General features: G+C 42.4%; 3 protein-coding genes across 4 annotated transcripts in view; 2 read left to right on the forward strand and 1 right to left on the reverse strand.

Moving 5' to 3' along the window:
* Nucleotides 1–3,417, forward strand: part of PIM1 (Pim-1 proto-oncogene, serine/threonine kinase) — a 5,040-nt gene extending 1,623 nt beyond the window's left edge. The window contains exons 5-6 of the mRNA XM_060231529.1: nt 1,432–1,608; nt 2,050–3,417. Coding sequence (XP_060087512.1) covers nt 1,432–1,608; nt 2,050–2,207 — 335 coding nt within the window. The 3' untranslated portion in view covers nt 2,208–3,417. The remainder of the gene's footprint in view (nt 1–1,431; nt 1,609–2,049) is intronic.
* Nucleotides 3,418–11,565: 8,148 nt separating this feature from the next.
* TMEM217 (transmembrane protein 217) lies at nt 11,566–35,808 on the reverse strand. 2 transcript variants are annotated; one of them, XR_009555101.1, is made up of 3 exons: nt 35,472–35,808; nt 27,512–27,616; nt 11,566–12,670 (listed from the first exon to the last, which is right to left on the reverse strand). XR_009555101.1 is itself a non-coding variant. In XM_060233286.1 (2 exons), exon 2 carries the CDS (start codon nt 12,648–12,650, stop codon nt 12,099–12,101), a length of 552 nt encoding a protein of 183 aa, XP_060089269.1. In that variant the 5' UTR covers nt 12,651–12,670; nt 27,512–27,616; the 3' UTR covers nt 12,049–12,098. The 2 variants fall into 2 exon arrangements, 1 of the variants encoding a protein (XP_060089269.1); XM_060233286.1 differs by lacking the exon at nt 35,472–35,808 and having other exon boundaries at nt 12,049–12,670.
* A 148-nt stretch (nt 35,809–35,956) lies between these two features.
* On the forward strand, nt 35,957–99,667 carry TBC1D22B (TBC1 domain family member 22B). The gene is made up of 13 exons (XM_060231530.1): nt 35,957–36,188; nt 39,853–39,909; nt 42,940–43,238; nt 45,578–45,757; nt 46,211–46,281; nt 47,143–47,271; nt 47,867–47,932; nt 62,440–62,554; nt 91,691–91,797; nt 94,419–94,494; nt 95,049–95,176; nt 95,694–95,789; nt 97,650–99,667. The coding sequence occupies exons 1-13, from the start codon at nt 36,133–36,135 to the stop codon at nt 97,776–97,778; spliced, it is 1,509 nt and encodes a 502-aa protein (XP_060087513.1). The 5' UTR covers nt 35,957–36,132; the 3' UTR covers nt 97,779–99,667.
* The last annotated feature ends 44,512 nt before the right edge of the window (nt 99,668–144,179 follow it).

The following is a 144,179-nucleotide window of genomic DNA, read 5'->3' on the forward strand; positions in this document are numbered from 1 at the left end:
TAAATATTTGAGGTAGTGGTCACTCATTCACCTGCTAGGTGTTATGGTATGAGCTTGGGTTTCCTCCTAGACAAGGCAAGACTATTGGGTTTGTTGGTCTCTCTCCCCCACCCCCCAATTTGGTAGATGGAGAGCATATTGGTTTTTTGGCCTTTCAAATTATATCTCAGTGCATGGCGTGGCGAGAGATGGTAATTGTTCAGAAAAACTGCTGCCCCTGCCATCTTGTTAAATTATTCATCTTAACTGGAAAGTTGTTTTTCGTCATGGCATGAATGTTGTGAAATGTAATCTGAAGGGGATTTGTTTACAGTCGGCTCACTTTCCTTTCCTACTAAGATGCATACAAGCACATGGAACAAGTAGTCTATTGTTTTAATGTTAGGAAGAGTAGTTCAAGTGTTTAAAAGTATTAACAGGGCAGAAAGATGAACTGTTTGATAAATGCTAAATATTTCTAGAAAAAAATCTAAGCTGCTTGTGTGGCCTAACTGACTTTTTGTGAGAACCGTTGATTTTCAAAAATCATGGCTGGCTTTTGGTTAGTTTACCCCCCCTCCCCTCATCTGTGTTCCCGAATGACATTAGCTGCTGTGCTGCATTTTTTGTTTTGTTTTTAATTTAACGGTTAATGACCAGGGGTGAGCTTGCGCCTCCTCACATTGCCCTCTTTCTGACAATTTTCCTATCTAGTGTTGCCCCCTGGTGGATCAAGAAGTAATTTTTTACAACCCAAAGTTTGTAAACAAGAGTCACGTGGCTGGAAACCAGACTGAGCTGCCCTGACCTCAGTATCCTTGTTTCCTGCCTGGGGGTGGGGGGGATCAGCTGCTTCCAAGGAAGGCTGAGTGTGTATCTATGCGAAGAGCTTCTTGTAGAAGTGCAAGTATGGTGCAATCTGAGCATCATAATTGCTATGTGCACAAGGGTACCACATCACTCCTATAATACTCTGTAATAAATCTTTGTTGACCTCTTAAATAGGATAACTTGGTGACTGCATAAGTCTTATTTTCCTTTGGTGGGGGGAGGCTGTTTTTTAAAGTGAAGGCATCTTTGAAAGAGAATTATATTTTTTTCCTGTACCACTAAATGTTTCATTTATATACAGCTATAATGCATAGAGACTCTCCTTAATGATAACATAAGGGAGTTACCCAGCATGGAGACTAATCAGGCATGCTGCTTCAGTGGAAAATGTGACCGAAAACTTCATTGAATTACATAGCAATAGTAGTGCAGTTGAAAACCAGATATTCTCCTATTCCTTTAGTCAGTGTCCAAGCACTGCAACAGCTAAAGCTACAAGGGATTATCTAAATCCTGATCAAGCTGTCATGCTAATGTTAAGGCATGGATTAAGCATATCACTACCAGAATTCTGTAGGATCTTTTAATTCTCTTAATGAGATCTAATTTTCGTTTTTTTAGGGACTCGGGTATACAGTCCCCCAGAATGGATCCGCTACCACAGGTATCATGGCAGATCTGCAGCTGTCTGGTCGCTTGGGGTATTGCTGTATGACATGGTCTGTGGTGATATCCCCTTCGAACATGATGAGGAGATCTTAAGGGGTCAGGTCTATTTTCGGCAAAGGGTTTCTCCAGGTAAGTGCTTGCCACCTTTATTCAATAGGGGGCAACAGAAGGGAGACATGAATGGAACATTGGGTCAGCATACACGCAAAGCATTGTCACTTCAGGCATTCATTATGTTATCCAGAGAGTATTTGTTACAGAGGCTTATCTGTTCTCTTGAGAAAACAGTGCTGCTGCTGTAAGATAACAGGCTGAGCAGGCTGCACAATGTGTAAGCAGCAATTCAGCTACATTAGCTGTGCTCTAGGATTTAAACATGGTAGCTAGCTAACCAGTGGTCCCTCCAGTTAATAACTGCTGTAGAGTTTCCACACGCAAGTTCCTTGTAAACATACTCTGTGTATGCGTTGTATGTAGCAGTTTCTTTCAAAAATAAGTTCAAAAGATGTGCAGTGTGCTTCTTCTAGTTTTGCAGATTCTTTTGTGCTAATTTTGTGCTTTCTTTTCCAGAATGCCAGCATCTCATTAAGTGGTGTTTGGCTCTGAGGCCTTCTGATAGACCATCTTTTGAAGATATTCTGAATCATTCTTGGATGCAAGATGTCCTCCTGCCTCAGGAAACAGCTGAGATCCATTTGCACAGTCTAATTCAAGAATCTAACAAATAGCAGAGTATTTCATCTGTTTGGGTGCAAAACAGTTCTGTCCTACTGAGTGGAAATTTTTACAGGGACAGCATTCATCTCATTCCAGATCCAGCCTGCCTGCAAACTTTTCCAAGTCCGAAGAAATCTTTTCTGGTGTGGACTTGAACTCCTGGGATCCTACCTTGCAAATCTCCTTGCTACTAGGTGACTTGGGCAAGTCAGTTGAGTGTCTATAACCTGCTGAATCGAATCCTAGAATATGAAATGAGTGGAGCAGAGAGAGAGCAGATGTTTCAGTTGGGGAAATTGGGTATGGGAGCAGGGAGGGAGAGTATTGATTTGGATTGGCTGCCTGTCTTCACTGTGTCACCATGTTCCGAGTGCCTTCAGTTGCAAACTGAGCTGTGCTGGGGGGGAAAATACTTGAAAGCTCCTTCACTGCTGCTGTCTCAAGATTCAACTGGGTTTTATTTTTGTTCCTCCTTTTAAAAAGAACTTCATCAAAAGAGGCTTTGTGTGATACATTGGCAAACCCTAGCTGATGGTTGTCCAGTATGAACTCTTGAGTTGGCTTTTGTCGCCTCTCAAAAGCCAGGACATCTTCAAGTGCACAAACAATGCAACCCCATTGAACTGTAATTTTGTACAGAACAATACAGGAACAAAGTTTGGTGTACAGAAGATTGTAGTTTATAATGTTTTTACTTATTTGTTTTTTTTTAATTTATTTCCAGGGTTTTTTTAAATGAAATGTCCTAACTTGGGTAACTTTTATTTATTTTATTTATGTGTCATGTAGGCTTTATAGTCTACACCTCACTCCTACAGCTGCTGTTCTGGTTTTCTGTTACATTGCCCCCCTTAACACTCCTTCCCCAGCCCCCAGGTTATGCCTATTTTGCTCTGATGTCTTGCCACTATATGAATCAGCTTGACCATCTCTTAGCTGTTTGTAAATATATCCTTCCATTGTGGTTGCTCCGCCTCCCTGAATTTTGAGACATGCTTCCACAAGTATTGGCAAGGAAGGGCTGCTGCCATGCATGTGTATATAATATTCCTTTAACGCAAAGTGGGGTAATATACCCTGGACTTCAACACTGTCAAGCTTGTATAAGTAATTTGGTGTGTAGTCTGCTCGTTTTGTTAATAGCTGATACTGTGCAGGGAATTCAGAAATGCTATTTTTTTTATAATGCAGTTTTAAATAAAAAAAATGGAATCACTTGAATTACTCAGGTTTCTGGGGTTTTTTTTATTATTGCAAGCAATCAGATGCCGCAGTTAATAATATAATATTTTGAAAAGCTGTCATACTTTTGCTTGAGAGCTAGCAGTTATGTTCATGGGAGGTACAAGTACATGATTTTCCCAGAGACTTTGAGTCTCTGTCTGCTCTCACTTACTAAACATTCAAGGAAGGTCATGGAAAGTGATTAATACAGTTGATTTCATACATGAAGGCATAATTGGTTAATAAAGCTTCAGGTACAATTAAGTGCCATACATAAATTGCCTAAAATGTGTATGTGTATTACTGCATAAAATCTGGCATAGAACTTGGATTACTAATGCTTCTAACCGAAAGGTGGGTAAGTGTTCTAGATCATGATCAGGAAGACCTGAAAGATTCAGGCAGTAGCTATAAAAATTTCAGTGTCCAGGTCTAAAAATTCTTTAGCCTCTGGCTCACACATTTTTGTCTTAGCTCAGGAAAAATGGCCCCAGAAATTGAGCTGTGGCTAATGCTGTGCTTACAGCAGGGCATCTACACATCAGTGGTGTTTTTCTACTTGTGTCTTGGATTAATATTTTCCTTTGTAGATGCAACATGGCTTAGCTTTTACAAAAAAGTTTCTCCCAGTATTTTTCTGCTGCATTCAAATTTCTCAAATGCTTTGTAGCCACATCTGCTATTCTGCATTTGTTTACTACATATTCCTGGGGCAACCTCTCTACTGCTTTGTTATGCCACAGACCCATGTGATTTGGACAGCTCTACCAATTCACATATCCAGAGGAGGGCAATGAAGATGGTGAGGGGTTTGGAGACCAAGGAAAGGCTGAAGGAGCTGGGTATGTTTAGCCTGGAGAGGAGACTACTGAGTGGTGATATGATCACCATCTTCAAGTACTTGAAAGGCTATCATAAAGAGGACAGTGTAGTTGCTTTCTGTTGCCCCAGAACCAGTGGGTTAAAATTAAATCAGAAGAATTTTTGTCTAAACATTAGAAAGAACTTCCTGACAGCAGTTCCTCAGTGGAACAGGTTTCCTCATGAGGTGGTGGGCTCTCCTTCCTTGGAAGTTTTTATCAGGCTAGATGGCCATCTGACAACAATGCTGATCCTGTGACCCTTTGGGGAGGTATTTGTGAATTTCCTGCATTGTGCAGGGGATTGGGCTAGATCGGGTGGCCAACGGTAGCTCTCCAGATGTTTTTTTGCCTACAACTCCCATCAGCCCCAGCCATTGGCCATGCTGGCTGGGGCTGATGGGAGTTGTAGGCAAAAAACATCTGGAGAGCTACCGTTGGCCACCCCTGGGCTAGATGACCCTGGAGGTCTCTTCCAATTTCTAGGTATCAGCTCTTTGGGGTCCTAAACAGTGGTCTTTCACATAACCTAGCACCTGATCCTTTTAACGGGTATTGAACCTTGTACCTTCTGCATGCCCCACAGATATCCTATCACTGTGCCACAACCCCTCCTGAACACTTTGTAATCCAACTCTGCTTATTGCTGGAAACCTGAAACAAGAACTTTTCTGACATCTGGCTTGTTTAGCCTCTACTTGAAAACTTCTAGTGGAGAACACTATCAGCTAATTATTGGCTCTCTTTTTAGAAAGTTTCTGCTAATGTTCAACCAAAATCTACTCTCCTGTAGCTTAAGTTCATTAGAACTTATCTTCCTCCCTGAGGCCGCACAGAATAGTCCTTGTGACAGTCTTTCAGTTATTTGAAAAACATGATCATATCTCACCTCTGTCTTCTCTAGGGTAAACATATCCTGTTCCCAGTCTTTCCTGGGTATGTAATCAAAGTGTACAATTACAGTACATTTCAAATCCATATGTCCACTTCCCTTTAAACAACTCCTTTTTCTTGTAGGTTGGAGACTTCAGCTGGTGCATTTGCTTGCTTCATTATTTTACTTTGCTTCTCTTCTGATATTAACATTTGCTCTTGCAAGCTTATAAAATGATACCACAGGTGACTAGAGAATGAAACAACCATGCAACTCTTAACAGGGGCAGTTCTAATGAAGGGAAGGAAAACAGTTCCTACTGCTGTCTTGCCCTTGTTATATTCCCTGCATAGAATAACAAACACTTTTGGCAAGGGTTTGGAGAGTCCTGTTGGCACACGTGTTTCAGATCCTGGGGAGCATAAAGGGTACCAGCTTCTCTGGCCCTAGGAAAAGGAAGAGAGGATGGAGAAAGGCAGCTAGCAGAGCAGCCAGTGGCTGTGGCAACCACTGTTGAGTTGCCACTGGTTCTTATAGTCACACCTTATCTCAAAATAGTAACAGCTGTAAGTTTTCATTCTCTGCTGCTGCCATGCTCCTCTAAACTGCTTGAACCCACTCTCTTTGGCTCCTATTGTAATTACAGATGGGTTGTCCCTGATAGCAGTTCAGTCATGAACTTAATTTTAGAACTGTTTCAGGCAACAGCAGCCACATTTGGCAATCACCTTGTGATATGAGTGGACTGATTAATCATGTGCATTTTGATAGAGTCCCTTACTGGTTTCTTGTACACTACTGAAATAATAGCTTTGAGAAATTGTAGCCATGTGCCAAAATCTGGCTTGGATTGCTGGGCTGCATGTGATCACTCTGTCCTTGGCAGCGCAAATGGATATCAGCATAGGCTGGAAGTATTGTGAAAACAGATGTATAGTTGGATCTGCAGTTCTACACAGATTTGTTGAGTATTTTTAAGTGTACAGAAGTGCTCAGTAAGCTTTCAAGTATAGCTTTCTGGCTCTCCTAGGAGCTCCAAATTAGGTTCTACACTGTGTTATTTTGAGGAAGAACTTTTGTGTCACACTGAAAAGGGGCCCTGACACCTTAAATACCATCAAATTTATTGTCACACAACCTTTTGTGAGCTGGAGTCCCCTTTGATAGGCAGAAGCATATCCAGTATTCATGAGTTCATACAGAAGAGCACCAGTAGGGATGGGGAGATACCATTACACAATGAGAAAATCAAGTTACACAGGAGGAAGGTAGGTTACATTATGATGCAGATTACTTATGAAAACAAGATGCTTAGAGTGCAAATGATCTCATCAGGGTGAATGTAGACATTGGCAAAATTAGTTTAATAGTGTCCATAATTCTCCAATGAGTAACAATTATTTTTGTTAGTGAATAAGCTGCTCCCTGTCTCTATTAATCCTGAATCTAATGGTGCCCAATCTGTACATCTTATCAGTTTCATGCTGAAGTCTCCCTTTGAAATTTTTCATTGAAGTAAGACAGCACAAGCCTGTTACTGAATGTCTGGGGCAGTGCTCCCTAATTGGTTGGTATTTCCAGGTTGATCTGTAGCCATTTATTTTCTTGCACAGAGACTGTTGTTTGGCCAGTGAAAACAGCACAAGGACATTGCTGACAGATGAGTAAGGGGCACTTAGTCCCTTCCTCACTGCCTCAACATTTTCTCCACAGCACAGCTTAGGGTTGATTTTGATGAAGAATATGATATGAGAGAAGGGATTAAACACAACACACATTCATGTTGAGTGCCTGAATAAATAGGCACCTCCCCCTTCAGCTGCATTTCAGTTTTTAAAATGATTGGAGAACTGTTTATGGGGTCTCCCATATGATTACTTTGGTTACTTCTGTCATGCTACCAATACTGTGCTGCTTGCTTATGGCCTGTTTCCAAATACAACCCATGGAAGAAAGTCCCAATAATTTCAATGCTGTTTCTACATGAGTGTGTTAACATCACAGCCACAGTCCCACCTTTCTTCCAGCAAATGAAGATTGACTGTTATTTTAAGAAAATCTCCCCACAAAAGAGACAACGTGTGATCATAATATCAAGCTGCAAAGAGAATGATGCAATGATAGTAACTTCCTATCTACAGATTGTTCCTCTTTCCTACCACTCTTTACTATATCAGTAAGAATAAAGGAAATGATGTCAGACTAGGGATCTTAGTATATGGAATGAGACCCTTATCCTATCCTAATTCAAATAGAATATCACCAATAGGCTTTAGAAATTACAGCAGCTTGGAAAGAGGTGGAATACATAAAAATTAGGGATGAGAGTTTTGCTCCCAGTTCATGCATTCTCAGAGACAGATTACATGTTAATGTAAGTACCAGCCTGCTTCTTGTTCCCCTCCCCCCGCCCTCATGTCTTGTGCTGCAATATCATGACATTCTGTTTCCCCTCTTGCTACCTGCCAGTGATGCACAGTGTGATCAGGGAAACATAGTGTACTATGATACCACAACATACTGTTAAGCTCTAGTTGCTGTTAGGGAACTGGAACGATTTGCAGAGTGTGTTTTCGGCAGTTGTCACACACATCACTTTTATTTCTGCTCTCAGTTAAGATGACCATTGTGTGCGCAGAATCAACTGTTCCCCACTTCCCAGACTAAATTCATGGTTTATATTGGTCGTTATGAGCACATATCACAGATTTGTTTAACCCCAATTTGGATGTTTGCAGTGGCATACTACAAAACTGCTTTGAACACAGAACACATAAAAACCCTGTTGCTGTGATAACTGTGCAACCGTGATAGGAAAATGTGAACAGTGGTCATATGAATTAGCCCAAATAAACAGCAAAAGTCTCAACACTACATAGCTTGGCTTTATACATTGTTTCAGTACCATGCAAGCACCTACCATACTTAAATTAATCAAATCTGTAACTTGCACTCTGGAATACATTCTTTACAGCATCAGACATGGCCTTGTATTTATAGAAAGTGGAGCTGAAGCTGGCTTTATGTTCTTTATTTGCAGTTCCTATTCTAGATCCTTATTTAAAACAGATCTAGGTTCCTTTTTAATTTCTGGTATAAATAAGGACCTAGGAACTAACTAGTTTTGCCATATGACAGGTTTCTAGTCCACATGGCTTCTATGAAGCTTCAACTGTGGACATTCTAATAGAAAAATTATAGCAAAGCAAGTCTAAGAAAGTTTACAACAAAGTGAGGGAAAAGCTGGACTGTGCATGAGTGCACCACAATGCGGCATGGAATCTCTTAGAAACACACACAACCCCCACCCCTCCAGAGCACTATGAGACCCAAACCTGACCAAAACATCCATATGGAAGTGACCTGTACTATAAATATACTGGTTGAGCATAGGGAACCAAGCATCTTTTAAGTAGCATGGGTGTGTTTTCAGTCATGACATGGCAGTCTCCTCCCCTTACCTCTAATGTCATGCATAGGTTCCTATGCAAGTTGCACAACTCTGACTTTTAAGTAGCGTTGGCCAAAAGTGAATGCTTGGGGAAAAGAGGGTCTTTTTTTTTTTTGCAGCTTTAAATTAGCTTGTAATTGCTGGTCACAAATATGAGCTCTCCCCTCCACTCCCATAACTGTTGGCCACAGCTCCAGATGCAGAAGAATCCTCTCTCTCCTCCTTTATAGTGGTGGTTGTAGCAATGGTAGAGAAACATCTTAGCCATAGCACATGGAATGTTGCTACATAGGTCAAACTAGGTGAACTTATTTTTAAAACGTTGGGGTTAGGTTCCTTGGACTCAACACAGGCACTCCACAGCTACACAGCAGCCGCAGGGAATTGCTGTTAAGAAATAAAAGGCAAGGTCATTTGAGGTCGAAACACTACTGGGGAAGGGCTTCTGTTTCACTCCTTTCCCTGAAGCAATTTTCTTGCTCTGGAACAGCACTGGGAAGGAGTTTTGGGGTACTGTAGAACATGTTGTGTATATAAAGCAGCAGCAAGAATGTGGAAATCTCTCCCCCCCACCCCCCCGCATTGTATCAGTGCACAAAAATGGCATTCCAAACATATGTAGTTTGTCTTTCATTTTTAAAAAGCCATTTACCATAGGTGCTGCATGGCTGCAGGGAATTTGGGTCTGGGAAACTTGGACCCAGCTCTTTAAAACTAACATATCTACTTTGGCCCTTAGCATGCCAGGAGCCCTGACTCAGGGCAGCTGGAATGCTAATGTATCAACATAGGTATTATGGAGGTGGGGGAGAGACCATCTCTTTTGCTTTCCTACCAAAGAGGAGGAATGGGGAGAGCCGCTGCTGGAACATCCAGTGACACAATGGCCACCAGGTGACTGGATTGAAGGAAGATGTGCTTCCCTGGTTCAGATCACTATCCAGTGTATAGAATTATAGCATTCACTTCATACTGAAGGGGGACAATATCTTAATTTTTATGTAGCTGCATCATGAGGGTAACTCACTTTTTAGTATTAGCAGCCCATAAGCAGGAAAATGTTTGGTTAATGGAATGGTTGAACTTAACTTGGAATTACTTCTGCCTAGTTGGTTATTTCCCCAGACTTCAAAGACATTTTGGCTATTAACCTGGCTTCTGGTGGTGCAATTGCATAATTTTAGATTCTGCACTAAATGCTCTTTAGACAATAATATCTATTTCAAATGTGACACTTCAGCTTGCTTTTGAGCCCTCCCTTGCTGAGCCCAGACACTGGACATCTGTCCCAAAATCCAATATTGATGATACTACTGCTGATTTGACTTAATGTCTACAGTCAAGCATGCATGGTCTACTCCTTCAGCATTAAGATAATTCTTCATATGAATTAAACTAACTGTGTGCTTAAAGCAGGCTTGTGTAACTTGTGCCTCACCATGTTGAATGTAGCCCATTGACAAAGGTCAGCAGTCAGAAATACGCTATATAACCTGTAAATGTGAGGGACAGAAGTGTTTTCATGCTGTGTTTGTTTTGTTGGGCCAAGTTGTGCAGGCCTGGATTAAAGCACAGACACCACTGGCAGTAGCTGTGGGTCTTTGGGCTTGACATTATCAATATTTGTTCCTACATGAATTTCTGGCTATTGTCTAATTCAGGTAAGACACTTTGCACAGAAGAAACTATTACTTTTGTCTTCCTAAAACATAGCTTGATTTCACAATAAAGGTTATTGATGAAGGCTTGTACATGTTCTCCAAAGGAATAAAAAAAAGCATCACACCATGCTCAATACAAATCCACCAGGAAGAAATAGCTGATGGTATTAAATTCATGCCACTGCAACATCTGCAGACTTGTTTCTGTATCTAGTTTAGCAGTTTAAAGAGTAGTGAAGTCTGGCTTAGGTCAGATGTCACAATAAGCTAGAGTTCCTATGGGACGGCACAAATCTGGTTAATTGCTGAGTTCATACACTCTCTTCTTCCACTTTGTACACTGCACAGAGGCTGATGATGAAAGTCTTCAATTAATACCAATTAGTTCTAACTTTCAAATGCAGGGGACTAGGTTACTTTCTTTCCCAGTAACTAGGATTCTTAACCATGCTAAACTATGGTTATGAATCCCATTCCAGGGAAATATACGAAGATCAAACAGTTAAGTCACCCTACATTTGAACATTCTGACTAATCAAAATTAATTGATGAGTTTATTTGAAGAGTTCCATTTTCAGTCTTGAAGCCCCACACAAGAGGAGGAGAAAAGGGGAGGTTGGAGTGAGCACATGAGCCCAACAATTAACCTTATTTGCGCCCATGAGAAATAAACTCTGATTTGTTTGCAATATTTGAACTGAGAGTGCATGAAGGTTCCAATTCTATTTCTCACTAGTAAATAGTAGGTAAGAATCCTAGAAAGTAATACTTAAATTTTTTAGGATTAGGAATATCAGAGACCCAAAGAGAGGTAAATATATCTAAACACAATCAGGTCTGGAGTTACATATGTACATACTGACTGCATTATTAAAGAATGTGTGTTTGAACTACTGGAACTACATGTTATGCCAGCAAACATGCAACCTCATGTTTGCCAAAAAGCTTGAATTTCTGGGAGCATTTCTAGGGGTAAAGGAGAGGAAGCAGAGGTGCTACTTCTCCTCTGAATCTGTTACTTAGGCTATTTTCTTCTCTGCTGTCCTGATAAGGAAAATAAGACCGTGAGAAAGGGTTGGGGGTGGGGTGGGGAGAAGCAGCTGAAAGGGTTAGTATTCCTTTGCAAACACCTCCTTCTCCCCTCCAAATTCCCTCCCCTTCATGCATATTATTCAGTACACATGTGGTTGGGAATTTGTTTTGCTGGCATATCATCCTAAGAAAGAGAGAGAAAACAGATTAGCTCCCTTTAAATTAGCATCTCTAGTAATAAAATACCTCCACCTTGGTATTCAATGCATATGACCATCCAGGTGTTTACTATAGAATCTCACTTTATCAGAGGCAAGCAACTGTGATACAGTTGCACCTGGCAATATGGTGAAGTTAGAAACAGAAGCATCCCTCTGCCCAAGTATTTCAGTTCTCATGCCCTGTGACTCAGTGATACAAAACAAGAGCCTGTGGGGGGAGGACTGCAAAAACCGACAAAAGGCTTATGTCTATTAAGAACTCCAAGCCAATCTGAAGATAAAGCAATAAAAGCTAATTAAACCACATTAAATACTAGGGATGCCTGTATGTGTAGCCAGTTTGTACCATTTATGATCCACCAAGCCAAATACAAGCCTGTTGGCCATATATTGTACTTTGTCAGATGCTTAATATCCTCTGCTGTTTTCTTCAGAGCCAGACAAGTGGCAAAAACATGAGGGCTATTAAACACCTAAGGTGAACAGCAGTACATGGTTGGTGAGCTGTGCAGTCTTGGTAGATCATGACTTTTGTAAGCCTGATGTACACCAGTGCACGTAATAGTTATTCGTCAGCTTTCACTGGATTTTCCTGCACATCCCCAACCTATACTTGGGAGGTTCTTGCACATGTTTAGACAACCGTCTAATTTTCAGTGACACCCGCCCTTTGCTTCTGCTTTCAAGAATCATCAGAGTATAAATTACAACATAGGAAAGCCAAAAGCAGTCCACAGGCAACCGGCAGGCCAACCCAAACCATTCCAAAGGATGAACAGAAAAGGGGCTATAACGTGCAGCCAAGAAAGTCAGGATTAGAATAGTGAAATTGGCTAGGTCATACAATATTATCCAAACAATGTAGACTATCATGCCCTTTGTGTTTCGATTCCAAACAGAATAGATGAGTAGGAAACTTACAGGATAAGTTAGACTAGCCAGGAGAAGTGCTGTATAATAGTAATATATGATCATATCCTTAGTAATGCGTAGGCGCTTCTTTGCTCGATCCAGGTGAGCCGTTTCAAAGATAATATACATATTGGTCATTAGAATCGTGTAGATACCGGCTACAATAGACCCTGTTTTTGGCAACATGCCACAGAAGCCATTTGTACAGAAGATTATCATTCTGCCTTCTCCAATGGTACCTTGAAAAACAAAGACAACTAATTCAGTCCAGCAGGGCATGGAAAATGTTTCCATAATTATGTGCAAAAGATAACCCAGATAGTAAACTAAACACATTTTAGAAAAGTAGATGAACTTTTGGAGAACAAGAGGATATCACAATTTGTTAACTGTATTGGCAAACAGATGAGTTATAAGGAACAGTAAAATTGTGCATCTTAGCATGACTCAATGTTTGTTACCACCAGAAAAGCTGGTGTAAGCTAAAATATGCCCATTTAACGCAATGGAGAGGAGAGAGACAAGCATGTAGATGGCCGAACTCTCATTATTTATTGATATAGTAAAGTATGACCAAATGTTTCATAGAGTGAATAAGCAATACCACCACCCAAAGATAACCTTGTTTAAAAACAAGATGTACTAAATTTACTGAGCAATCTATGATTCTTCTGCGTAATCTGGGAGCTACAAGCTGCTGATTTAAGTCCCCTAAGTCACATATACTGGAAAAAAAATAAGCATCAGGGACGCTGTGCTATCCCTACATTACTACAGTGCCAATACAGAACTATTACCATAACACGTTTAGGGATTAGGACCAGGCAGCATCAATGCCATGTCAGGGGAGAAGCAAGACTTACTTGGTATCCTAAGTAGGGATGGGCATTCGATTTAGCTGAACCGAATAAATCCCCAAATACCCCATGATTCGGAAGTATTCGGCACCGAATACTTCCAAATCCAATTTTAAACCATTACACGGGAACCATATGCAGCTCCCCTGAATACCTCCAAATCAGTATTCGGAAGTATTTGGAAGTCAATGGAAAAGGCAGGAAAGGAGCTTTTGCAGCCTCAGGGAAGCTGCTTTTCTCCTTTCCCACCTTTGGAAGCCTTTTCCCACCTCTCCCATAACCCCCCTGGGATCAGGGAGGGAAGGGGAGGGGGAGAGGAGTCCCAACAGTCAATCCAAAGCATGCATTTGCGAAGTGCATTGCAATGTATGCATCTTTGCAGGGCTGTTGTATTGCTGATTGGCCAAGTAAACATTGTTCTCTGGCCAATCACAGAGCAGTGGTATTTTTTTAAACTGCTCTGTGTACGGCCAGAGAACCTTTTTAAGGAGTCTGCCTGGCTGGACTCCATTGCTGCTGCTGGTGGTGGACTGCTGCTGTGACTGAGAGATTGTGCTGCGCTGGCCCTTTGGCTTCAGCTGCTGCTGCTCTCTTTCACAGCCTTGCCTGGCCTGCCTGGACTGGAGAAGACAGCTAAAAGTAAGTCTTGGGGTTCTTCTTGTTTTTATTTTACTTAGGATATAAGTAAAAGGACCTTTTAAAACAAAGTTCCTTTACTTATCTAGATTTGGGTGGGTAGCTTATTTGGGGTTAGGGGGTTCTGCTGGGGGTGGGGGAAGGAAGGGGTTGCCTATATCTTACTTTAGCAAGAGGACTTTTAAAAGTGCTGTGTCCTTTTACGTTCCCTGATTTCTGTGGGTGGCTTGGAATTCTTGAGGTTAGGGTGAAGGTTGTTGGGGGGAGGTTGTTTAAGTTGCATTTGTTAATTCAAGTTTTTAAGTTAAAGTTAAGGTTTTAATAGATTTGTGGGGTTTGTTGGTTTGTTCTGCTGTTGTATGCTTCCTGTTGTTCCTTACCCTTCTTATTCTGTTTCTTGAGGAGGGGGCATGTTTGGTTTGACTTGAGGGTTTTTTTGGGTAAAAGTTAAGTTTTTAATAGATTTCCTGGTTGGATTTGTTCTGCTGTTGTTCTGTTTCTGGAGAACCAGCATGGTTGGTGTGCTTGGCCAGCTCTTCCCATGTAATTTGGGGCAGGGCTGGAGAGCTGGCATCTGTAGATTGTGTGATCTGTGGCAGGGAAGCTGGCATCTGGGTGCGAGACCCAAAACCAGCATGGTTGGTGTGCTTGGCCAGCTCTCCCCGTGTTATTTGGGGCAGGGCTGGAGAGCTGGCATCTGGGTTTGCTGCAGCCAAGTCTGCAGAGCAGACCTTGAGCAGATTGTGTTTTGTGTGCCACTGAAGTTGGCAACTGGGTTTATTGGTGCCAGGGTGCATATAGAGTAGAAGATATTGGATTTATATCCTGTCCTCCACTCCAAAGAGTCTCAGAGCGGCTCACAATCTCCTTTACCTTCCTCCCCCACAACAGACACTTTGTGAAGTGGGTGGGGCTGGAGAGGGCCATCACAGCAGCTGCCCTTTCAAGGACAACCTCTGCCAGAGTTATGGCTGACCCAAGGCCATGCTAGCAGGTGCAACTGGAGGATAATCAAACCCAGTTTTCCCAGATAAGAGTCTGCACACTTAACTACTACACCAAACTGGCTAGATAGATGGATTTAGTGCATTGGGGTACTATAGAGATTCTCTGATTTGAAGTTAGGTTTGGCTTTGGGTGCCCCAGGAATTGGACCCCTGGTCCAATTTTTTTTGACCTTGTGGGTTTTGTGTGGGAGAGTCCCCTGAAGCTGCACAGCAGTTTTGGAGGTTCTCCCTCAAACCCCTTCCCCTCCATAGGGTATAATGGTGAGATAGGGGCACCCTCTTTGGGTGCCCCTGGAATGGGACTCCCTGGCCCAATCTTTTTGGGACTTGGGGTTTTGTAGGGGAAAGTCCCCTGCAGGATCCCTACAAATGTGGAGGCGCTCCCTCAAACCCCCTCCCCTCAAGGCAGCTTCCAATATACCCTATGTTGCCATTGAGTTCAATGGCCCATAGGGTATAATGGGGCTGTATATTCGGGAATAGCCATATATCTCCCGTATATTTGGCTATTTCTGAATACTAGTATTCAGAAATATGCAGTATTCCGAATATTTTGCCCCCCATATATTTCCGCATCTGAATATTTTCAATTTTTTTTTTACATCCCTAATCCTAAGCTTTTTCAGACTTCAGCCCCCTCCAATGGCGGAATGTTACCACCAGAAAAAAAGATATCAGCGAAACCATGCCCATTTAACTCAATGGTGAGGAGAGTGAAGAGCATCTAGATGGTCTAACTCTCATTATTTATTGACAGGGTCAGACCTCGACTGTTTGGCACCATAGGCAAGGCTAACTACTTGGACACACATACACACTGATAACCAATTCTATCCTATGGGCTCAAAGGATAGAATGGGGAGATCAGGCTGCATTGCAGCATGACACTAGCGGAGGGGTTTTAATTTTAAACCCCTTCTATGGGGTCATGCCACAGCAGTGGCCCGATCTCTCCATTCTATCCTATGGGCCCATAAGCTATAATGGACTCCATTCTATCCTATGGGCCTAGGGCTGGCCCTGCCACTAGGCAAACGAGGTGATTGCCTAGGGTGCTAGTCTTTTGAGGGCATTGAATTGGGCACCCCCCCATGTGACTCGGTGACATTATCAGTTCAGGGGGGATACCAGAAGTTAGTTTTGCCTATAGTGCCAATCTAGGGCCACCCCCGAATTGGGCTCCCCTCCAATTTGCTGCTGAGCCTTTTATGGCCAAGCCACTGGGGGTGGGTGTTGCCCACACACCCAGCAAGGAGCCACCAGCAGCACCGCTGCAGAGGAGGAGGGACATGGGCCAGGCCAAGCCAGGTGCTGCCAACTGGGGTGCCTACTTGGGAGCACCAGGAGGTGCTAAAAGGAGCAGTGGGGGTGGGAAGACTTGCTGAGGAGAGAGAGTCTTCCCTCATGAATCTCTGAGTGGAGAAAGTTCCAGAATATGTGTGGGGGAGTTTAAAGGCAACTGCAGTATAGCAGCAGCCCTGCAAACCAAAGCTGGACCAGAGTTGTTATGCATGTGTGTATGTCTGTGACTGTGCACAAGCTGGTGAGCAGCCAAACAAGGTGGGGGTATTTATTTATTATTTATTTATTACATTCAATTTATATCCCACCCTCTCCGCAAGCGGACTCAGGGCGGCTCACAACATTATACTACAATCAATTCCAATAAAACATATAAAACCATAATTTACTTATTTCAATTTTAAAACCATTCTATGGCGCTGCTTCAGCACAATATAAGCGGTATTGAATTCTCTAATGTGATCACCAGAATTCTATATGATGTCCGGTGGCAGCCCTTTTTCAATTAAACAGCAAAAGCCTGCTTAAACAATTCGGTCTTACAGGCCCTGCGGAATGCAGACAAATCCCGCAGGGCCCTTATGGCTTCTGGAAGGGTGTTCCAAAGTTCTGGTGCTGCCACCGAAAAAGCCCTAGATCTTGTTACATATAACCTGGCTTCTTTTGGCCCAGGGGCGGACAGCAATTTTTTTGTCCCTGATCGCAGTGCTCTCTGGGGGATATATGGGGAAAGGCGGTCCCGCAGATAGACAGGCAGATAGAGAGGCAGTCAGTCAGGCTTTGTGTATGTTTCTATGTGTATCAGAACACGTGCCCCATTGGAGCTATTAATTTAGCTATTTCACTTGTCAGGGCCATGCGTGTGGCAGGAAGAGGTGATAAAATCCAACTGGTGTTGGGAGGGGTGGACTAGAAGTGGGGCTTTGCTAGCAGCAACACAGTTGAGGTGCATTGGAGCATGCAATGCAAACAGACAGTCTGATGTTGCCCCAAGGGAGGCAGACCCCTGAGGTCACTGCTGCTGGAGCCAGCATAGCCCTGTCCCCCGGCGTGCACATCTGGGCAGCAGCAGAAGGCAGCTGCATTGGTCTATAGTAGGACCAGAAGATGGCCAAGGGGCTCCTAGTTCTGACATGGTTTCAATTGTTGCAGGGAGTTCATAGTAGACAAGACTTTATCAGCAAAATAGCTTGTACAAGCCTCACAGTCTATATCCAATTCAATACTATTTTGCTTTGCCTATATCCAGTTCAGTACTATTTTGCCTTGTGGCAATGATGCCAGAGACCTAATTGTTCTAAATAATTGTGCTGAGCATGAGCTCATGGACACAATGATGGCAGCCTTCACTGCCATCTCTGATTTTCATAAAGGACCTATAGGATGTACTTGTAACTTCACCAAGAGTATGCTACCACCCTCATTCTAGCCATCTCAGTTCCATTTTCATTTCCATTTCATCCTTTGTAGCTCTGGCACACAAAGTTTGACATGGGGATGGAGAGGGCACCGGTGGGGCAGGGGACTGCATTGATGGCTTTGGAAAGCTGCTTTGCCAGTTTTCCACCAGCTCATCTAGCGAATCTCCAGGGGGTATCAGTTCCAGGAGACCATTCTGGAATCCATTTGGATGCATAAGTCAGCTCACTGCCTGAACAGGGAGGTTTTGGAATGATTACCTGGGCTTTAAGGGCAAAATTGTCTGACCATGGCACTAGATCAGGATGCATCAGATCCACTTCTATCCTCATCCCCAAAATAAGATTCAGATGTGGCCTGCTTTATTTGTAGGGGCTACTACAAATTGGGAAAGCCCCAGTGTTGCCATGGATAGTACTAAGTCCTGGGTCTGAGAAGAGTTCACCTCATCAGCATGGACACTGATGTCCTCCAGAATTAACAGTCAGATCTAACATTAAAGCTTAAACTCGGCACAATGCTTACCAATGCATCTGAAATAATAAAACAGGCTGGAATTCTAATAATTCTAATTCTTACACTGGTTCACAGTCAATACAAGTGGCCTATGATCATTTCAAATAGTTCCATTAACTTAGCGCAGAGGTTCCCAAGCTTTTAAAGGCTGCAAGCACTTTAATAATTCTGACACAGAGTTGCAGGCACAACAACAAAATGGCAGCCACAGAAGACAGGACCACAAAATGTCAAGCAGTCAGATCATGCATAATTTTGTGGAGCCAACCACAAAATGTCAGGGAGTGAAGTCATGCATAACTCTAACAGTAACACTTCAGCATTTCAGACAGCTCTGTTTAACAGGATGCCTTTTAAAATGAGCATAATGTTTAAAAACATTTTCTTGCATACACACAGTTTACCTTCAGTAATGCAGCAAAGATTGTTGTGCTTTAACAACAGCTGCTGCCAAAGCAATTTAAAAAAAATCCACATAGCCAGTCAGAAGCCCACTGAACAAAAGCCCCACCCAGTCATGCCCACTTGGAAGGCACCAGGAAAGGGGTTGGATAATGCCACGATGCCCACAAGGGCCATGTTTTGAACTCTCACAATATCCTGTAATGCCCCCCCCCCAATGCCACACTATCCCTTATCACAAAATTATGCATAAGCTTTTCTCTTCCCCTGCCCTTTTTATCAGGCTGGATGGTAAGGGAGGGGAGGAGAAAGAGAGGGGCAATGGGGGACTGATTGATGGGGCCATAAAGGTTTCACAGGGGGTTGATTGGTGGGTCCTGGGGGCCCCCTGTAGCTACAGGCCTGAGCTGTCTGTACTAGTAGCTGCCACCATTCCTGGGGCAGTGAATTCCACATGTTAATGACTCTGTGGGTGAAGTACTTCTTTTTATCTGTTCTAAACTTACTGTTCATTAATTTCATTTAGTGCCCATTGTCAGGTACAAGTCGCTGACAAGAATTTGGCTCAAACTTGTAGTTCAGACACTGTCTATTGATTTTCCTAATAGTGTTGATTTTGCTGATGAATAGTCAATTATTCAATGTATATTCATATTTATAAAATAAATACATACATACATATATAAATGTATATTCAGATATCTATAACTACATTGTTTTATGTGTTCATACATGTATCAACATACACCCATATATTCATGACTGTACTGATCCACATATTACAATATCAGTATTTGCTAACCCTCACATATACTCATATTATTTTAAAGATCTAAGTAGAATAGCATTGGTAACAAAGGAGGCCACAGTGAAGGGTAAGCAAATGTGGGAAGCAGGGGCATAATTTCAGTCTCCCTGGTTATGGAAGATAGGTACCAATGAAAGATGTCTGTAAACTGGAATGCAACCTTGGAGAAGAGTAACACCATAGTCTTGGGAACTAATTCAAAAAGACTTTTGAGCAGGAGATGTTTAGGTGGGAAGAGTGATAGGTTGTTAACCTACAACCTATATTTGGTTTCATTTTAGGACAGTCTGGCAAGGTCAGTAGCCTTGTGTGCACATGCAAGTTTGCTATATGTTTCTTCATTAAAGTTTCTTCTGCTATTACTCAAGAAGTCTTATGATAGATTCTGGGCAAAACCTTACATATTGCTAGACTCGGGGAACTTTATTCTATGTGCAAATGGCCCTGGTCCTAACATTCACCCAGCATCATGAGCAAAGCTGGAGAAACAGGAAGGGGGTTGCCAACACAACAGGACCCAAGTCCAATGTGGAAGATGAGGGGGGGGGACTACTGGGCAGTTGACTGCCCAGCTGGGTCCTGAGCCTCCCACCTGGCAAAGAGGACTGAATCAACTCCCAAGATGCTGATCAGAAGGAGCAGTGGCGGCACTCCTGACAGGCAACAGCAGGAGCGGCGGTGAGGACCCATCATCAGGCAGTGACGATGGGAATTTCCAGCTGCCAGGAAATTAGAACAACCTGCTGTGAAAGGCGCCAGACAGCAAGTCTGAGGTCTTGATGCACCACCACGGGTGAGAACTTCGGGAACTTTATTCTATGTGCCAATTGTCCGAGTGAACCCCAAGTTTCACCACATAAAGGTGCAAGCACTATTAGACTCTGGGTGCACTCAAGACTTAATCACGGGGCTGAGAGTGGAGACCATTGAACTCCTGGAGCCCATCAGCTTTGAGTGGATGGATGGCTCCACTAAGAAGGGAGAACTATGCACTCTAGAGACTGAACCACTCCTGCTGGGAATGGAGACCCATTGGGAGGAATGCACATCCATAATAACCCCATTGGCTAACTTCCTGCTGGTCCTCGGGGCTCATTGGCTAAGAGACCACAACCTGTATGTGTAGTGGACTGAGCAAAGACTCTATTTTCCTGACAAATGAGGTATGGAATGTAATTGGGAAACCCAAAGGGGGCTGAACCTTCCTCTCCTCCTTGAAATAGTCTGTTTGACCAGGGAGGAGTTAGTAAGTGAAGTCCTGGAAGAGTATAGAGACTTGAATCAAGTATTTGAAGAGAGCGAGGCAGACGAGCTTCCCCACCACAGAACTACAGACTGTGCTATAGAGTTACTACCGGGGGAAATTCCTGGGCTGAGGAAGTTCCTGGATAAGAACCTCGCCTGAGGATTCATTAGACTGGCAAACTCCCCCATGCCACCCCCCCAAACTTTTCCAGGCCTGAATACATGGTATCTATGTCTAATGCCTACTTGATACTGTTACATTTTCACTAAGCTGGTCTTCCGAGATGCTAATTTCTGGGTGCATATATGTGAGAGGAATGAATGGAAGACTGTCTTTAATACCACTCTGGGACAGTTTCAATGCTGTTTGGCTTACAAGGAACCCCAGGAGTATTTAGGATTTTGATCAATGAAATGTTGCATACATTTCTGTACAAAGGGGTGGTCATTTGTTTTGATGACATGTTAATATATTCAGAGGACTTCCCTTCCCATGTGAAACTGGTGCAAGAAGTTCTAGCTACCCTATATGAAAACAAGCAGCTTGCTAAATTCTCATAGTGTGAGTTTGACAAGCAAGCATGGACTTCCTCAGGTACCAAGTGTCCAGAGATGGCTTGGGGATAGACCCTGCAAAAGTTAAATATTTTTAAAAGTTAAATATACTTCTGCCACACCTGTTTCAAGCCTTTATCAATGAGGGATATTCCACAATATTTATTGTGCAATTATGTATTGTATAAATACTGTGGAATATCCCTCATTGATAAAGGCTGGAAACAGGTGTGGCAGAAGTCAATGACCTGTCCAGGGGATTCCAGCTTCTTTCTACATGAGAACATTGAGTGCCTTTGCATCTATTGGAATTGGCACCAAGTCCATTTGGATTCAAGATATGATCACTTTTTGATGTTTTTCTTCAAGGGACTTGTTTCTCTTTATTGTATTGCTATCTTGTACAAATATTAGTATTTTGTCACTATAACCTTAGGGTTGTGCTTGTGTTTATATCTCACCTGGAGATTGACAACAGTAGTTCCCCAGGAGGAAATAGCTGGTTTGGAGGGTGCCCTGTATGGCACTGGACCTGTCTGAGGTCCCACTCCTCCTCAAACCCCACCCTCTCCAGGCTCCACCCCTTAAATCTCCAGGAATTTCCTAACCTGGAGTTGGCAACCCTCTTTATCTGCCCCTCTGACTTCAGCTTTCCATCACCTACCCCCCTCACTGCAGCCTCCACCTAGGTAAAGGACAGTATCTCTCCACAGTGGGGAGGACCAAAGCAGCTTACATCATTCTCCTCTCCCTCCTGTGATCTGAACAACAACCCTGTGAGACAAGTTAGGCTGAAAGTCTGTGGCTGGTCCAAAATTACCCAGTCAGCTTCCACAGCAAGAACCTGGGTCTAGCAGACCCCACTCTGAAGCCCTAACTCCTATGCCTTCCTCAAACTCCACCACAGAATCTCCAGGAATTTCCCACCAACCTGGAACTGGCAGCTGTAGTTAGGAATGGCCCCAATGAGTTCTCCCTCAGAGTCCTTCAGTGATATCTTTCAGGCTAACACTCTCTCTCTGATAATGTTGTTGGTCTTAAGCACAGGACTTCAATCTGTCTCTGTCTCTCCCTCCCTGTTTCTCTCTCTGTATCTGGCTTGCTGGTACAGGATGCCATTTTCCCCTCTGTCTCTGTTTGTTTCGCTTCCAGAGGAAGATAGGGAGGAGTTCTCAGCCAACTGAGGGAGTCTTCAGCCAACTGAGAGAAAGCCTTCCCTCCTCCTCCCTCCCTAAGCCTATTGTGAGAAGGCTTTCTCTATCGCTTTTTCCCTCCTCCTCCATTCCTCAGCCAGTTGAGGGAAGGGTTTCTTTCTCTCCTCTGCAAAGCAGAGCAACAGGTGGCTTAGCCAATGGGAGAATAGGGAGAGTCATAAACTGCTAGAACCAAGGTTGGTTGCTGTTGACTGACAGAAGCAACTTGGTTGGCTATCAACAGCCATTTAGGTGGAAGAGAGGAGTGGAGTCAACCAGTCTCCCTCAAAGATCAAAATAGGACTTGAAAGGGCCTCCCCCATTGCCTTTTATTGAGATAATCAACTTTGGTTGCTTTTTACTGAGAGAAGCAAGGTTAGTTGCCTAGCAGCAGCCACTGCCTAGCAGTTTCCCCAGAAGGCCAATCCACATCTGTCCAAGGCCAAGAGTGGGTGGGGAAGAGCAGAGTCAGTCAGTGGCAGGCCAAAGGTTAATGTACCACCCAGTCCCAACCAGTCAGGAAGCTCAGATTTGCCAAGACTGAACAGCTTTTAAATATATTGGATTAGTTTAATTGCATTCTCAAGTAGTCAGTAACTTGAAGTTCAACAGGAATGATTGCAATCGGAAAATATGTAGCACTAGTGTTGTGTATGCAATTCATTGCATTGATGCTGGGTTGCTAGTTCCTGACTGGCTCATTGGAGCCTCTAGGACTGAGCTTGGGAACACTGTAACAATGGGAAACAGGATTATTTTATTTATTTATTTCCACTCTGCATCTTCCTGGGCCAATAGCAAGCTGGTTACACAGGAACATAAGAGAAGCCATGTTGGATCAGGCCAATGGCCCATCCAGACCAACACTCTGTGTCACACAGTGGCCAAAAAAACCCAAGTGCCATCAAGAGGTCCAACAGTGGGGTTAGAAGCCCTTCTGGTTGAAATGATTCAATGATGTTCTAGCGCAGGAACCTGAGCTGTATATAGTTGGCCCCATTCTCTAGTCTTAGTTTAGTCTTTGCAATGCTGTAATCACTAATAACAAGCTGTGATCACTCTACCACAAGCCTCTTCATGCATCGAACCCAGTGTTTTACACTAGTGACGAGGATGGGATCCTGTTGAGTCAGCCTATTGCTCAGCTGCACGGCACCACGTTCCAGTGCCCCATGCTCTCCCTTGAAATGTACCATGACTGGGATCATGGATGTGGCTCCAGGACACTTCAACTAATTCAACTCCTCCACCGCGAACTGGGAGTCCTACGCCTCCTGCTTTGCCTTCTTCTGAGAGTCCTCCAACATCACAGACAATGTGAAGAAATGGGCCACCTTCTTCCGCATCTGCGGCCACTTGATGTTCGAGATTCCCCGCTCGCTGATGGCTCTGGCCGACCTCAAAGACACTGGAACACTATGTATTGGAACACTATGAACCAGCTACAGGAGCACTTTGCTCCCAAACCCTCTGTCATAGAGGCCCACCACAAGTTCTCTGGGAGGAACCAGGCAGCTGGGGAGTCGAACACTGCCTTTGTTACAGCTCTCCAGCGAGCGGCCCACTACTGAAATTTCAGCAACTTGGAGGAAGCCCTTTGAGACTGGCTGGTGTACAGCCTCAAGAACGAGCGAATCCAACGGAGGCCAAGAAGGATCCCACGTTCCAGGTCGTGTTGGAAGAGGCCGTCGCCATGGAGGCTGCCGACCAGTTCACCACCAAGGTGAACCATCAAGGTCAACCAGTCACAGAGCCCATCAGCTTTGCAAAAGGCCCGTTACAGCAGCTCACCATGTGGAATCTGCCAATGAGGACGAAGAGGTCCTCTAGATGCCCAGCCCAGCTCCCTATGCCACCCACCCTACTACTGCTCCTCACACAGCTGTCCCTGCCGAATGCTGGACTAGATGGGCCATTGGCCTGATCCAAAATGGCTTCTCTTATGTTCTTAGACAGGCATTTTCAGAAGTGATGTGGGAATCTTCATTGCAGTCTTAGCATGAGCCAGCAACAGAGATCATCTTAGCTCAAGGTATCAAATATTATGGTATGTATGCAAATACCTTTAAGCTCCCTGCCTTTGAAGTCTTGTTCAAGACTGTGTGAGCCAAAAAAAGAGCTCAAAGCTATCTGGTTCCATATGTAAGTTAGTATTCAGAAGACAGCATCCAGATTTGCTGAAACAGGGAGTCACTATGCAAATATAGACAATAATATGTTTTAACAATGTCATCAAGAAATCAGTCCTAATTTCTGCTTTTCTCTAAGCTCAAACAACTATAAGAACAGATGATGTGTAGCTAGGCTTAAACCACGAAAATAGCTTTTAGTTTTGCTCTGCCCTAAGTTCTTGTGGTGGTGCTTTCAGTTGGGGTGGTGGTGGGGGAAACAGTACAGGAATTTGTACAAGGAATTTTAAAACTGACTGGATGTCATCTCACATTCAGGGAACTCCATGGTGCCTTGGTACTCACACACACATTTTCTAAGGCCTGGCAAGTGTTTTTAGGAAATGGGGGGAGCCAAGTAGGGCTTCTGCCAACAAGGCTTCTGACTGGCTGTGCAGATTTTTTAAAATGTTGCTTTGGCACCAGCTGCCACTACAGCACAAGGATCTATGCTGTGTTATTGAAGTTAAGCTGTGACAATAATTTTATAGCCGTCTCTGCCTCCTGAATCTGCTGCACCCACTATACCATGTCAGAATGCGCCCACAGACTCAAAAAATTTGGTGACCCCAGGTCTAGTTTCTTTGCAAAGGAAAACAATATAATAAATGTAACCTCAAAAAAACAATAGTACTTTGTTTCTGTCCACAGCAGCATTCTATTGCCCTCTAGTGGTGACTAATGCAAGAGAAAAATGGTTGCTTGATTTCTGAAGATGGTTTCGATTGCTGTGTGCCTCTGCCTCCTAAATCAAAGCTTTTCCTTTTTTTTAGTGCTTAGTTTGAAACCATTCTGACTAGACTGTGATTGTACCTCTATTTTAGTTGAAAAATGGAGGAAAAAGTAACTAGACAAATGAAGCATGGAAAAGTACCGATCAGTCACTGAAGAATGTTTGAAATAGTACTGATTTGCAGCAAATTCCTGGTGCATACACAACCTAAGTACCCAGTACAGTTTACATTTCAAAATACAAAGGGTCAGCTTGGACTGTGACATTAAGCAGTGTACATAAATTGGCCTCACAGAGGTAGCTACACTATACAAATCTGCTCTGGGGGAATCTTTTCAAGTATCCTGACTGCTTCTTTAAATAATTAATTGAAATGACAGAATCTTTGGGTCAGGCACCACACAACTGTGCAGCTTGGTACACTACCCAGGGCTCATTTTGGGCAGGAGCTCACAGGAGCAGAGCTCCTGAACCTCTAAATTTTATTGTGTTCTTTCTTTCCTATCTGCCCTCCTCCCAAATACTTGCTTCTGGGCTCCATTATTCAAACCCCTTGTGAGAATTTTGCTGAACTCTAAGATTTGACAAACTTTCTAATATTTTCCCCCACAAAAAATAGGAAAATATTTTTTAAAATATGATGGGATTAAGGTTTTATTATGACAATCATAAATCAGGAAGATTTAAGGTAGTTGCTGAGCTTATATAATTTAGTACACCTTTCAGTGATGTCAGGGGTGTGTGGCATATGCAAATGAGCCATACAAATAAGTTGTACTAATGAGCTCTGGCACCTCTTTTTCTATGAAATGACCCCTGACACTACCCCACTATAATACAGACAATTAGATTGTGGTCTATCATGAGGAAAAACGTAATTTGCCTTCTTGAAAACCAAGGTGCAAATGATCTGGCCTAATATTAGGCATCTTTACCCATCCAAGCCAAAGACTGAGGCTGCATTAGAAAAGTAGCAAACTAAACCAGAGCAAACAAACTTGTAACCTGAAGGCATTAGCCTTAGTTCATTAGTTCAAGCAGTATACCAGTTCTAGGTTAGCTAAAAGAGGACAGGAAAAGGAATTAGTTTCTCATTGCTTATCTCTTATCTCAGCCATATATATATATATATTTTCTTTTTAGGGCTGCTAGTTCTGAGATTCTGAGCGCTGGAAGCCTGTTTGCTGTTTAGGGGTTTCAGAAACAGTTTAAAGCGGATGGGATGGGGAACAAGATGTTTACTGTTTAGGGTATTCCGAAACAGATCAGGGGGGTGGGGTGGGGTGCTAAGCTATATTTTTTGTAGGTTCCAGCATGTTTTCTTTAAAAGCAAATGTCATGTGACCTATCATAACGGTCACAAAACAATCCCACTTAAAAACGGTGGGATTTTGGCAACTCTGAGGAACTAAGATATGCAGAAACAATATTAGTTTGTAAATTGAAAAAAGGCACCCTAACTTCAGCCCACCCCCCCCCCAAAAAAATCCTCTGCCTAATGAGGACAGTGCATGCTCTTTGCCCTTGAACCATTCAGAACTAGTTAAAGAAAATGAGAAGAAATTGCCGTACTCATTGCCTTCTTATAGTTCCTAAAGGAAAAATTGGACAAGGTGGAATTTTCAAATTGTTCATTTCTTCTACTGCAATTTCTTGTGGGCCCCCAATGTGTTTTGCTGGTAACCTGTATATTTTACAGGCTAATTCTACTGCTGAGTTGGAGCAGCATTATAACTATAATTGAAAAATACATCTTTATATGAAACCATGCAGTCTGGGAGTGAAGATCTGGCAGTGTATTTGTTGTACCTGAAAGCAACAGCAAGTGCCATAGTGGTGGAATTAGCCAATCAGAAAGCAGATCAGTAAGGTTAAGCTGGAGATGCCTAGGGATGTGTATGAATGTATGTTCACTGTTACTCTTGCTGTCACAATTAGTTCTTTTCTGTAGAGTTCAAGCCTCAGGATTATTTTGCCTTTGAGTGCTCTTCTTTGATTGGTCATCAGACTGTACTAATGTTGGATGATGGAAAATCAGGCCCACTTGTTCTCTAAATGTTAAATAAGCATACAAACCATAACAATTCAGTTCTGGTAAACCTACTTCTGAAGCCCTATACAGATCTAAATAAATAATTTCTTAAAAGTCTCTGTGCACTAAAATATCAATATTTATGAGAGTCACAATTTTGCAAGTTTCTATGGTTAATCACGGCTGAAATTAAAACCCATACTTCACCTTTCCTCTCTGATATAGTTCCTCTGATCACATCTTCTCCTTAGTTCTGTTTAATTAGTACTATTATATCATAAGACCAGAACTGTGTTTGTTGTAACACATTTTCTGTGAAGAAAGAGGGAAGGAGTAATGAAACAAGTTCTATGCACTGATCTGTATATTTTTGCCATTCAGCACACCTAACCTAGCCATATTTTTATTTATTTTATTTTATTTTATTTTATTCGATTTTTAGCCCACCCTTCCTGTAGAACAGGCTCAGGGTGGGTTACATCATAAAAACAGTCAACAGTAAAAACAGTAAAAGACCAATTTAAAATATATAAAAACTAAAATTACGACTAAGATGGTAGATTCTGCTCACAGATGTGACCTATTGTCCAGGTCCAGCAGATCTTGAAAACACAAGATTGTCAGCACTGTTCTTTTTAGCACTGTTTTTTTCTTACAGACATGTTCTGAACCTTGGTCTCCTGTGAATGTATTGTAAATATTTGGTTCCAGTGATAAATAAGCCTCCAAACTGAAGAAAGATGGATGAAACATCTTGATATCTAGAATAGATGTCTTTGAAAGGGCTTCTTTTAGTTCCATGAACTAAATACTGGAATATTGTCACTCCTTTGTGACTGGAAAGACTGCTTTTGAACTGTCTTCTGTTAATGTCTTTTTACTACATGCTCTTTTCTATTTGAAGTTCTATGTGCAAGCTTTGTCAGAACACCACTGACCTCTATGTTACACTGTCTTGTTGTTTAACATTTATGGTGTCTCTTAGCGGTTTCTTTACACAGCTGTACGCTAAGATCTTAGCGAGAGAAAAAGGGCATACGGGTCCTGGCCAAGGTCTGAGAGCAGGAGAAAGGTGCTGAGTTAACTGCCTGCCCAGGCATACTGAGGCTCCTTTAGGTAGCTAGACTTTAATTCTCACCCTGGTGGTCTTCTCCTCCGACAAGGGGGATGACAGCGCTGAAGAAGTTGACAAGGGGGATGGCAGCACTGAAGAAACTGACACCTTCCAAGTTCCAAAGAGATCAGGCTAGCCTGGGCCATCCAAGTCAGGGTCACTTAGATATAGTAGAGACAAAAGCAAGGAAATAACCAACTACCAAATACCCTCCATTTAGCAAGGATATGGCAATCCTCCTCAAATTTAGTGGGATGAGGATAATCAGTGGGACACAGTGATCTCTGGATATAAATTATATCAGAAGGATAGGGAGGGAAGGGTTGAAGGTCGGGAGGCTATGTATATTAGAGAGGATATACAGCCCAATAAGATTGAGAAGGTGAGTGAATTAGATTCACTTCTATAAATGCTATGGGTCAAAATAGTGGGCCCAAAAGGAAGCTTAACTCTGGGAGTTTGTTATTGTCTACCAGATCAGAAGATAGAGGATGACTGCAAAATGATAAAAGAATTAAAGATAGTGGCTAGACAAAAAAAACTGTGTTGTAATAGGTGGTTTTAACTACCCATACATTGATTGGGTCAATATGTGTTCTAGTTGGGAGAATGATTGCATTTCTAGACACTTTCAATGACTGCTATGGTCACAGAACCTACCAGAGGAGAGGCAATCCTGGACTTGGTCCTGAGTAATGCCCAAGACTTGGTGAGAGATGTAAAAGTGACTGCACCGCTTGGGAACAGTGACCATAGTGTTGTTGATTTTATCATTTGTATAAATAGGGAGTTGCCTAAAAAGATCAACACAACCACTTTTAACTTTAAAAAGGGGACCTTCTCTGAGATGAGGGGGCATGTGAAGAGGAAATTGAAAGAAAAAGTTAAAAAGTCCAACAGGAATTTATTTGCATATTAGGCCATATTAGGCCATGCCACCTGATGTCACCATTGTTTCACATGGCTTTTTTGTAGAAAAAGCCCAGAAGGAATTCATTTGCATATTAGGCCACACCCCCTGGTGCCAAGCCAGTCAGAACTGTGATCCTGTGCGTTCCTGCTCAAAGAGAGCCCTAGTCAAAACCCTTGGGGAAGCTTGGAAACTATTTAAAACTACAGTCCTAGAGGCTCAGATAAAATATATGCTACAGGTTAGGAAAGAAAAGGTCCCCCGTGCAAGCAGCAGTCGTTTCCGACTCCGGGGTAACGTTGCTCCCACAACATTTTCACAGCAGACTTTTTACAGGGTGGTTTGCCATTGCCTTTCCCAGTCATCTACACTTTCCCTAGCAAGCTGGGTTAGGAAAAGCACAAATAGGTATGGAAAAAGGCCCGCATGGTTAACAAAGTAATGGAAGCTGTAAAAGGTAAGAAGGATTCCTTTAAGTAACAGAAAGCTAGTCCCAGTGAGGTTAATAAAAGGGAACACAGGCTGTGGCAAATAAATTCAAGTCTGTGATGAGGCAGGCAAAAAGGGAAATATTTGGAGCTTATTGCAAAAAAACATAAAGACCAACAATAAAAATTTCTTCAAACACATTAGAAGCAGGAAACCAGCCAGGGAAGCAGTGGGGCCCTTGGATGACCAAGGGGTAAAAGGATTACTGAAGGATGATATGGAAATGGTTAAGAAGTTGAACGCATTTTTGCCTCCATCTTCACTGTGGAAGATGAGAAGTGCTTGCACACTCCGGAACCACCGATTTCAGGAGGGGTGTTGAAAGACCTGAGTCAGATTGAGGTGGCAAAAGAGGAGGTCCTACGACTGATAAACAATTAAAAAACTTATAAATCACCAGGCCCAGATGGCATAAATCCAAGACTTCTGAAAGAACTCAAAGGTGACCTTATGTATGACAAAAATATGTAATATTTCATTAAAATCTGCCACCATTCCTGGGGACTGGAAGGTAGCTAATGTCACCCCCATCTTTAAAAAGGGTTCCAGAGAAGATCTGGCAAATTACAGGCCAGTCAGTCTTACGTCAATACCAGGTAGGTTGGTGGAAAAAGTTATTAAAGAGAGAATTAGTAGGCACATTGATGAACAAATGTTACTGAGGAAGACTCAGCATGCGTTTTGTAAGGGAAGATCTTGCCTTACTAACCTGTTACAGTTCTTTGAGGGAGTGAACATACATGTGGACAATGGGGACCCAACAGATGTTATTTATCTTGACTTCCAGAAAGCTTTTGATAAAGAAGTGAGGTGCCACAGGGCTCAGTACTGAGTGCGTTGATTTTTAACTTGTTAATTAATGATTTAGAATTGGAAGTAAGCAGTGAAGTGGCTAAGTTTGCAGATGACACTAAATTGTTCAGGATGGTGAGAACCAGAGAGGATGATGAGGTGCTCCAAAGGGATCTATCAATGCTAGGCGAGTGGGTGTTAACATGGCAAATAAGGTTCAACATGGCCAAGTGTAAAGTAATGCACACTGGGGCCAAAAATCCTAACCATAAATACACGTTGATGGGGTCCAAACTGTCGAAGCCTGACCAAGAGAGAGATCTTGGGGTTGTGGTAGATAACTCACTGAAAATGTCGAGACAGTGTGTGACTGCAATTTTAAAAAGGCCAGTGCTATGCTTAGAATGATTAGGAAGGGAATTGAAAACAAATCAGCCAGTATAATCAATGTATATACCCCTGTATAAATCAATGGTGTGGCCTCATCTGGAGTACTGTGTACAATTCTGGTCACCACACCTCAAAAAGATGTTATAGCACTGGAAAAAGTGCAGAAAAAGGCAACTAGAATGATTAAAGGGTTGGAACACTTTCCCTATTTGGCTTGGAGAAACGTCGACTGAGTGGTGACATGATAGAGGTTTACCAGATTATGCAAGGGATAGAGAAGGTAGAGAAAGAAATACTTTTCTCCCTTTCTCATAATACAAGAACTCGTGGACACTCAATGAAATTGCTGAGCAGTCAGATTAGAATAGATAAAAGTACTTCTTCACCCAAAGGGTGACAAGACAGGATTGGCGAAACATATGGTGCAGACTTCCATCGGTGACTATTAGCCACAGGTTATAGATGGAACTCTCTGTCTGGGGCAGTGATGCTCTTTATTCTTGTTGCTTGGGGGGCAGTAGTGGGAGAGCTTCTAGTGTCTGGCCCCACTGGTGGACCTCCTGATGGCACCTGTTGTTGTTTTTTTGGCCACTGTGCGACAGTGTTGGACCAAATGGGCCACTGGCCTGATCCAACATGGCTTCTCTTATGTAAACCTTCCACATACTCATCACCAATTAATGTTATTTATATTGGGAAAGTATCCTGTCTTTGTAACCATTTTCAAGTGATCCCAAAGGAACGTGTTCTTTTGCGGGTGACCTGCTATTGCTTGTGGGAGTTAGGGAAAATGTTCCCACCCAGAAATGTCCCTGGAGCTCTTGTACTCCAGCTGAATGTCGTCTATCCAAATAGGCAGTCTCCTATTTAGGACTCATTGTCCTAAATATAATTCTTCTGTTTAGTGTGGGCAGGAGGTTGTTAGCTAGCCAGCCACTCTTACACTTCTAAAGTACAAGTCCAGGCTTGTCTCTGGTTGGCATCTATGGAATTCACTGCCATAGGAGGTGGCGGCAGCTACAAGCATAGACAGCTTCAAGAGGGGATTGGAGATACATATGGAGCAGAGGTCCATCAGTGGCTATTAGCCACAGCGTATTGTTGGAACTCTCTGCCTGGGGCAGTGATGCTCTTCTTGGTGCTTGGGGGGGGGGGCAATGGTGGGAGGGCTTCTAGTGTCCTGGCCCCACTGATGGACCTCTTGATGGCACCTGGGCTTTTTGGCCACTGTGTGACACAGAGTGTTGGACTGGATGGGCCACTGGCCTGATCCAACATGGCTTCTCTTATGTTATTTTATGTCAGGCAGTGTATTGCATTTATGATATTTGAAAGTATATCTGATATTGCATTTATTATATTTGAGATTATATTTGAGGAAGGGTGTTTATGGTTTTCTAGCTATAAACTGCCCATTAGCAAGAGGAGAGTTCTCACTGCTAACAGTGGAACTGAATTAGAGCTCATCAAGAAACTAAATACTACTTCACATCCTGTTTTAAATAGGGACTTGGATTTCCCAACTCACTATTATTTCTAACTCTTCACAGAACTTTTCAGAAGTTTTAATTGACCCTTCTTACCATATAACATATTATAACCCTTTAATGATGTCAATTTATTTATTTATTCTTCAATTGGTCCTTCCCAGATTATTGTCTTTCTGCACCATTGAGATAGGCTGGAATCTTTGACCCATCCCATCATCCATTATATGTAATAACTTGACCTGTTCTAGTCCCTCACACAGAGAATGATTTAAGACGGGATTCTCACGAAGCCTCTCTTTGCCCCCCGTTTTTCCCATCTTCCTCCTCAACAATAGTTTTCCCTATAAAATGTGGAATACAATCTCTTCTTCACAGCATCTGAAGAAGTAAGTTCTGACTCATACAGACTGATGTTGGAATAAACATTGTTACTATTTAAGGTGCCACAGGACCTCTATTTTATATTGTTATAACACAACAACCCTTTTGGGAATTCCATATTACTTCCCTGCCCCCATCCCCTTGGCAGCAGCCATTTCCCCATCCCTGCATCACTTGTTTTTTCAGGGTTTTTTTTTTTGTTATTTTTATATTTGTGTGTGTATGCATCTGGAAGTCATGGTAACCTCTGGTGACTGACCCCTACTGGAGGATATTCAGAGAGGCAACTGAATAAAGCCTGCCCCTGTCCTTCCAACTGCTAGTATTTCAAGATGTCCCATCCAAGTACTTGTGTCATGATTTTAGGCCTAGTATGGCTTACAGGCCTGGAGAAACCTACATCTCCCAGGATCCCTTCTGTCCCCTATTGGGTAGCAGAGTTTTTGGAGGGAAAACTGGCCCAGAGGGGGTGGGACCTGGAAGGGAAGAATAAAAGATCCAGCTACAGAAGAAGGTTTGTTCTTTCTGGGAAAGGCTGCAGGAGAGAAGCAGCAAGAGCGTTTCTTATTTCACTGTTGCACTAAATGTTTTACTACCCACTTGTTTTTGAGCACTCATAATAAACTGTTGTTACTGTTAAACTGCCTGGATCCTCACATCTCTTTGGTCACGGGCAGGCCTTTTTTTGAGCAAGAATGCGCAGGAACACAGTTCCAGCTAGCTTAGAGTTCCAACTAAAAAAAAAAGGTCTCTGGCAGAGGGGAGGCAATAGACAGCCATGTGCTCTCAGACTGCACGCTCCATCCTCTCTGCCACCTCCAGCGGGCTTGCAAAGAGAATGAGAGACATGGAGCCGCCCACAAGTGCCCTCTCCCAGGAGAAGTTGGGCCTGCTGCTGCCTGCTCCACTGCATGTGGCGCTCTCTCTCCAGCCGTGTTTGGGGGGTATGTGTGTGAAACACGCACCTGAAAGTGACCAGCACTGCTAAAACAGCGCACTGAGCTTACTGCAAGGGGAAAGCGGTGGCGCAGCAGCACTGTTGTGTGCCGTCCATCGCTCTCTCATCCCTCCTGCCCTGCACGGTGATGTTACTTTTGGTGATGTCATTGTGCCACATGCATGCGATATGAGCTCCATAGAGGGAGCTGGGGGGGCACAGGGGGCTGCCTCAAGCGGCAGAATCCCCAGCGCTAGCCCTGACTGTTCTGCGTTGATATGTGGGAAGCAATCTACTGAATTGGGTGGTGTCACTTCCAGTGATGTCAGGGGTGTGTGATTTAATATGCAGATGAGTTCCTGCTGGGCTTTTTCTACAAAAAAAAGTTCTGTTCACGGTTAAATGGTACTTGCTAGTAGGGAAGTTACAGGGATTGGATGGGTGCTCCGGGCCCTTCCAGACAGACCCTTACCAGAGTGGTGGCAGCCAGTAGAAGGCCCTTCCTGGTCCCCTGTGGCGTGACAAGTTGCCAGAGTTTACCCTGCTTAGCTTCTGAGATCTGACAAAATCAGGCTTGCCATGGCTATCCAGGTCAGGACAAATTCTTCAGGTTTTTTCTTTTAATCAGACATTTAACATTGTTATATCACTATGTTATAATTCCCAATTTTCGCTTGTAAAAAGGTAAGTCTTAACTCCCTTTTGTTGTGGAGATATGCCTTTCCCTTTATACCTCTGCAACAAAAGGAGTTAGTTGTAAAATGAAAGATGGGACCTCAGAGACCTTGTTATGCCTATTGTTGTAACATGAAGTAGGAGGAAAATTGCTTCTTTGGGGAAAATGGCTGCCATATGGAAAGGAGCGGAAAATGTAAACTTTTCCACCCATGTGGCAACCACCCAGGCTTTGCAGCAGTCTTTCACTAAACTTTGGAGCCGATTTGGGAATGACTGGGGGAAAGCCAAAACGCTTCCCAACAGATTAGAACCTAGGGCCAATAACCTTGTAGAAATGGCCACACTTGCAGAGAGGAAAGCTCACTAGGGTTATTTCAGAGTAAATGTGGTTAGGATCCTGCAGCAGTAAATGCCAGCTGTCAGAACTGTAGCCAGGGCAGGCTCAGGGGCAGCACCCCTACCCAAGCTTTCCTAACCTTAAAAGGAAAATTAGGGAAGATTTGGTGGGGTGTTGCAGATTCTATAGGGGGCCTCACCCCTGTGCTGCCTTCCCTCATTGACTGCGGCCCTGCCAGCTGATCCAACAAAAATGAGTTTACAGTAGAAACAAGCCTGAGACAAGAAAAGAAGTTATTTGTCAGACTGCTTGATGAAAATGGTTATATCAGAAATGCTACACAAGCTGCATTAAGACACATAACCAGGGATAAAGATCTGAGGCCTTCCCTTAGTTCGTCTTCTACAAAACTGCTGTAGAAGATGAACTAAGGGAAGGCCTCAGAGAGAGAGAAAAGTAGACATGTCTATTTGAACCTATAGCATATAGGCAACTATACTGAGTATGTTTGCTGTTGCTTCTCTATCCCCACCCCCACAACTTTAGCTGAAATTTAAACAACCTAAGCCTAATGTTTGGTGACACTGACCAGCTCTCTCTCTATATATATATTCATAACAAATGTCCCATTAAGGAAGGGTTGACTTACTTCCTCAGGAGCCTGCACAAGGTGCTACCTAAGTAACTCCAGAATTGCAACGATGTGCAGCGAAACAATCTGTTGAGACTGCTCTTACAGTTTTTAGCCGAGGAGACTGCGAACATACAATTAAGCACATTAATAGCTGCCAGGATGTTTACAGAGACAGACGGCTTCGGCACTATATAAGTGCAGTGTCAGGATAAATCCTTTACTGCATGGTTTGACCCAGCCGCCGCCTCCGTGCGCCAGACCTCTTACGCCCGCTTCTCTGCTAACTCGGACAGTTTTGACAGTTTAACCGCCTCCCCGCTTCCCCGCTCACGGACTGCACGTGGCTTCCCCCCTTCTCTGCCCCTCCCCTGCTCTTTACATGAATTATCCCGCCTCTCGAGTTCTGCCAGGCTTCAGATTCTTCGCCCCCCATCCCGCTTCGCCTTCCTTCAGGAACTAAGCTCAGGATTGGTCAGCCTTGGAAATTCTCAACCAGACGACCAATCGTTGGGCTGCACCCGCCCGGAACCAAGATGGCGGTAGAGGGGACTAGCTACGGGGCCCCTGGAGAGAGGAGGTGAGGCGGCCTCGGCCCGAGGCTCCTACGGGGGCCCACCGCTCTGGCTCGCCTCTTCACCCACAGAGCTGGTGGGGGACTCGACCTCCGGCTCTAGCCATGGCTGCGGAAAGCAGTAAGCAGTTCTGGAAGCGGAGCGCAAAGCTGCCGGGCAGGTCAGTGGGGATCGGGCTCCGACCCGGTATCGATGCTGACGAGTAAGGTGTTCCACACTAGGGTAGAAGACGACCAGAGGTGCCCATTAAGCGGGTGTTACTCGCCGCCATTCATTCTTGAGAAGCGCTTGTGAAAGGTCGCGGCCCTCTCTCTGAAGCCTGTTTGTGGCTGCAATAAATTTCCTCGGGTGTGGGTGTGTGAGTGAGAGAGACAAGTGGGGTTGCCCTTTGCCTCGGAGGAGGTGACTCTTGCGAGGCGGGTTGCGATAGCATTCCTCTCCTGCGGCTACTGGCTCCTTCAGTCAGCAGCCCATGCGATCTGAAGTTCTTTGCCAGCCGGGGCGTGACGCGGACACTTTGCCTGGTAGGCGAAGGGGGCAACTACCTGCTTGTTTCCTTTCTGAACCCTCGAGGGACACTAATAGGACTACATCACCCCCTCCTCCTCCCCTTTCTAGAGCATTGTTGCGTTTAGGCAGAAACAAGGCAATGCTGTGGGCAGGTGACCAGGATTTCTACTTTGCCCAGAAAGAGAAAGAATTTCCTTATTTGCATATGTTAGTACTGGCTGGCTGTATATGCTTACATGCCATGCTGATTGCTGATCATTCTAATTTCGTAGGCAGGTGCAAGAGACCCAATCATTATAAGAACCCAAACTAGTTGGGCCTATTTTCAGTCATTGCAACCGTGTTTGGCTGTCATAGCAAAACAGAACAGAAATCATTTATGAATGCTTCTGTTTAAATAAGTGTCAGGTTTTAAGTGCTAATGGACTTTGTCTCTCCTGCTATGGATAGAAAGTTCCCAGAACATCTTGAGGATGTAATGCCAGTTCTGAAAACTTTAAGCAGAAGTAATCAACGGCCCCATTGAGATCTTTTTTAAGTACTGACAATTGCTCACACATAGAGGAAGTAGTCTGGCTCAGATCTGGATTTCTTTTCTTTCTCTGCATCACTGTTTTGTTTGTGAGCGTGGCAGCTGGACTCAATACTGTCCTGGTGAGAGAGTGTTAATGCTGGAGACGGTCTGTGCTGGAAAAACCTTCTTAATCAGCACCAATGAAAGGTTTCTAAAGCCACTTGTGGAACATCACACTCACAATATAATGCTAATTAATTTGAAATAACTTCTTTACATTGGTCATGACTGCAAACATATATACTTGGGTTAGAATTCTCAGTTTGCTTGTTAAGTATGTACAGAAAGAGCAGAAACGTTCCATTCCCCCTTACAGTTCCATGGCCTCACTGGCTCATATGATGCCTGCAGGAGGGAACTAATTCCTGTTAACATAGTTAGGAGTATGTGGCCTTGGAAAAGTAAGGCTGTCATCTACCTTTCTCTACATGTTTGAGATGAAGACTGTGAATTAATATGGGTATTTGAGCCTGTACATAAACCTGTAACTTCATGATCCTGCAAGCTCCCTTGCAGTACTGTACTGCATGGACTCAGGAATGCTTAGCTGGCTTTAAATTCTGCCAGGTCAGTTAAATCTGTTTCTGTGTCTAATGTACACTTGATTTCCTCCAGTACACGATTACCAGATTGCCAAGATAATCCACATATGTGAAAGACTGCAAATACAGGTCATGGCATCTGTTTTTCTGAGAGGATAGAATGCATTCTACAAGTGCATTAGTATCTTGCTGTCTTTTAGGTTTCTTAGTGTAATGCCACATCCTGCTTGTATGTGTGCAGGCTGCTCTAAAGCAACATATCTCTTCCATTCCATCTGTAGCTATTTTAAACACTGAAGTTGGCGAAACCAGTGAAACCGGTTTAGGGAAAACAAATTAGCTTGTTTGAGACTCAGCCCAACCATTGAATGTAAACTTCATAAACTCTGGTATCTTTCAGGCAGTAGGCTGCTAGGAGTATTTTAGAGAAAATCAGGTATAGGCATGCATATGGCTTTAAACATTTTGTAGTGCATTTCTTTCTCAGGGATGTTCTGTTTTTATGAAGTATGTAAAAATTGTTATACACCAGGCAAATTCATATAGCCACTTCAAGCACAGCTTCTTTTCACCAGCCTGGATTGTACTTTGTATGTTGTAAATAAGCTATCTGTGTTCATAACAGACAATTCAGTATGTCATTTTGCACAGCATTGCTTACACTGTGTTAGGAAAGTTGGTGCTTGGGATAAGTGGTTGTGATGCCCTGTTTGTACCATTTGTAATATAATCTAAGCTAGGAAGAAAAAGTCCTTGATCGTATAAAATAATGTGAATCAGCCTCTAATAAATCAGCAAAGTGTGGAGAAGAGGAGGTTTTGATTGGGGAAGCTGAAAGTTTCAAAGAGCTGCTTATCAAAACAGGAAATCTTTCCTGTTTTTCTACAAGGGAGAATGAGGAGGGGATTATGAGAGAGAATGAATAATAGTCGTCTTTTTTTACCCAATAGTGGATTGCTTGGGTGACTTGTATGAACTAATAGCATGTGTTTTACTGAATGAACTTTAAAATGCCTATATAGGTTTTTCATGGCTGTGCCTTCTTTATTCTTGTTCCCTTTTTGTGATACATTATAATCAAATTAACCTGGAAGGATTTTAATATCTTTGGAAAGGATTTTTTAAATTTTTTTTCCACCTTTCCAGAATGAAGTGTTCCAAAGCACATGAGTGTGTATACATGCACACATGATCAAAAGGTGAGGTGTAAATAACAGTAGATTGTTCCATGGAGAATCCTACCCTGTGTCAGGCAGCTGTGCCAGTTGAGCTCTGGATCTCTGAAGGCTTGTAGTTCTATATGTGTCATATTGTAGTTTTGACCTACCACTGTGGTGAATGTGCTTGTTAAATAGCACAGTAATGCATGTAAATAGCCATTGTTGTAAATTGAATAAAACTGGGTTCTAGTAAATATGATTTTAATGCAGAGTTGATGACTCAGATTTTAAAATTCAAATAAGGTCAGCATCTTGAACTTATTTTATGGAAAGGTAGGATATACATCTTTTAAAGAAATAAAACATCAGTTTGCAAGACTGTCTGTAGGACTGGAGAAAGAAGGAAGAGAAATGTGTAAAGAGAAAGTAACAAGGTGAAGGTCGTAGGATAGAACGATGGAAGAGATTAGACCATGTATTTTAGGCCATATTCAGTATTGAGAAATATTTCTTCAGTTCAATAGCTACAAGCAAGTAACTTGTTTGACGTGTGAAAGAAAATTTGCTTTTCATTCATTTCATTCATTCATCAGAGTAGGCTTGTAGTGGAGTGAGCCAAAGAATTTCTGATAACAGGAGAAGTCTTACTGTTCTCCCATGTACTTTTGGATTAGCAAGTGCTCTGGGGGTCTCTGTTTAATCTCAGTAGAAGAAAAAAGGTACGGTAACCACCATTTCTTTAGTAAGAAATGTATGCTGATGTACAAACTGTGAAATGCCTATTACATAGAATTGTGAGGAGGCTTGGAACCTTCTCTGTGTTTATCTGCTAAGCTATTCTTAGCTCCACCCTCCTAACTGTAGGTCTGGTTCATTAGTCTATCAGTGGCACCAAAGGCAGTGTTTGTGGTTTTTTTTGAAAGAATTACTTTAAGACTTAGAGCTATTGATGATGTTTCTCCATGGATCTTCATATATCCCAAACTATCTGAGACTGGAACAGCTACAGATCACTCAATTTTCTTGTTTCATCTGCAGTATTCAACCTGTTTATGGTGCTCAACACCCTCCTCTGGATCCCCGACTCACCAAAAAGTAAGTAATTTTCCTTCTAATCCAGATTGTGGGCTGTTTGTAGTCATCACTGTATGATGCCACATCATTCTTGGGAAGAGGATTTTTTCCTGTCTTTTTTCATGGAAAAGCATTCAAGATCTTTCTGCTTGATGATAGTTGGTAATACAAAAAATGAAGGCAGCTCCAGTAATGGCCAAAGAAGCAGAGAAAGGCCAACCTCAAAGTTACCTGAGGGAGAATGTTTTGGTTCAGTGCACTGTATCAATGCATTTTGATATAATGTTTTCCTCAGGGGTGACAACTTCATGCTCTCACATCCTCTGATGAAGCACTTTTAGAAATAGTTATTGTCACCCCTGAGGATGATGTTGGGAGCTATATTTAGTCCAATGCTTTCTTCCTCAATATGAAATTTGAAGCTGACCTCTGTGTTTGCTTTTTCACCACAAGCTATTGGCCATTGATTGAAGGGATTAAAATGACCTGGTGGCCTTATTATTGAGTCGCTGTGGGAAGGCACCCCATCACAATCATTGCCCCTACTGAACCAGCATTTCAAGAAATTGATGGGTTATGGAGTCTAATGCTGGGCTGTAGAAGGAATTTATCCAAGGAAAAGGTGAGGTTCAAGTATGGCAAAGACTTGACTACTACTGTCTTAAGTAGTGTAGCATTTTTGCATTTGCTGCATTTTAAAAATGTAACACTTTAAAAGTTGTAAATCCAGTTCTTCCCACCTCACTGTTTAACACTGAAGTCATCTTATCTTGACAAATCTTCATAGATGCTGTAAGTACAGTTTTATAGATCCATTTATGCAATGAGTCTATACTGTTTCTGTTCATTTGTTATCTTACTATCACTGTGTTAGTATATTTTTTCACTGATTGTGGTCACTACTGAATGGATATGTGCAGGATAATTAACAGTCATCTATCCTCTGCAGATTTTTTCTCCATGCCTGCTAACTGGAAATTGAAGAATCGCTTCTCTGACTGTCTAATAAACTTTTGCTAGAAATATGCCAGTTCAGGAGTTCAGACTTTAGCAATGGAATGACCCTGTTTTGATTAAAACATTTTCACAAACCACTTGCATCTGCCCCACCTTCTTCAACGCATGTTACATGCTTTATAGATGCTTTTCAAACTGCTTGTTGCAAGCTGAATATGCCCTGTGAAGGCTTCTGCCCATTTGGAAACTAAAAAAAAAAAAAAAAATACAGTGAGACCCTTATCAACTACATTTTAAAATACAGTTTTGAAGGAAATGTGCTTATTGTCTGAACATGGCCTATGAAGATAAGTCTCAGAGTATAGCTGACTTCGTAGGGTATACCGTAACTCAAAAGACCCTGACCCAAGTTCTAATCAGTCATACCCTTTGATCAACAAGGGATTTGCACCACAGAGGGAAAGAAATTTCATTAATGACTTCTAGTTGGAGGTCATCTAAACAGGGTTAGGAAAGTGCCTGGAAATTTTTCAGAGCTGCTTGTGGAAATAGAAGAGACCACTGGAACCTCAGCTTCATTATTAAATTGAAAAACTCTCTTGGCTGTTATGTTTTTGGATGCTTAGTGATGTTCAGTTCTTTTGTGTTGAAATCCTTCACACTGGAAAATAAAATGACAATTCAGTTTTTTATGAAAAGTAACTGGTGACTACCTTAAGACAGTACCTCCTTGGTGCCACTGAAACTATTAAAGTTTCTAGGGTGGAGTTATTTCATCCCAGCAACTACCTTATGCATTCTCTGACTCATACTGTGAAGTGATTTGGAGGTTAGCTGATTGCCTTTGAAAGAAGGGGGATCCAATTCTGTCCCCTTGTAGTGGAGAACCTCTGCCTCCATTCCTAGAAAATACTAGCCACACAAGCATAAGAAGGGCTTGCCTTCTGCCTTTATTACAGATTTAAAACTTTAGAAATTATGAAGCCAGGGGAGTTTTTTCCCCATTGGGGGGGGCAGAATGGAGATCTGGGGGGAAATTTAAATATATACAGTTCTTTTCTATCAAAGATAACCTTCTTTTACTAATTTAACAACATAAAATATGTAACATGAATTAGCACATATAATTGTACAATTTGGTGTATTTATGAAGTTTAAAGGTATAAATAATTTTAATACAAAAATTGCAAGTATAACTGATATTTGAGAGAATGAGCTGCAACTAATGTATCATATACCATGATAGCACAAGTATTTTTAATTTTTGCTACCTGAGAGATAGGAAAAATAAAAGTTGAAGGTAGAAAACAAATTTTGTACTAAACAAAAGTGTATTATTTGAACAGAAACTTTATGACATTGTGATGGTCTAAAAAAGGTCCCTTTCAGATAAGTTCACAGCCCCACTTTTTTTCTACAATGAAGACCAATAGTTTTTTGGGGGTATTTTCACTGTTTTTAGGCTGCTTTTCCTTGGGCTGTTCCTAGTAGGGCTGACTTGCTGATATTTAGAAATTTGTAACATTCCTTTTTGTTGTCAGATTCCTTCACCCTCTGCTTTACCTTCTTGGAGTTAAGTACTTTAGGTATTTCTTGTTAGGATGTGAATTTATTCAGGTCCTGAGTGACATCCTTTAAAAAGCAATAAAATCATGTGTCCCACTTGAAAGTAACTGCACAGAGAATGCCCCTTAGTGATCTGAGAATACACAAATAATTAGGCCTATTTATTCTTTTAACCCAACAAGGAACAATCTCCTTTTTTTGTTTGTTTGCTTGCTACATAGTAGACAGTCAGCAAGCTTTCTTTGTTAAGGTACTTGGCAGGAGTGTTTGGCCTCCCATGTGTCAAGACTGCAAAGCTCTATTCGGGTTCTGAACTTTGTACTTGATGGGGTTTGCATGGAAGGATTTTGCATTCCTTAGTCTCACCCTTACTGGAAGAGGCAGGGTTGTGTCTGATGGCAAAGTGGCTTTCATATGCAAGGGAAATGAAATCAATAGGGGCAAATGATACTCAGGGCCGTGGAATGTCTGAGGCAGCGGCTAGCTGTGCAGGGATGTCAATAACACAGATTCTCTTGCATTTTGTAGCTTCATTAAAGAACGTTCCAAGGTCAGTGCCCTGCCCATGAAGAATAAGAAGGCCAGCAGTTTTCATGAGTTTGCCCGTGACACCAGTGATGCCTGGGACATTGGGGATGATGAAGATGAGGACTTCTCATCTTTCCAGACCTTGAACTCTAAGGTGGCCAAGGCCACAGCAGCACAGGTGTTGGAGAATCACAGCAGGTTACGGGTGAAACCTGAGCGACCTCAGGCAGCTCTGAATGAAGTACCAAACAACTGCAAAGTTATCAAATCTAATAGTGAGGCCCAACTGTCCAGACCTGGTAAGAACCCCGTTCTTCCTGCTTATCTGGCATTACTGCAGTGCATGCTTCTATCAAGGCTATATAGGTTCTGCACAAATATTGTGATGACGCTTGAATGCAGAACAGAACCTCTTCAGAATATTGGGTCTTTGTCAAGAAATGCAGGCTTCTTTCCTCAGTGACTGCAAAAACAGGCTTTACTGTGTGCTTACCATACCTGGTGAAAACCTGTTGGGTAGAAGGCAAGGATTTTGTGCTCTGTGCAATTCCTTATTCCTTTCTGTACTTAATGAGAGCAGAAAGTATATTCAAATTTGTTTTAACTGCATTATCGTAGTTCATAGTTTGTATTAGAAACAGAATGATGGCCTAGGTCAGAGGTGTCAAACGTATGGCCTATGGGATGGATCCAGCCCATGCAAGGTCCGGATCTGATCCCCTGGCGCTCTCTTGCTTCCTTCTCTGGGGCTTCTGCTGCCACTGCATCACTGCCTGCTTTTGCCCAGGTCTCTCTTCCTGGTTCCTGCTTCATGGGGGAGAGAACCAAGCCAAGCCTCCCCTTTCCTCCATTGACTGGACTGTCCTGCTTTGGGAGGAAGGGAGAGAAGAGAAAGTGAAAGCTTGTGATGGAGAAAGAGTGCCTGACTCTTGTGGCACCTTTAAGACCAGCAAAGCTTTATTTCAAGTATAAGCTTTTGTTCTTCTTCAAAGCGAGGGAGAGGAGGTGGGTGGAATCTTCTGCCAAGCACAATTTACATTGAGATCACCCTGTTCGGCTGTTTTTTTTGAGACTATCTCTTTCTTCTCTCCCCCCTCCCTCTCCCTCTTCTCTCACACACGTATTTGAAAGGTATATTCTAAATAGTTTAGATAAGTGTCTATTGTTTTGTGTAGGTGCTAGTCCAGTAAGTGCTTGGTGTTCTTGGTGCTTGGAGGGGGGGGGGGGACAACAGTGGGAGGGCTCCTAGTGTCCTGGCCCCACTGATGGACCTCCTGATGGCACTTGGTTTTTTTGGCTACTGTGTGACACAGAGTGTTGGACTGGATGAACCATTGGCCTGATCCAACATGGCTTCTCTTATGTTCTTAAGTGAAGCATGTATGCTACTGTTGGCTCTAAAATGTTTAAATTTAAAAAGTGGCCTAGTAAAGATTAAACAATTTATTCCAGCATAAGCTTTCATGAACCCGAGCTCACTTTTTTAGATGTAGTCTAAAAATAATGCTTGTTAACTTTAAAAAACTCATGCTGAACTAAATGTTGTTAGTCTTTAAGGGCCAATGGACATCTGCTTTGTTTTGCTACAGTAGACTATTGCAGCTATTCAGAAACTATTTTAGAAATTAGCCTCCTGTCATACTATCACCACCAGATGGCATCTGAGGCTACATCATTCCACTGTGTGTGTTTGGTAACTGGTTTGGGATACAGGTATACAAGAATGGGGAGCTTCCAGTTCTAAATTACCTTGTGGTTTTCAGCTTCCCTACTTTTTCAGCCTCCTGTTAGGTTTGCTGTTTAGCATGCTGGAGGCAGAAATGAGAAAAGAGCATCAAGATGGAAGCAAGGAGAAGAGGAAGAGATGACTAGGAGAGCAGTGAAAAGCTGCCCATGTTCATTGTTAAAGGACAGGCCGGGTGATCTAAGCCATGTTCAGTAATCTTGCAACAGAAATATTTCGACAGCCATCCCTATAAGTCTGTTGCTGGCAGTTTAGCATTTTATCATGCCAATCAGTGTGGTGGCTAAGAAAAAAAGGATTTAGTTGTTGCTTCTTGTCTGTGGATGAGCCTTGAAACATTGCTTCAGTTATAACTTTTGCTTAAACATGGATTCCTGCTGTTCTGTAGAGCATACAATCAAAGTAGAGCAGTTTTGTAATATGCCCAGGAAGGTGGATATAGTCTAGTCTTGAGGCTGTTTCATAATGGTATGACTGGTAAAGGTTATTCAGGTGAAGCCTTTACCTATCATTCATTGGTGGAAAAAAACTACAACCATAGAGTCTCTCCCGTGACATGAATGTATTGGAGACATGATCAAGCATTCACAACCCTAGGTAAATGAAAATAGATCAAGGGGGGTAGCTGCATTGGTCTGAAGCAACAGAATCAAGTTTGAGTCCAATGGCACCTTTAAGACAAAGTTTTATTCTGGATATAAGCTTTTGCATACTGAAGAAGTGTGCATACACACAAAAGCTTATACACAGAATGAAATTTTGTTGGTGTTAAAGGTGTGACTGGACTCAAACTTCTAAATAAATGAAGAACATGGTGGATTGTGGAAGCTCCCTTACTTTCTATGCTGCCTCCAGTGTGCTCACAGTCTGATGTTTGTCTTTATCGTCTTATAGAGGATGGCTGTATGCGCAATCCACTCCATAAACAACAGTCTCTTCCACTCCGACCCATCATTCCACTTGTTGCTCGTATCTCTGACCAAAATGCTTCAGGGGCTCCTCCCATGACAGTGCGTGAGAAAACCCGCTTGGAGAAATTCCGGCAACTTCTATCCAGTCACAACACCGACCTAGGTGAGTCAGGGTATTTAAAGAAAATAGTGTGCTATGACACCCTGCTTATTCTGGAGGCATCACTGAATTTGCTCCATATTAGTTTCTGTTGATGATTTCTTGGCTGACCTATGCTGAAATTGTATTGGAGAACTAGGAAATGGGAGGGAGTTAAATTTAGCAAAGCACTTAGTATACCACTTCGTATACTGTCTAAATAATTGTGTCTCAAATATTTGTAGTCTGCCTTTCCTAGTACTTAGGGTGACATACCACATAGTTTGAAATAATTTAGTTCCCATGTAAAAGTATAATTATGATAACAGGACTGTTCAGGCTATTGCCACAGAAACTTGCATGTTTAGAGAAGAAGCCTCTTGTGGGCTTGGAATTATGAGGGTGTTAAGCAGAAAGCTGCCTTGTTTTTCAAGTGCAGGAATGTGTGTGAAGAAACTAACTTCTGTCCATTTGTAGATGAACTGAGAAAATGCAGCTGGCCTGGCGTCCCCAGAGAGGTTCGACCTGTGACGTGGAGACTTTTATCAGTGAGTGCTTATGCTGCATATCTGGGTTAGGGTGACTTGCATCCGTCATACAGAGGGGAAAAAACTGCAAGCATTATAATCGTATTCTCTGGCAGTTGCCAGTGCTTTGGTTAAATCCAGCAGGTTTTTCTCAGTCCTACTGTCCTAAATTCTTTAGCTGGAGAATAGTTTCAGAGAGTAGCCATGTTGGTCTGCAGTAGAACAGCTAGATTACAGTCCAGTAGTACCTGAGACACCAACAAACTGGAGGAGCAAATGAAAAACACATACTCTGTCGTAGAGTTGTGTTCAGTTCTGTAATCTAGCATAGGCTGTGCCTAGTTGAGATTCAGAAATAAGGGTAATGCATTGTGCTAGTTATGTTTTGTTGAAAGCCTGCAACGTTATGGAAGATGGCCTTTCAGAAAAAATGAGGACAAATATGTGACCATCACATGCTTGGGCTGAGAAAAGTTTTTTCTAATTAGAAATCTCTGCATGTTCATTAAGTTGCCAGGTCCAGTGCAAGGCAATTTCCTAATGCCTTTATTATTTTTTGATTTATTGCATTTAATGAATCGCCCTATCCCAGCTAGTGCCAGGCTCAGGGCGATGCACAACAGTAAAAAATACATATACATTTGAAAATTTTGTGTGAAAACTTCAACAATGTGGTTTCTCACACTGTAGCAATTCGAGGTTGAAAGAAATTACATTCTCCATACAGGTCTTAAAGACTTTGGAATCTCATTTCTTACCAAGTAGCATAGCCCTTATTAGTATACTCCTGAAACTTACTGTTAGCTAGGTGGAATAGGTAAATGTTGAGTAAAAGAAAAGAAAGGATGGATGTTGTCTTAACAAGTCCCTGTTCTGCTATAGGGTTATCTCCCTGCCAACATGGAGCGGAGGAAGCTGACATTGCAGCGCAAACGAGAGGAGTATTTTGGCTTTATTGAGCAGTATTATGACTCTAGAAATGAGGAACACCATCAAGATACATACCGGCAGGTACTCAGACACCTACTTCATATTGCCTGCCCACACTGTATAGCATCCTGAAAGTTTTGGGGATTTCATGAGGTGTGACTTCCTTAAGAGTGGCCTTCTGAATTTTCCTCAGTAGCACTGTCCACTGTTGTGGTGAGCCCATTCTGCAATGTTATGGCACAGTGTGGCAGCAGAGTTTATTGCCAGAAGTGTGCAGATATAGCACTTGACCTGAAAAGCAATTCTAAAGGGAAGTATTGCCCTGGTACTTGAAGTTACCATAAAGCTATTTTTCTAAAAGTCTGGTTTTCATGCCAGATGCTCCCCTTGCTTTCCAAAGCATGTAGTCATGTGGCCATCATAGCTGATGTGTCATAGTCATGTGAATGCTGACCTCCATGTTAAAATGTCTGCTGTCTTTCACTGAAGGGTCAGCAAGCAGGTATTGAAGTGGGAGCGGTTGGTGAATGAATCAATATATCCTCCGTGTCTTTATTTAAAGTGCTGCTCTGGTTTGGGCCTCATAAGTATTTCCCCCTTTTATGATAATTGGGCAAATGAGCTGAATAATCTGTAATGCTTTTTCATTTTTTGGTGTTCTTTCCATCCTTTTCAGATCCATATAGACATTCCACGGACAAATCCCCTCATCCCTCTATTTCAGCAGCCGCTAGTTCAGGAGGTGAGAAAGTTTCTTTTTCTAGCTTTCCCTCATTGTACTTACTAGCCCAAGCTGGTAGTGAAAGAATACTTCCTGAAGGTGCCATCTATTGTTCTCTGTCAGTGGAAGAGGTTTCCTGCTAAGGACAACTGTTCTCATTTCACTCTGCAGGCAAGCTTGTGCTGAGATCTTGTACAGTCCTTCTGTTTCTAAAGATGTAAAATACAAAACATTTAAATGATCTCTGTTTACTATTTATATGTTCCTGTAAATGTTCAGACAGCCAACTTAGTGCATCACCTTCTCTGGCTGCTCACTCCTCTTTATATGGGGAATGGAAGGACATATGAGAGGAGTGTGCACCTTGCTCAGAATGACGGAGGGACTACAGCAGCATGCTGCAGTCTCATATTGAGCAAGCATGGGAACAGGGAAGGAGATGCTCTGGATTTGTTTCTTTGGACTGCTGTATGTCTGTTTTTTTAATTGCTTGCTTGCTGCTACAAGGGATGTGTGCCTTGGCATAACCTTTGGCCATCACTCCTTTGCAAGAGGCTACTTTTGCAAGAGGATTTTACACTGTTCTCCCCCCCCTCAAAAAAAAATCAGGTCTGTTACTGAAGGTAAGACAGGTTTACTCAGAAGTACATCCCGTTAACATCCATTGAGCTTCCATGAGTGCTACATGAAGTATCCATTGGAATTCCATCAATTCATGGAACAAGCGATTCCTCCAGTTCTTATATAGCCAACTTCAGTGCCAGTACAGAGTGCTCCCATTCAGACTCCACTTGATCTCTCAATCATCATGCCTGCCTTGATTGCATGTCCTTAGTATGGGGAATCAGCATCTACCCATACCTAGGAGAAGGTTGCTTATGCTCCCCTCTCCAGCCAGTAGGGGATCCAAGAATTCCTCACAAATAGATGTTATCTGCAAACTTTTGTGTTAGTAGTTAACAAATAGAGTCATTTCATCCCATTTCAAATCTGAACACATCTTTGCACCAGTGTGTATACCAGAACAGTGTGTTTTCCACCAATGAGAATAAGCAAGTTATAAGATGAAAGTTACATCCTGCAAATGCACCAAAAGACTACAGTCATCCTGATGGCTGTTGCAAAAGTTTGGGACCCTGTGATTGCTTATGTTGACACAAAGGATGCTTTTTCCATTTCCAGACAACATAGCCTTACAGCAGTGAATCTAAGGCTTGGTACCTTCAGAGATTCATTGCTCTCCCCCTCTGTTAGGGGCTTCACATTGAGAACCTTCAAGTAGGCAAGACAACTCAAGGATCCAGCCCCAACTGAAATCACGATAGCTGTCAACCTAACTGGATGGGGTGCTCACTGCCCAGTCTTCCTAGCCCAAGGAAGGGGTCTTCCTAGCCCAAGGAAGTGCTCAATTCAATCTTAGCATAAATAGGTTGGTGCTCAGGATCACTGAAACTCCCAGTGGAAAGAAGACACATTGTTAAATATAATAATAATAATTTTTATTTCTATCCCGCCCTCCCCGCCGAAGCAGGCTCAGGGCGGCTCACAACATAAAATACACATTACATCCATTATACTTATAAAAACATAGTTAAAACAGTTCTAAATTATTAAAATTAACATGACAATATGGCGTCATATACTAACAGACAATACCAAAGCAAAAACATATATCAGTCTCCAGAATAGGACAAAATCACAATATTTCAAACAGGAATGCTGTCTGCTGTTGATGCATTGGGTGTAACCCCACACCACAGGCGTCTCAGCCCAACAGTAGCAAATGCAACACCAAGGCCTACTGGCTGAGCCACTAGCATGTGGCTTTGAGACATTGAGCCATGAGCCAAAAGGGATTTTTGTGCCATTGCTTGAGCTGACCTCTTTGCCTTTTTGTGAAGAACAAGTTTAAGGTTCAGAACAGTGAGTGCAGCAACACTCAGTCATGCCTGATCCAAATGCTTGCTATATGCTTGCCATCTTCCACCTCCCCCCACCCCATTGTGAGGGCCTTCAACAAGATCAACTAAGAGAGGGCAGAATCAGTATTCATAGCTATTTGTTGGCCAAATAGATATGGTTCTCAAATTTGGTAGCCGTGGCAGTTCAGCGTCCGCAGACCCTTCAGCATCTTCTTCCAGGATTCTCATAACAGCTGAACCCAGACTCACTCTGTTTCTTCACCTGTAGACTGAAAGGAGGGTGCCAGAATGCTTCTGCTAACACTCTAGTGGTCTCCAGAAGACTCTTCAAATGAATTCTTTGAGGCAGCATGGAAGGCATTTACCTGGTGGTGTCCTTGCAGTGTATGGATTTCTAAGCCGCCCTGAGCCTGCTTCGGCGGGGAGGGCAGGATATAAATTAAAAATTATTATTATTATAAACAGCAAAAAGTGATGGAAGTATTAGACTTTTTCCATGACTACCTTCAGGAATTAATTTTTCCAGATATTCTTCGAAGACAGGCAGCTGCTCTACTACCATCAAAGGCCAAGGAAAGGGCTCTCCCTTTTCATTCATCCTCATATCTGTGGTTCCAGAATGATGTATCCTTTTACAGCCCTCCTGTGGGTACATATTTTTCCCACATGGGACATTACATGGTCCTCATGGCCCTGTACCAAGATCCTCTGGAATCCATCAGACAGATGCCCCCTTCCATATTCTCTTGTACAAAGCTGCTTTCTTGTTCATTGTGACATCAGTCAGAAGAGTACAAGAACTCAGTACTCTCTCCATCAGAAAAGAGCTTGACATTTCCACAGAGATCCTGGGGATGGAGGGGTTGGATCCCAATACCAGTGTGAATTCCGTGTTCTATAGAAGCCAAAAGCTAGTGCTCATTTCATTCAGTCCTCATTCAAACTTCCCTCATGATACAAATTGCCACAAATTGAACAGGAACAGAGCTTTTAAATAGACATTAATTGCACGGTAGTCTTCTAATTCTTATACTGTGATCACACATGCTAAATAATGCAGTTTAAATCTATTTTCAATGCACTTTCAAACTGGATTTTGCCAGTTCACGTGGCAAAATCCAGTTGGAAAGTGCATTGAAAGTGGATTGAAACTGCATTATTTAGCATGTGTGATTGCACCCTTAGACATGTTCTTTGTTCCATTTCATCCCTCTTCCATGTGAAGGAAGGTCTTTAAAACTATGAATGCTTGGTGGATAAAAGCCTGGATTTTCCTGATATGAGGCACCCAACATATCCTGATTTCTTATTGCCCGTTCAACCAGAGGCAGAGCAATCTTGGCAGCCTTTTCCAGACGATTTGTAAGGCAGCTAGCAGGGTCACTACCTTGAAGATTTGTAAGGCAGCTACCAGGGTCACTACCTACAGATTTTCAGGCACTACAAGCTCAATGCTTTTGTCTTGGCCATTCAGCACTTCAGTGAATACTTCCCCCATAGGTTCCTTGGACATTTCCTACCCAGGTTGTCATAACTGTTCTATATTCCTCTCAAGGACATTCTCCTCCATAAGGGTTTCTTTTCATTGGAGAGAATCTTTCTCTATGGAGATTGTGGCCAGAATCTTAATGGGAAATGGAACCTGTTTGTGTAGTATAAGGATCATAAACAAAAGCAATAGACTACCTTTATATGCAGTATCATCTGTAGTGTTGTTTACTTCATATAGTGTCTTTCATGCTGAGACTTGAGATGGATTGTGCAAATTTTAAAAAATACAATACAGCAATATAATAAGTACAACCAATAATACAATAAAACTGAATTACAAAGGCGAAGAATCTTTGTGATGGATATATGGATGGAAGCTTTCCTCACCTTGTCAGGCAGGCCATTCCACCGCAGCAGAGAAGGCTCAGATACAGGCAGTTGTTGATTTTACCCATCTTATCTAATCTACAGAAGGCTTTGCGCAGATGAATGTAACCTGAAACATATCAGGAGAGGTGATCCCGCAGATATGCAAGTCCTAGACCATGAAAGGCTTTGTAGGTGATAACTGGTACCTTGAATGGAACTGAGAAACTAATTGGTAATCAATACACTAAAGGTTTGCCACCATCAGAAATGGAAGTATTGTCCACTCAGTTATTCAACACAGCCTTTGCCTGTGGACCAAGGTGGGAGGAGTAACCCTCACAAGGCTGCATTTAGAATCCAATCTACTAATGAAAAGAGGCCCTCAGGCTCACAGTAAGTTCAGTATCTCATTCTCATAGAGTTTGGTGTGTTCTATTGTGTGTGAAGGTTGGTCCAAAATCCTAGAAAAGCTTCAGTTTAAATGTGGCTAGCTGTATTTCTCCTCACACCCAAATGACATTGTGGTGTGTACTATGCTTTTCTGCACCATGGAAATGCTCAGACTAAACGATTAAAGCAAGTGTATGCACATAGATTTGTTTTGCAGGAGTATCCTCAGTTTGCATTCTTTATTCTGAAGTGATATACTGGTAGTGGGAAGAGAGCGAAGGACAGTAAGGATCACTGCACATCTCCCTTGCAAAGGCTATCTGGAAAGGCCATGACCAGAACTAGATGTCAAAAGATGCATTGTTGTTGCCCAAAACAACTGTCAGTCTCCTTTTCCATTCTTCTGAATGATATCTGATAATATAAAATGCATGATGCAGTGTAACACCCTCATTTCCCCAGCCGTTTCCGTATTATTGGTTGTTGTTTGAAGGAATGGATAAATTTGAAATATGGTGATATCATATTTTGTATTGGTAGATAGAATGGGAAAGAAAATAATTCCTGATGGGTAGCCACATTAGTCTGTTGTCAAATGAATACACAGGTGTCTAGAAGAACTTAAAGACTAACTACTTATTTTAGCATAAGTTTTTGTGAGTTGGTGCTGTCTTCCTCAAATGCACAGAAGTCAATTAGGCTTGGATGAACACCTAGCAGAAGGAGATGAATAAGAATGTTACTAAGAAAGGCTGGTGTAAAACAAAATCTGATCACAAGAGAAATCAATTCACCCAGAGTAGGTTCCCAAACAAAAACAAAGTAGAATAAACATTAAATATAATGCAGGATGAAATGATTTAATGGGAAAAAACCCAACATCTAAGGGGTGGGGATATGCGAGCTACTAGCACCTACAGCAAACTAGGAATCCAAGATCCCGGTGAAGCCTGGAGTGGGGGTAGTTACATTGCCTTGAATTTGTGGATGGATTCTAAATCTGCTCTGAAGCATTAGATTTAACTGTGTAGTGCTTTTGAAGGCAGACAGTAAATCAGCTGCAGTATATCCTGGTGGGTTGAAATGTTCCCCTCATTGGTTTCTGAATATTGTAATTATCAGACTAGTGTCCATTTATTCTTTTGTGTGGGAGTTGTCCTGTTTGTCCAATATAGAGAGTAGAAAGACAGCATGTATTGAACCAGAGGATGAAGAAGTGGATGAATTCAAGGTAATGTGACTGATATTATTGGGTCCTGTAAAAATATTTGAATGTATGTGGGGACAAAATTGGTATCTAGATTTGTTGCAGGTTTGGTTGCTGGGTTTGTTAGGTGAGCCATGGTTGTTGGAGAGAAGCTGAGTCTGCTACAAGATGGGCCCGAAGGTTGTCCTCCACACCTAGCTACTTAAAACCAGTCCATAAATAAATGTTAGTCTTCAGAGTGCTACTGGATTCTCATGTAATCAGGAAAGAGCAGCTTACATTTCATTACATATAAATGAGGCTGAAGTTCTGCAAGAACAGAAATTCTTCCCTGTATATTAAAAAAAGTGAATAGCCAAGACAATGGGCACCTGGATCCTGTTATCTGATTTATTTTCTATTTAAAATCTGTTGAATCTGTTGAATAGTGATATTTCTACTTCATTTAATTGCATCTAGCTACCTTTAAGAGAACAGTTTGATTTCTATAAGTGTGTTATGATGAGTGACTGGGAATGGTACCATTTGACTTGGTTTCTTCTAGGAAACCTAGAAAAATTAGTTACATGTTAGACCAATTGCTCTATGCATATATGGCAAGAAATCATCCCTTGTCAGTGTTCTCTGTAGCACAATAGAGAATAAATTATCACTGTAGCAGTGTCACTTGTCTAAGTCCATGTAGCTTTGTTAATGGCAGAGCTAAACTTATGAGAAAACCTCTAGCTAGACTAGGAACTGCAATTAACAGAATACCAAGAATTAATAACAAAAAGGTGATTTTGCTGTATAGCTCAGAATCTTTCTGCTAGTCTAATCCTCTTGAATATTTACTGATGCCTACAGATAATGCATTTTCAGTCAGGTCTGAATGGACTTAATCTATTCCAGGAACTTTATATATAGCAAGGAGGAATGGTGTGCTATATCTGGGAGCATGTAGCTGATTATCATAAATGCAGTTTATCATAAATATAATTCAGGAACTCCTAGAGCTATGTTGCCGTAAAAGTTAGATTATTTTCTTCAGATTTCTAAAACATAGAAGCACATAGTTAGTTCCATAAAGAAACCCCTAACAAGGGCCTGTGTTGTCAGTCTTGACAATAAAAGGCCCATGACTGTTCTAAGAGCTCAACTGTCGCAGACTGGGCACTTTCACACATGCTAATTAATGCAGTTTCACTCCATTTCAAATCCAGAAACAGAGGTGTAATTAAATTTACTCAAAAGGAAGACAACCCCCTAAAAAAGAGGTTATACATAAAAGCTGATGACTCTGAATTTAAAACTTCTTCTAAAACAGGTAGCAGTATAAACAAAAATTATTACATAATAATATACAATAAATAATATAGACTACGGAACCAAATAATTACTTTAGCTTTTTGTACTTCTTAGCATTGTAATTGCTCACAAGTAGTATTGGATCACTGTTTCAGATTTAAAAAGACAAGTGGCTGGCTTTTCAACCCCCCTCCCTACTAGTTAGAGGCTCAGGTAAAAGTCCTAAACAGAATTACACCTTCCTCAGTCCTTGAAATCCATGTGTTTAGAGGAGTGTAACTTCTTAGGAATGCATTGTTAAACCCCTCTCCCTAGTCCCCAGTTCTTTCTCTAGACTAGGAAGTCTCACTTTTCCAACAAAAGATGTTATAGCTCTAATCCAGCAAAATGTTGAAAATTTAGAAAGCTAAAAATGTTATAAGTTCTATCTTCCTTTTGAGTAAATACAGTACATATGAGATGAGTTCTGACCAATCAAACTTGGAGCTAGAAAAAATGTCCAGTGGCATCTTAAAAACTAGCAACTCCTGTTTAGCTTGGCTGCATAGACTAACGAAGTTGCCTCTCTGGTCTTTTTATATCGTTCTCTGTTACTACCCCTGACTAGGCTTGCGTCTCCTCAAGTTACGATGGAATCCATAAACACTAGGTTCTGAATACCTCATGTGCAGGAAGCAGTCTGTGATCAGGCAGGCAAAAAGAGGCTATGAGGAGTATATTGCAAAAAACATAAAGACCAACAATAAAATTTTCTTCAAATACATTAGAAGCAGGAGACTAGCCAGGGAGGCAGTGAGGCCCTTGGATGACCAAGGGGTAAAATAATTACTGAAAGATGACAGGAAAATGGCTGAGAAGCTGAATGCATTTTTTGCCTCAGTCTTCACTGTGGAAGATGAGAAGTGTTTGCCCACTCCAGAACCACTGATTTTGGGAGGAGTGTTGAAAGACCTGAGTCAGATTGAGGTGATGAGAGAGGAGGTCCTACAACTTTTTAAAGATGGGGGTGACATTTGCTACCTTCCAGTCCTCAGGAATGGAGGCAGATTTCAATGAAAGATTACATATTTTTGTCAGAAGATCCACAAGTTCAACTTTGAGTTCTTTCAGAACTCTTGGATGTATGCCATCTGGACCTGGTGACATTAGTTTTTAATTCGTTTATCAGTTGTAGGACCTCCTCTCTTGTCACCTCAATCTGTCTCAGGTCTTTCAACATCCCTTCCAAAATAAGTGGTTCTGGAGCAGGCAAACACTTCTCATCTTCCACAGTGAAGACTGAGGCAAAAAATGCATTCAGCTTCTCAGCCATTTCCCTATCCTCCTTCAGTAATCCTTTTACCCCTTGGTCATCCAAGGGCCCCACTGCCTCCCTGGATGGTTTCCTGCTTCTAATATATTTGAAGAAATTTTTATTGTTGGTCTTTATGTTTTTTGCAATATGCTCCTCATAGTCCCTTTTTGCCTGCCTGATCACAGTCTTGCATTTGATTTGCCACATCCTGTATTCCCTTTTATTAATCTCATTTGGGCTAGCTTTCCACCACTTAAAGGTGTCCTTCTTACCTTTTACAGCTTCCATTACTTTGTTTGTTAACCATGCAGGCCTTTTCTTATACCTGTTTGTGCCTTTCCTAACTTGTGGTATATATTTTATCTGAGCTTCTAGGATTGTAGTTTTAAATAGCCTCCAAGCTTCCCCAAGGGTTTGGACTATATTTACCTTTCCTTTCAGTTTCCTCTTCGCATGCCTCCTCATCTCAGAGAATTTACCCCTTTTAAAGTTAAACATGGTTGTGCTGGTCTTTTGGGGCAACTCCCTATTTATACAAACGGTGAAATCAATAACGTTATGGTCACTGCTCCCAAGCGGTGTGATCACTTTTTCATCTCTCACCAAGTCTTGGGCATTACTTAGGACCAAATCCAGGATCGCCCCACCCCTGGTAGGTTCAGAGACCATCTGCTCCATAGCACAGTCATTGAGAGCATCTAGAAACTCAATCTCTTTCTCTCGACCAGAACACATATTGACCCAGTCAATCTGTGGGTAGTTAAAATCACCTATGACGACACAGTTTTTACGTCTAGGCACTATCTTTAAGCCTTCCATCATATTATAATCGTCCTCTATCTTTTGATTTGGTGGGCGATAACAAACTCTCATAATTAAATTTCCTTTTGGGCCCTCTATTTCAACCCAAAGCATTTCTAGAAGGGAATCTAATTCTCTGACCTCAGTCTTACTGGACCGTATGTCCCCTCTGACATACAGAGCCACCCCACCTCCAACTCTTCCCTCCGTATCCTTCCAATATAACTTATATCCAGGAATCACCATGTCCCACTGATTCTCCTCATTCCACCAAGTTTCTGAAATTCCCATAATGTCTATGTTTTCTCCCAACACTAAACATTCCAACTCACCAATTTTACTTTGAACACTTTTAGCATTTGTGTACAAATATCTATAATTTCCCAGGCAAGCTAGGCCCGCCACCTTCCTCCTGCCGCGAGACTCTGGCAGGCAGTCCATACTGTTTGTCACCATGTCAGTGGACAACTCTGATCCATTACCCAGTAGAAAAGTAACAGCTAACCCTTCATCTCTTTGAGATGAGTCCTCCCGAACCAGAGACATTTCATCTCCTGTAGGCTTTCCCCCAAGATTTAGTTTAAAAACTGCTCTGCCACCTTTTTGATTTTAAGTGCCAGCAGCCTGGTTCCATTTGGGGACAAGTGGAGACTGTCTTTTTTGCACAGCTCCCGCTTGTTCCAGAAAGCATCCCAGTGCCTAACAAACTTAAACCCTTCCTCCTTACACCATCGTCTCATCCACACATTGAGACTTCTAATTTGTGCCTGTCTCTCCAGCCCTGCACGTGGAACAGGTAGCACTTCTGAGAAGACTATCTTAGAGGTCCTGGCCTTAAGTCTCCTGCTTAGCAGCCTAAATTTTTCCTCCAGGACCTCACGACTGCATTTCCCCACATTGTTGGTGCCAACATGCACCATGACCACTGGCTCCTCCCCAGTACTGTCTATCAGTCTATCTACTACACGCGTAATGTCTGCTATCTTCACACCAGGCAGGCAAGTCACCATACGGTCAGTACACGGTTTTGCCACCCAGCTGTCTACTTGCCTAAGGATTGAATCACCAACTACCAAGACACCCCCCCCCCCGCCCAGGGATGGTTCCTTGGTGCGAAAGGATTCCCGCTCACAAACTGAAGAAGAGGTCCCTTCTGAGGGTGCATTCCCCTTATCCTCAGCCCAGTGCCCTGTTCCCTCTCGACCCTCATGCTCCCTGGCAGCAACGGGGCTGCCACGTTCAGAGCGGGGCTCATGTAACACATCCCCGAGAGTCTTCTCCGAGTACCTAGCTGACTGTCACTGCTTCTCCAGGTCAGTCACCTCGGCCTCAAGGATACGAACTCGATCCCTGAGGACCAGGAGCTCCTTGCATCGAGAACACACCCAAGACTTCTGTCCTGTGACCCTCAGTGCAGAACACTGGAAAGCCCCCACCCCCCTGCTGGCATTCTACCTTCATGATAGCTTTTTAAAAATATACAGTCCCCTTTTAAACCCTGCTTGTTTATGTGGTTCCCCGTCTGGAGAATCTACTTACCTTATTGGGAACACATGGAATCTGGGTTCCTGGTCCTTACACAGTCCCCAGGCTAAGAGCCACAGGCCAAGAGCCCTTTAACTGCCTGGCAAGGCTCAACTTAATAATGCAAAGAGGGTGGGGAACACAGCCACTCCTAATCAATCAGCAACAATCACATTCAATCACCTTCACCTTCAGCCCTCCACACAAACTCAGAAGTTTTCAGCAACTTCCCCAGCTGCTGAGCCACAAATCTCACCCTTGTAGCACTTCTCTGCTCTATCCCAGAGCTCTCTGAAATGTCAATGCAGTAGCTTACAACTTCAATGCCAGTAGCTCACAACTTTAATGCCAGTAGCTCACAAAGTAGAATTTTGCTCACAAGTCTCTGCAGCTTAGAGGGAACATTGATTGTGAGGCAGTCCAAAGGGATCTGTTGAGGCTGGGTGAGTGGGCGTCAACATGGCAAATGAGGTTCAGTGTGGCCAAGTGCAAGATAATGTACATTGGGGCCAAAAATCCTAACTATAAATACAAGTTGATGGGGTGTGAACTGGAGGAGACTGACCAAAAGAAAGATCTTGGGGTCGTGGTAGATAATTCACTGAAAATGCCAAGACAGTGCGCAACTGCAATAAAAAAGACCAACATTATGCTGGGAATTATTAGGAAGGGAATTGAAAACAAATTCATAATACCCCTGTATAATAATAATAATACTTTTTATTTGTATCGCGCCCTCCCCGCAAGGGCAGGCTCAGGGCGGTTCACAACATACGAATATAATACAATAAAATCATACATAGTAATTACACTTATAAATATAAAATCATCATAAATCAGTTTACAAATTGTATTTAAATTAATTTTGGTGCTATAACTTAGATCTTTAATAAATTCAGTGGCTAAAAAAACATATCCAGCGGCACTTTCTTGGCTCGGTATTAGGTGAAGGCTATTTTGAAGAGGTAGGTCTTACAGGCCCTGCGGAATTGATCTAAGCATCGCAGGGCCCGTACCTCCTCCGGGAGTTGATTCCATAGCAGTGGAGCTGCAATGGAGAAGGCCCGATCCCGGGTGGTCTCCAATCTGGCCTCCCTTGGCCCAGGGATATTCAGCTGGTTCTTTCCAGCTGACCATAAATTGATGGTTTACAAGATTATGCATGGGATAGAGAAGGTAGAGAAAGAAGTACTTTTCTCCCTTTCTCACAATATGAGAACTTGTGGGCACTCAATGAAATTGCTGAGCAGTTGGGTTAGAACGGATAAAAGGAAGTACTTCACCCAAAGGGTGATTAACATGTGGGATTCACTGCCACAGGAGGTGGTGGCAGCTACAAGCATAGCCAGGTTCAAGAGGGGATTGGATAAACACATGGAGCAGAGGTCCATCAGCGACTATTAGCCACAGCGTATTGTTGGAATTCTCTGTCTGGGGCAAGTGATACTCTGTATTCTTGTTGCTTGGGAGGGGCAACAGTGGGAGGGTTTCTAGTGTCCTGGCCCCACTGATGGACCTCCTGATGGCACCTGGTTTTTTTGGCCACTGTGTGACACAGAGTGTTGGACTAGATGGGCCATTGGCCTGATCCAGTATGGTTTCTCTTATGTTAGCATATATTTAGGGGGTCATGAGTGACTTAATGGAGTATTGTTGCTGTGCTGTGCTCACATTACTTGCCACCAAACAATGACATGACAAGGCATTTTGTGTTAGTTTCCCACTACAAGGCTGTGGTAGCAGGATTGCTTTGTGTGTGGAAGGAGTTGTATGGGGAATTCTCAAAATGGGAACCAGGGAATTTTAGCAAACACAAAGCACTGGGAGTGAGGTAGAGATTAATCAGCATAAAAGACTGGGAACGTTTTTGTCATAACTTCAATATGGTATACTATCTGCAATTGCTTCCATGTTATTTTAAAGGTTTTGTGTAAGGTTTCTATATGTTCCAGTAATGAGTATTGAAATCCTTTGTGTTACATTTAAAAAAACCAAACCTATTTAAATTGCCCAAAAGGAAGCCCATTAATGTTTAATGAAATCTGGAAAAACAAACCAAAAAATCCCTGCCCCAGTTTAGTACATATTTACTAGTGGCATTATGATAGCATTCTTACTGCAAAGTGCAAGGTATACTAGCAAACTGCCTAAGCCAGCCAAAAGGTTTGATAACTGAAAGCTGTCATAATCGGAGGCCAAGCACAAAGCTGTAGTTTGAAATGAGAACTGTATGTGTCACTTTTATAAAGGGAAAAAATGGGTAAAATGTTCACCTATCACACTCCCCCCCCTCCCCCAAAGCTGGTAAATGGTGTACTGAATAGTCTTGCCTTGCTTGCTTCATTCCATTTTTGTTCCTTTCAATCAAGATAATCAGCAAGAGGGAGATTTCAAGAAAAGGCAAATAAATGACGCACACACACAAAACCTTCTCTGGGGCATTTAGGGATAGAATAATGGCCAGAGATACTGTGATTGTTGCAATTAGGGTAGCTCCTCCAGTGTGTGAAGAATAGGTGCAACATAGCAAAAATATAGCAAATACAGATAGTCTATAATGGTTAAACTTACTCAGTTTTACTATTAATGCAATTAAGTGAATGGTTCCTCATCCTCTTGGAGAGGAGTGACAAGTGGAGTGCCTCAAGGATCTGTCCTGGGACCTGTCTTGTTCAGCATCTTTATAAATGATTTGGATGAAGGAATAGAGGGAATGCTTATTAAATTTGCCAATGATACTAAATTGGGAGGGGTTGCAAATACAGTAGAAGACAGAAACAGGATACAGGATGACCTTGACAGGCTGGAAAACTGGGCTAAAATCAATAAAATGAATTTTAACAGGGATAAATGTAAAGTTCTGCATTTAGGTAGGAAAAATCCAATGCATGGTTATAGGATGGGGAGTCTTGTCTTAGCAGTAGTATGTGCGAAAAGGATCTAGGGGTCTTAGTAGATCATACGCTGAACATGAGTCAACCGTGTGATGCGGTGACTAAAAAGGCAAATGCAATTTTGGGCTGTATCAACAGAAGTATAGTGTCCAGATCACATGATGTGATGGTATCGCTTTACTCTGCTCTGGTAAGACCTCATCTGGAGTATTGTGTTCAGTTTTGGTCACCACATTTTAAGAAGGATCTAGACAAGCTGGAATGGGTCCAGAGGAGGGCAATGAAGATGGTGAGGGGTCTGGAGACCATGTCCTATGAGGAAAAGTTGAAGGAGCTGGGGATGTTTAGCCTGGAGAGGAGGCGGCTGAGAGGTGATATGATCACCATCTTCAAGTACTTGAAGGGCTGTCATCTAGAGAATGGTGTGGAATTATTTTCTGTGGCCCCGGAAGGTAGGACCAGAACCATTGGGTTGAAATTAAAAGAGTTTTTGGCTCAACATTAGGAAGAACTTCCTGACAGAGCGATTCCTCAGCAATTCCTCAGAGCTTCCTTGGGAGGTGGTGGGCTCTCCTTCCTTGGAGGTTTTTAAACAGAGGCTAGATGGCCATCTGACAGCAATGAAGATCCTGTGAATTTAGCGGGAGGTGTTTGTGAGTTTCTTGCATTGTGCAGGGGGTTGGACTCGATGACCCTGGAGGTCCCTTCCAACTCTGTGATTCTATGAAGTGCTTGATAGCTATCCTGGTACCTTAGTTGTTGTTGTCTTAGACACTGGAAGAACAGAGGAGTATTCTTTATAGTTGGGTGAAATGTTGCCTGTGTGTTTCCTTATCCTCAGAATGGGTTGGTGTAAAAGAAAAATCACTCCTGGTCTGCTGCCCTTGCTTTATGGTACAGTTCTCCACAGAAACATGGGAGTTTTTAAAAAGCCTGTAGTGCTCTGCCTTTTACTCAGAAGACATAGTGAAAAATCTTGGAGATCACTAAGTGGCATGTTGTTTCTCTAAGTTACCTCTGGTTTACCTCTGTTTCTTTATGCAGTTAATTGTTTTCATTGCAGAGAGCTTGTCGGATAACTTAGCCGTCCTTTCCACTGTGTCTAGAACCCCATGCTGGGCTTTATCTGAGGCTTTATATTAATTTCATGCTGAGTTTTCCTTCACTGTTGAGAACCCCAGCTCTGTTTGTGTTCTTGGGTTGTGTGTATTTCTGTCGACACACTTTTCTTGGGATGGTTGGTCCTTCAGTGCCCCTTCTCCATTCCCCAGCACTCATCAGACTTTCCACTTTGGCTCTCCTCTGGGCATGGCTAACTTAAGCACCCGGGTTTCCTTCTTCCTCTCTAGATCTTTGAACGAATCCTGTTTATTTGGGCCATCCGACACCCAGCCAGCGGCTACGTGCAGGGGATTAATGACCTGGTCACTCCATTCTTTGTCGTGTTCCTCTCTGAATATGTTGGTAAGCAATGTTTGATGGCTGCAGTGTGCTATTACCCTTGCTGTTGAACACTCGAATTGTCATCATCAGATAAACTTTGTCATACCAGAAATGCTTTGCTATTGGCTGTTGTATGAAACTAAAATGCGTATTAATCTATTTCCACTTCTCTTCTGGACCAGCTTTTGTCAGTAGCATATAATACTTCACAGTGCAAGTAGGTATGGATACTTAACTGTATTAAAATGCGTCAATCCGAAGTAAAAGTTGAGTCATTGCTTGGGTGGTGTCAAAATATTTCAATTCTGTGCTGAAGGGGCTAACATTTTGCAATCAGAGTGCTTAATGCAAATCATACACACATCTATTTTATTAATGGAAAGGCCTGCCGTCTCCTGTAGCATTTAGTAAGGCTATAGGCTGTGATTATTTATCACATTTATGTTGTGAAGAGTTTTCTGTTACAGAACACATGTACGATAAGTCTGTTACCATGATCTGACTTGGAAGCAAATGTTCTTTTCTTCCATTTTTTTCACCTCTGAAGGCTTAGAATGGGAACCACAAATTAGAGTATACATCTGTAAAATAGGGTTGCCAAGTCCAATTCAAGAAATATCTGGGGACTTTGGGGGTGGAGCCAGGAGACATTGGGGGTGGAGCCATAAGCAAAGTTGTGAAAAGCACAACTGAACTCCAAAGGGAGTTCTGGCCATCACATTTAAAGAAACCGCTCACCTTTTAAATGCCTTCCCTGCATTAGAAATAATGAAGGATAGGGGCACCTTCTTTTGGGGCTCACAGAATTAAACCCCCTGGTCCAATCTATTTGAAACTTGGAGTGCATTTTGAGGAGAGTCATTAGATGCTATACTGAAAATTTGGTGCTTCTACTTAAAAAAAACAGCCCCTCCAGAGCCCCAGGTACCCCCAGATCAGTTCTCCATTATTCTCTATGGGAATCGATCTCCATAGGGAATAATGAAGTGTTCAGCAGACATTTCCATCCCCCCTCACTCTGTTTCTGAGGACTCTGAAGCAGGGGAAGGCCTGCTCCCACCTGGGGATTGGCATCTCTACTCATGAGTTGCTGAACTTCCAACTTCTTCAGAGTAACACAGAGCAACTGACCTCTGAAAAGATTATGCAGCCAATGAAAGGGTCTGGGCTGCAAATGACCTCTGCAAAGATTGTGCAACCAACGGAGGGTCTGGGCTGCTTTAACAGCCATGTTATGCTGCCTGCTCCCCTGCCCCCCTTCAGCCTTAAAGACGCAGATGCACCATCCCAAAAGGAAGCCTTTTCAGTGGAGTCTGAAGCCTCTGGAGGTGGAAAGGCATATGAGGGCTGTGGGGGCGGGGCTCCCCCACATCCCCGCCGGCCAGCTGACTGGGAGCAGGAAGGATTCTGGGAAAGCAGGAGAACCCCAGCTGGGACCTGGGGATTGGCAAGCCTTCTGTAAGAAGAGAGCTGGCTAAGAGATTTAAGATGACCAAGCCAGAACTATACCCTCCACCCCCCAAAAAAAATTAATGATCAACTTCACTTATATATGTTTATATCTTTGATTTGCTGCTGTGGTTACTATTGTGCCTACTTTCTGTGCTAAATGGGCCAAGGTATTGTACTAAAGACTTGCAGAATAATTATGCGCATTGCATATGTTATGGAGATATGTGAGCATATATCAAACAAGATAAGGGCCACTGAATAATGATAGAAACGATGGCTATTGTGGAGACCATGACTTGAATACAATGAGGGTTAACAGTCTATTCTAGTTGCAAAATAATACTGTTTGCAAAATGGAGTGGAAAGTGTAATGAAACTGGAAAGGCTAATGCTTGGTATCTAGCGTAAGAGGAGTAGATAGAGTTCTATGCAGGAAAAGCTACAAAGTTCTACCCAGAAATTCATACTTACCTCTTCCAGCATTACCCAGTCCCTGCTGTCACCTTTCTTAGATTCCCTACTAAAAGCTGACCTTCTATGAAATCTAACAAGTATATTATTTGAACCAAATATTATTTATTTATTTATTGCATTTATATCCCGCCCTCCCTGCCGAAGCAGGCCCAGGGCAGCTAACAACAACATTAAATCCACAATAAAACAATAAAACCATAAAGCAATAAAAACAATTACAGTAAGATCAATTGCACTTTAAATATTGAACAAAATTTTAAAACAGTTTTGGTGCTAAGTTCCATACCATGATGTTAAGCAGCTCTGTACTTTAGTTGAAGTCCAGACGAAAAAGTGTTGTTTTACTAGCCTTGCGGAATTGCGCAAAGTCCCGCAAGGCTCTAATATCATCAGGGAGTTGGTTCCACCAGTGGGGTCCGCAATAGAGAAGGCTCATTCTCTGGTAGCCTTCAGTCTCGCCTCCCTCAGCCCGGGGATTTCTAATAGGTTTTGTGATCCAGATCGCAGTACCCTCTGGGGAATATATGGGGAGAGACGGTCCCTAAGGTAGACAGGACCTAGGGCTTTAAAGGTAATAACCAGCACCTTTTAGCGAATCCGGAATACCATTGGCAGCCAATGCAGTCTCCGCAGCCCCGGCTGCACATGATGCTGAATAGAGAGACCTAGTAACAGCCTGGCTGAAGCAGCTGCAGCTTCCAGATACGAGAAATGTGCAGCCCCATGTAGAGGGCATTGCAGTAGTCTAGTCTCGAGGTGACCGTAGCATGAATCACTGTTGCTAAGTCGCTGTGCTCTAGGAAGGGTGCCAGCTGTCGTGCCCGCCTAAGATGGAAAAAGGCGGATCTCGCAGTGGCTGCTATCTGGGCCTCCATAGCCAATGTGGGCTCCAGTAGCACCCCCAAGCTCTTGACTTTAGGCACCGATATCAGTGGCGCCCCATCAAAGGCTGGTAAAGGGATTTCCCTTCCCAGGCCACCACGGCTCAGACAAAGGACTTCTGTCTTCATTGGGTTCAGCTTCAGACGACTCAGCCTGAGCCGCCCCGCCACAACTTGTAACGCCGGGGCCAGTTTTTCTGGGGTGGAGGCAGGCCGGCCATCCATTAGCAGATAAAGATGAGTGTCATCTGCATACTGATGGCAACCCAGCCCGAATCTCCTGACAATCTGGGCAAGGGGGTGCATGTAGATATTAAACAACATCGGAGAAAGCACCGCCCCTTGAGGCACCCCACAATTAAGCAGATGCCTCTGGGACGATCGTCCCCCGATAGCCACCCTTTGTCCCCAATCACAGAGAAAGGAGGAAAGCCATTGTAAGGCTAATCCCTGAATCCCCACATCGGCAAGGCGGTGGACCAGCAACTGATGGTTGACCATGTCGAACACCGCCATCAGGTCCAACAACAACAGCACTGATGACCCGCCTCGATCTAGTTGTCGCTGGAGATCATCTACAAAGGCAACCAGCACCGTCTCCGTTCCATGGCCCGGGCAAAAGCTGGACTGGTGTGGGTCTAGGACGGAAGCATCCTCCAGGAAGCTCTCGATAATTTTACCCCAAAAGGGTAAATTTGAGACCGGCCAATAATGCGCCAATTCGGCTGGGTCTAATGTTGGTTTTTTCAAGAGGAGATGGACTATCGCCTCTTTAAGAGGTGTTGGAAAAAGCCCATCCGAGCTATTTACGATATCCCGTAAAGGATATTGAAGCAACATCCGCAAGCTTTAATCAGCTAGGATGGGCAAGGGTCCAAATCGCATGTTGTTGGGCGTACAGTTGCGAGGATTCTGTCAACATCCTCCAAGCTGAGTGTTGCAAAACTGTCTAAAGCCGACCCCGAAAACAGGCACGGAGCCTCGAGTTCACTTACTGTTTCAATTGTGGCAGGGAGGTCACGGCGGAGCAACGAGACTTTATCCATGAAGAATGTTGCAAAAGCCTCACAGCCTATTTCCAATTCCCTATAGTTTGGTCTGCCTTGTGGCAGAGTTGTAAGAGTCCGAATGATACTAAATAATTGTGCTGGGCATGAATTCGTGGATGCAATCTGGGCCGCAAAGTAAATTTTCTTTGTGGCCTTGACTTCCATCTCATAGGATCTCATATACTCTCTATAAGATGCTCTGGTTGCTTCGTTGTGAGTCTGCTGCCATTGCCTCTCTAGTCGTCTGGGCCTCTGTTTCATCGATTGCAAATCCGCATTATACCACGGCACCATCTTTTCACAGGGGCGCAGAGGACGCAGATATGAAGCAAATTGTCAGAGACCCAAGCCAGGGTCCCCCGAGTCACCTTTTTATGTGAGCAGCATCTGGCCCTTGGGTCCTCTAAGTTAAATGTGCACAAATAAATCAGGCCTTTGCAAAAATATATAAAGGTTTATTGAACAATTAAAAAAAAGAATATCACTATGCAGTACGGTTTCTACAGCATAGTAGCAAACAAATAAAAAAGCTAATTTTCAATCTAAACACATTTAGTACCTGGTATTAGATGGCACACCTTCTTGTAGCATAAGAGTCCAAGCTGTGGCCTAAAGCATTTTATACATGGCTTTCCATCATGATGTAGCATAACATATCAAAGCATACTAGTATGGCACAAGCTTAAAGTTAGCATGGCTTCTCTCTGGCATATAGCCTAAATATAGTCTTTTGGCCTTTTATACCAGGTGATCTCTCAGATCCAATCAGAAATCTCCCTTGATGGAACTTTCCAGAAGATATTAACATCCGCTTCTAATTCCCTCCTCACATCTAGTTACACAGCTGAGCACTGGTTCTCATGATTAACCAATTATTACATTTTTGTATCTGGCCTTGAAAGAGATAAGGATTAGGGGTATATTAAAAAAGAAGATATTTTTCCAGTTTGGGTATATTGAACCCCAAAAATATTGGTGTTTCCCAATATTCCCAAATCCCAATACTGGTATGGTATTCAGATTCGGTAAATATTTGGGATTCCCAAATTTTTGTTTGCTCCATTGTACCCTATTGAGACTGTTATAGTCAGTGGTCTCAATAGGGCAGGATGTCAAACATATGGCCTGGGGGCCCTTCTAGGGCTCTTACCTGGCCTACAAGAGACTGGTGTGAGGGAAGGAAGGCAGGAGGCTGCATGGGGACACACAGTGAGGTGTGTATGGTCGAAGATGTCATGAAATGAAAGGAAATGGGAGGTATGGGATCTCTTGGGAACAAACTAGTTTTGCATATGATTAAATACATTTATGGGGACTTTTGTGGATCCACCAGTAAAACAATTGCTTTCACTCCTAGGATTCTACTAGGAATCAATTGCTTTTGTTTGCATTTTTAGTAAAAACTAATATTGTTAACTGGGTTTGCCTGTGTCATTTATAAAGTTTGTATCTCTAATATCTGGCATTAGATTTTATGGCAGATATGGCCTGGCCCAACAAAGTAACATTTATGTTAGATCTGACTCTGATAACAAATGATTTTGATACCTCTGCCATAGGGTATAATGGAGAATTGATCCAGGGGTATCTGGGGCTGGAGTGGCTGTTTTTTGAGGTAGAAGCACTAAATTTGCAGCATATCTGCTAGTGTCTCTCCTCAAGCTCCCCCCAAGTTTCAAAAAGATTGGACCAGGAGTCCAGTTCTTTGGACTTCCAAAGAAGGTGACCCCATTCTTTGTTTTTTTCAATGGAGGGAAGGCGCTTAAAGGGATTGCAGTCCCTTTGAATGCGTTCTCTGAGCTCTGCCTCTGAGTGAACTCAGAGCTTACAGCCTCTTTAAACACCTTATCCAGATGGCAATTTCTCTCAGAAGGGACTGCAGTCCCTTTAAACACCCTTTAACTCAACTGTCTGGTGGTCCATCAGTGGGGATGCCAATTGGCTGAAATGGCCAATAAAACAATGATAGAAACCAGTGAGACCTGGGAAGGCTTGCACATCTTTTGTGGGGAATGGACATTTCAGATAGCTGAAAAATGATCAAATCTATATCCGGCTGTACACCACTTACCAGTCCAATGGATGAGGTAGAAAAAGTTTATTGTAATAAACAGAGAGCAGAGCTAAACCGAAGCCTGCATACCAAGCTGCTCTACTCCCTTTCGGGGTGGGCAGTACTTTATATAGCCTTGATGTCACATTGCCATGTGTTAGCATAGACATGTACTAATTGGCCGCAGCATCCAGCATAATTTCATCATGAGAGCCAACTACACACTACTGATACATTTTGCCAGGTTGGCATCAGTTCACTGTCAGGATTTATGTTGCAGAAAGAAATTCTACCTTGCATGTGCCTTGACTAGATAAATCCAGTTTGGGCTGTAAGAACCCCCTACTTCTATTGTTACTGAGAAACACAGTAGAGATTCAGTAAGGCATAGTGGATAAGACTGGAATGTTGGTAATTCTTGTGTCTTTACTTTACTTTAAGGCATTACGGATAAGACTGGAGCAGTCCTGCTAATAATATTAACCCTTGAGGGGAATACTGTTTCTTTGCCTCACATGCTCCCTCTTTCTGGAAGCTGACATCCATGGTGTTACCATGGTTGAGGCTTATAAATAACTAGGCAAAGCAACTACGTTTTACATTTTAAGGTAAATTAATGGTATTTTAGTAGCAAGAATACAATAAGCAGAGTATATATATTGAAGCAGGAACTGCTAAACTACCTTACTTTGAGACTTACTTCCATTGAATGTCAAACTGTCAGCCACTGTGTTTTGGCTGCCTCTAATGTGAGCAACCTTAAAGTTAGCATTTTGCAGGCGTAAGGCTGATCTTAGGACTCGAGTATTATTTCCGTTCATTCTGCGGATGAAAGACAAAGGGTTATGATCAGTTTCCAAGAAAAACTTAACACTGCACAGATACAGTTTCAACTTGTTTAGGTCCCATGCAATCCCTAGACACTCTTAATCTAGAGTTGTGTAAGCCTGGTAACAATTTCCTGCTCAGATAAACAACGGGGTGATATTCACCATCCTCCCCCCTCTGTAACAACACAGCACCCAGATCCTCAAAAAAGCATTGGTTTGGGCAACAAAGGCCATGTTATAATCAGGTGGAACCCAAAGGGGTACTTGAAACAGTTTCTCTTTTAAAGTCAAAAACATGTTGACATTCAGGGGTCCAGATGACATGGGTATGTGCCTTCTTCTTGCACAAATCCATCAGTAGGGATGCCAGCTGGCTGAAATGGCCAATAAAACGATGACAGAAACCTGTGAGACCTGGGAAGGCTTACACATCTTTCCTGTGGAAGACTTGCACATCTAACAGGCTTAGACCATTCCATGATGCTGGCTGTTTTAGCATCATGAGGCCTGATGGTGTTCGACTCAATCAGGTTGCCCAAATAAACATCTTGGTTATATCCAGACTGGTAGTTTGAGGCCTTGATGGTCAATCCTACCATGAATTCTATGAAGTACTTCACACATATGTTCAAGGTGCTCATTCCAAGTGGAGCTGTAGATGACAATATCGTCATGATAGGCCACCACAAAAGACAGTCCATTAAGCATTCGATCCATTAATCTTTGAAAGGTCTTAGACACCCTGTTCAGTACAAACAGCATATTTACAAATTGATAATGTCCCAAAAGTGACACAAGTGCTGTTCTATCAGATGTTTCTGAACTTAAAGGTACTTGCCAATAACCAGATGCGAAATCAAGAGTGCAGACATATCTTGTACTGACCAGCTAAGAGTGTAATAGCCCAACAAATCCTAATGCAAAATATAGCCCAGGGTGAAAAGTGATTTGACTGTTTGGGCCTATGGGGTAATACAAGGTCCATTTTTTTTTAAAGAACCCAGAGTGCATCTGGATTAGTTTTACTGGTTCTTTGTTTTTGGACTTTTGCCACTTCTTATTTGTACTGTTATCTCCTGAATCTGGAAGGACCTGAAGGATCGTCATACTTGTAGAGCAAATAATACTTGAGTTTATTATAAGGATGTATTGGTGACTCATGCTTATGCTAACCTAATTTGATGTGTGAATGTATATGACATGGTGAATGAGTTCTAGGTATAAATGAATGCATGTCTAGAGTCCCAGTTGATAGGATTTGTAAAATTATTCCATCAGGACTAAGTACATTAACTGTAATTCAAAATACCATTCCCCTCAGTACTGGAAAACAGCTCTTCCTTCACGCTTCAAGGCAAAAAACACTCAAGTTTTAAAATCTGAGCTTGTTTGTTTCTGCCGCCTTTGCTCAGAATGGTAAGGTATTACAGATACTAAAGGTTGGTATCCCTCTGTTGAGTTGTGGAACATCATTAGCTGGAGCTACTGTATCCCATTACAAACTTCTTTAAATAGCTGCTTGTTATCTGTGTCTTGAGTTTTTTCTATACCTATCTGTCCCCTAATAGCATATTCTGCTGCATAAATAACTGAGTCAGCAAGCTTGCAGGGGCTCCCAAGGGAAGCATTTGTGTGGGAAAAGGACTTCTTTGTTTTGAGGTAGGAGTTCTTAAGAGGTTATTTACAAATGAACTCTTGCTCATGCATTTCTGCTGACACTTGTGCTGCTTATTGAATTTACTGGTCTGTCTTGTAGTATTCCTGCTCAGTGATAGATTAACCTTTGTCTGCAAGATCGCTGCCATTCATTAACCCCTCTTTGGTAAGAGCAAGTTTTGCATTTCCAGCCAATGTCCTCAGCATATTTTGAGGTCAATTGAGAAACATCCCACAAAGTAGGCTGGTGCTCTGTGCATGTATCTGATCAATCAAAGCTTGTATAAGACTCCTTCAGAGACTGTATGAAGGTTTGGAGTGCTTGCAATTGGAAAAGGTATCAAAAAGTTTGATTTGCCAAAAAAGCGTGTGGGTTTTTAAACAGTCCAAAGATATTGTGAATTGTATCATTACATAAATTACAAATTTCACATTGAAATGGAATGATGAGGTGGATATGTTATAAAGATACTCTCATTCTCTCATACCCAGCTGCAAAAGTTGGTTCACACTTCCCTGACAAGATGGGTAGCCATGTTAGTCTGTCTATAGCAGCAGAAAAGAGTTATAGTCCAGTAGCACCTTTACGAGTAACAAAATTTGTGGTAGGGTATGGGCTTTTGTAAGTCACTACTCACTTTTTCAGACACAGCTGTCATATATATTGGAAAGTGAAGTGATTTCAGATGCCAAATGACATTAGAAGGCAAATGACAATAGGTGTGATTGGTTAGGTGTGATATGCTGAGAGGTAGTAGATGTGGAGAAATCAGTATTGGTAAAGAGAAAGGAAACCTAGGTCTTGATTCAGTCCAGGTGGATGCATTGTCTTGAGCTTCATTATCAGTTGCGATCCAGCAGTCTCTCTAATCTCCCTTTGAAATTCCTTTGTAAGATAACTGCTGCTTTTAGATCAGCAACTGAATGTCCTGGAAGGTTAAAATGTTCCCTCACTGGTTTTTGAATGTTGTGGTTTCTGATGGCAGACTTATGTCCATGAATTCTTTGTCGATTGGACTGGCCTGTTTGTCCAGTGTAGAGAGTTGAAGGGCACTGCTGACATGTGATGACATAAATTACAGACAATGAGCAGGAGTAGGAACCTGAGATGGTATGGCTGATGTTGCTGAGTCTAGTGATGATGTTGCTAGGATCTATATGAGAGTAAAGTTGGCATCTTGGTTTGTTGCAGCCTGCATGCCATCATGTGTTAGTGATGCCCTTCCACTCACTACATTGAAGATACAGGACAGATGGACTCACATTCTATCTGTATCTGAAGAAATTAGAAGTGACTCACAAAAGCTCATACCCTACCACAAATTTTGTTAATTTTTAAGGTGCTACTGGACTCTTGCTCTTTTTCTACTTTCCCAACAGTTGATCTAGCATGGGTGTCAAACCACGGACCCAGCCCATGGAGGGCTCAAATCCACCCCCAAGCAACCTCCTCCTCCTTTTCCAGGGCTGTTACTGTAGCCGCACTGTAGCTTGATTTCCCCCCAGCTCCCTCAGTGGCTCTTTGCTTCCTGCTTTCTATTTCCTTCCTCCCTCCCTTCCCCCCTTCTCTATTCCCCATGCAAATGGAGAGCTCCATGGCTTCTTCGCATGAGAGATACAAAGACAAGTCTGCCTTTGCCCCCACACCCACACTTCTGGTTTTTTCTCCAGGGTTGCTTCTCCTCTTTTGGGGACAAAGGGGGAGGAAAAAGAGAGAGAGAACAGTGTTGGCCTCCATGGCAGATTTAAGACCAACAACATTTTATTCCAAGTATAAGCTTCTGCTTTAGAGGAAGGGAGGCAGGGTGGGCGGAGAGATGGAAGGATGGATTCTCCTGACAAATACAATGTACACTGAGAAAATTATTTTGGCATATTCTGAAAAGTTTTCTTTTTAAAAATGAATTTCTCTGTTCCTATCTGGATTTATTTTATTTCAAAAAGGCCCTGAATAGGAATTAGAAGACTTGGATTGGTCCTTATGTCTTAGAGAGTGGAGTGATTTCAGATGCCAAATGATAATAGCACACATTGGTTATGAGACAGGCAAACTAGCTGTCAATTCAGGCTTGGAGGATGCATTGAGCTTCTTTATCAGTTTCAATTCAGCAGTCTCTCTTTCTAATTTCCCTCTGAAATTCCTTTGTAAGAGCACTGCTACTCTTAATTCAACAACTGAATGTTGTGGTTTCTAACATCAGACTTATGTCCATTTATTCTTTGCCTCCTCCCAGACTGAATCCTCCTGGATGGAATTGAGACCTAGGTTTCCTGTCTCATTACCAGCTCTGGTATCTCCATGCCTACTACCCTTCAACATATCACATGCAATCCAATCAAACCTGCTATTGTCATTCATCTGCTATTGCCATTACCTTTATAAAGTTTATATCTCTGATACCTCATGTTACATTTTATGGCACACATGGCCTTGTCCAACAAAGTGACATTTATGTCAGATCCAGCCCTGGTAACAAATTAATTTAACACCTCTGATCTAGCACCTTTATTCTTTTGTTACTTCCATAGGCTTTGTTCATGGGTGCCCCCCACCTGTCTGAATAAATCTCTGCTGGATTCCCAGTGAGGTTCCAGGTCAATGAAATGTTATAAATCCTGTCCCCTCCCCATTTTATCCTCCTTTTGTATGTTCTCTCCTCTTCCCAGGGTGTTCAGTGTTGGCTGCCTGCATAGACCCAGCTGCCTTCATGAGCTGGTAAAGCACTTGAGCACTTCTGGGATTCTGCCAGTGACAGATCTATATACTGAGTGTCTGCTGTGTCGATCAGATGAATGATTTCAAGTGAATATTGCTGAGGACTGCTTGTTTTATCAAGTAGCATCTGACAGAACAGTTTATGAGAGATGTCAGGGCTACATCTGCAGCTGAGGTGGCTGTTCAGTGTTCCACAGCTACCGCAAGGACAGGCTGTCAGAGGTCCCCAAATGGCACATCTGCTGAGGGGTCAATTAGAACAGATTTTAAGGCTATGCCTTATATAGCATGTTCAAATGGTGGTCTCAAGTATAATTTGTTACACACATCAAAAACAGGCAGGCACATTGGGATGTGTATATAATTTGTGGGTCACAAAGGATCTCTGAGTGCCTCTTTAAAATGTGCCTTAGTCTAAGAGCAAGTTATTTTATTCCACTCAGTCTTACTGTTTTTGATGAGACAGCAAAGATTGTCTATTATGTTTTTTCAAAGCTACAACATGAGCGTGCTTTCAGAATTGGATATGACAAGCTAAATGCAGTTGTGAAACATAATAAGTTGTTGGTGCATCATGTGTACAACATTGGTGCGTGGACCTTGGTGACCTGGTTACCAGTTTCTGTAAATTTCCTGGATAGCTCTGGATCTGCCTTTTGTAAAACAATAGTATTGACCATACATGGAGCTAATGAAAGCAGGAAAGGGGGGTGGGAATGGACAATACTCTGTACAGTAAAAAATATAAGTAAGAATATTATTGATGATCTGAAAAGCAATCGGAGATATTATACCAAGTTCTCTTGAGAAGAGAATCATATTTTGAATCTGTCCCATCTTTGATGTGTGTGAGACTCTAGTCTTTGTCTATTACTCCTAACTGTGCATTTTTACCTTCCAGTGTTAAATGGCTCTAACTACATCAGTGTGTACACATTCTAGAAACCAGTTTACCTGACTCTTGTCATAAGTTACACTAACTAGTCAGCCTCCTATTGGTGTATGTTTTGATAGTGAGATTGAAGCCTTCTCCCAGTCAATTTATTTTGGGCCATGGCCAGAGATGACAAACAAATGTGATGGCATAGCAAGTGTGTGTGTGTATAAAATAAAGGAAGCCAACAAAGTGGTTATCTTAAAAATGCAGCCTTTGTGGGGTGGAGGGTGCATTTCTAGCACAAACAGAGGATGTGTACCCAGTAAGACAGGAGAAATGTAGCCTTTCTCTTTGGCAGTGCCCTGCATATACTAGCCAGCATTTGGATTCACAGCCATGAGCTCGGCTCTTCTTCTGGTTTAAATTAATTCCACTTACTAGTAACCAGTGCTGTCTCCAGGCTTATTGGTGGAAACCTATTCCAAAGAATGCTCTTCCCAACAGCCATATGCCTAGTCAGCTGGAACTGTGCATACTAATTCTCTCCTAGCCTGGCCCCAAAGTGCCCTGCACTGTAGTGTCAATCATAGCCACATTAGAGTTGTCCTCATGCCAGCCTCAAGTGACTGCTTCAAAGCTGTTGGCTGCCATTCAGTTCCTGTTGGAGCCATATGTTGAATATCCAGGTTCTTTATGAGGGACCTGTCTAAGGTTCTTGCAGAACAGATGTTTGTGTGGCGCAATATGCTCGAGAGAGTGTTTTCCAAAGCTCTTTGCTCTTCACTCAGTTTTTAAGGCTGATTGTACTGTTTGTATTGAGTAGTCTGTTGGGGGCCAAATGGAAGGTGGGTGAGAGTAAACTGGATGTACTGCACCATTTGTCTTTTCTAAGCATCACAATAAGATGGGTGTAGCACAGCCATTTGCTGACTTCATCTTTCCTGGGTAGCTTCTTGTACTGACTCCTCACATGTTTCACTTCTATCTTTGGATGGACCTTGCCATTGAATAATACTGCATTTCTTTTAAAAAGTTATTGTAGGCTGATGGGTGAAATGAAACCTTCTTTCTGGAGGTGGTGGTGGGTTAATTGGATTTTTCTAACTCTTAGAGCCCATTGGAGAGCTATCTGCAGAATGAAAGGAGCAAAAGTCATTGCCTGGGGAAGAGAGGGATGTTACATTGTCCTTTTTGTATGTGTGAAAGCATCAGACATGGCATGGTATAATAGTAGGAAGTCAGGTATACAGCAGCCAGTGGAGTACAGTAACGTTGCTGTAAAATCTTGCACATCTTGCACCAAGACAAACTGATGTAGTAAAAGATAGTGCCTTACCTACTACATTTTTCAAATGTGTTGGACCAGGCCCAGTAGCATTCAGTATATCCATTCCTTGCAATCCATACGAATCCTAACAAGTGCCACACTTGTCTCCTGTCCACTTATAGGCACAAAGGCATTTTAGGAAAGCCAGTAACAGCACTGTGATCTACATGTGACAGTGATGCAGGATTTCCTCCTATGCCATGTCTACTCTTTTTTCCAGGGAACTTCTTTTGAATAGTCCGTTTAGCAGAGGTACAGGAGCCATTCCTGGCAGATAAAGGAAAACTAGGAAGGTCATGACTCTCAACCTCCCACCTTCCAAGATAAGTTGGGCTGAAACATCATCATCAGATATCCCCAAAGGACCTAAAATACAGTAGACAGTAATTGCCAGTGGAGATTATTTTCTTCTGAAAATTTTGCAGGCATTCAAAAAATAGATACCTTGAGAAAAATCTTAACTATTTTATGAATGGTGAACTTTATGTTCTTAAATTTGTTAACATTTAAAAATACACCATTTTTATAACTACTTTTGCTATCTGAAAAGTTGGAAAAATAAAAGTTCAGGCTAGAAACTATTAAATTAATTAACAGAAGGTTTATTTTAGGGCACTAAAAATCATCATAGTTATATAGTTACGATGTTAAAGACTATCAACAGACAGTGAGTTAACAACACTGAAACCATCGACCTCTTTTGTTATGCATAATTCAAAATTATAGTTTATTTTAATTAGCCATAATTATTTGGTAATGTGAATGCAGGCCACTACACTAGTTATGATTAGTTAGGTCACTTCAAATCAGGGTCTGAAATCAGGATGCAAAGTTGGTTTATTAACCAAAGTTAGTCTTAGCTATGATTTTGTTTTACATATGAATGTCTTATTCTGGCTTATTCCTGCCAGCACTCTGTGCCCACCCCAGCTACTGAGGTGCGTGAAAAAATGTAGTCGTTTTGGATTTTGCCAGCAGTTAACACAGAGATAACTATATTGTTTATATGTTTACATTGTTGTAACCTTCCTTGGATCCCACAATGCCTCAGACAAAGGCAGAGGTAGAAACATTTGTTCCTACTCTCAGAGGTCCAGAAATGCTGCCATTCTCCATCACATAATCTGAATATGACCCATTTAAGCTGGGGTTTAGAACTGAAATGGCCTTTATTGATGATCTCTGGTTACAGATTTGTAAAGTCAGTACATCCCAGCTTTTCCTGTTTTATCCTTCTGTACCATTTGTTACAGTCAGCCATGATAATTTGATGGACTGACCGCAGTCAATATGTGGAGTAAAATAGCAAGTTGTTTACCACTTTGTTGGCCCAATGTAAAAGCCAGTGTAATACCACTGTTAGAACCAACCCAGTAACAGTGTGCAAACTTTTGAGTTCCACAGCTCTCCGTTGGTTCTGTTCTTTTCTGGTTGGTGTTGTAACAGGGGATTCCCAACCTCAGAGAAGAATGTTCTTTCCAAGGGGAGAGAGTATAATCGTGTTTAAAATGCCAGCTGAGTGGAGATCAGTTTCCTGCAAGGAGATGCCCAACTGCTAGGAAGGGGCAAGATGGATGACTGTTTAAATTACTTGCATGGGACAATAAAGGCTGGAGACATGCATTCCAATCTAGTTGGAGAAAAGAGTGCTGAGTGACCCACATGAGGTATCACTTCCAAAACTCGGTATTGGGTGAAGGGAAACCAACCAGCTGGGGCTGGAAGAGTTAAAAGATCTGGCACCTTGTCAGAGGCACTCAAGCCAGGACCAGGAACAAGGGAGAGAAGCAAGTAGTGTCTGCCTTGAGCAGTGTCTTTTTCCTGTGTTCCAGTGGGCTTGTGTCCATCCCAAGGGGAGATGCTAAGATAAAATCTGTGATTTTGAAGTTTAGATTAGCCTCATATGTTTTATTTCTTTTTTTAGTTCTGCAATACATGTTCAGTGCTGTGATATACTTTTCCTTTGTACTTGTGCTCTGGAGTGTAAAGTTATATTGTTATAGTAAATAAAGGGCTTTCTGTTAAGAATTCAGACTGTGTTCACTGAATCTCACCTATGTGCCTGGCTGCTTCTTTCATGCATAGGCTATGACCTCCAGGCTAGGCTGGGTTGGATAGCGAACAGGAGAAAATGAGCTGGGAGCACACACACACACACACCCTGTGCACGGAATCCAAAACTGGTGCCCAAAGCCACTGGTTAATGAAGGAAAGAGCAGAGCTTGGATGGTGAATTTATCCTGTATGCCTGGTGGAAGGGAAGGGAAGTGCAAGACAAGCTCCAGCAGCAGAATGTAGAATAAAATTGTGAGAGTGAGATTACTGAGAGGGGGGGGGGGTAGTCTGTTGGATCCTTAGGCAGCGGGCATATATGTATTATAGTTCAATACAATGCTTTTCCTCTTTAAGGTACAGCAGTACAGTTCAAGAGAGCAGCTGGAAGAGCAAGAAACCTCTCAAGCCAAGGTTTCTTGAAGCAATGTAGAACTGAGTATTATCTGTGAGTCAGCTTCTAGTTCCCCAAAGTTAACACTGGTTAAAATAATCAATGGTTTTGCATTATGTGAACCATTATGTCAAACTAATGGTGGACAAAACAAGTCACATTTAAAGAATAAACAGAGAAAACATGTTCAGAGAGTTCTGTACTGTATACAGAAATTATCTCTGGCTATAGAATCTTCTCTAAAAAATCTTCATATTGTACAGTCCTTAGGGTCAGACTAGTTGATGAATTTTGGTATGAGTCAGGTCTGGAATCCCCTGACCTGAGACCAGTCCGCTCTCAGTCAGACCATAACTGCTGGGAACTAAGTTCCCAATCACGCTAGGGCCCAATTTGCATTCATACTGTGCCATAGGTATAAGAAGACCATCCCCTGCACCACTTTGTGTCAGAAAAACAGTACAAAGAATGCTGAATCTCTTTTTCCCTGCCCCCTTCACTACAACTCCAGTCTGAATTGAGCTCCTTCCTGCTTGGGATTTTAGTTAACAGCAGTTGCCATCTGACTGTGAGGGAATTATAGTGGGGTCCCCAACTTGATTTGTAGCAAAATATCCCTTTATTGTGAAGTATAGTTGGCTTCTGGGTTGTTTTTGATATTACTTGCAGGAGTTCCTATGGTGTTACTGGGATTAGATTGGTTTTATGCATGTTCATTATTTTATATGATTCTATGTTACTGGATATTTATGACATTTGTATTACTTTTAACTGATATAATTGATGTACCTGTTTTAATTGATGTAATTATTAATTGATGTAATTATTCATTGTTGTAAACTGTTTTGAGCTTTTATCCAAAGAGAAGCTGTGTAAAAATAAATACAAATAAACATATAATCTTAGCCTTTTGAGTGAGCAAACCATAATCTCACTGAGATTAGCCCATGTTAGCCTGATTTTGTCAGATCTCAGAACCTAAGCGGAGTCAGCCTTGGGTAGTATTTGGATGGGATGACACGGTTTTCTAAACCATAATTTCAAAGCATTTTACTTGCTAATTCCAAAATAGAAAGTATTTTTCCTATGTTCACTCAAGTTGAAAAAAATCTTCAGGGATCCCCTGGATGTTTCTAGGACTTAACATTGTTTAAGAATTAAAAAGGCCCATAGGTTAAAAAAATTGATTGAGCATGTTCAGAATTATAGTTTTCATATAGTAGAAAAGAATTCATTAAATAATCTAATTAAACTTTTCCTTTGTCAAGCATATCCTTGACAGAACAAAGTTTAACTTCAGTAACACCTTTCAATCCAGCAAAGTTTTGTTCAGATTATAAGCTTTCATGTGCAAGCACACATCAGATACAGTGGAACAGAATTTCCTCAACCATTACATATTGAAAGGGGGGGTGGGATTAACAGCATAATGAAGATGTTTAACAGATTCAAGGATCAAACAGGAATAATTAGCTTAATTATATGGCAACCATTTGTTTGGGAACAGTTCTGAGCAACTAACCCCCCCCCCTTTCTTTATGTAATGGTCGAGGAAATTGTTTCACTGTATCTGAAGTGTGCTTGCACACAAAAGCTTATACTTTGAGCAAAACTGTTAGCCTTAAAAGTGCCACTGGACTCAAACTTTGTTCTGCTAATTCAGATCAACATGGCTACCCGCCTGAAAATATCCCTGACAAATACCGATCAAACCATTCTTTGAAAAACTCTTGGAAGGGGCCTGCACATCTCCTTAAGAACTCTTATGTGCTGAAACTGCTCTTTATAGTTACAGTGCATTCCGAAGCAAGGTTACTAAACCTATCCAAGTCACGGGGCTTAAAAGGGTATAACTTGTTTAGGATTGCACTGTTAGGTTTTTTCCTCCTCAGGATGGGTTCTGATTATTCCTTGCAAATTTAAACTTCTTGCCCTCCTTGCTCAGTAGGACAGCAGTAGGGAACATCTCTGAGATCTGGAAACTTTCCCTCTCATATAAATGTTTCCCTAAATCCCTCTTTTGTAGCTGCGTCCTTCTCAGCATCTGTGTAGAATTCTGGTGAATATGCTGAAGGAGAGTGTAACAGTTTCTGACAAACCATGTTCCTTTCTGTGGATATTGAACTTATCATTGGCCTTTTGAGCTTGATTACCACAGTGCTGGCTCATCAGGTGTTTGGGAGGAATGTCAGTTATTTATATGCACTTCCATCTGGAATGTAAAAAAACCCCTACCCTTCTGTTTAAAATGTTCTGAGCTCTAAAGCAGTTGGAAAGATTGTATTAAACATTGCATTTATGTATTATTGTGAGCAGATTCTTTACTAAGGCCTTTTTATGTTTAAAGGCAATAACAGTTAATATCAAAAAGTTTCAAGCAACAATGCAGAATATTATAAATGGGAGTCCTGTGCCATTAAAGACTGACTAATTCCATAACTTCTAGTCCATAAAGGCTTATGCTGGAGTAAAAAGTTAGTAATTTTCACTGCAATATCCTAACAAGCCCACCCCTCTGGAATTTACAAAATATTATGAACCTTGAAGAGTCTGGGGTTTTAAAAAAAAACCGTGCTCTAGAGTGTTCAAATGCTTTGTGTTATTTATCCTAACAGTTCTTGCAACAATTCTATAAGGTATTTTGGTACAGTTATCCCTTTATTGCTTGTTCATAGAATCATAGATCTGGAAGGGACCTCTAGGGTCATCTAGTCCAACCCCCTGCACAATGCAGGAAACTCACAAACACTTGCCCCTAAATTCACAGGATCTTCATTGCTGTCAGATGGCCATCTAGCCTCTGTTTAAAAACCTCCAAGGAAAGAGAGCCCACTACCTCCCGAGGAAGCCTATTCCATTGAGGTCAGGAAGTTCTTCCTTAATGTTGAGCCGGAAACTCTTTTGTTTTAATTTCAACTCATTGGTTTTGGTCCTACCTTCCAGGGCCACAGAAAGCAATTTCACACCATCCTCTATATGACAGCCCTTCAGGCACTTGAAGATGGTGATCATATCACCTCTCAGCTGCCTCTTCTCCAGACTGAACATCCCCATCTCCTTCAATCTTTCCTCATAGGACTTGGTCTCCAGAGACTTCTTGTGAGCTGAAGCTGAGAGTTGCTCACCTTGGGTCATCTAGTGAGCTTGTGGCTAGATTAAGAGTTGAATTATGGATGTCCTGGTTCTCACTTAGCCTCCACAACAGGGATGTCAAACTTATGGTCCATGGGCAAGAAATGACCTCTCTTACTTGAAGGTTTACTGAAAAAATATTTCTTGATAGATAAGCACTGCAGTCTTTAAAGTGGCCTGGAAAAGTCTATGGAACCCAATAGCTCTTGAATGATTTCATTAAGAGATGAGAACTTGGTCTGGTGAAAAACCTTGTTTTGAATTTGCCCTTCCCTGTAACAGCTATTTTGATCACATGCACAAAAGAAACACAAAGAGCTAGAAAGTAGACTAAATGTCAGCCAAGAATGGGGGACAGAGAAGTGGTGTTTGTCGAGTTCATCACAGAGTCATTGAGAGGGAGCACTCAGCATAGTCCAGGACTTTCTAACTTCCACTTCAGCTCCCTGTCTCTGTTACACTATACTACTTTGTCTAATTGCACCCAGAAGAATAGCATGAATGCTTACTGTGTCATGTTTAAATTCTCTGACCTTTACCTGAATGCAAGAAATCTTGTACTGCTAGTTCAGTGATGGCCACTGTGCCCACAGCACCACGATGCCTGCTGATGCCATTCCATGAGCCTGCTTTTTTCCAAAGTAAAGAGCCAGTACTGGCTTTCTTCCATTTCACTGGATCAGGAAGTGCTTCAGAAGAGTCTAGGAGGCATCACCTTTATGTCTGCAGAGAGTACCCATTTTGAAATAACTAACTCTACCCATAGGAACATGCTTGACTAGGAACTTCCCTTCATTTTATGATTGGCCCTGCATTTGTAGAAGACACTTTATGGTAACGCCTAGTATCTGTTCTCAGAATTCCAATAGTGTTCATGGGATGCAGACAAGGCTGGAACCCATATGCTAACTGATACCTGCTCCTGCAGTTGAATTGTGATTTAAAATAAGGAGGCAAACTTTAATCGACAAACTGATTGAAAAAGGATTTAGTGAATTATTGTTTTGGAGGGATCCAGTTTTAATCAGGATGGATTTTAATTGGTAGAGTTGAGAGAGAATGGCATGCCTACTTGGAATTTAAACTGCTTTGATTCTGTTATGTAATTGCAAATAGGTGAAAAAAATAAATTATTAAAGATGGCCCTTTCCTTTCTATCAAGTAGTGGTCGATTTATCTTATGCTTCTTTAAATTTCAAAAGCAATCTGTGTTGAAGTTTAAAATCCAGCTGATCAATCAACCAAATTGGTGGGTAACCAAAGTGTAAACTTTCCCTAGTAACAGCCACTTGACTCTTGACCTTGCAGCATGCTCTTGGAATTTGAGAAGAGGGCCCTTCCCTCTTGCTGTGATCCAAATTAAGTAGATTCGGGGAAACTGAGAAGCAAACTGGAATCTTTCTCAAAGAGGTTGTTTTCATGAGATTCCTTTAAAGACTAGGCTTTTTGCAGTGAATGCTTCCCTTTCAAGTTTAAGGGGGTGGGAACTTGCTAAGCTGAAGGGTCTATCCATGTGAAGACACTGCCATCAGTTCATCATTACTGCAGACAGTAATTGTTTTGAGCTAGATTTAACTTTCAAACCTCGTCTGGGGAAGAAACTGTTTAAGAGCTGTTATGCTTTTGTGACTATGTGGGGTCTTTTCACAAACTGCAATTAGTGTTGATGGCTGTGTGTTTCAAAGACTCTGGGTGGCTGCCTTGGAGCAACTTCCATCTCCCCTCACTGACTGCCATTGCCTGTTAGTCCCCTGCTGCCATCTCCATTACCCTAATACTCCTCATCTGCTCTTGGCTGCTGTGCTGCCAAAGCATTGGTGCCTTCCTACTGTGCTGTGATCTCTTCCCTTCTGAGTGTTGGTGGCTGGGTGAGGGCTCAGCTTTGTGGCGAAGTCAACATTTGTGGCCCTCCAACTACAGCAAACAAATACTTTGGGCTCCAAAGAATAAAATGTAAGAGGGGGCACTCTTTAAAATAAAAAAAGCATTACACAACTGCTGTTTTATGGCATACTAAACTTAAGGAAGTTTCTCTCAGTATATCAACTTGCTTGTGGGAACTGGCCATTAATAATGTTGCTGAAGGTTAATTCACTTTTTAAAAATCTTGGTTTTAAAAGTATCCAGATTTCACTTTGGCCAATACAAGTTCAGTCCTATCAATGATGAATGATGCTTGTATATTTACACAGCCCAATTTTGCAGTGATAAACATGGAAGAATGGGCCTGATTATTTCCTGCTCACTGATTTCAGCAAACTGGCCGTGTCAACATCTGTGCACCATTCATAGTTAGTGGCACTGCACAGGTATTTGAATTGGGTTATACTTTGTGCCTAAGTTTACAAAAGTAAAATATGGATTATTTATAGATTTACACTCCTCTATTCACATTACCATCTATGAATCACCAGAACTGTGAATTGGCCTCAAGAGTGCTGTTTAAAGCTGCTTCCCACAACCAAACTGACATGAGTGAAACTGAGCTGAGTTTGATGTTTTGAACGAACAGTTGTGTGATTGCTACACTGTGCAGCCAGCTAGCAACTCTACTCTCATTCACTGAATCACCATAGTGCTGCCAAGTTTGACTTGCTGACCCAGAGTGCTTCAGACATTAAGGGCCAGCACCCAATGAGCCAGCATGGTGTAATGGCTAAAGTGGTAGATGAGGATCTTGGAAACCCAGATTCAAATACCTACTCTGCCATGCAAGTGTGCTGTGTGACCTTGGACCAATCATACACTCTCAGCCTACCCTACCTCACAGGGCTGTTGTGAGAATAAAATGGAGGAAAGGGGAATCATGTAAGTCACTTTGGGTCACCATAGGTGAAAGGCAGAATACAAATAAAGTAAATAAATGAAAATAATAACAATGAGGCAGCTTAAGTCTTTGACTGTTGCAAGCATCTTGGAGAGTTGTGTGCTGTGATTAATCCTTGAGACTATAAAAACAGGAATGGTGGGTTCTGGACCTGCTAGAATGCATGAAACAGCCTTATACTGAGCCAGATCACTGATCTCAGGTCTTTCTCATCACCTACTACCTGATCCTCTTATTTGGACATGCCAGCGATTGAACCTGAGACTTTCTGCATGCAAAGCAGATGCTCTGCCACTGACCTGCAGCCCCTTACACAAAGCTGGAAACATCTTCTGGGTTTGATTGGACAATATATATATGCTGCAGCAACCTTGCTGATACTAAGCAGGTCTGGATGTGGTCAGTGTTTGGTGGAAGACTCTCTGGAAACCTCCATGTATGCAGACTTGAACTTTAAGCAAGAAAATTGGAATATGCATGCAATAAAACAAATAAAAATATCTTAGTCACAGGCTGCCCAATCCAGACATAAGCAGCGGCTGGCCGTGGCGTAGCTGCTGCATTGCTAGTAGACTTCCTGAGGACTTTGGAGCGTGGGGAGGGGAGAGGTGTAGCTTGCCATGAGGGAGACAGTCATGGCAACGCCGCTGGCGTAGGCATGCAAGGGAGGTGGAGGCAGCCGGAGGGGAGGGCCAGCTCACCTCCCCCCCCCCCATTGCCCAGTCCTGGCGCATGCACCGCGGCTCATGACAGGCAGGGATGGAGAGAGGTGGCCCGAGAGGCTGATAGCCATCCCCAACCAGCCCCCAAACAGAGAACGGAGCCAATGATGAGCAGACCATCAAAGGCAAAGGAGAGACATCCCACCAACACGGGGAGGGAACAGGAGTGAGGCTGGGCATGCATGCACAAGAAGCCTATCTTGGTGGTGAGGCAGGGGTGGGGGCGGGACAGGCCCGCACGGGACCACAGAGAAGCTGTCAATCCCCTCACACCCTCCTATTGTTAGAGACTCTGCCAATGGCAGGCAGACAAGCAGGAAGTACCAAGTGCAGGAGTTCGCTGTCATAGACAGCGGCTGGAATGTGTGTCTGGGAGTGAGCAGCCCAGCAGCAGACACCCCCCCCCCCACCCAGAGACCCTCTGTGTTGCCCTGATGCCCCCTGCCGTGTGCACGGAACACCTCCCCCGGGGGCAGCAGAACTCAGAGTGCGAGTGCATCAGCCACATTTCATCAGCCCCCCTTAGTGCCCTGCACACAATAGCCCTGTGGGGTCATAGACCGTTCCTCCCCCCCAAAACCAAGTCTGCCCACCCTCCCAGGCATTCCCTTGGAGAGGCCACTGATGGGGGGGGTGTTGCCCAGTGAACATGCAGCAGTTGCCAAGCAGGAGAGACAACAGAGGACACAGCTCAGACTTTATTTTTCTGGAACAGAGTGCAACAGTCTCCCTGGCGCATGCTGGGGAGTCTTGCCATGGGCGGGGCTCCATTCCGAGCGGTGGGAAGAAACAGCTGAGGGAGTGGGGGGCGGTGGAGCGACACACATAGACACCTCTGTGTTGGGAGTCCCACCTGCAAAACGTAGATAGAGATCAAAAGCACCTGCAGGGGTGGCGGCTGGAAGAGCAGGCTGCGTTTCAGCCGGGCACTCTCTTAAAGGGACAGTCTCTGACCCACCTCCCCGGAAATGGGCAGTTGCCACACACACCATGCCCTGCCAGAGGTTGGGAACGTGGCAGAGGGCAAACCAAGGGAAGGGAGCAGGCAGCAGCACAGGGGAGCAGGGTCAGCAAATGCCCCCTGCTGAAGCCCACTGTCTGGTGCAAGTGCCAGAGATGCTCGCACACCAAGCGGTCGAGAGCGAGGGGAGGGGGAGGCTGGGGGGAGCAGTGGAACTTATCCAGCCATGGGCGACAGTCCTTGCATGCAGAGCCTCCGGGAGCCCAGAACCTGTGGAGACCTGGAAACAAAAGCAGTTAGCCCCAGGGGAGAGACCTCTCTCTCCCCCTCGCAAGTCAAAGATACTGTCAAAACAACAGTGCAGTGCAAAACCGGTCACCAACGTGCCTGCCTATCCCTCACTCTAAGTCTGTATGACCGGGAGCTCGCCAGCAGAACTTCCTGCTACACTCTCCTCTTCCTAACAACTGAGTTGTGCGAGGCCAGAGCGGAAGTATTTCTAGGAGGAGGGAGACCACAATTGGGTGCTGGGGAGGGGGCTTGTCAGCCTGAGGTGCGAGGGGATTTGCAAGGCAATCATGCTGCTCCCTAAGGGGTTTGCGAGCTTCTGCAGTGGCGGAGGCGACCTTTGTTTTTGGTTTCAATGAGTGCCTGTGGCACACGCCGATATTTTTGCCGGCGTGACGTTGCGCCTCTCAGGGAGGGGCGTGTCAGGAGCCAAACTGCTCAGGAAGCTGCCTAAGCCTGGCCGCGCCCCCAACTCCACTCCCTCCTCCGCCTGAACGCCATGCTCCGCCTCACTTCCACCCACGCTCGGGCACAGCCCTTGGGTGGAACGGCACTCAGGCAGCCCCCCGCCCACGTAACTCCCCTCTGCTGTGGCGGCACCGGTCATACGTCGGTGCAAACCCTTCCTGCACCCACGTAGTGGCTTGTCTGCTCCCAAAAGACTTTCCGTCTCCCGCCCCCCCCCCGGATTGTGCTGTTTAACATACTCTTTTCTTTTGTCCCAGCGTTGTCTCGGGTCAGGTAGATTTTGCAGACGTTTGAAACACTGCAAAAACTGAAAAACCTGTGAACAGAGACAAATGAGATGAGTGTGCACATTATAGGCAACATTGTATCTAGTATACAACTATCAACTTATGGGGAAAACCCTGTCTTCTGTTTGCAGCCTGATTTAGTGGCTTTGCCCTCCCTTCTACAGAATTATTGACTGTTCTCTGGTTTGCATATTCTTCTTGCTGTCTGCTAAACTTGAGTGCCATGTCATGCCAAAATCTTTCCAGCAAAGTTCTTTTACAAAAATAAATCAGGTTGGCTTTCCTGGTGTGATGGCTATCCCAGACAGTGGCCACTCAGTTTTCAGCTAGGAATGCCTCTCTTTGTCCTAGCATTGGGCAACAGACCTTCACAGAAGGGAACTAGAGGCCAAAGGAGATTTCTGCCAATCCTGTTTTCTGAATTTAGCTTGTAGTTTGGTGCCTGCTTGTCTGTATCGCAGAGCGGCTGCCATTTCTGGGCTCGGAGCCCTCAATCCCTTGAACCAGAGAATTAGGCCAGTTGCTCAGCAGTAGGTCTCAACTCTGTGGGTGGTTTGAATAGCCTGTTCTTGGCTCTGTAAAAGAAGCATGGGAGAAGCATAGCCTCCTGTTCAATATTCTCAGCCAAAGCATCCTTTAGTAGGGACTCTCTGTGATATCCATTAGTAGGGCAGAGAGAGTAGCTAAATTTGTATTCCTTTGCTGCTTTTAATGGATTTGTCAATTTCATTCTAGCTTCAGAAAAACTAAGGAACACTTGTAGAGATAAAAGCATGAGGTGGGAGGAGTGATGAGCTTTTAAATGAAGAACTTGAATTTTTCCCTTTAAAACAGGAAGCACCTGAAATCCTGTAATTTGAAAACAGTCCCCATTTTGTGGGCTGAAATAATTTTTCAAATATACATTTGTTTATAATTATGTATTTGGGTTAAATACATAATTTCTGTACTTTTGCCACACATTTTTTTCATGTTCCCAGATATACCTCTACGACTTCCACAGTATCTTCAGTGCTTTTTTAAAAATCTCATGAGAAGTGAACTTGTGCCTTTAGCAGGAACTAGCCACAAAATCTTTTAAGTTTTTCCTCTGTAACCATTAACTGAGCCCTAAAACCATTGTATGATATGGAATATGTATAGTACTAATTTCGAAAACAGATGATACTTCTGTGCATATGCATTGTTGAGTAATAGAACCCACCCGCAAACATATTTATTTAATTATTAAAACATTTGAACTCTCCCCCCTTGCTGTCATCCAAAGATCTGCAGGACAGCTAACAAACAAGATCAGATAATAGTTTCAGAGGGTAGCTGTGTTGGTCTGCAGTAAGACAGTTAGGTACGAGTCCAGCAGCACCTTAGAGACCAACAAGAGTTTCAGGATGCAAGCTTTCAAGAATCAAAGCTCCCTTCAGTCTGTTTCTGAGAGAATCTTGGAAGCTTACACCCTGAAACTCTGGTTGATCTCTAAGATCAGATCATAAAACTCTAAAACATCATCTCTTAAAATTACAAAGCTATGGTAATAGTATAGTAGAAGACCAAAGAGCAGATCAAAATGCAGGTATCAAAAGGTAAAACTGAATTCAACCCAGATCAAATGCGGTAATGTTTCAACAGGCAACTGAGGTAAACAGAGAAAGCCAGATGAAATTTTGGGTGAAGGAAGTTGCAGAGGCAGAGCATCACAACTGAAAGGCCTTTGGGTGTAGTTTAAGCACATTTGAAACCTAAAATGTCTGTGTTTTGTTAGGATTTCATCACTGTTGTTTGAAGGAATGGATATACTCTGATCCAATCTGATCCTTTTGAGGTTGGGAAAATAACGTGTGTGGGAGGTTTAAACCACTGTCCCTGTAGCCACAGGCCTCATCCAAATTGGGCTTTTAGTAAATTAGTTTTCAAAAATCACTGGCACCTTTGACTACGGAAATCCCAGTACATATCTGATTTGTTGGACCTTAGAATTTATGACTTGGTAGTAGAGAAAGATGGCACAAAATATTTCTCATGGCTGGTTACCTTGTGTGTACTTTAATGTAGTCTTGTCCACAGGTAGGACTATATTTAAACTGGACTTCAGAAATGCCAACATTCTGTACTAATAGCAACTGAATTCTTCTACATATATACTTATAAATTATATATTTGTTTCATTTATAGACCTCCTCTCTCTCTCTTTGAGACTTAAGGCAGATCACACAGCATTAGACAATTTAAATCAACAGGCATGGGACAGTGAAATAGGGTTTAGATTGCTGAAAACAAGTAGAAAGCTGAAAACAGAGATGAAACCAAGCTGAAACAAAGCAATAAGCGTTGACATGGCATGTTAAACAATGCAGAAATTACATAGTAGGATTATACTTATAGCAACAGACAGTACATAATATACACAGTCCACAGTCCCTATCCCTTTACGAAAGCATCTTTCTGAAATATTTCATTTCAGTAAAGCCCTGTTACATGTGTAAAAAAGCCCTCTTGAATAATTCTGTTTTGCATAGTTTGCAGAAAGCCAGGAGGTTGGGAGCCCCAACAGAGAATTCACATGCACAGCAGTTGTTGATTTTGCCCCTGTGAATGGTGGCACCTGCACCTGTAGAAGGGCCTGCTCAGATGAGTGAAGCTGTTGTGTTGTAAAGGAGCAGGGGGAGAGGCAGTCCTGCAGATAAGATGGATCTGGATCATGGAGGGCTTTGTATGCCAGTACCTTGAATTGAGCAAGGTAGCTGATAGGCAGCCAGTGGAATGACTGTAAAATGGGAACACTATGCATGCTCTGCCAAGCTTCTGGTAATAATTGATCTTGACCAGCTGCACCAATTCCAGTCACCATATCTCAAAAAGGACATTGCAGAGCTAGAAAAAATAAAAAGGAGGACAACCAAGATGATTAGGGGGTTGGAGCAGATACTAGTCCACCACTCTTAACTACTAGAACACACTGGCTCTCCTTGAATCCCAGGTCAGACCTTCTGCTCATCAGTAAGCATGTCCACCTTGTCAGGAATAAACTTCAGTTTATTAGCCCATATCCACTGCAGTGTCCTTTTTGAGATATGATGACCGGAATTGTATGCAGTATTCCAAATGAGGCTGCACCATAAAGCTATACAGGGGCATTACAATATTAACCATTTTATTCTCCGTCTCAGTGATGTGTGTGTCTGCGGGGGTATGGTTTTAAAATGCTTTAATTTGTTTGCTGCCTTGTCAATCCTTGTAAGGGTAGAAAAACAGGATATAAATTCTGTAAATAAAAATACATAAAATCCTGGACTGGCCCTAGTGAAGAATACTCAGCATGAATGTTGAAGCCCCCCAGAACCTTCATTCTGGCATCTCCCAGTACTAAATCCGAGAGTACCTCCACCATCTCAGAGAGGGTTCCCACTGAGAAATAAGGTTGCCAGTAAGCATGCAGAATGCCTCATCAGTCCTTGGTCACCAACATACAGAGTATATAATCCATGCAGCAAACACTGAAGAAATCATGGAGGATAATAACTACCCTTTCTCCCCAGTCAGTTGTGTAGGGTTGGCAGAGGACTGCGTAACAAGGCCAGGTTAGTTGGAAAAGACACACCATGTCATTTTCTTCCAGCCATGTCTCTATTATGCAAGTCATGTCAATTTTCTCTTTCTGTAGCATCCTGGAGGAGTGAGCAGTTTCAGGCTTCACTGATCTGACATTACACAATATTAATGAAGAGGTTAGGGAAATAGGGACCCTTGCATCATTGACTTTCAGTATGCTATGAAGATTAGAGAGGCAGTGAGCCAAATCCTTGCCAGATACTGGTCATCTTTGGAGAACACTCCCCCATATCTGTCAGCTCCCATTTGCACTGAAATCATGTTTTCATTGAACATTCTGTACCAAGTAAAGATTGCCCCCAAACTCAACATGCTAGTGCCCACAGAGCAGCCATACAGTGGTCCAGGTTCTGATGTTTTAATGTTTAGGTGGTCCAACAGGTGTGGAAGTATATCACTACTGCTTCTGGTTTTCCAGTGAGTAGCTGGTGTCAGTCTCCCTCTTCAGGGTGGCAAACCATCCTCTCATTGTGTGCAATGTTTCTGTATTTCAGGTTTAGAGCCCTTGTATTCTCACCCTCTAGCGCATGCCTCTGGTGAGGCCCTGGTCCCTTTGAACTGGCTGTTAGATTTCTTACCTAAGGATTTGAAGTGGAGAAAGGGAATGTCTGCTTGCTTTGTGTCCAGTCAGCTGCAATGTCCATGCAGCTTGGTCCTCCTTGCCTTTCCCTCTTGGCTGCTTGCCAGACCTTGGTCCCTTTGACTGTTTATATGCTACGTGTTTGCATAAATATACGTTCTGCACATAGTTCCTTCTCTATCTGGCAGTCTTTTGGTAAGGTCTGGGGTTACATATGGCATTTCAACCCTGAGCAGCAGAAATGTAGGTCTGAGATTCCATCAGATATTCCCAGTGCATTTCCAAGTTTGCAATTATACAGGGCAGAGACTTGCTGTTTAAAACTATGGTTCTCAGTATATTAAATTATACATTCTGTATTGAATTCTGTGCTTTTTCTGAGCTTTTATGGAACTGCACATAGCTATGGCTACAGGCTATGCAATTCACCCAAGAGAACAGGAGACGTGCATCAAGGTAGTTGGACAAGAGTTGACATCAATTTATATCCCTATCCTGGATTTCTGTTGCACTTTGTTTTTTCAGAAGAAGATGTGGAGAATTTTGATGTTACAAACCTGTCTCAGGATGTGCTACGGAGCATTGAAGCTGACAGCTTTTGGTGTATGAGCAAATTGCTGGATGGAATACAGGTAGGAGCTGTTTTACAGTTTCTTGTTGGTCATCCCTCAGTCCTATGCAACTCTTGTTACCCTTGACAACTTAATCCTTGCCATTCCCACATGGTGGATGGTGCTCATACTCACTTCTCTGACACTTCCAGGACATTCAAAGGATTTTTTCTTCTGGGTGCCATTCTCTGATTTCTATCCCTCTTTTACCTTGTTCTCTTAGTTGTGCTGGTGGGAGCTATGTGTAGCATTGTGCATACTCCATGCAAAAAAAAAATTACAACTCAGTATTCAGCCAGCTGGAATTCTACACAGAATTCTGCAACTTATATGAAGTGTTCAAATTCAGCATATTTTCACAAATTTTTTTAGCCTTGAGGAGAGGAGCATGATGCTTTGAAGGGTACTGAAACTCCTGCTCCCTAATCCACTCTGGGTTCTGACACTTCTGAAGGCATTCCTTACACTTTCAAGTATATTTTCTTAGCCATTAGGACTGGAAACTTGGATTGCTGTTCCCCATCCCCACCCCATATGACAGCTGGAATTGTCAGGAAGTTGAATTTTGCACCATTGGCAAATGCTTTGTAGAATCCCAGCATATATACTGCTCTGGTTATGTTGTTTTCTCTTCCCATATGTTTCTCAGCCCTATGTTTTTGGCTCATACAGAAGGATGTTGGTGGTGTCCCATTATTTTTGTCAGTGGCAAGCCTATATGCCCTGGGTTTTGGCTTTCATGCAAAGAGCCTTACTCATTCACATGGTTGATTCTTCTCATTTAGTTTTATTTCTTTTCTATTTATAACCCACCCTCCACAAGAATGGGCTGAGGGCAGATAACAACATACAAAACTTACAATCAAAAATATAGCCAATTACATGTTAAAACATCAGATAAATTTGATTAAAATACCAGGATGGCAACAGAAAAAAAAATCCTATATGTGGTCCCATAACTGGGCCCAGGACACAGAAGCCAGTAATCCTATGAGCCAAAAGCTAGGACTGTCTGAAGTTGGGATGTTTTGTCCACTGTTATAATCTTGGGGTGTAGTAAAGGGAGCACCATGGCAAGCAAATGTAGCTGACCCTGTGAGTTGCATCCAATGAAAAAAATGTAGCAGAGGTCTTGTGGGGGGAGGGGTCAGAAACCGTCATGGGTGAGATACAGGCTTTATGGAAAGGTTCTGAAACTTTCAGAATCAGAAGCTAAAGTGACAGAATATTTCCTGGTCCTGTTTTGGTGATGAAGAACCATGCTTTTTATTTTCCCCATAACATCTGCAGCTTTTGAACACACCTTTCATGGCTCTGCAAAAACACAAGAACTCGGTTGTAGTGCCCCAGAAGCTTCTGTCCTTTCTATCCGGGTCAGACTGCCTAATAAACTGCATATATGGTTGCATAAAGACATCTTAAAACAGGATTGAGTGGGAGGAATTATTATTATTATTATTTTATTTTTATTTTTTGCTGTGGAAGTATGTCTACTTCTCCCGTGCTTTCAGTTCTGTACTGCTACATGCACAAATTCCAAATTTGAAAGCTGTTCTCTCTGGTTTCCCTCCACCCATGCTTTAGGCAAACTCTCTGCTTTGCTTTTTGTGCTCTTGCTTTGAGTGTCTGCATAGTTATCTGCTTAAGCCTTTTTCATTTTTAAGGGATTTGCTCTCTCTTTTTTTTTGCACTTTGAAAATCACAGAATGCGGGTAGGGAGAGAGAGCTTTCTCACTAGCACACAGGCCAAAGATCAGTGCTGTGCACAACCCAGCCCTTAGAAAGGATAAGTTAGCCTCATGATGCAAAAGCTGTTGAATTAGCACTGTGTCAATCCACTATTCTCTTGGACTGGAAAACTAGTTGCACCCTAAGCTCCTTCCTGGTGGAAAAGATGGTACATGCCCTTTGGGTGCTCTTTCATAATGTGCATCTGGATGCAGTCTTAAATACTCCAGTTTTTTGTGCCTATTTATGGCAGAATTATTAATTTTTGCTCTGTAAGTTCGACATCACTTTTCATGAGTTCTCACAAAACTCAGTCTTGGTTTCCTGAAGTATGTGTCCTTCATGTCACTGCAGTCAGTTTAAACATAGTGGCAATATGATCTGAAGAAATCTGTTCAAAATGACTTTTTTCATATTGCAATGGATATTTAGTTCTGCTGAACTGATCTTCAGGAAGAACTTTTGCACTTGTTGGTGGGGATACAGAGCTTTTTAAATAGAGTTTTCCTGTCCAGAATTCAGAGTGAACAGCATTGTCTACCTCCTTATCCTTGCTTACATTATATTGCTTTTCTTAAAGAAGCTCCAGAAAAAACAGGATTGTTACAGTAAGAAGAACAATAGGAGCTATCAGGACAAATGGGAAACCTTCATCCCCAGTGTTCAGAGGCAGCCACTCATAGGGCAAGTTGTAAATGTGAATTTATCTAAATATCTTTCTGCCATCCCAGAACTCAGCTTAGTGCTGAACCATGTTGTATGTTCCATTTATGGGGAAAATCTACTTGAATCCTTGATGAGGTGCCACCAGAGTAGACACTACTGGGCTAGATTGACCATTGATCCAACTGAAACAGTGTGGATGTCCTCAGTGACTTGCTTTTCCTTGAACCAACAGTGTCTTTGTTCTACAGGATAACTACACATTTGCACAGCCAGGGATCCAAAAGAAAGTCAAAGCACTGGAGGAACTCGTCAGCCGTATTGATGGTAGGTGAAAGGAGTTTCAAAGTGCAGAGGAAGAAGAGCTTGCTGAGTTCTTATTGTTCATATCCCCTGCTGAATTGTAGTAACTGTGGGTTCATGTGGAGAAAAGGACAGTGGGTGTGGATTTTACAAAGCTTCCAAGAGGTAGGAAACAAGTTTCTAAAGGCTTCTTTAGCCAGTTATCTCTGCAAGATGGTAGTCAGAGTAGAATGCTGAAGCTGTTAACTCAGTTGCTGCCGTTAAGCAATATTGGAAATGGGGCACTGCTAGAGGGAGGGAATTGAGGAGGACATTAGCTGATAGGCAAGCAAGAGAGTGTGTGATTAGCAGAGAAAGAACTACATTGTTCAAATTGCACTTGTTGGAGGCATTTGATATGTGGGTTTTAGTGGGCATTTGATATGTGGGTTTTAGTTTGGCTGGATGAAACAAAGGCAGTTGTTGTTGGTAGGAATATGTGTGGATGGAGGTTGAGCTTCCCTGAGATGTCAGTTATGAAGTATGATAGTGGGGAGATATTTACACTTCAGCTGTGTAAATGGAATGTACTGTTTCAGAGCAGGTACACAATCACTTTAGGAGGTATGAAGTGGAATACCTGCAGTTTGCCTTTCGCTGGATGAACAATTTACTGATGAGAGAACTTCCTCTTCGTTGCACCATTCGCCTTTGGGATACTTACCAGGTATGGGAAGTTACATTCCTGATGTTGGGTGCCCACCTGGATATGGGTACTCATCGTATGCACATTACTGGCAATTATCAGCTTTTCAGGTTGTAGGATATCACAGTGAGTTGGAGTTGTTAGAGTGATCAGACTAAGAACTGGGAGACACAGATTTGAATTCCCTCTCTGCTGTGGAAATTCACTGAGTGACCTTAGGCCAGTCACTCTTTTTCATCCTAAATGAACTCACAGGATTGTTGTGAGGATAATATTGAGGGGAAATTGATGTTGTAAGTTGTTTTGGGTCCCCCTGGGGGCGGGGGGGGGGGCGAAGTGGCATATAAGTTGAAAAAAATTAACAGTATCCCAATAGACATCTGAAATGGGAGGAAGCAGTCTTCATGTGCCAATAAAGATGTAAAAGAACTCTGAGAAGGATGATAGCTCTACAGAGTCCCACTGTACTTGTAGAAACAGCAAGAAATAAGTCTGTTGATGGATCTTTTCTAAGCTAAAGTGTTGTGTTTTTCCCCAGTCTGAGCCAGAGGGATTCTCTCATTTCCATTTATATGTTTGTGCTGCATTCTTGATTAAGTGGCGGAAAGAGATCTTGGATGAAGAGGACTTCCAGGTAAATCTTCAGAAAGTTGTTACCTTTAACAAAGGATGCAACACAATTATCTTATTTTGAGACATTTCTCTACCTAGGGGAAGACAGCAGGCACAGGGCCGGCACCAGTTTTTTTCTCCACCTAGGCGAGGCCCACCCCCATTCCCAGGGGGCCCTTGTCTGGGGCCCCACAGCTGTCTGACAGGTAGGGGGGAGGCACCTGTGCTGGCACTCAGTGCCCCTCAGCCCAAAGGCAGTGACAACCAGAGGCCAGCTGGGCCCCGTCCACACCAGGAGGAAGCCAAGCCACTGGGCCACCCCCGCCTTCCTCGCCTTCCAACTGGGTGAGATCCCAGTTGGGCAACCCTGACTTCTCCCTGGCTGGGGGACCCCTTCTCCTCCTCCCCCCGCCCTCCTGGTGCGTGCACATCCCTCGGCTGGCTCTGCAGACTGGGCAGGAGGGGGTTAACGGACCAGCCCACATACCACCTCTTGGCACCCTGCCTGCCTCTGCCAGATCCCAGTGCCCTCCTGCTTCCCCGCCCACTGCTGCCTCCCTCTGCCCCTGGCCGCCCACACACACCCTGGCGGGCCCCAACAGAGAGCCAGTTTGGTGTAGTGGTTAAGTGCGTGGACTCTTACCTGGGAGAACCCAGTTTGATTCCCCACTGCTCCACTTGCAGCTGCTGGAATGGCCTTGGGTTAGTCATAGCTATCACAGAGGTTGTCCTTGAAAGGGCAGCTTCTGGGAGAGCTCTCTCAGCCCCACCCACCTCACAGGGTGTCTGTTGTGGGGGAAGAAGATAAAGGAGATTGTAAGCTGCTCTGAGACTGATTCAGAGAGAAGGGTGGGGTATAAATCTGCTATCTACTTCTTCTGCACGGCGGCAACCAAGGCGAGAGGTGAGCAGCTGCTCTGTCAGCTGGCCAGCCCTGGAAGCCAGTGGGTATGGCCCCTCCCAAGCCATCAGCCCAGCAGCCTCCTCCTCCCAACCCAGCAGGCCTGGGCCCTCAGCTCCTTGCCCACCAGATTCCTCCTTCCCCATCCACCAAAGCAGCCTCCCACCAGCAAGGGCGAGCATGGTGAGGAAGAGGCACTGGGGGCAGTGGGGTGTGCATGGAGAGGGAGCACCTGCTGCTCACCCCTGTGGCACCAGCATGCCCTAGGCAGCTGCCTACCTGGCCAACTAGGTTGCACTGGCCCTGAGCAGGCAGCAACAGGAGCAGCAGTACCTTTTGCATATGATTAGGCACATGTGATGACTATATCTAGGGGTCCAGGCACATGCTGCCTCTTAAGCCAGATACCATTTATTAAATGTCTGTCCCTCGTGGAACACATTGCAGTGCATGTAGGGTTTGCATGAGCTGTTCCTACTGTGCATTGAGCAAGTCCAGCATCTATCTTCAACAAGGTTGCTGTACCTTATGTCCTTAGGCAGCATCCTGTATTCCAAAGCTTTGGTTCTGATTCCAATGTCTCCTGCATTATCTGTAAGATTATAGTAGATATCCATGCCAGGCTTCCCCACCTGCTAGGCAGGGTCTCTACTATCCCATTTCTCCAAAAGTCATAAGATTAAACTAGCTACTTTTATTTTTTGTTTGTTAAATTATTTTGCCCTTCCTTTCTATTAAATCCAGAGCTCCAAAATGCTTTATTACTGTTGTTATCAAGTCTGTTTATGATGAACCAATGGTTGTAGTTCAGTCAACTGAAGTAAGACACACATACACATACACACACCAGTAGTGCTTCTGTCTTAGTTGCGGCCATCTGGACACCTGTGGCCATAAAAGATTAAAAGGGAATTTTGTTTATTTAACACTAGAAATGTCGCTCACTGCTTCCTCTGTAACACACCCCTTTCTCTATCTCAGGGCCTTCTAATGTTGCTACAAAACTTACCTACGATACACTGGGGCAATGAAGAGATTGGACTCCTCCTTGCTGAAGCCTACAGACTCAAGTACATGTTTGCAGATGCCCCCAATCACTACCGCCGATAGGTGCCAGGGATCTGCCTCTGCGTCCCAGCGTGCTGGCCCAGTCCCAATCACTGTGGCATTTCATCACCCTTGTTCTCAGACACTCCAAATAGGATCCACTTTTTGCTGTAAAAAGCTCACAAAAAACTTCTGTGTGTGCCTGCTTGCCACTCCGTGTGTGGATGTGCCACTCAAAGAACCATTAGTATCCCATACTGTGATGGTGGCCTGAGCTTGGCTGGTGGCTGTAAGCATAAACTGAGCCTCTGAATGCCCAGCCTGGGACATCTAAGCCTTGCAGCCTCATGTAACCAGTCTAAGCCCAGACACACTTGCGTGTTCCCAGCTGGGTCTGTATTTCCTTTTCCTCCAGATGCTGTTCAATCAAACTCCCTAATGAAGATGCCTTATATAAAAAGTCCTGCCCAGGGGATGGCAGTGCCGTTGGACACAAGAAGCTCTCAGGGCTTAGCTTCACTTTATGTGTCTGAAATGCAACATTTCAGTGGTTAAGAGACATACTCTCTTCTCTCATACATGCATAACATCTTGCAGCATGTTTCTCTGCAGAGGAGATGTGCACATGTTGAAAAGGCTGTCTTGTCCACACACAGTTCAAAATGACACAAATGAATAAGACAGGACTCTTCCTGTGACTGTGATTGACTGTCTGACTGACTGACTTGTGTGCATTGAACTGGAGGTTGGAGGGAGCTGTGCTTCTAAGAATCCCCTTTCTGTGACAATGACACTCCTCCTCCAATGCATTATGTGTATATTGTGTTCTTGTGTATATGGGTAAAAGATGTACATTATATGTCTTCTGTTTGTAGCAGATATGATTTTATATTTATAATGTGTGTCTCAAGCGTGTAAAGGCTGCTTAGGTTACAAATAACAGTGGACCTCCTGCCTCCCCTGGTTGTTGGGGTTTTGGAGCTGTCAGCACATCTGCACTAGCACATTTTTCAGATCCAAGTATTTAGTTTGTATCAGGAATACTTGACTCCAAAGCAAAGTCGGCATTGTATGACCTCCAGCGCCAAGGAGGTGGTGGTTTTAAGAAGCTTGCTGCTGGAACAGGCGTTTTGGACTCATTGGAAAGGAACCTGAAGAGTACCCCCCTCCTTATCCACACTGAAGCATGCCCTTTGAAAAGCACTGCAGCACTCTGTCCTCTTCAAGCATTGCAGTGGTGGCATTAATGTACATTACTGTAGCAATCTCTTCAGAAGAGTAATGAGTCCTAGTCTGCATCTCCTGGCTCCTCTCCCCCCCCACCCCCCCCACCCCCGCTTAAGTGAGCCTTCCTCAGTCCTCTCTTCAGATGATGGGGAGCATGGATTGACTTGGTTCAAGACTCTTAATTGTCCTGGGGGGAAAGCAGGAGGTGGCTTCCATCACCTTTTATAGCCCCTTTTCCCCACAGTTGTCTCAATGTGAATTTTGACAAGCAAAGGAGAATGTTTTGAATTTAATGTTTTATTGTAGCTAGCAGGTGTAGTCTCATTAGTACCAAGCCTTGACCTCACAGGGCAGAGTTGTTCCTAGGTAGCTGAATTCCTCAGCTTGCACTGGGCTTACCTCTGCTCATTTCATCAGACTTCAGACTACACCCAACTTGTTTTGGTTCCCCTCGTAGGGCCACAAAAGAAAAGCAGTGGAGTGTCTTTCCCTTCAGTGATGGCTCCAGGGGAGATTGGATGCACCAGAAGGCGGGAGCCTTGTCGCCAGTCAGACCAAGCATTGTCTCGATTTGCTTTCCTAACCTGGAGTTGTTTTCTCAGGCATTCTGACTTGATTTCTTTTGTGTGTGTGCCTTTTGTTGTTTCCTCTGAGACAGCGACCTGGTGGTCATTAGTTTAACATGGCTAATTAAATGAGAAAAGTGATCAGTGTGGTGTATTTTTTTATACTTGGTTAGTTCCTTGGATTTTTAAGCACCAGAGATCTTGAGAACTTTTTTCTTTTTCCTGGATTACAGTGTAACAGACTCCAATCACGGTAGCTTTAATTTTGCAGTATTTTCTTTTCAGAAGTGCCGGTTTAGTCTGGTGTTTCAAGCAACCTTTGCTATACCGGTTGTCAGCATCATTTAGAATAATCACTTTTTCAGTAGCAGAAGACATCATGAAGAAGCCTTGCCACTTGCTCTAGGCAAGCAGGGCTTTGTGAATGAACAGATGTCCCTTGCTGTGAAAGGATGCTCCTCTAAGTTCCTGCCCTGCGTGCTCCAGCTGTAGTTCTTTGTTGAGTCTTATCTTTTTTAGTTTACCTCAAATGTTTTCCTCTTATTTGCTTATCAGCATTTTGTCTCCATGAGCATTGTACCTAGTTTCTATTTGGAAAAATGCTTTCATTCTTTCTATTTAGTGGACTCGGTGAGTAAGGGGTGGCAGAGGTGCAAAGTTTACCACTGCATCAACAGCTTCAGTAAAGCCAGCTTCCATAGGTTCTAAGACAATAATGTACCAGAGAACCAACATGGCTTAGCAGCATGTTCTTCTGTGTTAGGTTCTCCTTTTACAGTGAGATAGTTCTACCTAGGATGTGTTTACTACTTTTGAACATTCTGTTTTGCAGGATATTTTCTCTCACTGATGGAGAAAGAAAACTTGGACCTACTGTGACTGATCCCTCTCATTGGTGGTTGGAAATTTGAGGGGAGGAGCTGTGGTTCAGTCATGGAGCATCAATACCCAGCATCTATAGTTAAAAGAAACAGACAGTTGGTGATATGAAAGATCTCTCCTGAGACCCTGGAGAACTGCTGCCAGCCTGAGTAGACAATACTGACCTTCATAGATCAATGGTCTGATTCAGTACAAGGCAGTTTCATATGTGTTCAAAGTGGCCCAACCCACCTGAACTGTCTCACTATATAAGAAAACTTGGGCTGTGATTTAGTTAGTACCTAGTCAGGTGTTTATATGTGACACAGACACAAACATTCTCTCTTTCTCCAGAACTCCTTTCAACCTCAAATGCAAAGGATCATTCACTGAAGGTCAAGTTCTTTTTGATTGAAATCTGTGATCAAGATATGCTAAAAGTGTGGCCTAAATAAGCAAAAAGTAGAAATGCAGCTTCTGCAGTATCTTGCCAGAATGATTTTAAAAAGAAGATAGTTTCTTTAGGGAACTAGTTTATAGCTTTTCATAGGTCAGCATGGACAGTGGCAATAGGATGAAAGTTTGAGAAACAGTTCCTACTGCTTGGGGCTTTTAAAGATCACCTACCTGGACAGGCTGCTTGGTCTTGTCAAACTGCCTGGACCCAAGCCTAGTTATTTCAGTAATGTGTAGCAGTAAAAGACCACGTGACTCCTCAGACAAGCATGAGAAATGAATATAATACTTAAATATTGTGGCATTGACAGGTCTACAGCCAGTGCAGCTTGAAATGTTTCATTTGACAGGGTCTTTCATGGCTGAGTCTGGTTGCTTTAATTACTTTTATTCATGGCTGGATCCGACCAATCACAACATATGCAACAAGTTACTTCCTGGCAAATCCTTCTAGTATAATCTCTTTTAAAAATAAGATCTATTTTGGATGCTGCACTTTCATCCACAAGGTAGGATTTAGAAAAAAATACAGAGGAGCTAACAGCTAAAATTGGACATCCTTCCATTTTTCATGCAGACTGGGCTGAGCACAGCAGGTCACTCAAACTTTTTCTCCCCACCCTAAGTTAATTACTATTAAAATAAAAAGTTCAGTGGTGTGGAACAAACATAATTACTTTTTGGGAGCCTAATTATCTGCATTTATAGCCAGTGCTTTGTTGTAATTGATTGCTAATGGTCTGCTTCATTCCGGAATTATCTAATTAATACCCCCACAGAAGAAATCAGACTTCACTCTGAAATGGTGGCATTTCTGCAATCCTGATTGCAATTGTCTGCATTCTGGTGTCTCTGTTGGGCTTTCTTTGTTTATACCTGGATGAATCCTTGGAGTGTTTTGAGTTCCAACGGCTGGCTACCTTGCCAGGCTCATGTTCATCATGCTCTATTTGCTCAGGCAAACTAGAGCATTCTTATTGCTGAGGCAACTGCTGAAGATGCTTTTGACCAAGCTGGGGCATTGTGAGCCCGTTTCACCACATATCTTCCCTAAGCCCATCTGCCTTCATCTGTGCTCCCACTACCTGCCTTACTGGCTATGTCTTTCCTTTAGTCCAACACCATATTGTTCCACATTACAGTCTTCCAAAGCAGAGAGAAGATTGGCGGGCGGGCGGGAAGAGAAATATGCTTTGACACCAATCCTGCTCAGTTTTTAATCCTGCCCTCCTAGATTTGAGTTTTGACAAGTTCTCAGAATGGCAAGAAAATGAGATTGTATCCATTGCAGGATTGTCTTTGCAGAGCCTCATTTATCTCTATCCTGTTCCCATATGGTGTGTGTAAAATTAGACTGACATTTCCCTAAAGATCACCTTTTAGGTGAGCAAGAGTCCTTGTGTCATAGTTTTGTGAGCCAACTGGAAGACTGATCTGCATTAGCTAATTGGTATATGGAGAGTGCAAGTTGAATTGATCTGTACAGGGAGAGTCATGTGATTACTGTAGCACACCTGTGTATGTGGATATTGCTCATGAGTCATGCACAAGCTGGCAGTCCCTCAACAGAAAGACGTATTAAGTGAAATAACAGCTGCCTTCACCTTATTAGATTTTAGTGTTTCTCACAAAGAAACCAGTGAAGTTCAAAACACAATTACAGCTTTGTTTCATAATACAACTCAGAGGGGGGTCAGAGCTCAATAGGAAAGCATCTATTCTGTACACAGATCCCGGATTCAATGCCTGGCATCTTCTAAAAAATCAAGTATCTGCCTGAGACCCCTGGAGAGCCTCTGCATGTTAGAGTAGACTATACTGACAGTAGACCAAGGATCTGACTTGGTATAATGCAGCGTCATGAGAATTTTCATGAATATAGCTTTCATTCAGAAACCCCAGAACAAGGTTCCACATGGTGAGAAGTCTCCAGTTGATTTCAGCAATTGCTTTGACCACCTTCAATAACCCCCCTCAAACCCTTTATCAATCCATAGGTGAGGTGGTAAATCTGTTAAGAACATAACCTGGCTTCTTTTGCTTGCATTCTCCCAGGCATCTTTTTTTTTTTTGTAAAACATAGGTAGCCCCTGAAATTTCTTAGGATTTTACTTCTGTTCTGTGTCCCTTTGAAGCAACCAGACAATCACTTCGCCACATGCTAAATCCTTAAATCCATGCAATGTAAATTTTCAATACACCCATCAGATTGTGTGACGTAACTGTCAGACTGCTTACTGCCAAGGCAAACAACAAAACAAAACCAAGCCTAAGACAGCAGAACATTTTGTCAGTAAAGTAATTGATTCCCTATTCATATCTTCCAAAAGGTCCCAACAGGTACAGCCTTGCCAATAACCTTACTGCTATTTTCTTGAGCTTGCACTGCCATTCATTAGCATAAAGGGGGGAAGGACACTTTAATGCAAGAGATATATTTAAAAACCAAGTAGTTACTATCCTTCTGCCGGAATAAACAACACTAAACAGAATAAGAGCAAGTCGCTATTCTCCTGACCAGATAACTAGCAATCTAGATCACTAGGGTTCCTGGAAAAATGTAACCCGAAGGAGAAAGAAAATCAAGAGATGTTCTGAGCCTCTGCTGCTCAGCAATAGGTTCCAGGATCTCCCCACAGTAACGGATTCTGAACCATTGGAACAAGCGCTACTTCCTCAGCCTCCACGAAGCTTGAACAAAGTTTCTCAGGATCCTGTGGATAAGAAGCCTGGAGCTTCTGCTCCCCAATATAGGAAGGTGGTGGTGATTGGAGACTCCTTGCTCAGAAGGGTGGAGCCCAAAGTATGCCACCAGATTTGTCATCCTAAGAGGTCTGCTGTCTGTCAGGTGCACGCATCCAGCATGTGAAAGAAAGGATTGGAAGACTTATCAAGCCCACGGATTACTATCCTTCCTTGCTGATCCATGTGGAAACGAATGATACTGCCCATCATAGCCCTGAATGTATTAGAAAAGACTATGTGGCTCTGGGTCAGAAGATAAAGGAGCTAGGCGAACAGGTTGTGTTCTCGTCAGTGCTTCCTGTTGAAGGCCGTGGCTTAGAAAGAAGAATACTTAAACGACTGGCTACGTCGATGGTGTCGTCAGGAAAGATTTGGCTTATGTTTTCGAGATGGTGGTCTTCTATCGGGAGATGGTTTGCACCTTACGGTGGTAGGGAAAAGGGTGTTTGGTAACAGCCTTGTTAACCTAATAAGGAGGGCTTTAAACTGAATTGTATGGGGGAGCGAGACAATAATTCAAAGCCTCAAATGATCCCAGTTTGGTGTAGTGGTTAAGTGTGTGGACTCTTATCTGGGAGAACCAGGTTTGATTCCCCACTCCTCCTGGACCTGCTGGAATGGCCTTGGGTTAACCATAGCTCTGGCAGAGGTTGTCCTTGAAAGGGCAGCTGCTGTGAGAGCCCTCTCAGCCCCACCCACCTCACAGGGTGTCTGTTGTGGGGGGAGAAGATATAGGAGATTGTAAGCTGCTCTGAGTCTCTGATTCAGAGAAAAGGGTGGGGTATAAATCTGCAGTTCTTCAGAAACTGGGGATAAGAACATTAAAGATTTGCACATACGCTAGGTAATGTTAATTTGCAGGTTTGTATGGAAACTAAACCCTCGGATACATAAAACATGGATTCCAATGTCTCTGCACTAATGCATAGAGTATAAGGGAAACTGGAAGTCCTAATACAGGAAGGAGACTATGACATAATAGGCCTTACTGAAACTTGGTGGGATGACACACACAACTGGAATATTAGGATTCAGGGGTACAACTTATTTAAAAGGGACAGACAAATGAGAAAGGGTGGAGGCGTAGCAGTGTATGTGAAAGAGGTATATACTTGTGAGGAAATATGTGAATTGAAGCATGGCAGCTCAATTGAGAATCTCTGGGTAAAAATAAAAGGAGTAAGAAATAACAATGATATTATTGTGGGGGTCTATTATAGACAACCAAGCCAAGCAGAGGACTTGGATGAGATACTCCTACAACAGATTGCAATGTTCTCCCAAGAGAAGGAATACAGTGATCATGGGAGATTTCAATTACCTGGACATCTGTTGAAAGTCCAACTCTGCTAAAAATGAAAAGTCAAATAGATTCCTGACTTGTTTTGCTGACAACTTCCTTTTCCAGAAAGTGAAGAAGGAAACAAGGGGATCTGCTATCTTGGATTTGATTCTCACCAACAAGGAAGAATTGATTGAAGAAGTGGAAATAGTGGGCACCCTGGGCAGTAGTGATCGTGAGATTTTGGAATTTACAGTCTTAGGGAAGGGAAAAGGAGTACGTAGTCAAACTTATAGGTTGGACTTCAGAAAGGCAAACTTTGATAAACTTAGAACTATGCTGGGTAAAATCCCATGGTCAGAAATACTTAGGAAGAAGGGGGTTCAGGAGGGGTGGGAGTTTCTTAAAAACGAAATACTGAAAGCGCAATCACAGACGATTCCTATGAGAAGAAAAAATGGAAAAAGCCTAAAGAAGCTGAGTTGGCGCCAGAAACAGCTCTCTAAAGACTTGAGAAATAAAAAAAGACTCCTTTGGGAATTGGAAGGAGAGCCTTATAACCAAGGATGAATATAAACAAATCACCAGTGCTTGTAGAGAAAAGGTTAGGAAAGCTAAATCTCAGTATGAGCTTAGGCTGGCCAAAGATGCTAAAAACAGCAAAAAAGGGTTCTTTTCTTATGTTCAGAGTAAGAAAAAGAGCAATGACATCGTAGGCCCATTGCAAGGCCAGGAAAGTGAAATTGTAAAAGGTAATGAAGAGAGGGTGGAACTGCTCAATCCCTACTTTTCCTTAGTCTTCTCTTCTGAGGGAAACGGTGCTTAACATGGCAGAAACAGAACATATAAGGAGGTCATGAAGTTCCAATTCCAACCTAGTTCCAACCTAGGATAACCATAGGGGTAGTACATAAGCACCTAGTTTCTTTAAATGAAACTAAGTCCTCAGGGCCAGATGAATTGCATCCAAGGATTCTAAAAGAGCTTTTGGATGTAATTTCTGAGCCTCTGGCTGTTATTTTTGAGAATTCTTGGAGAACAGGAGAGGTGCTGGAAGATTGGAGGTGGGCGAATGTTGTCCCCATCTTCAAGAAGGGGAAAAAAGAGGATCCGGGTAACTACTAACACGTCAGCTTGACGTCTATACCTGGAAAAGTTTTAGAACAAATCATCAAACAGTCGGTCCTGGAACATTTAAAAAGAATGGATGTGATTACTAAGAGCCAGCATGGTTTTCTCAAGAACAAGTCATGTCAGACTAACCTGATCTCCTTTTTTGAGAAAGTGACTACCTTGCTGGATCAGGGAATGCTGTAGACGATTTCAGTAAGGTTTTTGATAAGGTTCCACATACTATCCTTGTTAACAAGTTGGTCAAATGTGGGTTTGGATCCTGTTACTGTTAGGTGGATCTGTAACTGGTTGACAGATTGCACCCAAAGAGTACTTGTGAATGGTTCCTCATCCTCTTGGAGAGGAGTGACAAGTGGAGTGCCTGGGACCTGTTTTGTTCAACATCTTTATCAATGATTTGGATGAAGGAATAGAGGGAATGCTAATTAAATTTGCCAATGATACTAAATTGGGAGGGGTTGCAAACACAGAAGAAGACAGAAACAGGATACAGGATGACCCTGACAGGCTGGAAAACTGGGCTAAATTCAATAAAATGAAAAAGGCCAACGCCATGCTGGGAATTATTAGGAAGGGAATTGAAAACAAATCAGCCAATATCATAATGCCCCTGTATAAATCGATGGTATGGTCTCATTTGGAATACTGTGTACAATTCTGGTCACCGTGCCTCAAAAAGGATATTATAGCATTGGAAAAAGTGCAGAAAAGGGCAACTAGAATGATTAAAGGCTTGGAACACTTTCCCTATGAAGAAAGGTTAAAACGCTTGGGGCTCGTTAGCTTGGAGAAACGTTGACTGCGGGGTGACATGATAGAGGTTGACAAGATTATGCATGGTATGGAGAAAATAGAGAAAGAAGTCCTTTTCTCCCTTTCTCACAATACAAGAACTCATGGGCATTCAATGAAATTGCTGAGCAGTCAGGTTAAAACGGATAAAAGGAAGTACCCGTATTCTTCGCACCATAAGGCGCTCCGGACGATAGGACGCACCTTCCTCCTGGGGGGCGATCCGCTGCCTCTGCCTCCGATCCGGCGCTTCCCCCGCACCTCCCTGCCTGGTTCCATCTTCTTCCAGCAAGCTCTGGGATCGCTCCACGTGGCCCCACCACAAACCCAGCGCTTCGCGAGCACCAGCTGCGGAGGGGGCAGCGTGCTTCCTCCTTGCCTGTGTGCCTGGCTCCAGCTTTGATGCTTAAAGCAAGCGCTGGGATCGCTCCCTCCGCCCTCCGATCCCAGCACTTGCTTTAAGCATCACAGCTGAAGCCAGGCACACAGGCAAGGAGGAAGCACCCACCCCCTCCGCAAACCCAGCGCTTCGCGAGCACCTGCTGTGGAGAGGGCAGCGTGCTTCCTCCTTGTCTGTCTGCCTGGCTCCACCTCTGATGCTTAAAGCAAGCGCTGGGATCGCTCCCTCCACCCTCCGATCCCAGCGCTTGCTTTAAGCATCACAGCTGAAGCCAGGCACACAGGCAAGGAGGAAGCACGCTGCCCCCTCTGCAGCCGGTGCTCGCAAAGCGCTGGGTTTGCGGTGGGGCCACGTGGAGCGATCCCAGTGCTTGCTGGAAGAAGATGGAGCCAGGCAGGGAGGAGCGGGGGAAGCGCCGGATCGGAGGCAGAGGCAGCGGATCCCCCCCGGAAGGTACGTACCTTCACTCCATAAGACGCACACACTTCCCCCCCCCCACTTTTTTCGGGGGGAAAAGTGCGTCTTATGGTCCGAAAAATACGGTACTTCTTCACCCAAAGGGTGATTAACATGTGGAATTCACTGCCACAGGAGGTGGTAGCAGCTACAAGCTTAGCCAGCTTTAAGAGGGGATTTGATAAAAATATGGAGCAGAGGTCCATCAGTGGCTATTAGCCACAGTGTGTGTGTATATGTGTGTGACACAGAGTGTTGGAATGGATGGGCCATTGGCCTGATCCAACATGGCTTCTCTTATGTTCTTATGGCGGAGACTTATCTTAGCAGTAGTATGTGCAAAAAGGATCTAGGGATCTTAGTGGATAATACACAGAACGTGAGACAACAGTGTGATGCGGTGGCTAAAAAGGCAAATGCAATTTTGGGCTGAATCAACAAAAGTATAGTGTCCAGATCACATGATGTGATGGTAGAAGAAGATGATATCCCACCCTCCACTCCCAAGAGTCTCAGAGCGGCTCACAATCTCCTTTACACCTTCCTCCCCCACAACAGACACCCTGTGAGGTGGGTGGGGCTGGAGAGGGCTCTCACAGCAGCTGCCCTTTCAAGGACAACCTCTGCCAGAGCTATGGCTGACCCAAGGCCATTCCAGCAGGTGCAAGTGGAGGAGTGGGGAATCAAACCCAGGCTCTCCCAGATAAGAGTCTGCACACTTAACCACTACACCAAACTGGTATCACTTTACTCTGCTCTGGTAAGACCTCACCTGGAGTATTGTGTTCAGTTTTGGTCACCACATTTTAAGAAGGATATAGACAAGCTGGAACAGGTCTAGAGGAGGGCGACGAAGATGGAGACCAAGTCCTATGAGGAAAGGTTGAAGGAGTTGGGGATGTTTAGCCTGGAGAGGAGGCGGCTGAGAGGTGATATGATCACCATCTTCAAATACTTGAAGGGCTGTCATATAGAGGATAGTGAGGAATTATTTTCTGTGGCCCCGGAAGGTAGGACCAGAACCAATGGGATGAAATTAAATCAAAAGAGTTTCCGGCTCAACATTAGGAAGAACTTCCTGACAGAGCGATTCCTCAGTGGAACAGGCTTCCTTGAGAGGTGGTGGGCTCTCCTTCCTTGGAGGTTTTTAAACAGAGGCTAGATGGCCATCTGACAGCAATGAAGATCCTGTGAATTTAGGGGGAGGTGTTTGTGAGTTTCCTGCATTGTGCAATAGGTTGGACTAGATGACCCTGGAGGTCCCTTCCAACTCTATGATTCTATGATCATTCTAAGCAACTGTGAGTCCAGTAAGAGTTGTCAAGGGATTCTGTAGTCATCCTTTCAATGGCATTTTCATCATCTCTCTTGCCCACTAAGTAAGATACTAATGTCCATACCTGCTGCCAGGCCATGGCTCTAACTCTTGATACCCTCCATCTTTGCTCAAGTAACACTGAGATTTAAGGAGAAATGCTGGACCTGGACTTGAGAAAATGGTCAGATAATCTTTGTTCTTGTTATAACTGAAGTCTAACAAGTTGCTTACCTCCATAATCCAACTTGAAGCTATTTTCATATCAAAGGCAAGATCATCTTATACAATTAGCCAGACCAGTCATGAATGGATGGGATATTTGTCCTGGCGTGCTAATTAGTTCCCTCCTATCCTCTTGTTGCATAATTTTTCAATTGTGCTAGTCCTTTTTCCAGGCCCAAATGGCTAAAAGAACTACTTGGGAAGAACAAAGCAGAAATCAAGTTGTACCTTTAAAACCAACCAAGTTTTATTCAGATGTAAAACTTGGTTGGTCTTAAAGGTGCAGCTTGACTCCTGCATTGTTCAACTGCTTCAGACCAACACGGCTGCCCACTTGGATCTATCTACTTGGGAGGAAGTTCTGCCTTAAGGAGAAGCAGCCACAGTAATAGACCAAGAAAGCAAAATGGGAGTCTTTGGACAAATTCAGGAAGATGTTATAGCTGAATATAGGAGGAGAAGGAAAGAGGACAAGCAGTCTCCATATAAAGGGATTAATACAAGACTACTGCTTGAGCAACAGGTACCGTGTGATTCATTAGATGGGAGAGCAGCACCAGCAACTGTGTAAAGAAGCTACAACAAATCCCAGCTGAAGGGTATACAAAGATTATATTTTATAACATTAAAAGATTTAAAAGTACATTGGAGGCAGTGTACTAAGATGCTGTATTATTTTTGTTCCATGCAAATAAAAACCAGTATCTGCACTGGCTGCTCAGTTTGTAGTATTAGCAAATTTCCAATAAGATGAAATAATTTCCCCCTTCACATGTACCTACATAGAAGTATGCCTCTTCATTAATGGGTTGAGTAACAGCCTCACAACTTTGTTTTGTGATGCATGTTCCACATCAATTAAATCAGTTCCATAAGAAAGGGTTGCATCTAGTACACTTTTCCCACTGCTTCTGCATTTCCTTATGAAACTCTGATTTCAAAGATTGTTCAAAATATTACCTAATGTACCTTTACTTTTATGAAGGGGAATCTCTGGGATTCAGGTTAACTGTGACGGATATCAGAAAAGTAATGCATGAATGTCATGAAATTGAACTATATATAACATTTTAAATTCAGTGGTTGTAAACAACTGACATCCCTTTACTGTAATATAAGTTTTGGTTTGTGGATCTTTTATTGGTATTTGGCCTGTTTTCTGTACTTCCAGTAGACAAAAACTTTCCTTTTGTAGTATGCTTAAAGTGTTAATAGATGAAAGGATAATCCTAGGTTTTTAGAGGAAATCTGAGCCATACTAGTTGGAAACAATTAATTTGACTGGTGTCTGTGTGGGCTGACTGAAAAGTCACAGGAAATGGGGTGGATCCTACTGCTATCCTACTATTCCACTGAGCAAAGTCTGAAGCCTTCATCCTAAGGAGCCATACTCCAACATAAGTGGTGCATCAACTGGAGGAAAAGCCACTTAAGTTGGAGGATAGAGAAAGGGTCCTGGGGGGGGGGGTGAATTTATTTAATTTGTTTTTTATTCTGCCCTCCCCCACAAGCAGGGCTCAGGGCGACTTGCAACATATATAAATACAACAATTTTAAAAATCTTTTGTTGTTCAGTCGCACAGTCAAGTCCGACTCTTTGCGACCCCATGGACAAAGTCATGCCAGGCCCTCCTGTCTTCTACCATCCTCCGAAGTCTGCTCAAATTTGTGTTAATTACATCAGTAACACTGTCCAGCCATCTCATCTTTTGCCGTTCCCTTCTTTTGCCCTCTGTCTTTCTCAGCATCAGGATCTTCTCCAGTGAGTGCTCCCTTCTCATTTGGTGGCCAACGTATTTGAGCTTCAGCTTCAGCATCTGACCTTTCAGGGAACAGTCAGGGTTGATTTCCCTTAGGACCGACTGATTTGATCTTCTTGCAGTCCAAGGAACTCTCAAGAGTCTTCTCCAGCTCCACAGCTCAAAAGCATCTATTCTTCTGCACTCAGCCTTCCTTATGGTCCAGCTCTCACAGCCATGCATTACTACTGGGAATACCATCGCTTTGACTATACGGAATTTTGTTTGCAGTGTGATGTCTCTACTTTTTATTATACTGCCCAGGTTCACCATAGCTGTCCTCCCAAGGAGCAAATGTTTTTTAATTTCATGACTACAGTCACCATCTGCCATGATCTTGGATCCCAGCAATGTGAAGTCTGTCACTACTTCCATGTCTTCCCCTTCTATTTGCCAAGGTGTGATATGGCCAGATGCCATGATCTTGGGTTTTTTGATGCTGAGTTTCAAGCCTACTTTTGTGCTCTCCTCTTTCACCCTCAACAAGAGGTTCTTTAGGTTTTCCTCACTTTCTGCCATTAGAGTGGTGTCATCTGCATATCTGAGTTTGTTGATGTTTTTCTCAGCAAGCTTAATTCCGGCTTGTGCTTCATCCAGGCCAGCATTCCGCATGATGTACTCTGCATATAAATTAAATAAGCAGGGTGACAATATACATCCTTGTCGAACCCCCTTTCCTATTCTAAACCAATCAGTTGCTCCATGTCCCATTCTGACAGTCGCTTCTTGATCCTTACATAGGTTTTAATAATAATAATAATAATTTTTTATTTATTTTATTTTTATTTATTTCAGGAGACATATGAGGTGGGCTGGTACTCCCATCTCCTTAAGGACTTGCCATAGGTTGTTGTGATCCACACAATCAAAGGCTTTAGTGTAGTCAATGAAGCAGAAATAGACTTTTTGTTGATACTCCCGTGCTTTCTCCATAATCCAGCGAATGTTGGCAATTCAATCTCTAGTTCCTCTACCTCTCCGAAACCCAGCTTGAACTTCTGGTAGTTCCCAATCTACATACTGCTGAAACCTAGCTTGTAGGATCTTTAACATGACCTTGCTAGCATGTGAAATGAGTGCAATGGTGCGATAGTTTGAACATTCCTTGGCATTACACTTCTTTGGGATTGGAATATAAACTGATCTTTTCCAATCCTGTGGCCACTGTTGTGTTTTCCAAATTGGCTGACATAATGTGTGCATCACTTAAACAGCATCATCTTTTAGGACTTTGAATAGCTCAACTGGGATACAGTTTCAGTTTGCTTTATTACGGTCCATGACCAAATACACAGCACAATGCAGGCCAACAACAACCACATAAACAACTGGGATACCGTCATCTCTGCTCGCTTTGTTGTTAGTAATGCTTTCTAAGGCCCATTTGACTTCACACTCCAGAATGTCTGGCTCGAGGTGAGCAATTTCACCATCATAGTTATCAAGGACATTGAGATCCTTCTTGTATAATTCTTCTGTGTATTCTTGCCACCTCTTCCTAATCTCTTCTGCTTCTGTTAGGTTCCTACTGTTTTTGTCCTTTATCATGGCCATCTTTGCATGAAACGTTTCCTTGATTTCTCCAATTTTCTTGAAGAGATCTCTTGTCCTTCCCATTCTATTATTTTCCTCTATTGCTTTGCATTGTTCCTTCAGGAAGGCCTCATTATCTCTCCTTGCTGTTCTCTGGAAATCTGCATTCAGTTGGGTGAATCTTTCCTTTTCACCTTTGCCTTTCACTTTCCTTCTTTTCTCAGCTATTTGTAAAGCCTCATCAGACATCCATTTTGCTTCCTTGCATTTCTTTTTCTTTGAGATGGTGCTGATTGCTGCCTTCTGTACAATGTCACAAACCTCTGTCCATAGTTCTTCAGGCACTCTGTCTATCAACTCTAGTTCTTTAAACCTATTCTTCACCTCCACTGTATATTCATAAGAGATATGATCAAGGTCAAAACTGAATGGCCTAATGGCTTCCTCAGTTTCCTTCAGTTTAAGCCTGAATTTTGCAATGAGTAGCTCATGATCTGAGCTGCAGTCAGCTCCAGGTCTTGTTTTTGCTGCCTGTAAGGAGCTTCTCCATCTTTGACTGCAGAGTATATAATCAATCTGATTTCTGTGTTGCCCATCAGGTGATGTCCATGTGTAGAGTCACCTTTTAGGTTTTTGGAAGAGGGTGTTTGCTGTGACCAGCTTGTTCTCTTGACAAAACTCTGTAGTGGCTCTAACTCGCTCCTTGATCTCTCAGGCACACCTGAGAGGTTAATAGGGAACCAGGTACAGTGAACTTTGTTCATGTAATGTAATGTAATGTAAAATTTTATTTATACCCCGCCCTCCCCCGCCAGAGCAGGCTCAGGGCGGCTTACAACATTTAAAATGAACAATACAATAATAAAACATTAAGAACACATTAAAACCAATCAGTGATTAAAACATTCCTAGACTAACAGTGGCGGTAAGCATTATTAATTTAGCAGTAAACATTGGTACCATCATTAATGAACGCCTGTTTGAAGAGGGCGGTCTTGCAGGCCCTGCGGAACTGATCTAAGTTCCGCAGGGCCCGCACCTCCTCTGGGAGCTGGTTCCAGAGTTGTGGGGCTGCGGCGGAAAAGGCCCGAGTGCGGGTGCTTTGCAATTTTACTTCTTTCGGCCCAGGGATATTCAGTTTATTTTTGCCTACTGACCTCAGTGCTCTCTGGGGCTCATATGGGGAGAGACGGTCCCTCAGGTAGGTCGGTCCTTGGCCATATAGGGCTTTAAAGGTTATGACCAGCACTTTGTACCGGATCCGGTATACAATCGGCAGCCAGTGCAGTCCGCGCAGCCCAGGCCGTATATGCCTCCATCTTGGAAGACCAAGTAGTAGCCTGGCTGCTGCATTCTGCACTAGCTGCAGTTCCCGGGTCCGGTATAGAGGCAGCCCCATGTAGAGAGCGTTACAGTAGTCCAGTCTTGAGGTGACCGTCGCATGGATCGCCATCGCTAGGTCCTGCCGCTCTAGGAAAGGGGCCAACTGCCTCGCCCGCCTCAGATGAAAGAATGCTGACTTGGCAGTGGCTGTTATCTGGGCCTCCATTGATAATGAAGGCTCCAGTAAAACACCCAGGCTCTTCACCCGTTGCGCCGTCTTCAGTGGCGCCCCGTCAAAGGCCGGGAGAGATATTTCCTTCCCCAGAGTGCCACGACCCACCTGGAGAACCTCTGTCTTCGCTGGGTTCAACTTCAGCCCGCTCAGTCTGAGCCACGTTGCAACAGCCTGCAAAGCCCGGTCCAGGTTCCCCGGGGCGGAGGCGGGCCGGCCGTCCATTAGTAGATAGAGCTGGGTGTCATCTGCATATTGATGGCAACCCAGCCCAAGTCTCCGGGCAATCTGGGCGAGGGGGCGCATATAGATGTTGAATAACATCGGGGAGAGAACTGCTCCCTGGGGCACCCCACAATCTAGTGTGCGCCTCTGGGATCGCTCACCCCCAATTGCCACCCTCTGTCCCCGACCCATGAGGAAGGAGGAAAGCCATTGTAAGGCCAGCCCCTCTACCCCTATGTCAGCGAGGCGGTGAATCAGCAGCTGATGGTCGACTGTATCAAATGCAGCCGACAGGTCTAGTAACATCAGTATTGCCACACCGCCTCGATCCAGTTGCCGCTGGAGGTCATCCACCAAGGCGACCAGGACCGTCTCCGTCCCATGGCCCGGCCGGAAGCCAGACTGGCATGGGTCTAAGACAGAAATGTTCATGCCCAGGGAGAAATGTTAATCTCTGTAAACATGATTATCAGTCTCTGCTCTTGAGCACGTCTCATGCTCTGACCAAATAGTTTTGTACATCCACCTCAGACAATGATTCATGATTATCTTGTATGACTCATTAAAAGGCTAGGGGAAGACCCTAGCAGGTTAGCTCATGATTGCGGCCTGAAGACAGACTGACCCTCAAATTGTTCTTTGCTACATGTGACACCTGGGCACAGGGACCACACCCTACTCACTCCGTCTGGAACAGACTTCGGTGCACCACTTTCATTCCTTCGGGAATCCCTTTTCAGGGTGAGTATGGGGGTTTCACTTTCTTAGGGACAGAAAGCACACACCAGGGAATTGACCTATTTCCTTAGAAAGGCGGGGCAGGCTAGTTCTGAATCTAAAGTTCAGGGACTGATCAAAGAAATTAGGCAGCAATGCCCTTGGTACCCGTAGGGCGGGTCCCTCAGGGTATCTGACTGGCAGAGAATTGGCACAGCTCTTCATGCTGAACCACGAGCTCTGGTGGAGACATTGCAATTGTGGTTCCACTGTTATCATGCTGTTGGTACCTATGGTCCCGACACTCTTTCCTCCTCTCAATTTAGCACTCAGCCGCATCCCTCCTATTCTAATGTTCAGTTGCATCCTCCTGCTGCCACTCCTCCTGTCCCTCTGGCAGATACAGGACAGGAGGAACAAAAATCTGTGGAAAGTGCCTTTCAAAAAAAGGTACGACAGGAACAGGACAAGGGTGCTTTGATGGGGGAAGAGCGGGCTGATCTTTTATCAGTATGCCCAGTAATATATGCACAGAATGTGGACGGGCAACAGGTTGTTAACTATACTTCATTGCCCTAATCTGTTTTGAGTGAAATTAGAAAGGCTATCAGAGATACGGGCATAGGGGGAACCGAAGTGCAGTCTTTTAGAAGGACTCTCTAATGGATACACTATGATTCCTCAAGATTGGAAAAATATGGAGGGCGGAGCGACGCGGGTAATGGCGGACGCCTGAAAGAGCCTTTCTCGGCAAACTGTCCCATCGCGCTCCCCCCGCTCCTGCCTAACGCGTTGATTTCACCCGGGCATGGGCAGACGCAACGTCAGAACTCCCAAGGCTGCCAAAAAGACGTCTTCTACGATACAGCAGGTACTGACCTTCCCCCCAGCGATCTCCGAAGTTCCCGCTCCCTCGCCTGGGCCTTCTCTCCCCCCGGGGAAAATGGCGTCCAATGCTTCTTCTAATACGGAGGAAAGCTCCCTATTAACCTCCCAGTCATTTCATGCTGCCATGGCCCGGCTGGAAGAGACCATTGGGGAGGCAATTTCTAAAGCAACAGCCCCTATTTACTCTGAACTCAAAAAAATAAATGAGACGTTAACGGCTGTCACTCAAACTGCGGATGCAGCTTTTGAAATGGCTACCAAGGCACAAGATGCAGTGGAGAGCCTTCAACGTTCTGATCTATGGCTACATGAAAAGGTCTTATTTCTGGATAACAAATTAAGGGCGGCAAATTTAAAATTTAGAGGGCTGCCTGAGCAGGCTGAAGAAAATCAAGAGATTAAGACCTTCATGGCGTCCTGGCTGGCTTCTGCCCTCCATCTCCAAGATGGCATTGCCCCCCTTATTGATACTGCTTACCGCCTTGGTGCTTTACAACCCAACTCCAAAGATTTTCCACGGGACATTTTGGTCACAATCCCAGACTCTAGGACCAGGATCTCAATTTTACAAAAAGCCCGGTCTGAAGAGGGCCTACTCTACGTAGGGAAAAAGATCCTCGCTTTGGCTGACCTCTCCCCAGAGACTCTGCAGCACAGAAAAGACATGAAACCCATCCTGAACTTACTTGCTGCACACAACATTCGTTTTCGCTGGTCCTCTCCCACCCAAATCTTGGTGGTTCATCAGGGTCTTCGCTTAACTGCCTCTGACTTTGCTTCTGGATGCGACCTTCTTAATCACCTCCATATTGACCCGCCCTCAGCCACTGATCCAAGTTTGGCCAACGGACTTCAACCACCTAACAAGTCATTTTTCTCTAAATCAAGAAGACGACGTTAAATGTACTCCATGTTCCAAACCAGCCTAATTGTATATCTCCATATCCATTATATGCTCACTGCAAGTGCCATGCCCCGGCTTTACTTATACGTTTTGAAAGGGAGCGGGGGGAGGAGGAAAATTTTTACTTTTAACTTTATCTGGTTGGGACAGTTGAGAGATCCCTCTTTCTAGCCCTCCTCCTCTTGTTGTGTTCCAACAGCATAAGCAAAATTTTTCATTGTTCTCTATCCAGAGTCAATGAATAGCCTAGAAAGATTTGTGTTTTATTTAATGTTGTGTGTTTATTTTTCCCGGAGGGAAAGTCATTTGGTGGTATTGTCCATGAAATTCTTTGTCCAGTTTGTTAGCTTTAACCACTTTTGGCCAATTTTGTCGGTTCGCAGTTGTGATCTACATGTCAAATGGATCTCCCTTGTTATACAATGGTTGTTGAATCCTTTTTTTGCTACTCAGAAAAGTTATATGAAGCTCGGTTTGATGTACATAGTTTACGCTTATGGCCCGGAACTCCAGTTTATGTTCTTACTTCTAATAGGCGTTGTCCTAAGCATTTTTTCGTTTCCACATATTCTTGCCTTGAGCCCTGCTTTTTTCATTCCTATAGGCATTGATTATATTCTACAAAGGGCATACGTTGTTGTAATACAATGTTGGTTGTTAGCTACCGGGTTAAATATTTTGTACTTGGCTTTGGAGGAATTTAATCTTTGGCTATTAGGCCTCTCAGTGTTGGTTAAACTGAAAAAAAAAATTCTTTTCAACCAGTTATTGTCATGTCAGATTTAAAACTAATTTCTCTTAACTGTAGAGGCCTTAATAACGTTGTCAAGGCCAAAAGACTCTCTTCTGCGTTAACAAAATTACAACCCGACCTCCTTTTTTTACAGGAAACCCACATCAAAAAGGCAAATTCTAATATCCTCCATTCAAAATGGTTTCAAACACAATTTTTAGCTGCCGGTTCATCGAAGTCACGTGGTGTTGCTATTATACTATCTAGGAGAACAAGATTTGTTCCTATGGCTCAAGAAGTTGATCCTCAGGGAAGATATATTTTTGTTAAGGGTATGCTTAATGATTCTTTATTTACTTTGGTTTCCCTATATGCCCCCAATGCTGCACAACTTACTTTTATAAAATTTACTCTATCTAAACTCGCCCTCTTTCAAGAGGGGGTGGTGGTTATAGGCGGTGACTTCAACCAGATAATTGACCCTATTTGGGACAGATCCTTTAAATCACACCCCCCTTCAGTTGCCCCCTCCGCAACTCTTCAAACCATTTTACAAAATTACAATTTATGTGACATTTGGAGAATTCACAACCCTGGGGTTAAAGATTATACGTATTTTTCTGCAGTCCATAACACTTTTACAAGAATAGATTATTTCCTTACTTCCCCCTCCTTATTGAACCAAGTTTCCCACACTAATATAGGTCTCAGAACTCTTTCTGACCATGCCTGGTTGGAATGCACGCTAAGTGTTGCCCCCCAAGATAAACCTTGTTATAACTGGTCGCTGAATAGGTCACTTCTTTTAAATCAAGAATTCTGTACACGGATTGAACAAGAGATCAATATTTATTTTGAAAATAATTCTGAGTGTGGGGTCTCCTCCGATATCGTTTGGGATGCAATGAAAGCTGTTCTACGGGGCAAATGCATCTCCTTGAATTCGGCCTACAAAAAAAGAAAATTAGAGCTTAGTCAGCATTTACTGAATAGTATCAAACTATTAGAACAAAAGCATAAACAAACCTGTTCAAAAAAGATTTACCATAAACTCTTGCTTGAATGGAAAAAGTTAGATCTACTGGAATCCACTACTATCAGGAAAAACCTTCTTTTTTTAAAGCAGAGATATTGGTACAACCACCCCCACTCATTGAAACTTTTATCTTGGAAACTCAGAAAAGAACTAGGGGAGAGGCAAATTAACGTCATCATGGACTCCACAGGCAAAAGGCACCCTTCTAATAAAAAAATCATAGAAGTTTTTCATAATTACTTTCAAAAACTGTATACCTCAACTAATCCTTCTCCTCTTTTAATGGATCGCCTATTACAAGATCAACCCATTCTTAATCGCCTATCACATGACCATCAACACTTTTTAGAGTCTCCCATTTCTCCCACAGAGGTGCTTGATGCTATTAAATCTTCCAAACCTAATAAAGCACCGGGCAGAGATGGTCTGCCTTCAGAATTCTACAAGAAATTTGGCCCGTCCTTAACTCCCCATATTACCTCGATTTGTAATCTTGTGCTAGAGACTGGCCGTATGCCCTCTTCATGGTCTCAGGCGAAAATAATCCTTATACTTAAAAAAGGAAAAGACCCCTCAAACACCAAATCTTATCGTCCCATTTCTTTACTTAACAATGATTATAAATTATTTACGTCCATCTTGACAGCTAGACTGAATAAAATCATTGGCTCCTATATCCATACGAACCAATCAGGATTCATCCCAAACCGGGACATTACTGACAATACGAGACAAACAATCAATCTAATTCAATACTGTACCTTTCAAAAATTTGAGTCCTGTATTCTGGCCTTAGACATTGAAAAGGCCTTTGACAGTGTGGAACCGCTTTTTCTTCATAAGGTTTTACACTACATGGGCTTCGGCCCGAAATTCATGAAGGTCATCAACTCTCTTTATTTAGATCCATCTATCTTTTTACAAATTAACGGCCAACAATCCCCTGCATTTCGACTTGAGAGGGGGACACGTCAAGGTTGTCCCCTCTCCCCAATTCTATTTGCACTGGCTATTGAACCTCTCGCTAATTTGATTCGTCTTTCTCCTGAGATCCCTGGGGTGTCAGTTCAAGGTTCCACATTTAAAATCAGCTTATTTGCTGATGACATAGTTTTATATATCTCCAATCCTCTGCAATCCTTAGACGCTATCTCCACTATTTTGGACAGTTTTGGGACACTTTCTGGACTCCGAGTTAACCATTCTAAATCCATTCTTTACCCAATTAATGTTTTTCCTAATTCAAAGAAAGAAATATCTATCAAATACCCCTTTCACTGGGTTACCGAAAACTGGTCATATTTAGGGCTAAAAATTCCTTTAAATCTCTCCAATTTATTAAAGTCTAATTATATTGCCACTTTATCAGACATATCTACTAGTTTGAAACAGTGGGACAAATTACAACTGTCTTGGATGGAAAGAATCCATACCATTAAATCTTTTATTTTTCCACGTATACTATATTTATTTCGGGCCCTTCCCATTGAGATACCTCAAAAGATGCTAAACTCCTGGCAACAAGTTTTGACCACCTTCATTTGGAAGTACAAAAAAGCCAGAATTAAACTATCAACTATCTGCCGCTCAAGAGCAAAGGGTGGCCTGGCGGTTCCTGACATTACCCGTTACTACAAAGCTGCCATTCTCTCTCAAATGACCAAGATTTTATACCAACGCCCTTCCCCACCATGGTCTCTTCTAGAAGAGGCCCATTTTACTCCTCTTAAATATTATGAGCTTCTTTGGCTCAAGAGACCAGATCGTCCTTTATGGCATTTTGTAAATCCATTTCTTAGGGCACTTCTTTCTGTGTGGGACTCAGAACGTTCTTATCTTGCTCCAGGTTTCTCCATCATTTCCTCGTTTATTGGCCAAAAATGGTTCCTCCGGCTCAACTCCCTTCTTCTTTCAAAATTTGGCGTGACTCCTCAAAAGTTTTCCTCTTTAACCTCCTTTCCTCTTCCAGGCAAATTTTACCCAAAGATAAATTAGATCAAAAACTACTAAACCCATCGCCTTGGTTTCAATACTTCCAAATTAGGCATCTACTCCAAGACTCTCAACTGAAATCGTCACTTTCCCGCCCAACAACAGATTTCGAACACCTGATTCTCCACCTGCAGGACAGCGAAAAGTCGAAGGGTCTTGTTTCACGAATATATCGTGTCCTCTTATCCAAATTGGAATCCTCATTACCCCCTTACACGACCCTATGGCATAGGGACTGTGGGTCCACGCTCTCTCCGGATCAATGGGATTCTATTTGGGAAAGTGAAATTTTGCACTCCAATATAATAAAAAATATCACAACAGAACTTTAAACTAATTGCCCGCTGGTACCTTACTCCTACCCAACTTTCACATATGATCACTTCGTACTCCCCTGATTGCTGGAGGGACTGTGGTCTTAAGGCTTCCTATATCCATTGCTGGTGGGAATGCCCTAAGATAAGACCCTTCTGGACTTCAATTTGTTCTCACCTTTCAACCTTACTGGGAATCATAATTCCTGAAGACCCTACGATAATACTTCTCAACTACTGGCCCGGTTCTAAACTGTCATCCTCGAAGAGATCCCTAATCGCCAAACTCTTAACGGCTGCAAAAACAACGGTAGCCCAATCTTGGAAAAACTCCAACAACCTATCCCTTGACACCTGGCTCCTAAAAATTTGGGAGTATATAGCAATGGACAAGATCCAGGCGTCGTTAGACACTATCGACCCTTACCAAGCTTATTCTAAATACATAGCGACCTGGCTCCCTATCTTGGAAAAAATTGATAGTGATCCATTCTATATTAATTCTTATAACAAAAGTAAACTATATAAAGACTTCTTGTGGTTATAATTTTACCTTAATGTTTCTAATTACATAATTTCAATATTGGCTTGTCCCTCTTTCTCTTATTTTTGCTAAGCAATCTTTGTTGGTTAAAATGTATTATTTATTGTTGGACTTTTTTTCGTTATTTTGTTGTATTTGAATGGTCAATTTTATCAGGATATACGTAACCTTTGTATTATTTTATGTTATGGTTGTACCAAGAATTTTTTCTAATAAACCAGTTAAAAAGTTTTTTTTTTAAAAAAAAAGGAAAAATATTATTAGGATGATGTTAACTCTTGGACAGTATGTAGTATGGGACAGTGAATATTGTAATTTGGCTGATACTCAAGGGCATGGCTCCAATGGGGCTTATACTGCTGAACTTCTATATGGATCCAGACAGTTCAGCACTATAGATGTTCAAGCTATGCTCCCTGTTGCAACCCTTGCTATTGTATCAAAATGCGCTTTACGGGCCTTTGCCAAGATACTTACAGAAGGGCGACCAGCCCATAGTTTTGCAACTGTCTGTCAAAAGCCACAAGAACCCTATGTAGACTTTATCAACTGTCTTCAGGAAACAATCAAAAGACAGGTTGATAATCCTGACGCAGCAGGAGAATTGATGATGAAATTGGCCAAGGAAAACGCTAATTTGGATTCAGAAAGAGTCCCGTGGTGCAGAGTGATAAAGCTGCGGTATTGCAGTCCTAGGCTCTGCTCACGGCCTGAGTTTGATCCCGGCGGAAGCTAGGTTCAGGTAGCTGCCTCAAGGTTGACTCAGCCTTCCATCCTTCTGTGGTTGGTCAAATGAGTACCCAGTTTGCTGGGGGAGAAAAGTGTAAAAGAAACACTTGGCTTTGCAATAGCGCTCAGCGCAGCAGGCTGAAATTGCTGCTATAACAATGGCCTTTCAGCTCTATTCACAAAGACCTTTCAACTTAATAGTTGACACCTTATATGCATTTAATTTGATTCATCAATTTCCTGGTGGATGTATCACCCCCCAAATTGACTCTAATCTGTTGGCTCTATTCTTAACCTTACAATCTTTAATTTCTTGCCGTATGCTACCCTTTTTCGTTGCTCATATTCGAAGCCATTCTAATCTTCCTGGCGTGATTGCTCAGGGCAATGCATATGCTGATAAGGCTTTAAAAGGTGTTACCTCTCTATTTATTGATCCCTTTCTCAGTCATAGCTATTTTCACCAGAATGCCAAAGCACTTGTCAAACAGTTCTCATTACCTTTTGATCAGGCTCAGCAAATTGTTCGCTTGTGCTCACATTGCGCTCCTACTAATCATACTCCTGATTATGCTGTTAACTCGTGTGGTTTGCAAGCTAACGAGCTTTGGCAAATGGATATTACCCATATAGCTTCCCTGAAACCCTGGTACAGTGTCCATGTTTGCGTAAACACGTACTCTGGATATCTTTGGGCTACTGCCCACCGTGGTGAAGCCACCAAACACGTCGTGGCTCACCTTATTTCTGCCTTTGCTGTAATGGGTTGTCCACAACTGTTGAAAACTGATAACACCCCAGCATATAGTTCTTCTGAATTTGTTGATTTTTGTATACAATGGAACATTCAAATCTGGCATGGCATTTCGTATAATTCCACAGGTCAAGCTATTGTGGAACACGCTAATGAGACATTGAAAACCACTCTTCAAAAACAATTAAAAAGAGTGAAAATGAGGGTTCCTACCCAAATGCAGGTTCAGGAACAATTGAATTTGGTCTTATTAACTTGGCATGGTCCGGTTCCTCTTATTACCTGGGGGCGTGGGCATGCTGCTGTGTTCTCTCTTGCAGGTCCTTTGTGGGTTCTGGCACGTTGTGTTCGCCCGGCTAAAGATGGCATGGCATCAGGGCCATGGTCTCCCAAATCCAATTCCCAATTTCAATCAGCCTCAGACGGGAGATGGTGTGACACCCGCACACCCAGACGGCTCGTGATATTACATGGGGGGATGTGAAGCGTCTAACTAATCAAGCTCAAAAAACTCTGGAAGAGGCTGGGCGAGAGCCATCCCCAGAGAACTTGCTGGCTGCTGTTTTTGCACAGCTAACAATGAACTCCATGACTATTCTTTGTTATTTGTGTTTATGTATTTTGTCTCCTGTCAAGGCAATTAGTTTTGGAGATCATCTTCAGTTTAATATTTGGGAACGCTTAGCTAACATTAACAACGTTCCCCATTTTTGTTTGACACAACACACTGATTTACATATGTTATTAGGAACCTGTCTCATTCCCGTTTGCAAGGCTCCAGGAACTGCAGGAAACAATGCAGTTCTTGGTAAATTTTTAAATGAATCCCAGATCTCTTATGCAACTTTACCCAACTGGGGTATTCCCACCTATAAGCTTCCAGCAGATGCCTTAACTCTATATATCCCATATGTGGCTAACCATGAAAATCTTACTTGTGCACAGATGGTAAATTGCTCCCACCATAAGCCATTGCACAGTTGCCTGCAAGCAGGTGCCCCCTTGTGGAAATGTAATGCAACAATTAATGTAACCAATAATTATTGCCATATTCCTTTACCCTCTGGATGGTTTTTCTCTTGCGGCTGTCGAACTTTTAGTTATATTCCTGCTAATATATCTCTTTCTGTATGTTGTTTAAGTCGCCTTGCTGTGGTATTGCCTCAAAGATCCTGGCTTACGGAACCCTCTGCCTCACGTATTATCAGGGAAACTGTCCCCTTAGACTCTACCTGTGATTCTTCTGATATGGCATTATTATCTCAGGCTGAATATGTGGCCCCCGCTGCCTCACTTGTAGATGTCCCTGGCCTTGCCACCCACAACTCTCGTAACATAAATGCACTTGCTTGTGTAGTTGCTAAAGCATTGAACCATACCTCTGCTGCTTTAACTGCTCTCAATGTAAAACAGCGACAGCTTCATCATGCTATTTTAGACAATCGAGCTGCGATCGATTATCTACATCATCAAGTTGTTGTTACATCATCAAGAATGTGAAGTTGTACAGCAGATGTGCTGCTTTAATTTGTCTGACAATAATTATGTTATTGAAAATGAAATACAAGCCCTCAAACAACTGACACAGCAAATCAAGCAAGACATCCTCCCTTCCTGGTGGAGCAGCTTATGGTCCTGGCTTCCCTCAGGAGCTTGGCTCCGAACTCTTTGGAATATTAGTTCTTGTCATATTGATTTTATGTTGCTGTTTAATCCAGTGTATACCCTCCTTATTGCAACAATGTCTTGCTATTTTTCGCACAGTTCCCACAAATCCTATTTCACAACAACAATTGCCATATGTATATAAAGCTCTTGTGCAGATGGATCATCAGCTTAAAAAACAATAAAGGGTGGAATGTAGTGGCTCTACCTTGCTCCTTGATCTCTCAGGCACACCTGAGAGGTTAATAGGGAACCAGGTACAGCGAACTTTGTTCATGCCCAGGGAGAAATGTTAATCTCTGTAAACATGATTATCGGTCTCTGCTCTCGAGCACGTACCATTCTCTGACCAAATAGTTTTTTACATGTCAGCTATCCACCTCAGACAATGATTCATGATTATCTTGTATGACTCAATAAAAGGCTAGGGAAAGACCCTAGCAGGTCAGCTCATGATTGTGGCCTGAAGACAGACTGACTCTCGAATCGTTCTTTGCTACAAAATTCTATTAGCCTTTGACCGGCTTCATTTTGTTCTCCCAAGGCCAAACTTGTCAGTTGTTCCGGTTACCTTTTGACTTCCTACTTTGGCATTCCAGTCCCCTATGATGAGGAGGACATCTTTTTTTGGTGTTAGTTCTAGAAGGTGTTGTAGATTTTCATAGAAATGGTCCACTTCAGCCTCTTCTGGGTCAGTGGTTGGGGCATAGACTTGGATTACTGTGATATTGAATGGTTTGCCTTGGATACGCACCAAGATAATTCTGTCATTTTTGAGATTGTATCCCATTACTACCTTCCTCACTCTCCTGTTAACTATAAAGGCCACACCATTTCTTCTATGGGACTCTTGCCCACAGTAATAGATGTAGTGATCCTCTGAGTTAAATTCACCCATTCCTGTCCATTTTAGTTCACTGATTCCCAAGATGTCAGTGTTCTGTCTTGCCATTTCTTGTTTGACTACATCCAGCTTACCTTGATTCATAGATCTTACGTTCCACATTCCAATGCAGTATTGTTCTTTGCAGCATCGGACTGTTCTTTCACCATCAAACACATCCACAGCTGAGTGTCTTTTCGGCTTTGGCCCAGCCATTTCATTCTTTCTGTGGTTACTTGTACTAGCCCTCCACTCTTCCCCAGTAGCATATTGGGCACCTTCCCACCTGAGGGGCTCATCTTCCAGTGCCGTATCTTTTAGCCTTTTGTTTCTGTCCATGGGGTTTTCTTGGCAAGGATACTGGAGTGGGTTGCCATTTCCTTCTCCAGTGGATCGCATTTTGTCTGGGATCTCAGCTGTGGCTTGTCCATCTTGGGTGGCCCTGCATGGCATAGCCCACAGCCTCACTGAACCGCACAAGCCCTCTCGCCATGTCAAGGCAGCAATCTAAAACATTATAAAATAAAAATCAGTTCAATATAACATAATGTAAAGTGCAAGATGGCTCCAATGTAATAAAATTACTCCAGTATCCACTCCAGTAGCCTACACTGAACTTGGTGGTGTGATTTTTACCTAAAAAAATTATTGTATACTTCCCCCCATTATATCCTTTTGTGGACAGAATGATCCCTACTTGGCTCAGTAATGCACTGCAACCAACTTTATTATAAGAACTCATCTTTACCAAATTGCTTTTCATCACTTATTTTGTTGCTTTTGTTCTCTTGGCCAGCAGGACATGTCAGGACCTAAATTTTGCTTTCACATGAAAGTTAGACTAGTCTGTTAATGAGATTTTCTCCAGTGCAGCTTAAGCTTATCTGTACACATGTGTTTATTTGAATTTCCATTCTGCTTTATCACTGTGTCTCAGTAGGTGTTACAGTCCTTGAGATGTATCAGATTCCTCCAAACTTTTCCCGCACCACATAACTGGCCATGAATTTTCCCACAGCTCATCTGTAGCTGGAACAAGCCACCTATCTCTCTGATAAATTCCCTTGCCAGAAAGATTCTCTTGCTTGCATATGAAAAGGCAAACACTTTGCCAGCTTCTGAACCACCCCCAAGGGGAGAAAGATAAATTGAACTACTTTGGGTAGGGGATGGCAGCAAAATCTTCAGAAAATGGACACCAAACTGCAATACAAGTTCATGGAGGGGATGGAAGAACTAAGAAGTTGAGGGGTAAAGGCAAGACCTTAGATTAGACTGTCTTTCATCTCAAGTCAGGTGCAGGATGGGTGCTTCATATCAGGAGCAATGGTTGTGTTAGAAGGCATGAGGAGCCTGTTTGGTACATATTTCAAAAGCAATATGAGCACAGGTATTAAAGGGATAGAATATTCTTGAAATTAGAATGCACGGAGATAACACTATTTTGGTGAACTTTGGGCCACAGACTGAGAGATGCAAAATGGAAACTGATCTGATACACATGCAGGTACACTGGTCTCTTGCATGACTTCAAGTACTTTGAGATTCTCAGAGTTACATTGTCAGAAGAGCATGGAATAGTGTAGACTATTATCAGCAGGGATGAGTGCAGTGGAGTGCTTTTACCCAGCAACTGTTTGGAAGTGGATTTTGCTATTCTTACACAATAAAAATCCAGTTACAAAGTGTGTTATATTGTGTGTGAATGCACCCCCTGTCTCCCATATCTCATCCAGTTGACTGATATCTTATTCACACAAAATGCAGAACTAAAAAAGAGTGTTGTAACACTTTACAGGTTAGCATGTTTACAGTGGCACAAGCTTTTTTGGACTCCAAAAATGCTGTTATTCTCTAGTATCATTCTGAAGGCTGCTTCACTCATAATGGATTTCCTACCTGTAAAGTGCTTTCATGCAGGAATTAGTATAAAATTCATGCGTAAATATGTTTGTGTTTATATCGCTGCATATATTACTACTGAGAGGCTGAATCGGAAGTGGCTTCTCAGTAATGTATGTACCTCATGCATACATGAAATAATGATCACATGTTAAATTAGACTGTCTTTCATCTCATCAGATATTTTGGTTGAGGACAGCAATAGCTACCATCTTCATGGCACCCCTCTCTGCTTTCTAGATGCATTTTGTCTCCACCTCCTTCCTGAAAAGTAGCCGGCAGTCTGAACTGGGATTAATTATTGCCATCACATTTTTTTAAAATTTAAAGTATTGATTATTTTATTTGTATTTATTTATTCATATGGGTTTTTGTTCTGGATTTATACATTGCCAGAGCCCTTCAATAGCAGGGATTGGGTGATTCATAAATATAATAATAATATTAATAATTACTAATATTATTAATATCCTATTGGAACACACAATAATGTATGTGTAGTGTAGTGGGTTTTTTCTTATGCAGAAGCCCTTTAAAGCTTTTTTTGAGCAGGAATGCAGTACTGGCTGGCTTGGTGTCAGGGGTGTGGCCTAATATGCAAATGAGTTCCTGCTGAGCTTTTTCTACAAAAAAGAAAGCCCTGGGGAAATTCATCACATGTCAGAGAACTCTGTGTTATATACTATTATCCTGAGCTATCTCTGCCATTTACCTACAGGACTTAGAAGCACTGCAGGGCAAACCTAGGCATTTAGTTAAAAAGTTGTTTGGATTGAATCAGAAATAAACAATTCAGGAGAAACCTATTCACACCAAATGAAATTTTGAACTCTGGGAGAGCAATTCTAGAGTGGTTGGAATTGCATCCCATTTACATGGCACAAACAGCCATATTAGCATTGACGAAGCCTATTGTGGTAGCTAATGCTCATCTTCTGGGTTGAAGAGACAATTCCATTCTGGAGTCTGCAGTTGTCTGGAATGTCATTCTCCATTCCTATAGCATCATGTCATTTCAGCATGCATCTACCTGTCTGCACTTAGTCAAGCAGACCTGATATCTTATGACATGTAAAAAATGTCAGCATTCACCGCTCTCTATTAAAGGTCAGATCCTGATGGGTGGATTTCCAAATGCCATTGTTTCCATCCTGTACCCATGTTTTCAGGAAGTGATGTAACTGGACTCTCTCAGGATTATCAGGGTGTTAATAGGCTGGGTGAGAGAGTGATTCTCACTCCAAAAAAGCACAGCAGGGAAGCATGTGTTTAATTCAGCTCACACCTGCCCATACCCATACTACCAGTAGATGACACCGACTGGGTTCATTTTCAGAAGGTTTGTTTATATATTTATATATTTACTTAATTTATAATCCACCTTTCTCACTGAGAGTCAAGGAAGATGATACAATTAAAAACAATGAATCAGAATAGTGTACATACAATGAATAATGCAACAAAATGGGATTGCAGATTTAGAGCAGTACACACAATCAAACATATACAATATAATCAACAATGAAACAGCATGATTACAAAATTAAAGAAACAATAGACCAGTATGGTATATACAACAAACAAAGCAATGAAATCTACCTAACAGACATTTCACAGACATTAATTGTGACCCTGTTCCCTTCATAAAAAGACCCTCCTGAACAATGAAAGAAACACTACAACTATATAATGCATAAAATGAAGAAAACAGTGAGAACTACCTGAAATGGTTGTCTTGGATTGTGGCTACTTTTTTTAGTATGGATATCAGTGTTGGGAGAAAACCTGTACAAATTTAATTATGAGCACAGGTGTTTTTTAATTCCAAATCTTTACCATGTTGTAGCATGATGACCCTGCCAAACTAAAACACATTTAAGTCCTGTTAATGTTAATGGGAAAGTTAAGCATATGCCTAAATCTCAACCACTCAAGATGCTTGAAAAGTGCTGATCTTTAGCAGGATTCTGGCCACAGGGGATGTTAGATATGAGCATTAATTTTCCTGATTAGATCAGTAATTTATGCAAAGACTAAGAAGGGGAGGGGGATTAATGTGAAACTTTAAAGGAGGCCATTGAAAAGTAACACTGAAATCAGATCTTTCTGAAATCAGACCTTCTACATATAACGTATCATGCTGAAATTTGTTTCCAGTTCATGGTCCTGGTTCCAGTTCCTCCTGTGCAATCACAAGTCTCTATGGCATTTTAAATAGCTAGGCACACCCCCCTCCCCTCCCCCCCCCCAAAAGCTCCTGATTCACATCAATGTATACATCCCATCAGCTGCTGTTGAGATTTCATGATTAATCTTGTGAGCTCCTTGGGTCCAGGGCTCTCAGACATAACTCTGGCTTATGAGAGGGCAGCATCCCCAATAGCCCAAAAGTCTTAAAAATCATAACATTTGCTGGATAATAACCATCCTCTTATCGATGTCTTTCAGGCCTCAGGCTGGGCTATAATGGTTTCTTTGTGCTTTTAGTGATAACCACAAGGACTAACCAGCATGTTTAAAGGGTAGAACATTTAGCTTAGATTTGGGATACTGGTCTTGTGCAAGCCACCTATCTCTCCACCTCATTTGAAAAGGAGGGGGCTTGATTGCTCTCAGTGGTCCCCCTCAGACTTTCTTGTGAGGAGGGTCAAGATAAAGACTGTAAAATAGTTTGCAATTTTTTAAAAAATACACATAGAAATAAAACATCTAAGTTATTGGTCATCTTTGGGCTTGTCTGTGAGAAATCATTAGCTGGGGTGTGTTTATATGTGTGTGTGTCATAATTGGCAGAGCTAGTGGTGTTTCCATGGGAACCCCATGGGTGTCTACATCTCCCCATTCTGCAGCTTCTTCAGGGCAAAGAAGAGCCATCCAATCTCCTTGGGCAGAGGGTCAGATGGCTTCATTAGTTCTTGTGCCACTGTGTTAAGTGGTGCCAGAGGTGCTGAGAAGAAGGGAGGACTTTGTGAGGAGCCAAGTCAAGTCAATTATTTCTGAAAGAGACAGGCTGAGAAAATAACTGTTCACACCTATTAATCCCCTCTCCCACCCCTCTGTGCAGAGTCCGACCCTGTCACACAGAGGATAGAGCTCTAGCCTGGGAGCTGTGCCAATGTGTGTTTTACAGTCACTGCATCAGAGTCAGGCTGTGTTAGGCTCATAGCAGCACTGCAGATTAAGTGTCTGGTCAGCACAAATTAGTGTAACAGCACAGAGCTGAGTGGTAAGCCTGCCGCAGAGAGCTCCCAGACTGGAGGCTGCAGCTTGTTAATGAGAGAAGGGGGCGGAATTGACATTCATACCTTAACATTTTGTAAGATGTTCTTAGTCATTTCCTGCCCTTGTGAGAATATCTTACCTCATGTTCTTCCTGAAGGCCATTATGCCTCCAGGTTTCCGAGTGCATAGTGTGTAAGAGAAATCTGTCTGGCGACAGGAGATGCCTGTAATCCTTTTCAGGTCTCTATTTTGCAAGCAAGCAGCAATCCACTGTTGTGCCTTCTGCACTGAGATTGTAGACAAATGATAGCTTTTGTTCCCTCAGAATGTTGGATGTCATTTGAAAGAGAGATTCTCTGCTGATGGTGCATACAATTATATCCCACCATCACCTTTTTTACCTCACAGGTTTTTGCATTCTTTGTAAAACCTGTTTGATCAGAGACTATAGTGGGACAAATGAGAAATGTGTATAAGCTAAGGAAAAGAATACTTCAGGGCTTTTTTTCTGGAAAAAGAGGTGGCGGAACTCACAAGTAGGAAATGAAGGATAAACACATGGGTGCTCCTCATGAACTTTAAAACATTTTTTAAAAAAGAATTTTGTTTCCATGAAGAGGTTCTGGAACTCTGTTCTACCATGTTCCCCCAGAAAAAAAGCCCTGCTTCCTTTTAACCATTTTCAGCTCTTTTGAAAACTTATTAAATGGATTTATACATTTGGGGGGGTTTGTTTCAAAAATTGTGTTCATTTTGATTTCATTATTTACCACATTCACTCATTTTCTTTTCCCCTGGATTTAACAAACATGTTTCCAGCTATAACTTCTTTGTCAATAATTTTCTGCTGAAATTCTCCAAAAATGTGCTCTTTGCTAAAGGGATAATCTCTGCACTCTGCCAAGTCTTTGAAAGGTAATTTTAAGTCTCTTGTTGTTGCTAAAGTGTTAGAGGGAGGCATTTGGCACCCTAAGAATGCAGGCAGGGTTAAACAGTGGGCAGTGTCCTGCATTTGGCACCTGGAGAAAGGCAGACAGAGATTTACAGTTGACAGAGTTTGTATTTTTACCCCGAAGCAGCTAGGCCATTATTTTTTTGCTCACACCCCAGGAAGACTAGCATTTGGCACTCCTGGGGAGTTTAGGGACCTTGCAAATCAATAATTTATTCTGGAATTTTAGACCAATATTATTTATTTATTTAATTCGATTTTTAGCCTGCCCTTCCCGTAGAACAGGCTCAGGGCGGGTTACATCATAAAAACGGTCCATAGTAAAAACAGTAAAAAAACCAATTTAAAATATAAAATCTTATATTACAAAGATTAAAATGGCAGATTCTACGTCACAGATGTGACCTATTGTCCAAGTCCAGCAGATCTTGTAGCGCTGGAATGGAATGAGGGGGGGGGGGGAGCCGGTAACAAGTGACGCCCACTGCCTCAGCTGAAAGCCTGGCGGAAGAGCTCTGTTTTACAGGCCCTGCAGAATTGAAGCAGATCCCACAGGGCCCAGATCTCCAGGGGAAGCTCATTCCACCAGGCATGAGGCCAGATGGACATCTCTGGGGCTGGGTATTACCAGAAGTTGTTGGTTTGCTGACCATAAGGACCTACGGGGCTCATGCAGGGAGAGGCGGTCCCGAAGGTATGAAGAAGATATTGGATTTATATCCCGCCCTCCACTCCAAAGGGTCTCAGAGCGGCTCACAATCTCCTTTACACCTTCCTCCCCCACAACAGACACCCTGTGAGGTGGGTGGGGCTGGAGAGGGCTCTCACAGCAGCTGCCCTTTCAAGGACAACCTCTGCCAGAGCTATGGCTGACCCAAGGCCATTCCAGCAGGTGCAAGTGGAGGAGTGGGGAATCAAACCCAGGCTCTCCCAGATAAGAGTCTGCACACTTAACCACTACACCAAACTGGCTCTCCATGCTGGCCCCTGGCCGTATAGGGCTTTAAAGGTTAGTACTAACACCTTGAACCGGATTTGGTACTCAATGGGTAGCCAGTGCAGTTCACGCAGCGAAGGATGGATCTGTGCCCATATAGGCGACGAAGTCAAATCCGTGCAGCAGCATTTTGCACCAGCTGGAGTTTCCGGAGGAGTGTCAAGGGCAACCCCAAGTAGAGAGAGTTACAATAATCTAGCCTGAAAGTGACCACTGCATGGGTTACTGTGGCCAGGTCATGGTGGTCTAGATACGGGACCAACTGCCTGACCCGCCTCAGATGGAAAAAGGCGGATCTGGCAGTGGTGGTAACCTGGGCCTCCATAGTTAGAGAGGCATCCAGAAATACCCCCAAGCTCTTCACCCTCAATGTGGAGATCAATGGAGCCTCATCAAAGGATGGGAGCCTGATCCCTGATCCCAGCCCACTATAATCTAGACACAGCACCTCCGTCTTCGATGGATTCAGTTTCAGCCGGCTCTGTTGCAACCAACCAGCCACGGCTTGCAATGCCCTATCCAGTTCTTCTGGGGCTGAATCTGGGTGGCCATCCATCAGCAGATAGAGCTAGGTGTCATCTGCATATTGATGATACCCTAGCCCATACCACTGGATGGTCTGGGCAAGGGGACGCATATAGATGTTAAATAACTTTGGGGAGAGAATTGCTCCCTGCGGCTCACTACATTGTAATGGGTGCGCTGGGATAGTTCACCCCCAAGCGCCACCCTCTGCCTCGACCTTGGAGAAAGGAGACCAGCCATTGTAGGGCCAGCCCACATGTCCCTGCGTCAGCGAGGCGGTGGGCCAACACTTCATGGTCAACCGTATCAAACACTGCTGACAGATCAAGGATCAGCAGCACCGAACCGCCTCGATCCAGATGCCTCCGGAGATCATCTACCAAGGCAACCAATACCGTCTCCGTCCCATGGGCAGGGTGGAAGCCGGACTGGAAGGGATCCAGGACAACAGCATCCTCCAAGAAAGCCTGAAGCTGCATTGCCACCGCCTTCTCCACTACCTTGCCCAGGAATGGCAAGTTTGAAACTGGGTGGTAATTTGCTAGGACCATAGGGTCCAGAGATGGTCATGAAAAATTTTGGATTATAATATTAAGAAGGCACCAGAAATTTTTTTGTTGGGATTACAAATGGAAAAATTTCCGAAACAAGATAGAACAATAATTTGGTACATGCTTTCAGCTGCTAGGACACTATATGCGCAGATGTGGAAGCAGGATAAAATACCAGAAAAATGGGACTGGACTTTAAAAGTTATGCATTGGAGTGAAATGGACAAGTTTACAAGAGTCTTAAAAGAAAATGATCTAGAGAAGTTTAAAAATGAATGGGGAAATTTTGAAATACATGTTGAAAAACAATGGAAGATTAAAGGATACTTGGTGATTTTTGACAATAGTTGAACTTTGCAGGAAGTATATATGGACTATAGTTAAAAAGAGGGAGTATGGGAATATACTTTCTTTTTAATTTTCTTTTGATAAGGACTAAAGGATTATAATGAAGATGGATTATAATTCTGACATATGGTTTTTTCCTTTCCTTTTTATCTTCTTCTTGTAAGATTTTTTAATGAAGATTCTTGATTAAAACCAATTTTATTTGGTAACATATGGTAACAGATTAAATTATATTTCTTGCATCATTAATAACTTCTTTTATCTATCCCATATATTACTTTCTACCCACCCCTCCCCCCGTTTCTTGACCTCCACGGTGTTATTTACTTAATGTACTAATATTTAAAGGTACCCTTAACTAATAAAAGTAAAAATTAATATTCTCCTTTTTTCTAAAACTTAATCATTATCAACAATTGTCCAATGTCCTTTTATTTCCCACTCTTTTTCTACATATCTTCTGAACTTTTTCCACTCCATCTTAAAAACTTCTACATCATAGTCTCTTAAAATTCTTGTTAATTTATCCATTCCACTCCACATCATAATTTTTACAATCCAGTCCCATTTCTCTGGTATTTTTTCTTGCTTCCACAACTGTGCATATAATGTCCTAGCAGCTGAAAGCAAGTACCAAATTACAGTTCTATCTTCTTTTGGAAATTTTTCCATTTGTAATCCCAACAGAAAAGTCTCCGCAACTTTCTTAAATTCATATCCCAAGATCTTAAAAATTTCTTGTTGAATCATCTGCCAGTACTTTTTTGCTCTTTCACAAGTCCACCACATATGGTAGAAAGAACCTTCATGCTTTTTACATTTCCAACATCTATCTGGCATCTTATTGTTCATCTTTTAGGAGTCTATACATCATTTTAAAACAGTTCTTTTTAATACTATGACATGTCGAGAGCTTCATAGAATTCTTCCACAAGTATTCCCAAATTTCCATCTGTATTTCTTTACTTACCTTAATTGCCCATTTAATCATTTGAGATTTCACTACTTCATCCTTTGTAGACCATTTTAAAAGTAATTTATATATTTTTGAAATTAATTTTTCATTGTCTCCAAGCAGAACTTTTTCCATTTCTGTTTTTTTTTATTCCTTCAGTTTTGATATCATTATCCACCAAACTCTTTATTTGTTGCATTTGAAACCAATCATATTTATTGTTCAGCTCTTCAGCAGTTTTCAATTCTATGTTGCCACTTTGTATTTTTAATAATTGATTGTATGACAACCACTTTTCTTCACCTATCTCAGCCGTTATTTTTATTACTTCAGCTGGCACTATCCATAGTGGTCTTCTCTCATCTCCATATTTCTTATATTTCATCCATGTATTTAACAAATTATTTCTTATATAATGGTGAGAGAAAAAAAATGTCCATCTTTTTTCCATAATACAAATACGTGTGCCAGCCAAATTTATTTCCATGACCTTCCAGCGCTAAGAATTTTTTATTTAACAGCATTATCCATTCTTTTATCCACACTAAACAAACTGCTTCTTGATATAATTTTAAATTTGGTAATTGGAATCGACCTCTCTCTTTTGCATCTATCAAAATTTTCATTTTAATCTTTGGTTTCTTCCCAGCCCACACAAATTCTGAGATTTTTCTTCTCCATTTATCAAATTGTTTACTATTTTTCATATGAAGATTCTTTATGTGATAAAATTACCTTTTAGTTTTAGTAATTTACTTAAATACACCGTCAGAGGTCATGAAAAGGGGGGGAAGGAGGAGAAAACTGTAATGTTTTTGTATGAACTTTTAATAATAGATGATGAGTATTATTGCAATATATTGCAGTATAATAAAATTGTTTTAAACTAAACAATTGCAGTGGCCATTCCATCTAGCAGAATGATCTGTGATTGGTTTTCCCCATGCCTTTCGACTGCCCCCTCCCCCCATCTAGGTGAAGGGGATGAGTCCCTATTTCCAGCTAACAATTTAACCACAGAATTACTAGGTATTTGTGTTCATATCTATAAGAAGACATACACACTTGACTATTCTATGTTCTGTTCATGACCATCACTATGGGAGTAAAGATGACTGAATCTTAGGGCTTACCACTCTAGCACTTAAGTATCTTAGATGGCAAAGGTCTGTATCTAACTAATGGATGGGTTGGTGTTTTATTTTTGTTTGCTATTATAAAATTTGCTCAAACACTTATTGATTCTTAAATCAGATTAGATCTGTACTTGTCCTATTACCCCACATAATTTCCCCTCTTTGTAAGCATTTTCATTTTAAAAGATTTGGAATAGGTGTTGCTTCATTTTTCTTCTGAGCTCCTCATATGCCCAGAGTCATCTCAGCCCAGCTATCATTAAAAGGGAGGTATTGACCTCCCATTCCTACCATTTAGCCTTCCTTCTCATGGGAGTTGACAGACATTTGCCCCCCAAGTCGGAATAAAGAGACGGACACAATTCCTCTGTGATTTTTTGGAGGGTGTTCAGTTCCTTTTACTCCACATCTCTTGTGGTCATCATGGTGATACACCAAATCCTTAGCATTTAATAGGAAAACAACACACAGAATAGTTGCTGTATGTTGATCCCCAAAGTGATGGGAGATCACTTTGCTTACCTTAGGCTTTTCCTTATAATTTCCAGTAGATTTGATATTCCAATAGATCTGGTATTCTTGTAACCAATTGCATACCATGGTGGGTGAGTACATTTTGCAACTGATGCTCCACTATAAAAGAACCTGTAGTTGTGAAATTTACAAGACAGATTTTCAAAATATTTAATATCCCAGTCAGATGCTGTACAACAGTGTTCTAATCTGGTTTTCCAGAGCAATGCTGCCTAAATGAGAGATGTTCTTGTTTGATCCTCAACTCACATTACAGGGGAAAGAGTGTTAATATGAAGTCCACAGAACTGACAAGTACTATAGAAGGCTGATTGACCTACAACTGAAATCTTCATGGATTCCACCAATATTGCTAATCAGGTGGACCTCCTTATTCATTCATTCACTCACCTATTTATTTTAGTGGGACATTTTATTCACGCTCTTGAGCTTCTTCCCTTAGTTATTGCCACTCTCCTCTGGTAGTAATTTTATTTTGTTTTATTGTCATTTGAAGCAATTCTTGCCTGAGTTGTCATGGAAACTAGCTTGTTTGTTTAGCTATATTTTGAAGGAAGCTTAACTAACTCTGACACATTCCCTAAGAATTAGCGTGTAGCCACCTTGGGAAGGAAATGGTCTGCTGTTAACTTCAACTCTGCTGTTGGACATGCCACAGGGCTTCTCTGCAAGCAGAAGCATTTACTGCTGAAGGCAGTGCAAGGTGGGCCATCACTTAATTTCTGCTGGTTCCAGGGCTTTTGGAGAGGGCCACAGATTCAAAGACCATGGTTGCTAATTCTGATGGGCTCTCAATAAAGAATAAGAAATCTAATTTCTTCCTATTAATTTTACCTCCCACTTCACAGCTTGTGGAGGTTCTGTATATAGTCATCAGAAGTGCCCCAAAGTATTCTGATCCCCTTCCTCATTAACATTTCCTAAGCAATACATGCTCCATTCTTCCCCAAATGGTGGGGAGTTCCAAGGGCAACACTTCCGGATTTAAGTTACTTTGGATTGCAGAGCAATATGTGCTTGATTTCAAATACAGAGGACATAGTGAAGGCAAACACATGTCTCTGGAAAAGACAACACAACCTGCATTAGTTACCCAGATAACAAGCTGTATGCACACGCTAGGCTTGCCAATCCCCAGGTCCCAGCGGGGGTTCTTCCACTTTCCCAGACTGCTTCCCGCCCCCAGTCACTGGCCGGCGGGAGGAAGCCCCGCCCCCAGAGGACCATGTGCCTTTGGAGGCTTCAGTCTCCGATTGAAAGGCTTCCTCTTAGGATGGTGTGTCTGTGTTACTGTGAAGACGTTGACAGCAACTCGTGAGTAGAAAGGCCAATCCGTCGCTTCAGAGTCACCAGAAATGGGTGGGGGGAGAGGGAAACGTCTGCTGAGCACTTCATTATTCCCTATGTGAAGATCAATTCTCATAAGGTATAATGGAGAATTGATCTGGAGGTTTCAGGGGCTCTGGGGGAGCTGTATTTTGAGGTAGAGGCACCAAATTTTCAATATAGTATCTAGTGCCTCTACCCAAAGTACCCCCCCCCAAGTTTCAAAATGATTGGACCAGGGGGTCCAATTCTATGAGCCCCAAAAGAAGGTGCCCCTATCCTTCATTATTTCATATGGAAAGAAGACATTTAAAAAGGTGTGCTGTCCCTTTAAATGTGATGGCCAGAACTCCCTTGGAGTTCAATTATGCTTGTCACAACCTTGTTCCTGGCTCTGCCCCCAAAGTCTCCTGGCTCCACCCCCAAAGTCCCCAGATATTTCTTGAATTGGACTTGGAAACCCTAGCACACGCATACCCCACAAACTGCATCTCTGTTTTTAGCTATCCCTAGGTAGAGAACTCACAGTTTCCTTTATCAGTTTTCTTCAACCCAAATTCTGACAGCAAAACTACTGTTGCTTTTGTTGAATAAAGAAGTAGAATGGAATTTGAAAAAACTGCAACAGAAATCTTTTGAGGGTGTGAATAAACCTGGAAAGTATTTAGCCTGGCAATTGAAGAAAAAGAGAGAAAGTAAAATTATTAATAAAATTGTGGCTGATGGAAGAGAGATAGTAGATCAAGAAGGAATAAAAAGACAATTTTTAAGTATTATGCTAATTTATTTAAGGATGTGAAGATAAAAAGAAAAGATTGAAGCGTATTTGCAAAATATTAAAATAGCACCCTTAACTGAATATATGAAGAAAATTTTGAATGATCCAATTGAAAAAATTGAAATTGAAGCAGCAATTAATGCAATGAAAATGGGAAAGGCACCTGGGCCAGATGGATATACGGCTAAATTTTTCAAAAACTTTAAAGAAGAACTAGTACCAAAACTGCAAAAATTGATGAATATGATAAGAATAAAAGGAAAAATACCAAACACTTGGAAAGAAGCTGTAATTTCATTGATCCCCAAGGAAGATAGAGATGTTACAAACGTACAGAATTACAGACCAATTTCATTATTAAATAATGATTATAAGATAAACATAAGAATCTTGGCAGAACTACTTAAACAATATTTGATTAACTTCATAAAGAAAGATCAAGCAGGATTTCTCCCTAAAAGGCAAATAAGAGACAATATAAGAACAGTTGTAAATATTGTAGAATATTATGAAAAACATTCAGAAAAGGAAGTCGCATTATTTTTTGCAGATGCAGAGAAAGCCTTTGATAATTTGAACTGGGACTTTATGTTTGCAGTAATGGAAAAGATGGAACTTGGAGAACACTTCATAAGAATGATAAAAGCAATATATATGGAACAGTGAGCAAAGTTGTGTATAAATGCAGACCTCACAGAGGATATGATGATCAGTAAAGGTGCAAGACAAGATTGTCCACTTTCACCATTGTTGTTTATAATGACTCTTGAAATTTTGCTCATGCAAATATTAGATGATAAAAAATAGAAGGGCTGAAAATTAGAGGATTTACTTATAAATATAGAGCGTTTGCTGATGATATAATGTTTATAGCTGAAAGTCCTATACAAGTAATACCTTTGCTGTTAGCCAAGATACAAGAATATGGAGAGCTGGCGGGACTTTATGTTAATAAAGAAAAATCAAAATTTTTATGTAAAAACATGCAAGTAAATAAACAAAAGGAATTGCAGAGACTGATGGGATGTGAAGTTACTTCTAAAGTAAATTATTTGGGCTTGGAGATAACAATGAGGAATATTGATTTGTTCAAAAATAACTATGAAAAGCTATGGCATAAAATGGATGAAGATATGGTGAAATGGAATAAACTTAATCTGTCATTGCTGGGCAGAATAGCTGCAATTAAGATGAATATTCTGCCGAGAATAATGTATTTGTTTCAAACCATTCCGATTGTAAAAAATAGCAAACAATTTAATAAATGGCAAAGGAAGTTTTCAGAATTTGTATGGGCTGGGAAGAAACCAAGGATTAAAATGAAAATTTTAACAGATGCTAAAGAGAGAGGAGGATTCCAGCTACCAGATTTAAGACTATATCATGATGCAGTTTGCTTAGTATGGATATAAGACTGGATGACGCTGTTGAATAAAAAACTTTTAATGTTGGAAGCTCATGGAAATAAATTCGGCTGGCATGCTTATATGTACTATGGGAAGAAAAAGATGGATTTTTTTTTCTCACCATTATATCAGAAATAATTTTTTAAATACATGGATGAAGTACAAGAAATATGGTGATGAGAGAAAGCCATTATGGATAGTGCCAGCAGAAGTAATAAAAATAACAGTTGAAACCAGTGAAGAGAGAGGGTTGTCATACAATCAATTACTAAAAATACAAAGTGGCAAAATAGAACTGAAAACTGCTGAGGAGTTGAATAAAAAATATGATTGGTTTCAAATGCAACAAATAAAAAGCCTGGTGGAGAATGATATCAAAACTGAAGGAATAAGATGTGAGCAAACAGAAATGGAAAACGTTCTGCTTGGAGATAATGAAAAATTAACTTCAAAAATATATAAGTTACTGTTAAAATGGTCTACAGAAGATGAAGTAGTAAAATCTCAAATGATTAAGTGGGCAATCTATGTAAATAAAGAAATACAGATGGATACATGGGAGTATCTTTGGAAGAATGCTATGAAATTATCAACATGACAGAGTATAAAAGAAAATTGTTTTAAGATGATGTATAGGTGGTATATGACTCCTAAAAAATGGGCAAAGATGAATAAAAAGATGCCAGACAGATGTTGGAAATGTAGAAGACATGAAGGTTCTTTTTACCAGATGTGGTGGACTTGTGAAAGAGCGAAAAAGTATTGGCAGATTATTCAACAAGAAATTTCAAAGATCTTGGGATATGAATTCAAGAAAGTAGCAGAGACTTTTTTATTGGGATTACAAATGAAAAAAATTCCAAAAGAAGATAGAACTTTGATCTGGTACTTGCTTTCAGCGGCTAGGACATTGTATATGCAGTTATGGAAGCACAAAAACAACAACAGAAAAATGGGATTGGATTGTAAAAGTTATAACATGGAGTGAGATGGACAAACTAACAAGAATCTTAAGAGACTATGATTTGGAAGTGTATGAAAAGGAGTGAAAAAAGTTTAGATGTTATGTAGAAGAAGAATGGAATATAAAAGGATATTGGACAATTTTTTAATAATGATCAAGTACTAGAAAAAAGTAGAATATGAATATAGGTTCTTATGGTTTAAGGGTACCTTTAAATGTTAGTATTTTAAGTATATAACTTCGGCTGGAGTCAAGTAATGGGGAGAGGGGGGACTAGAAAATAGCATTTGGGATAGATAAAAAGAAGGTATTAATGGATATGGTTACCATATGTTATCAATAAAATTGTGTTTAAATTAAAGATGTCTGCTGAGAACTTCTTAGTGACCCCATCCCTACCAATGCAAGGAAAAATCTACATCAAATCATGAAACATTAACATTCTTTTATCAAATCCCTTATCATTAATTCTGAGAGATCAAGCTAGCCAAACTCACAATACTAGGGGCAATTGATCTATAAAATAAATTTGTTGGAGCTGAGCCACCAAATTAAACCTATCATATCTATTCAGATTCTTTATGCTCACACTTCAGCTTTTTCACAGAAGATCCAAGGCTTAAGTGAAGCTAGTCATGGGCACAGTAAGAAGGCCTGGGTCAAAAGTTGCCCCATGGTCCACAAAGGATTTCCCATAAAAGTGCCTGTGCCTCTGTGTTTGTGGTTTTGGTGTTTATGTTGTTGTTGTTAGTTTGTTTTATATATCTGCATTTTAAGATTCGTTTTAATGTACTGACTGTCACCCTGGGGAACTGAACTGGGTGGAAAGGCAGCATTAAAATATTTTAAATAAACATTTTAGATAAATAAATAAAAGTGTAAGTGGCATGGGCATATGTCAGATCAGAACATGCCAAAACAACAGCTTCTCGAAGTTTTGAAAATTCAAGCAAAAGTGTTTTCGGCTAAACATTAGGAAAACCTGACAGAGTGGTTCCTCAGTGGAACAGACTTCCTTGGGAGATAATGGGCTCTCCTTCTTTGGAGGTTTTTAAACAGAGGCTAGATGGTCATTTGACAGCAATGCTGATTCTGTGAAATTTGGGGGAAGTACTTGTGAATTTCCTGCATTGGGCTAAATGATCCTGGAAGTCCTTTCCAACTCTATGATTCTAAGTCATAGCTGGGGTGACAGAGGATTTGAGTCTGCAACGCTATTAAATTATAGCAGAATGGATAAACATAGAACTACAAAAAGTCAAAAGTCCATCTGAAGTCAACAAAGTTGAGCAAAAAATCACAAGATTTACTTCTTATTCCAGGGTTCATAACTGCTTCATTAGTGCAATATGCCTCTGGGGCAGAAGCAGCAGGATGCTCCAGCATTTGATCCACTGACACAGGTATATGTCTCATATGTGCTGCAAAGTTGAGGTTTTTCTTAAATAAGAAGAACTATACAGACCTAAAAATATTCATCTATGCACATACCCCTAGAGACACTTCATGCAACTTTTTAATGTAGGCATTAAACTGTGTATATCATCATATGTGAAGAGACTGCACATGCATATTTGGTTCATGCTTACTCTGGGAAACTGAGATTGGCTACAATTTTTTAACCTGTGTAAGGAATAGAAACCACACAAATTGTTCCCACACCTTGTAATGTCCATGCTTCTTTCATATTAGTTCTTACATGGACTATTTTGCAATGTGAGAAGAAGCTTGGGAGAGTTGTGCCACTGGGTTAATTGGTGCTAGGGGCTTAGTTTGTGCCCCAGATATGCCCTGATCTGTAAACAGAAGGTAATGAGGCTGACCTCCTTACATTGAATGGATCATTGACTACAACATACTATGGGAAGCAAGATTAGAAGATCCTTATATTACAGAAATGTTATATCTGGTTGGGTTTCAAACAGAAGACAAATGACTTGTTTGTCAGCACCAGTACCCACAAATATCAGGGTCAAGTATTCTGCTTAGTAGACAAAATCAGTGAGATCTTGCCCATTCAGCCAACTCAGTGAAAATCTCCATTCCAGCCCTTGCTTTGATTCCTTTTGATTCACTTAAAGGTTAATTGTTGCCACATGCCATTTCCTCTGCTTCAGATGCTACATCCATATGGTCTTGCAAGGACCTCAAACATAATTTTTTTCCTTTGCCTGGTCTTTCTGCAAGCCTCATTCTCAGATCTGCAAAAGAAGGGCTATTAGATAAATGGAGGATGTAGCCTCCTTTCAATGGCATAGCACCGCTAGTGTTCCCACCTTCATTTCTGCCCTCCAGAGAAATTTGCCAATATAACTTGAGACCAAATAACACAATACATTTGGCCATAATCCCTGACTATTCTCTATTTCCCAAAGCCACATGGCAACTGCAAAGAACTTAATTCCCCAAGGGCCACAGGGCCAAATTTGGAATGGGGTCAAGGTGCCAAGGAAAAGGATGGGCTCCAGACTGCCTCCCTGCTGTTTTGCCAAGCAGGAGCAGGCCCATGGATGTGCTTTTAATATTAAAATCAAGGGCATGAAATTGACAGGATCTTCTTTTCTTTCTGCCCACAAAGGAACATGCTGCAATGCTGGAGGGAAAAGATGAGCGGCATGTGCGAAATGTAGTTAGAGTCTGCCATAAGCGTTTTCTTTGTTTCTTGTTAATATTTGTTACTGACTTTTTTTAAAACACACACACAAATGAGACTCTGGGGGATGAAATGGGAAAGCAACAGGGCATGTAAAAGGAAAAAAAGATAGATTTGAAGTTGGGCTGTTGACTGATTTTAAAACATTAGTTGGATTCTTTCATATCAGGGATAAAGCGGCTTCATAGGAAATCAGTCTGATCATAATTTCCATTGGTTTTCCTAAGAAGAACATTTCCAAGAGTAGGGGGAAGAAAGCACATCTTTCTATTCCAATTGGGCTGGGATTCTCCAAGATCACAAAAATCCTTCTAGGGGACATATGATACTGCCAATTATTGCAGTCCAACTCTTTGCGACCCCATGGACAAACACATGCCAGGCCCTCCTATCTTCCACTATCCTCCGAAGTTTGCTCTAATTTGTGTTTGTTACATCAGTAACGCTGTCCAGCCATCTCATCTTTTGCTGTCCCCTTCTTCTTT

The sequence above is a fragment of the Heteronotia binoei genome, chromosome 2, assembly GCF_032191835.1.
Source record: "Heteronotia binoei isolate CCM8104 ecotype False Entrance Well chromosome 2, APGP_CSIRO_Hbin_v1, whole genome shotgun sequence".
Lineage (NCBI taxonomy): Eukaryota > Metazoa > Chordata > Lepidosauria > Squamata > Gekkonidae > Heteronotia > Heteronotia binoei.

What these genes read in the sequence shown, in the direction of transcription:
- TMEM217 (XM_060233286.1), bottom strand. Translation starts at nt 12,650, where the DNA reads ATGATAATCTTCTGTACAAATGGCTTCTGTGGCATGTTGCCAAAAACA.
- TBC1D22B (XM_060231530.1), top strand. Translation starts at nt 36,133, where the DNA reads ATGGCTGCGGAAAGCAGTAAGCAGTTCTGGAAGCGGAGCGCAAAGCTG. An exon ending in AGCGCAAAGCTGCCGGGCAG is followed by an intron (nt 36,189 to 39,852) that starts GTCAGTGGGGAT and finishes TTTCATCTGCAG; the next exon opens with TATTCAACCTGTTTATGGTG. An exon ending in TGGATGAAGAGGACTTCCAG is followed by an intron (nt 95,790 to 97,649) that starts GTAAATCTTCAG and finishes TCTCTATCTCAG; the next exon opens with GGCCTTCTAATGTTGCTACA.